The sequence below is a fragment of the Topomyia yanbarensis genome, chromosome 2 (assembly GCF_030247195.1).
Source record: "Topomyia yanbarensis strain Yona2022 chromosome 2, ASM3024719v1, whole genome shotgun sequence".
Lineage (NCBI taxonomy): Eukaryota > Metazoa > Arthropoda > Insecta > Diptera > Culicidae > Topomyia > Topomyia yanbarensis.
In genome coordinates, this window is record NC_080671.1 from 416160084 (window position 1) to 416304262 (window position 144179).

Here is a 144179-nt window from a genome sequence, read left to right on the forward strand (position 1 = left end):
CCATTAGAAACCAACCCTTGAAACACTTCGATATTTTCCCCTGTTGAGCTATTAGCGGTTGAAAATTAAGTTGACTTAAAGTGTGGTTGAATGTGTCGACTCTACCGCTGCCCCAAACCTGACGAAACGGTTCAAGGATAAGTTGCGAACGTTTGTGTAGGGATACAGCCGGCCTAATGTTCTTAACCTATTTGGAGTATCCACTTTTTTTTGAATACAGTTTCTATCACATAACTAAATGAACGAATGAGTGTCGATATCAGAACCATGCTGACTGACACTGTGATGTTTTATGTGCTGATTACATACCATCGAAAGGACATTAAGAAACCGATGAGAAGACTTGCCATATCTCAGTAAAGCACGAGAAGCAAACCTAAGAATTGTCTTCATATCTGTGTAACTTCTCATCTACTACTTGAAAAGTTATAAAAAACCCAACCAACCAATCTTACCAACATGGAAGCCACCATCACATCACTCGTTCATTACATCATTCACGGATCAAGCCGCGTAATTTCGTATCGAAGCTTCTGGTTTTCCCTTCACGTTTATTTTGGAATGCATTAGGTAGCATATTGCTGAGGTTAGAGATGATCAGCCTTCAGGCACCACATTCAACATGTCTAGTCTACTCAAACAAAGCCACCCCTACAGCACAGGTTTTGAAATTTTCTCGCCGCCATCAACTGCGACAAATAAACCGTTCAATTTTCGCCACCAAGGCACCACTGACTGGCATGTAACAATGCCCCACCGCGATCGTTTCAATGATGTGAGAAGCACGAGGAAATTGTCCAACCGCGCAAGGGGGTCCAAACGATGACATAGGCAGGCTGTGGTCTCTGTTCTTGCATTGAACTGCAAATGCGCAAGTGTGCTGTAGGAGCTCGTGAGGAAAAGTAACTTTGGAGCCACTAGGGTTCGTATTAGGTGGGTATTTTCACTCAATCGAAGAAACATGACCTTTGCGAGGTTCCATTTGAGCGCACGAAAAATTACTGCCGTATTTATTCTCGCGAGCTTCTACTGTATCTAGTTGAATGATCATTCCACGAGGTTCGTGTTTGATGAAGAAGTTGTATTATTCAACAGATTGCAGACAGGAAAAAGAAAACATCAAATGATGCTGTCTTGATAATGACTGTGATGCAGCGGAAAGAGCACGATGAGACTGAAATAAAAGTGTCTTCGTGACTTTGGAAGACGATGATATAAACTAAACGGTAATTTTTTCTCTAATCCAAAAATTTGCTAGACAACAAATGCAATAAAGAGCAGAGTAAAGCCATGTCAAGTGATCCTCGAATTTTTCGCAAAATCATCGATTTTCATGAGGTATATTTTATTGTATAGGGATTATGGTGAATAGCTTTTGGTATAAATATTTCGTTAAAACTCCCTTTTTTCTTTGAGATATTAACCCTTAAACTTTATTGTATAATAAAATTGTAAATTTTATATCTCAAAAACTACTGAAGATAATTGAATGAATTTTTGTACACTTGTAGAATGATATTAACACTATCTCACAAAAATATATCTATTGTATAATTGAGTAAATAACGGTACCTTGCATCTATTTAAAAATTTCTATTGCATTTTTTCTTGTGTTCTTCACGCTAAAAATTTTCAGGAAGCATGTCAAATTACGCAGCAATCCTTCACCTTCAATAATCTGTATTGATAATTTTTCATTTTTGTTCCTATCCAAAGTTATGGATGATTTTGTAACGGTGTGTTCCTTCAACGCATGGCCCACTTTGATGCAGCCCGCGAACACTTACATATTGGCAACGCCGTACGTCGCGACGTTCTAATTCGCATCGCGTTGGAAGTGTGCATCGCATGGCTAACAGAAACTACATCTCTCGATTGCTGCAAAAGAATAAACTTTTCTATAGGGATTAACGAAGATGAATGTTTTCCGGATATTTTGAGATCATTTTATATTTTTTTGACCGAAGTGCATCATAGTAGTTTAATAAATACTTTCTTATTATAATTTATCGTTACTCACAATTAAACTGTATCGCAAATAACCGAAACTTAACTTATGTAATGAGTTTATGTTATTGCTATCTTCAAAGACACTTTTGTAAGTCAAAGTACGTCTATATTTTATTCAAATACATTATTTGTCTACAACATTACACAGGAAAGTGGAACAACTTATGACAACAGCATTTTACTACACATGTTTTTGTTTACCGAATGATCTTATTTATGTCGTTTTTGCTTGAGGCAGAAACTAGCTCAGTTTCAGACCTAACTGCTGTCAAAGCGTTTGTTTGATGCCAGTCCCGAACCGAGGTTATGCGCCACTGAGGGACCATTCATGAATTACGTAACGCTTTTAGGGGGTACAACAAGTTGTGACATGATGTGACATAGGAGAGAGTTAGCTAGATCGTTACGTAACATGTTTTCACCGAAAAGAAAAAAAATTCTAGGAATTTGTTACGTAATAGGAGAGGGGGGAGTGGAGAAATTTGTGACAATTTGTTACATGGGGGGAGGCAGAGTCAATTTTGGGCAATTTTTGAGTTACGTAATTTATGAATGGTCACTGAACTGAAAACCGAGTTGTTCCAACCTGAAAAATATTTCGGGTTCGCTCACACCACCGCTGTTTTGCGAGAACCCAACTCAGTTCCATTAAAAACGTTTGTTTGAAGCAACTAACCCGGGTTAGTGTCTAGGTTCTCAATCGAAAACGACATTATAAACAACAATGCGAGCAAACATACCGTGCTACCACTCAGACAAAACCAACTAACAAAAAGGTGGTGAAATATGTCACTTAGCAAAAAATCGTTTCCATGCAGGTTCAAACATGTCCACTGCTCAATAACTCGCGAAAAATATAATAACGCTAAAAAGTATGCAAATCACTCGAAAGACATTTACCCTCAATAATCCGTAAAGAAAAGCTTGTCTTTTTACTCTAATATCAGAGATGGCAATTTTGGACATGAGATACGCTTTTCCAAAGCGATGCGCATTAGAACGTCGCGACGTCCGGCGTTGCCAATATGTAAGTGTTCGCGGGCTGCATCAAAGTGGGCCATGCGTTGAAGGAACACACCGTTACAAAATCATCCATAACTTTGGTTAGGAACAAAAATGAAAAATTATCAATACAGATTTTTAAAGGTGAAGGATTGCTGCGTAATTTGACATGCTTCCTGAAAACTTTTAGCGTGAAGAACACAAGAAAAAATGCAATTGAAATTTTTAAATAGATGCAAAGTACCGTTATTTACTCAATTATACAATAGATATATTTTTGTGAGATAGTGTTAATATCGTTCTATAAGTGTACAAAAATTCATTCAATTATCTTTAGTAGTTTTTGAGATATAAAATTTACAATTTTATTATACAATAAAGTTTAAGGGTTAATATTTCAAAGAGAAAAGGGTGTTTTAACGAAATATTTATACCAAAAGCTATTCACAATAATCCCTATACAATAAAATATACCTCATGAAAATCGGTGATTTTGCGAAAAATTCGAGGATCACTTGACATGGCTTTACTCAGCAGTGAAGTAACTCCCACAATAGGACGGGCAATCACTCCAAGAAGGCAAACAATGTAATGTCTGGTAATGAGTTGGTTTGAGAGTTATGTTATCGTGAACTCCAGACATTTGGAGCTGATTCGGTAATTTTTGATGAGTTCATTTTTTCTGAACTGGACCTACACAGAAATTATATGCAGATAAGTTAGATGCAATGCAGAATACTCATGTTAAAATTAATTCGGCGATTATTGTTTGAATTGAAGCCAAATTGATTAACCTTCTTTATGTGTTGGGGTCAATGTGACCCAAAATGAACATTCAATATTAGCCATGGAACGTGTTATCTAGTGGATACGCTTAATAGTGATTTTAATAAATTCTGCAATGAATGTATAAAGGCGAAAATTTTTCCAAAATATGACCACAACTCCTTCGATTTGTAGTATTAGGTCACTAACATCCATTCAAAGTCTGTTTGGCCACACTGGCCACCATCATCGGTTCTGGAAGCCCCGGCGGAAGTATCCAAATTCAGAATAACAGTCACATCGGTTTCTCGGAGATGGCTAGACCGATTCAACCAAACTTAGTCTCAAATAAAAGGTGTTGCGCCCCCGTAAATGACTATTAAATTTCATCCCGATCCCACTTCCGGTTCTGGATTTACGGGTTGTGTCGTGCGATCACATAGTAAATTGTGATTCAAACCGATACTCCGATGAAAGCAAAAAAGGTAAAAATTTCGCTAAAATGTCTCAAACTTGCACCGAATTTGCAGTTCTAGATCACCGACGGCCAACCAAACTTTCGTTGGCTACATTGACCACCATAGACGGTTCCGGAAGTGCCCGGGAAAAACGGCCATCTTTCAAAATTAACGAACTCATATCAATTTCCCGGAAATGGTTGGGCCGATTTTCGCAAACTTAGTTCCAAATGATAGCTATATTACCCCCACAGATGTCTATAAAATTTCGCACGGATCGCATATATGGTTTCGGAAATATACACTGAACCGTCCGGTTACATATAAAATTCCCATATAATCCGGAACTCAAAATTTTTTTCAAATTTTATTTTTGATGCCAAACATCTTTAAAATGCATGAAACGTCGAGATTTTATGTTATCTCGAAAATTTGTTTTTATGAAAATCGACTTTTTGGGACTTAACCGATTTCGCTCCTTTTTGCCTTTCTCAATAGAAAGGTATTGCAATTGCTCTGAAAACCGACTTTTTAACGGAGGCCCGGAGGGCCGAGTGACATATACCATTCGATTTAGTTCGTCGAGTTCGGCAAATGTCTGTGTGTATGTATGTGTGTATGTATGTATGTGTGTGTGCATGTGCGTATGTGTGTGTAAGTGACCAAAAATGTCACTCATTTTTCTCAGAGATGGCTGAACCGATTTTGACAAACTTAGTCTCAAATGAAAGGTGCAACGTTCCCATAGGCTGCTATTGAATTTCTAATGGATCCGACTTCCGGTTCCGGAATTACAGGGTGATGAGTACGAACACGCAGAAAATGTCGGTTTTAATAAATTCTGCAATGAATGTATAGAGGTGAAAATTTTTCCAAAATATGACCACAACTGCTTCGATTTGTAGTATTAGGTCACTAACATCCATTCAAAGTCTATTTGGCCACATTGGCCACCATCATCGGTTCCGGAAGCCCCGGCGGAGGTATCCAAATTCAGAATAACATTCACATCGGTTTCTCGGAGATGGCTAGACCGATTCGACTAAACTTGGCCTCAAATGAAAGATATTGCGTCCCCGTAAATGGCTATTTAATTTCATCTCGATCCGACTTCCGGTTCCGGAGTTACAGGTTGTGGCGTGCGATCACATAGCAAATTGTGATTCAAACCGATACTCCGATGAAAGCAAAAAAGGTAAAAATTTCGCTAAAATGTCTCTCAAACAACTTAAATTTGCTGTTCTAGGTCACCGACGGCCAACCAAACTTTCGTTGACTACATTGACCACCATAGACGGTTTCGGAAGTGCCCGGGAAAAGCGGCCATCTTTCAAAATTTACGAACTCACATCAGTTTCCCGGAAATGGTTGGGCCGATTTTCACAAACTTAGTCCCAAATGATAGCTATATTACCCCCACAGATGTCTAAAAAATTTCGTACGGATCGCTTATATGGATCCGGAAATATAGACTAAATCGTCCGGTCACATATGAAATTCCCATATAACCCGGAACTCAATTTTTTTTTCAAAGGGGGGACCCCATGAAATTTCAGAAATCGAATTCGTATTTTTGATGCCAAACATCTTTAAAATGCATGAAACGTCGAGATTTTATGTTATCTCGAAATTTTTTTTTATGTATATCGACTTTTTGGGACGTTGCCGATTTCGCACCATTTTTCAGTTCAATATTACGTGGCTGTTTTTTTCTTTTTCAAAATTTTAGAACTCGAATAATGATTTATTTTCCTGTATATAGTTGTCATGTGATGTATAATAAAATGTAATATATGCATTTAAAAGTTTTTAATGAATATAAACAACGCACACATTCTCGTGATTCATGATTGAGCAAGGCACAATTGCACCGCTAGGTGGATTAAAACAGGTTTTTCCTTTTTATTTCGACTAATATGTAGTCACAGTTTCTTTTTAACAACATTCAATTAGCTAGAGATTACAAGGATGTACAGATTAGAACACTAGAAGTGGAAGGGTCATTAAAAACAGGCCTTGAATCCTACAGGCTAGTCTTTTGTCTTCTGTTGGCAGGGACCTTAGGCAACATAACTACGAATCACTCAAGTCTAACAACATGCCTCGTGGTAAAGAGAGACTTGGTCCTCTTTACCGTGAGAACCAACAAAAGAAAAGCCACGCAAGATCACCACTGAAAACCTGTCGACGATTAGCCAATTAAATTGCTGATGTTCATCTCTGTTTGCCTTTCGAATGGCATAGATTTTTATTAGACTATTACCATTGCGCTTACAGTCGTAACGGGTTTGCTACGTTGTGTAAGGGTGTTGACTGTACCTACAGCGACTATCCACCGCTGCCGATGGATTCCCATCGGTTCCTTTTTATTTTTTCCTTTTTAGTTCGATTAATATTTAGTCACATTTTATTTATTACTTTTTAACGACATTCAATTAGCTAGAGATTACTGGATAGGGAAAGTTATGAAAATTCCATGCATATTGTAGGAATACTAGTGGGCGGATCCGTTTTCAGAGCTCTAGCATGACATAAAGAATATTAAATTATTTATGCAATTTGCGTTTCGACTTCGTCGCATCAGACTCCGTCACTAACTTAGTGAAAGGATTTAACTAGCACTCACTTGACGCTAGCTCCAAAATAACGGAGACAATTTGTTTTCCTGAGCAAATCCTTTGTGAAGCGTGATGTCCCGCAAACAAAGAAGCTCATTTCAAACTGATGAGAACTAATGAAATCGAAACATTTTGTTTGGCTTAGCAAGCCAATGCGAGAAGCACTATGCTATATCGTCGCTGTTGTGCTAACTTACGCCATTTTGGGGTAAACTGAGTTAGATATGCCACATCACTTGTCTAAAAAGTCTCTACAAAGTGGCGTTTTCTGAATTTTGACATTCTGCCTGGTTACTGAGATATAGCAAGAAACGTACTGAGAAATTTTTAATTTTTTGCTTCAACTGACTGTGTCTGGGGATTGGCTCCATTTATCTTGATGCATAAGGTGTTTTTATGGCTAAAACTATCTGAGAAACACAATGTCTTTTCCAAAACAAAAATACACGAATCCTGAGAAAAATGCAGTTGATGTTTTAAACTGGAAATATAGCATATTTGGCAACACTATAACTAAAAATAACATTTTTTTCTAGATTTCCACGGAAAACCGATTCATCACAATTTGAACCAAAAAAATAGTTGATTTTTTGGTTTCGTCTAGTTGACATTTGGGTGTTTTTGTTGAAAACAATAATCCAGCGTTGTTGATTTTATACTGACAGCATGACACGAACGTTTCAGCCTAGCACAAAACTTGAAAAACCTACCTGAGCAAAAGCTTGAAACGCTTGTCTCAACTTGTAACGCTTGTTTTAGTCCAGACACAATTGCATATGTCGTTACACTACCAATTCAGCCAACACACAAACGACTGGAATTCAACTAATCTCATTGTTGAATTAAACTACTTCATCGTAAAATACAGCATAGGATATTTCAAACGTTTTGTTTCACCGACCGTAGGGATGACGGTATGGAATTAAATTGTTCAAATACTCCGTATACCAGTAATTCACACGTAAATATAATATTGTGTTATGTTTCTCATAATGTTAGAGACGAAATGGCATAAGGTATTTCAGGATTGTTGGTAATTGATTGATGATTTCAATTTTGGATGAAAAAGGTATAACTTTTATTTCTGTTCTATTTAGTCAGCCATCACTACAAAAAAACTTCATACTTATTCCACATCTAGTTTGACATCTTAAAAGATGAAAAATAATTATCATATTGCATATTACATAATTTGTTAATAATTGAAATTTTACTTTCAACCTTCAGTAGTATACATGTATTGAAATAAATGTCAATCAAAATCATTCCTTTATTAAAATGTTTTTTAAAGAAAAACTAGTTCAAACCAACAATGAGGTCAGTTGAATTTATGTTGTTTATGTACTGGTTCAGGTAATTGCGTCCAGGCTAAAACAAGCTTTCCAAGCTGAGAAAACTACCTACCTACAACCGTTATGCCCGGCGTGTATGCACATAGTTCCTGTCGCTACCTTGATTTATTTCAGTAAGGTGTGCATCTTTGCTAGTTTGCTGTCATTTCGTATGATGTGCGCCTTGAATCAAAATCAATAATACTGTTCAATAATTATTATTTGAGAGTCTGGTAAAATTAAAGGAAAATTTAGTTACGATTTTAATTTTTCTGTTGAAATCGACTAATTAGGAAAACAAGAATATTGTTTTGTTATTTTTTTCATCGAATGGCTTTCAGTACATGTACTTCTTTTTTAACCGAATTCACCTAAACCCCCTTAATCTCGATTATATTATTCAAAGTTTAACGAAAGCCACTGAAACACGACAAGTAGCTATTGAAATTATGCTTCCCCCCAAAATCCAATTCCCATCAGCCAACCCGCGTAGTGGCAAAAATTTGTCTTCGCCGATAGCGTTTCTTTGTCGTTCACTGAGCGTTAACAGTTTTACAAGTTGTCTTTTGGCACCGACATGCATGCATCATTTGTATGCGAAACAAGAGACTGAAGTGTTTACAATTGCTTCACAATCAAGCAATTTGCTACTAGGTACATATGTTGTGCAACTTCGAAACCGATTGATGCCGAAATGCCGAGCGAATCAGAGATCTATCCGGCATACATGTAACGGATAATTTAAGATTTACGGCATACAGCTATCATGATACCATTATATTCGGAAATTTTGAAGGGTGTGTACAAGTGATTGCAACTACATTAACGCATTTTACACTGAGGATATGCGAAACGAAAAAATGACTTGAGTGTTCGCAGAAATAGGCCTCCGATTAACCATACCTAATGACAAGTTGCTCCTCGAACAAGCCTATAGTACATAAAACAGGGTGTGTCGAAATCACAAATTTCTCCGACACATTTCCCAAAAGTTCTCATACAAAGAAGATTCGATGCGTTAGCTGCCAAAGAATTGTACTAAAGTTGTGTATGGTTCCCAAGCCCTTCGAAATGTATTTTTGTAGGCATGCCGCAAAAATTTCACACTACCCTGTCAATGCATGCAAAGGCTTCTTCAATGAAAAAAGATATTTTGCAAACATTATCCCTCCCTTTACGTCTGATAAAGCCTTTCGCAAAGTATGCATATTCTTCGATATCGTAATAAAACCACCGACGCCGACAGTTACGTTGATTATTAGGCCTCCAGCAAACAAAATTTACGCAAATTACTCTTACGAGGATAAAATATTGATGCCGTCGTTCCTAGCATCCAAGCTGCATTGTGAACAAGCTAACAATACTCCGTGTGCCTATCGTCAACCGATGCAGGCACAGGTATTTGCGTAAATTTTTGATAAAATTAAATTGATAACCTCATAACACGTGTAGCAAACGGCAGCTTAAAGACACGATGTTTAAATGATTAACCGCGTGAACAAAAGTCTCTCCCTCATCAGCTACGCAATCCGGCCAAACGGCGCTAGGCTGATCAAACTCATCAGCTGCAAATCTCCGGCTGGCGATGGATGTCTTGTGGAACGATAAAACGAACGCGCGCGTCTGCAATTTGAATAATAAGTACGTGTGCAACTGTTTTTATTTATGTTTATTTTTCTGTCGGTATTTGTCCACAAATATCTTGGGCCCCGATGGTGGAGTTCGCTGACCCCATCTGAGAGGCGACTCCACTTCCTTGACCCTAGATGTCGAATCATCAACACATTAACAGAGACCAACGGCGATTAATCAGCGATTTGTCACCTCGGAAAATCCCAACGACCTTGGATGAGATTGGACTGAAATTCTCGAAGCACAATAATTTTATTTTTTATTAAGATACAAATTTCGTTTGGCTTCCAATTTAAATTTCTTGAAAATATGGTATAAAAATTAGAATTTGTTTAAAATCTAAATTTGTTTTTTTAGTAATACTAAGGGGAATATATTTTGACACATCTACATCTAAAAACAAGGAATTTCAAATCGATTAACAATTGAAATAAGGAGAAACACTGTTAGGCTTATTATAAGGAAGGCAAAAGATATGCTCCAGAGGAATTTATTTCAACATCAGAGTAGCAGAGACCGTATCAGGGAAATTGAAGAGAGGAGGACATTAACAGGGAAAAGGAGAAATTAAACTTGCAGCTTTTTGGAAAACGGAAGAATACTGCAGGACATCATGAACCGGATCGCCGACTGTCCTCCTTGGATCCGCTGGGAACTGTTTTGGGACCAGATTTCCAGGTAGCTGTTTAAAAATCTGGGGCCCTATCCTCACAGTCACGTCACTTAGTGACTAGAAGGAACTTTTTTGTCCTAGTCACTACGTGACGTGACTGTGAGAATAGGGCCCCTGTACCTGAGAGACATATAGGGAGATCGAGAATAGCTAACACATCTCGGACTGGAACGAGGCCGAAGGGATTCATTTAATGGAGATCTGGCGCTAGGCGCACGACCAGACAACGTGTTTAATGTTGCGATAATCGTCACCATAAGCCCAGAGACCGCTCTCCACTACACCAGAAATGCTCATCTCACGTATAATAATTAGACATGACCCGAGATATCATCCGAATGAAGTCACGAGTCTTATCCATACCCTTTAAGCAAGGCTTGTTTGTGCCTTTGGGATCCCTGAACTTCCATTGTTCCACGAAATTTGCTAATTTTCGACCGTCCTCTGACAAAAATACTGAAAAACCCGTTGAAGCTGCGCGATCTTTCATGAATATCACCTTCTAATTCCAAACTAAGGTAATCTGACATAATTTTTCAGATAAAGAACTAAGGAACTCCTTTGTTTACCCCAGAAAATGCAATGAGTGCTTTCCATGCTCAATCGAATGGAGAGCATCCATGGAACTATAACGATGTGGACATGGTCGTTGATAAATATAAAACCATCAGTGTTGTGCGGAGAATGTATGCAGCACAACCTCTTTTATAATTACCCACACCACTACAGTCATAATAATAGAAGCGATGCATAACTGTCATCATCTAACAAACGCTACAGTGATATGCGCACTACAATGCTTAGCGCGAGCATCTTTGCTGTCAGATAAATTTGTGTGTTCAATGAGCAATCATTACATTTAAATAAAGTATCATCATTTCATCGACAAACGTCAATTGTTTGAGTGTAGATCTATATGGAATGCTGTTGTCGCTGAAAAAGGATTCTTTGTTCCGTGTATTCCGATCAACGGTTGAATAAAATACACAACGTAGGACCTAGCCACTAGATGAAACATTATTTCTCTCGTTAATCCGTTGACAAACTGGTGCCAATAACTACGTTTTTAGCATTCAATAAGTTTTTCATTTGCGCTCCTAACGTTGCGTTTATTCGATTTTGAATATAAATGAATATAAATAAGTCGTTATAATATAAATATAAATAAGTCGTTAGATGCGGAATTAAATGTTCTCTCCAAACTTTTATTGAACGAAAACACTTTCTTTAGAATAATCTTGAGTAATTTATGATTTCGATGAAAAAATTGCAAAATAATGGTTGCATATTGTTATCCAACAACCTCATAGCATTTTGACAAGAGTATAACATTGCATACTGCTGAAAAGGTATCTTTATTCCTTCCAGAACACTCAACGAATTGAAAATCGGTTGAAAAATGACGGTGTAGGATGTTTTTAGTGCAGAAACTCCTGAAAAACCTTTTATATATATTTACCTAAAAATAGTATAAACATTAAAAAGTCTATATTTGCCTAAGTAGTTGTTTACTTTGAAGTTGTGCTAATGGGATCTACCTGACAGGGCATACCATCCAGAACTTAGTGGGACATTTCGTCCAGTGATGAGCTGTTGTGGAATCATAAAGGACGATTCAGACGATACATCAGCTTCCGTCAACGTCAACGGAACGTCACCGTTCCGTCAGGATAAGTTTAATACTTTTCTCTTGTGCCTGTTCAAACGTGCCATAGACTTTTCTACGGCCCATGTACGTACACGTCACATGTCACAAACACTACATCAGTAGCTGGTGGAAAATAATAAACAAAAACGGCAAAAGCAAATGGGATTGTTTTCAACCAGGAAGCTGCAGAAGTGTTCGTGAGACTGGGCGACAAGAACTCAATACGTCAAGACGTTCCGTTCCGTTGATGTTGTGTGTGAATGCTTCCATTTAACAGCATATAACTACTCTTGACTTTCCGTACCGGTGACGAAAGCCTGATGTATCGTGTGAATCGTACTTAAATAATTCTAAACGCAAAGTTATGTAGTTTTTGCTTGATACTCGCCAATCAGCTGTCACAATGTATGAAACATGGATTATAATTGAGGCCTTTTCCCAGTGAGGCGTATTATACCTACATACCACATGTACCATATATATTTCCTGATTATACATCATACGGCCTTATTCTGCGCGGCGTGTGACGTGAGGTGACTAAACTCACTTCACTTTACGTGACTTTTTTCACCCTATTCTGAAAGTCGACTCGAGTGAGGTGAGATTTACCATTGCGCGTAAATGGGCGTCTCACGTCACCCGAAGTGACTCTTCAGAATTGGGTGAGAAAAGTCACTTAGAGTGAGGTGAGATTAGTCGTCTCACGTCACACGCCGCGCAGAATAGGGCCGATATTAACATGATTTAATCTGTTCCACAATATTCCACCACGACACTCGGTCAGGTGCTGCTTGTCTCCAACCTCTCAGGTGCCCGATACTCGCCAGGTTCTGCTCCACTTGGTCCAGCCACCGGGAACGATGCGCTCCTCTCCGTCTTATACCTGCCGGGTTGGAGGTGAAAACCAACTTGGTGGGGTTGTTGTCCGGTATCCTTACAACATGCCCCGCCCACCGTACCCTTCCAGCTTGAGCTACTTTCCGGATATTTGGCTCACCATAGAGTCGCACACCACCGAAGATTGTTCTCAGCACCCTTCTTTCGAAGACTTCGAGTGCTTGCAGATCCTCCTCGAGCATTGTCCACGTTTCGTGCCCGTAGAGATCCACCGGTCTAATCAGTGTGTTGTACATGGCGCATTTCGTGCGGTGGTGAAGCTTACTGGATCTCAAAGTTTTGCGGAGCCCGTTGTAAGCACGACTTTCTGAGATAATACGCCTTCTGATCTCCCGGCTGGTGTTATTGTCCGCAGTCACCAATGAGCCTAGATAGATGAACTCGTCAACCACCTCAAACTCGTCGCCGTCGATCGTCATACTACTGCCCAAGCGTTCCCTATAGCGATCGGCTCCGCCAGCCAGCATGTACTTCGTGTTAGACACATTTATCTTCACTCCTACTCGTGCTGCCTCGCGCTTCAGTCGGGTATACAGATCTGCTACCGTCTCCTTGTTTCTACCGATTATGTCCACGTCGTCAGCGAAGCACACGAACTGTCCGGACCTCGTGAAAATTGTGCCCCGCATGTTGAACCCCGCTCTTCGCATTACACCTTCCAGCGCTATATTGAACAGCAGGCAGGACAACCCATCGCCTTGTCTTAGTCTCCTGCGTATTTCAAACGGATCCGAGAGGCCGCCCGAAATTTTGACACAACACCTTACACCATCCATCGTACCCTTAATCAGTCTTGTCAGCTTCCCAGGGAAGTCGTTCTCGTCCTTTTTTCCATAGCTCTACACGGTCCACCGTGTCATATGCGGCTTTGAAGTCGACGAACAGGTGATGTATCGGGACCTGGTATTCAAGGCATTTTTGGAGGATTTGCCGTATAGTAATGATTTGGTCGTTTGTTGATCTGCCGTTAATGAAACCGGCCTGATAACTCCCGACAAATCCATTTACCAGCGGTAATAGGCGCCGGAACAGAATCTGAGATAGCACTTTGTATGTGGCATTTGTCAGTGTGATCGCTCTTTAGTTTTCACAGTCCAATTTGTCGCTTTTCTTGTATATCGGGGTGATGACCCCTTCCTTCCACTCCTGCTGTTCTCTGTCCCAGATTCTTTCGATTGTTCGGTGCATGCTTTCCCTCAGTTTCTCCGGACCCACCTTGAAGAGTTCCGCTCCTAGACCATCCTTACCAGCTGCCTTGTTGCTCTTGAGCTGTTGAATAGCCTCGTTAACCTCATTCATAGTGGGCGCCGGCACATCCCCGACGGCTGCGACACTGACATAATCGAACGCCCGATTGTCCGCCTGCGCACCATTCAGATGTTCATTGTAGTACTGCCTCCACCTTTTGACCACCTCACGTTCGTCCGACAAGATGCCACCTTCCTTGTCTATACACATTTCGGCCCGCGGCACAAAACCGTTGCGAGAGTCATTCATCTTCTAGAAGAACGCCCGCGTTTCCTGAGAGCGATACAGCAGTTCCATCTCCTCTCTCTGACTCTTCCAGGCGGCGCTTTTTTCCTGGAAAAGACGAGTCTGGTGTTTTCGCTTCCGTCAATATGCGCTAATTGCCCTACAATTTGCCAGCAATTAGGGTGCTATTTTAAATGCAACATTTGGGCGATTTGCCGTCGTCATTTTTTGCCGCTCTACCCGCCCTTAAATCGCCCAGGGAACGCCCCATTTAATCGCCCTTAATTGCCTGATATTAAAATTAAAAATAATAATTATTTTCGAATTCATTATCTACTAACATGAATTTATCAGTACACTAAGGTAATCACCACCAAACTATAGGAAGAATCGATGATGAAATTCGTATTGCACACCAAAACTTACCACAATCTGACTTTCATTTAGACTTTAGGTCAGAGATCTTGTTCCACTATACTTACACGCGATTCGACAATTTCCCACATTCGTTGTGCACTAGACAAACAAAATACAAGCGAGAACACGCCAATTGTTTAAAAAAACAATTTTAAACTTAAGCCAAACATGAACCGCCATGTTTGAAAAACGCAAAAAAACAACCAAGTCCATTTCAGCCGCCAGAAAATTTATCTAAGTGTTGAAATTGCCGTTAAATCGCATTCGCAAATTGCATTTGTTCCTAGGGGCAATTAGCACAGGCGAGTTGAGTTAAACGTCAAACTGTTTAAATCGCCTGACCATGTTCGTCCGCATTTTTTTGACCGGGCACGTTCTCACGAGTGGCTTGAAGCAACATCGCTGCGCGTGCTGCATTCTTCTCGTCCAATATCCCTTGGCACTCGCCATCGAACCAATCGTTCCGTCGACTCCTCTGTACGTATCCCAGGCAGGGCCGGCGGAAAGCGTGGGTAGTATGGGTAGTACTACCCACTCGAAAATAACCGAGTGGGTAATTACCCACTCGAAATTTTGAACCATTTAAAAAAAATAGAATGTGCAACGCATGTATCTCGCACTACACAAATTTGAAAACATCGATGTACCATAATTCCATTTGCATAAACGAACGTGATTTAATGTAAATGTAATGTGAGCGTGTGCATTGCGAAAAGGGAAAAAATCCTTACTAATGGATCCCTCACCCTATGCTTTCTACCCACTCGGGCGTAAAGTGTTTCGCCGCCCCTGATCCCAGGACGCTCTCCGCAGTGCTACTTATGGCTGCTTTAGTCCTGGTCCAGCAGTCCTCAAGGGGAGCATCGAAAAGCGCCTCCTCCGGTGGCAGCACTGCTTCAAGATGCTGCGCGTACGTTGTCGCGACATTAGTTTCCCTCAGTCGGTCCACGTTATACCATCGGCCGGTATCTTACACTGTTCACTACGGATAATTTTGGACGCAGTTTAACCATCACCAGGTAGTGGTCCGAGTCGATGTTAGCGCCCCGATAGGTCCTTACGTCGATAATGTCCGAGAAGTGTACCATATACTGATTTTAAAACCACTTGTGTCATTAAATAAAAGAAAATCAATTTTCTTTCATATACTTTTGTGAGTTTTGTGAACACACAGCTGTATCATGAAATTTGTTTCGGTGTAAGTTGACATCCGTTGAACTTGATTTAAAGTTGAATATGTAAGCAAGGTTGCATACAAACGAGTAACAACAACTTGCATAAAAGTTGTAAAGCTTCCCTCTAAAAAATCGTTCAACGAACGACCATCGTGAAATATCACTCCTACCCAGTTAAGGGGGTCCTCTACACGCGAGGCCTAAAATTGAGCACTTTTTTGGGACTAAATTGTAAAGCATCTACTCAATGGATTTTGAAACTTTTTTTATTTTGAAGATACATGCTTTGACTTTTCAATTTTACATTTGAAGACGAATAGAAAAATCTCTCGCGACCTTCAAAATGCATTGATGACATCGATGTTGAAACTGCATGAGTCCCGCTTAAGTAAAGTTTTGGCAAATTGGGTAATCTGTAATCAGAAAACTCATATTTTTTATAGTCATAGTCACGTTGGCAATGTTTAGACGAAAGGGATTTCTTTTATTTTATAATTTGTAAAAGTTATGTAACGATTAGTGAAAATTTCCAATATTTACGTTATTTTTTTGGCCTATTAATGGCCATGAAATGGAACAAATTGACATTTTGCAAATCCCTCTCGACCAAACATAGTGGTATATTATCTGAAGTTGGAGAAAAAATTATTGAAATCGGACCAGTACTTTTATGAAAAGTCTTACTTGACCGCTTAAAAACACTACTTTCGGGAAAACGCGTTTAAAGATAAAGTACGGTGTATAACTCGATTGTAGTACCTTACTAGATAATCTATTATACCGGGTCCGCAGAGCTCATCTTCCTCATCATGAAAATGTTCTTTGTTTTGCACATTTTGCTCTCTCTGTTGAATTCGGGCCTTATGTTTGCGTAAAAAAAGGCAAACGAGTTAATCCCAGATTCGCCTACAAGCGACCGTCGAATCTGTATAAAGAATACACCAAACGATAGACAGCATGCCAAATGACTTTATATCAAACGATCTACCGTTACCATTAGATTCATTCTAAAATATTGCCGCATGCCACTACACACTGCTGATTCAGTAATCAAATATAAAGGACAGTCACTGTTGCAGCCACCTAAAAAGATGTATGATCGGGAATGGTCATCGGCTCAATTGTCCACCAGCTTAGTAGCATTGTTTTTGTCCATATTTCTATATTTATCATCTCTTTCTGTCTCATTCACGACACAATAATAAAATAACCTATACATTAGTTAAAAAGATTTGTTTTTTTGTATTTTTTTCATTTTTCCTCTATGTGTTGTATTCCATCGCGCACAACACGTACGCGCGCATATGTGTTATGTACGTGTATGTTCTCAGGTTCCTGTCACAGACTGAAGGAGTGGAAAATAAATGTAAAATCGGTGATCGTTTTTGTATAGTTTTTCATATATTTTTTCAGTTTTACCAATATTAAATTGTATAAATTGTATCTCTAAGATGGCAAAAATTAAGCTGAAATTCTATTAGATCAGTTGTTTCTGCCCGAAGAAATCAATTTCCGACAAGTACTCGCTCGGTGATCTTAGTGAGCCAACTTTACAAGAGCCAAAACTAGTCGTTCTATGCTGCCTAGGTAAGCCTAACTGCAGCGAATACTTGTATTATATCGCCCGTATTCTTGTATTGCGCCATTCAGACAAGTTCAGGTATCAGTTGAAAAAATAACGACTCGAACAGTATATTACCGGTGCAGCTTTACTAAACTATTGTGGATTTTGTGAATGGAAGGGACGGGGGATTCAAAAAGTCAGCAAATGATAAATTCTACATTCAAAAGATGCTTCGCTAGCCTTGGAGTGTTCTCAAGGGTTGCGCTTATTTGCTATCATACACGATTTTGTTGCTTTGTAATCGTCTCAATTGCTACAACAGGTTCCGTACATAATTCTATAGCAGTGTGCTAAATTCTGGTTTGACTTTTGAACAAACAAAAAAAAAGAGAAGAAAACATCCATATTGCCTAATTCTATCGATCTGTTTGCTTATTAATGAATAAATCTGTGTTTAGTGTATATTTTACATCTTCCTTCTGTTATTTTAGGTTTGTTTTGCATCTACAAAGGTCGTTACTAATTAGTCCAAATTTCTAAAATAGATGCGAATGAAACGTAAAACCTTACGAGGGTACTCGTTACGTAAAAGTTGCGAGAGAGTAGCTGCTTATCGTTAAGCAAAAAAAAATAAGAACAATTTTAAATCAAATTACTTGGCTTGCAAGTACTTCAGGGACATTGCAGGAAGGAGTTCGCCAGAAAGAGAAGATTTTTTAAAGAAATTGAAGGAAATAGTGAGAAATGCACATTTGCAGTCGTTGACGTCTTGCCGCATAGTAGAGTTCTCTCTCTCTGTTGATCCCCTTCTGTCTCTCCATTCTGTTGTGGGGCCATTTGACTGAATGCAGTATTTTTGTTTTTTTTTCTGTTGTGTGGTGGTGGTTAGCTTTCCAAAACAGAAGAAATTGTGAAGGAAATGATGATCAACGTTAGTATCTTTTTAGATGCAAAAAGGTACCCTCCGTCCGTATTAGTCTACTGTGCTGCCGTTGGTTCGACAACAGCTGCCGCCTCCGCCGGTACGATTTTGGGTTCTGCTGGAAAGAAAGCAAAAAGAAGGAATTGTTTGTCATTTGATACGTAATGTCTAGTGGAGAATTTCTAAGAGTTTTGAAGAACCCTTTCGTCTATGATTCCCTCGAAAATTAATAGAAATAGAATTTTTAGAAACTCTTATATTCTCTTGTCTACTATCAGATATAAGGTGTGATTAGTTTTATGTAGTTTTTTTTTTTTTCAATTCATTTATTTGATAAGGCAGGTTTGCGTTAGCTTAAAGGTGCCAATTTTGTTTTGTTTTACATTTTAAATTACTTAAAACTAGGGGCTTACATATTGATTTTTGAAATTAAACTAAGGCTAATTTATAGCTATACATATACACAAGGGGGTAGTATAATTTTCGTAAGATTAGAGGGGTCATTTAGTTTTTATGGCAATATGGTTTGACATTTTTAGCAATGAGATTATTGGAGCAAATAATGTTTAACTAAGGGGGAAAATTTTTACGACTATCTTAAAAGTAGAAATAATTAGAGGGCGTGATTAAATTTTGTAAAGATTCGGAGACATTAATTAGAGTTATTTTATGTGGTAGTAGAGTTGGGCATTTTCAACGAGATCATATAATATAATAGTTAAAACTAGAAAAGGCAAGAAGAGCTAAATGCTTCATGAAGATATTTGGGGGGGGGGGGGGAAGGGGTGTTACTTCTGTGTATAAGAGTCAGGGGAAGTAGGGTGGACAAACATGGCAGGGGGAGAACATTATTTCAGTTTCAGACTTCGGGAGATCAACGGATGGATTACAGAATCAGGGTGGTCTTCATCAGGAAGAATCATGTACTGGGACGCCGGGTGGTCGTTCTCGAGATGGCAGGGGTTTCTCCAGACGATTTCGTAGTGCGGCTCAGATGTTGATCGGCTACATTTCTAGTTGTGCGTGTGATGTTCGTGCTTTAGGTCCCGTGTTTCTTGGCTCATTCGACAGGGATGTTTTGTGTCGCCTTGGAGTCGCATCAAACCATCGTGGGTGTATGGTACAGGTGGAAGAGAGCGCTTCTGAGAATGATAAGGAAAAAGGGGCAGTTAAAGTTGGATATTGATGGTTTTTATGAAGGTGTATATAAGGGACATATAGAGGACATCGCGGCTTGCCAACACATCTCGAACCGGGACGTTGGGTGGTCTTCCTCGGGCCCGGAGGGTGTCCATAAGCCGAGACCTGGCGGAACTGTACTCGGTGCACGCCCAGACTATGTGCTCTATATCGTGATAACCGTCGCCACAAGCGCAGATACCACTCTCCACGAGCCCAATACGTCGGAGATGTGCATCCAGCGTGTAATGGTTCGCCATGAGTCGGGACATCACACGAATGAAGTCACGACCCACATCCATCCCCTTGAACCAAGGTTTCGTCGATACCTTAGGGACTATCGAATGTAGCCACCTTCCTAGCTCCCCATTGCTCCACGAGGTTTGCCAACTTTCGAGGGTTCTCTGATGAGTAATACTGAAAAATTCGTGGAAGCAAATTGGTCTTTCAAAAACGTCACCTTCAATGGCACCCACCTTAGCTAAGGAGTCCGCTTTCTCATTGCCCGGAATGGAGCAATGAGAAGGGACCCACACCAAGGTAATCTGGAAAGATTTGTCAGATAAAGCACTCAGTAGCTCCCGTATTTTCCCCAAAAAATACGAGGAATGCTTTCCATGTTTCATCGAGCGAATAGCGTCAATAGAACTCAGACTATCCGAGACGATGAAGTAATGGTCTGCGGGTAATGTGTCAATGACTCCAAGGGTATACTGAATAGCAGCTAGTTCTGCGGCGTAAACTGAAGCAGGGTCACTGAGTTTGTAGGAGGCGGTGAACTTTTGATTGAAAATACCGAAGCCAGTGGATCCTTCGAGGTTTGATCCGTCAGTATAAAACATCTTAGAACAGTCGACTTCTCGGAATTTATTATAAAAAATATTTGGAACCACTTGTGGGCGTATATGGTCCGGAATTCCAATAATCTCATCTTTCATGGATGTGTCGAAGAAAACAGTAGACTCAGAAGTATTTATGAAATGCACACGGTTGGGATTGTAAGAAGAAGGATTAATATTTTGCGCCATGTAGTCAAAGTACAGGGACATAAAACGGGTCTGAGAATTGAGCTCAACAAGCCTTTCGAAATTTTCAATCACCAACGGGTTCAAGATATCGCATCGAATGAGCAATCGATATGAGAGTTCCCAAAATCGATTTTTCAGCGGGAGAACGCCCGACAGGACTTCGAGACTCATCGTATGGGTCGACTGCATGCACCCTAAGGCGATACGCAAACAACGATACTGAATTCTTTCGAGTTTGATGAAATGTATGTTCGCGGCGGATCGAAAGCAGAAGCATCCGTATTCCAGTACCGACAGTATCGTTGTTTGATACAACCTAATTAGGTCTCCTGGGTGGGCACCCCACCACGTTCCGGTTATTGTACGAAGAAAGTTGATCCTTTGTTGGCATTTCTGTTTCAGATACCGAATATGGCATCCCCAAGTACCTTTCGAGTCGAACCAGACCCCTAGATATTTTACTGTGAAGACCTGAGCTATAGTTTGACCCATTAATAGAAGCTGTAGTTGTGCTGGTTCACGCTTCCTAGAAAATACAACTAGCTCAGTTTTCTCCGTGGAGAATTCGATACCCAGCTTAATAGCCCATGCAGACAAATTGTCCAAGGTATTCTGTAATGGTCCTTGTAGATCGACAGCTTTGGGTCCCGTAACAGACACCACGCCATCGTCTGCAAGTTGTCTTAACGTGCAGGAATTGTCAAGACATTCATCAATGTCGTTGACGTAGAAATTGTATAACAGGGGGCTTAGACATGAGCCCTGGGGAAGGCCCATGTAGCTAAATCGTGATGTCGATAAGTCACCATGCGAAAAATGCATGTGCTTTTCCGACAACAAGTTTAGTAAAAAGTTGTTTAAAGTCGCTGAAAGACCATGCTGGTGCAGCTTCTCTGAAAGAATGTTGATAGAAACTGAATCAAAAGCCCCCTTTATATCTAGGAACACTGATGCCATCTGCTCTTTACTAGCATAGGCCATTTGAATTTCGGTTGAGAGCAACGCAAGACAATCATTCGTCCCTTTACCTTTGCGAAAGCCAAATTGTGTATCTGACAGTAAGCCATTTGCTTCGACCCAATTGTCGAGGCGGGATAGGATCATTTTCTCGAACAACTTCCGGATACAAGATAGCATTGCGATCGGTCGATACGAATTGTGGTCGGAGGCTGGTTTTCCTGGTTTTTGGATGGCGATGACCTTCACTTGCCTCCAATCGTGTGGGACAATGTTAGCCTCAAGAAACTTATTAAATAAGTTCAACAAGCGTCTCTTGGCAGAGTCTGGCAGATTCTTCAACAAGTTGAATTTGATTCTGTCTGGCCCTGGAGCTTTATTGTTACACGACAAGAGAGCAAGTGAGAACTCCACCATCGAAAAAGGTGTTTCGTTCGCGTTATCGTGACGGGACGCGGCGCGGTAGATCTTCTGTGCCGGGGCGGAATCCGGACAAACCTTCTTGGCGAAATCGAATATCCAACGGTTTGAATATTCCACGCTCTCATTAGTACTGTATCGATTTCGCATACGTCGGGCTGTTCCCCAAAGAGTGCTCATCGATGTTTCTCTCGTTAATCCGTCGACGAACCGGCGCCAATAACCGCGTTTTTTGGCTTTCATCAAACTCTTCATTCGCTTGTCTAACGTCGCGTACTGTCGAAAACTAGCGGGTAACCCGTCGTTCCGGAAGGTCTTAAACGCGGCGGCCTTCTCTGCGTACACGTCTGAGCACTCTTTATCCCACCAGGGATTGGGAGAACGTTTTTGTATGTTCGCGCCGGGTACTGGCTTAGTCTGAGCTTGATTCGCGCTGTCGAGAATCAAGCCAGCCAAAAAGCTGTACTCTTCCTCCGGAGGAAGTTCTTGAGTAGATTCGATGTTGTCGGATATCGCGGCAGCATAGCTCTTCCAATCGATATTTCGTGTGAGGTCATACGAAATATTGATTGTTTCCAATGGCCTTGAGCCGTTATTGATTGAGACTACGATCGGCAGATGGTCGCTACCGTGGGGATCAGGGATTACCTTCCACGCGCATTCTAACTTTAGCGAGGTCGAGCAAAGGGATAAATCTAATGCGCTTGGGCGCGCTGGTGGGGGAGGAATCCGTGTCATTTCACCCGTGTTTAGAATTGTCATGTTGAAGTTGTCGCAAATATTGTGAATTAAAGAGGAACGGTTATCATCATAAAGGCAACCCCATTCCGTACCGTGAGAGTTAAAGTCGCCTAAAACTAGTCGCGGTGCAGGCAGGGATTCTATGATGTCATGTAGCCGGCGATGCCCAATCGCGGTGTTGGGGGGAATATATATGGAAGCTATGCAAAGATCTTTGCCTTTGGTTGTTACTTGACAAGCGACAACTTCAATACCTGTTATCGAGGGAAGGTTAATTCTGTAGAAGGAATAGCGCTTTTTGATCCCCAAAAGCACTCCTCCATAGGGGGTGTCTCGATCCTGGCGAATAATATTAAAGTCGTGGAAGTTGAGATCTATGTCGGAAGTTAACCAAGTTTCACATAATGCAAATGCATCGCAGCTCAAATTATTTATTAAAATTTTGAAGGAATCGATTTTCGGGATGATACTTCTGCAATTCCACTGTAGAACAGTGATCAAATCCGTGACCTCGTTCGATGAGTTAGCCATCGAAGGATACAATCGCTGAAAGGAGGGGCCATTTAGCAGTCAACTGCTTCAAAAATGTTCTTACTGTAGGGAGAAAAGCTAACAACAGACTTTTAATAGGATCAGTTATATTGAAAGTTTTTATTATCCAGTCCACAATGTCCGAGAGTTTGATAATTCCAGTGCCGCGATTATTCTCGAACTGAAACAGAGGAACACTTGGGATTTTTGATGTTCCGGGAAGTGCTGGGAACTCCTTCTCTGAGTTTAATCCTCCGAGACCAGGAGCTAATTGCTTCGGTTTGGTTGCAACACTTCCAATAGATGTGACTTTCTGAGTCCCGTCAAGGGATACCTTCTGGCCTTTACAACGAACTTTAGGAGAGGAAATGTTCCTCCTCTTCCTATAACTTCTAGGCGCCCTAGTAGATGTTCCCTCTTGTGGGTCATCAGCCTCGCCCTCGTTAGGAGGCAAGTGAGCATAGATGTTTGTTGAGGTTGGTGGTGTAGCTTTCTTTAGCATTTCTGCAAAAGAACGTGCGGATCGTCCAGCAAGGGAACGTTTTAGTTTATCCCCGCGTAGTTTGTACGCGGGACATGCCGAGATATCATGCAGATTCTCTGCACAGTAAGGACACTTCTCAGCATTCTTACTGCACGAATCATCTAGATGATTCTCCCCGCATTTTCCACAGCGGGCCTTATTGCTACAATGGGTGGCTGTGTGACCCAATTGTTTACACTTTGTGCAATTCATGACCCGCGGCACAAACAGACGCACAGGCAGACGAACCTTGTGCAAGAGGACGTAATTTGGCAAAGCGGTACCAGCGAAGGTCAACCGATAAGAGTTTGATTGGGGGTACGTTTTTGAACCATCCCCCGCAACTACTACTGAGTGCAAACGCTTGCACTCGAGTATTTTCACTGGCTGAAGTAAGCGGTCTCTGAAACGGCCAACCCCGTACTGCAGCAGATCCTCGCATGTCAAACTGTCATCGGTGACAACGCCTTCAGACTGTACTTTCACAGCTGGAATATACACGTGATAGTCCTTCGTAAAGTGCTCGCAGCAAGCAATATCGTTTGCCTGCTTTGAGTTAGTCAGCACGACCCTCAGCCTGTCTGAGCGGACCTTTTTTATTTCGATCACAGCCGAGAACCGTTCCGTTAGGTCTTTTGAAATCTGTAATAAATTCAGCGATTTTGTTTTGGGCCGAAAGAAGACCACAAAGGGACCGGTCGAGAGCTCTGGATATTGTTTGGGTCGGGGGAGAGCCTTAGGAGTCGACTCGATCTCCATTTGGCCATCCGGGGAGGAAGCCATCGACACCGTCAACGCACGGGGTCAGCACCCGCGCAGACGGGAAAAAGCCGTAAATGTATCAAAAAGGTAGATTTCACTTATCTGTATACTCGTTTCCCACGACGCACCAGTCCAGCTTAAATAGCTGGTTATTGTTCAATCCTCGCTTTACGAACAAAAGGTTGAGGAATGTGGCCTAACGGTTAACACACGCACAAAAGAAAATAAAAGTCCAAACCTCGAAGAGGCAGAAAATGGCAAAATAACCTTGAACGCGAATTACTGCACTGTTCTTTTTCCAACAGACCGAAAACAAAACACTTCTATCTCGATCGAGCGATGCGTAGTGACTGAGTTTTATGTAGTTGTAAGCAACTGCTATAAATTGAATATATTCTATCCATCCCCTCATTGAATGCATACTCGAAGTATATGCCAGAAAATTCACAAAACTCGTAACAGAAACGTAACGAGCCATCAATAGTAAAATACAAACATTGCATTTTTGAATTTTCCTGTGTACTGCTTATAATCGTAATTTGTGTGGCTGTAGTCCACTGGAAGGTTGATAACCGTCTATTATTTTTCTCCGGAGAAAACTAACCTCCTAGAGGCCTTAGACTTAGACCTCGGGTCTAAGTGCCTCAGTCTGGAATCGATCAGCAGCTCAGGTATCAATTTGCGAAGCACTGAACTGACGAAATACTAAAGTAGCACAAATCTACATATACATTTGCCAGGGAGGAGGATTAGAGATAACGCTCTGCTCTGACATTAGGCACGAATTGACCACTCCCCCTCCCCACACTCCACTGAGATGGTTGTATGTAGTGTCCTTTTGAATGTGTCGACACTTCTTTACAAGCTCATTTGGCTGTACGTGCTTCTTCAAGTGCAGAATTGCGATGCTGCCATAGTACTGCTCGAACTGACTGTGAGACTAAAATATATTTACGTACGGAGTGTCACCCTTGCTAGGTCAATCGACTCTCCGACATAGTGGGCGTTTATTTCTTCGCAAATCATAGACGGGATTCGCTAGAAACGAGTAAAAACCAACGTATTTGGTATCTTCCAGTTCAGTGGTTTTCAACCGGGGGTGAATTCACCCTCAGGGGTAAATTAGACTAATGAACTTGTTATCCTAACATTCTCGTCGCTTATTTGTCTTTACATATTTTTTCAGTGTACCAAGAATTGAGATGCTTACTGAGAATGCTTCATGTGAAAATTTTGATTTTCTGGACGGCAAATTTTGGTTTTCATACAATTGAAAATCATATTTTTCTGACAGAAATTTTCAGAAATGGGATCAATATTTAAAAAGGGATATATGGAACGAAAAAGGTTGAAAACCACTGTTCTAGTTGCTGTACAATTACTGCTGGTGGTGAAATGTGCAGTGTTCTGATGGTTGGAGTAGCACAAATTAATCTTTAGCATAAACGTACAGTAACTATGAATCTCTCAACCGGGCCCCGTGGTGGTGGAGGAACGCTATGTGGGAAGGTGGTGGATAATGCTTAGTCGCGATAGCAACAGGGGCTGACTGCGGGTGTGGTAGGACGAGGTAGCGGGCTGTACACGTTCTAGGCCTAAATACCACATGCCCTAAAGCATCCCTGATCTCTCCTCCCGTGATCCTTCAGCATTACTGAAAGGTTGATGCAGGCCTAGCTAGCCGCCCATAAAATAGCATGCTCAGGAAGTTCAACAAGAGATTTCGGATGGACAAAATTGGCACAGACGTACGCAACGGAAACGGACAAGAGACTGGAAATTTGGGACATGGAACTGCAGGTCGCTTAACTTTATCGGGAGCACTCGCATACTTGCCGATATAGTGAAAGACCGCAAGTCCGACATTGTGGCGCTGCAGGAGGTGTGTTGGAAGAGGTCTACGGTGCGGTTCTTTCGCGGGAACCACACCATCTACCAGAGCTGCGGTAATACACACGAGATGTGATTGGATGTTGGCCGGTCAGCGACAGAATGTGCAGGTTGAGGATCAAGGGCCGGTTCTTCAACAACAGCATAATTAACGTGCATAGTCCCCACCTCGTAAGTAGCAATGACGACAAGGACGAATTCTACGCGCAGCTGGAGCGTGAATACGATCGCTGCCCAAGACATGATGTCAAGATCGTCGGAGCACCTTCTTCCAGCACCGCCTCCTGCACCGATACACCTGGAGATCACTGCAACAAACAGAGACGCAAATTGATCATGTTCTGATTGATGGACGGCACTTCTCGGACGTTATCGACGTAAGGACCTATCGGGGTGTTAACATCGACTCGGACCACTATCTGGTGATGGTTAAACTGCATCCAAAACTATCCGTAGTGAACAGTGTCAGATACTGCGCCCACCGCGGTATAACCTAGACCGACTGAGGGAAACTAACGTCGCGACAACGTACGCGCAGCATCTTGAAGCAGCGCTGCCACCGCAGGAGGAGTTCATCGATGCTCCCTTTGAGGACTGCTGGACCAGGACTAAAGCAGCCATAAGCAGCACTGCGGAGAGCGTCCTGGGATACGTACAGACGAGTCGACGGAACGACTGGTTCGATGGCGAGTGCCAAGAGATATTGGACGAGAAGAATGCAGCACGCGCAGCGATGTTGCTTCAATCCACTCGTCAGAACATGGAGTCATATCGACGGAAGCGAAAACAGCAGACTCGTCTTTTCAGGACAAAAACCACCGCCTGGAAGAGTCTGAGAGAGAGGAGATGGAGCTGCTGTATCGCCCTCAGGCGTTCTTCAAGAAACTGAATGACTCTCGCAACGGTTTTGTGCCGCGGGCCGAAATGTGTAGAGACTAGAAAGGTGGCATCTTGACGGACGAACGTGAGGTGGTCGGAAGGTGGAGGCAGCACTACAATGAACATCTGAATGGTGCGCAGGCGTACAATCGGGCGTACAATTATGTCAGTGTCGCAGCCGACGGGAATGTACCGGCGCCCACTATGAATGAGGTTAACGAGGCTATTCAACAGCTCAAGAACAACAAGGCAGCTGGTAAGGATGGTCTAGGAGCGGAACTCTTCAAGGTGGGTCCGGAGAAACTGACGGAAAGCATGCACCGAATATTCGAAAGAATCTGGGACAGAGAACAGCTACCGGAGGAGTGGAAGGAAGGGGTCATCACCCCGATATACAAGAAAAGCGACAAATTGGACTGTGAAAACTAAAGAGCGATCACGGTGACAAATGCCGCTTACAAAGTGCTATCCAAGATTCTGTTCCGGTGCCTATCACCGCTGGTAAATGGATTTGTCGGGAGTTATCAGGCCGGTTTCATCAACGGCAGATCAACAAACGACCAAATCTTTACTATACGGCATATCCACCAAAAATGCCGTGAATACTAGGTCCCGACACATCACCTGTTCATCGACTTCAAAGCAGCATATGACATGGTGGACCGTGTGGAGCTATGGAAAATGATGGACAAGAACGGCTTCCCTGGGAAGCTGCCAAGACTGATTAGGGCTACGATGGATGGTGTAAGATGTTGCGTCAAAATTTCGGGCGGCCTCTCGGGTCCGTTTGAAACACGCAGGGGACTCAGACAAGGCGATGGGCTGTTCAATATAGCGCTGGAAGGTGTAATGCGAAGAGCGGGGTTCAACATGCGGGGCACGATTTTCACGAGGTCCGGAGACGGTAGCAGATACCTGACTGAAGCGCGAAGCAGCACGAGTAGTACTGAAGATAAATGTGTCAAAGACGAAGTACATGCTGGTTGGCGGAACCGATCGCGATAGGGAACGGTTGGGCAGTAGTATTACGATCGACGACGACGAGTTCGAGGTGGTTGACGAGTTCATCTATCTAGGCTTATTGGTGACTGCGGACAATAACAGCAACCGGGAGATCAGAAGGTGTAGTATCTCTGGAAGTCGTGCTTACTATGGGCTCCAAAAAATTTGAGATCCAGGAAGCTTCACCACCGCACGAGGATCTGCAAGTACTCGAAGTCTTCGAAAGAAGGATGCTGAGAACGATCTTCGGTGGTGTGCAGGAGGATGGCGTGTGGAGGAGAAGGATGAACCACGAACTTGCGCGACTCTATGGTGAGCCAAGTATCCGGAAAGTAGCTCAAGCTGGAAGGGTACGATGGGCGGGGCACGTTGTGAGAATGCCGGACAACAACCCCACCAAGTTGGTTTTCACCTCCAACCCGGCAGGTACAAGACGGAGAGGAGCGCAGCGTTCCCGGTGGCTGGACCAAGTGGAGCAGAACCTGGCGAGTATCGGGCACCTGAGAGGTTGGAGACAAGCAGCAACTGACCGAGTGACGTGGCGGAAAATTGTGGAACAGATTAAATCATGATAATATGATGTACAATCAGGAAATATAGTATATATACAATATATAATATATATAATATAATATAACATAATGTAACTATGAATCTCCCTACGTTCTGTAGCTTCCAAAGATGTGTACTTGCGAATAGTGCTATTGACGCATGTTTTATACTCGACCTCACAACTCGTGAAATTTGTGCTATCACAGTCAATATCATCACAGATAGCGCAACAGCCAAGCTGGACAGATTCATAATTCAAGTACAACTTAGGTATTCATTGCATTCGATCCTATTTCAATGGAAAGCAACTCCAAATTGTCGGCCCATTCATTACCAGTAATACCGGAGTGTCTTGGAACCCAAAAGAGTTTGATAGTATTGTCAATGCTAAGTTCTTCTATTTGAATTTGGCATGCATTCATTAGCTTGGACCGTAATTGAAGCCAGAAATTTATAACTTTGTCGGACAAGCTCTGTTGAAGACCCGCACATAATCGCGAAGATTTCTGCTCCTCTCCACTCCTCTCTAGAGGAAATCTTCACATGAAATGTTCTGTAAGGGACTACATGTGGGTGTAATATCGCTGAGAACATGAATTTTCTCACCCTATGAGACCATTTGTGTCCACAGTCGTTTATAACTGGTATCAAATGTGTTTACAGTATTTTTCTTAATTATTCTTTCGAATAGATTATTTGGTTTAGTTTACAAACGTACACCGAGTTGAATCTGGACGAATGGCCAATCGAATAAACTAAGATGAGAAGCTCGCATTCTCAGGCTTACGTCCAAGGAGTAAAGTTGTGCTTTTAAAGAAGTAAAAGTGTATACAGTGAAGACCCGTTTTTATCAGCCACTTGGTGAATTTTTGGCTGATAATACCTGGCCATTAATAAAATCGGGACATATCTCGAGTACTTTTTCAAATGGACGTAAGTAACAATGAGAGATTCTCTTTGAGGTCTTTCTCTTCTGTTCATTACTCGGCCATTTCAACATTTACTACTCTACTCTTTGCATAATATTGTAGTAAAAACCGTCGGCTTTCGATATGTACTGGAAAATTAGTACAAAGTGTTGCAATGACGTCGTAATAAACGAAAGAGAAAGTAAACAAAGAGAGGCTCTCAATGTTACTTACGTCCATTTGAAAAAGTACTCGAGATATATTTTTCTTTCTTCTTAAGAAACTGAAGCTCCAAAAATATACTTTAGTCCCTAGATATAGCATTATAACCTTTCCTGATTATTTAGCTTAAACTTCCATTAAGAGGATCTGACAGTGCAAAATAAAAAAAATGTATGTTTCTGATCTCTAAGATAAAAAAATATGCTTAAGAAAGGATTCACTCAAATTCAATTTGGTTCGTCTGCTTGAGCCCATGAAACTACCAATTATCAATTTTCATATGAAGCTGATAAAATCGGGTCAAAAGGCTGTCAAAATCGGGGGTAGATAAAATAGGAGGCTGATAAAATCGGGTGCTGATGAAATCGGGTGCTGATATAATCGGGTCTTTACCGTATCACAGTTTTCCTTCGCAATCTGCTCCACTTAATACTGCGCTTCATAAATTATAGTCCGCTTTGCTGGCCATTCCAGTTTTAAGTGTGAAAGAGTATGATTTCCTACTATGCTGAGAATAAAATAACAAGATCGACATGCTTACTGTTCCAAAAATCAGTAACCTGCAGTCTGGTTCAGGTTCAGTTCAGCACTGCTCGAAGCTCATACATGCTGTCTTGACTCTGAACTCAATGTGAGCAGAAAGGCTCAATTTGGTATTCAATGACTCCAGCGTACTTAACTTTATCCGCACACAGTAGTTCACAGTCAACTGCAAGGGACGAATTCCAGTTTTTATTCGCTTCTTCGTGAAAAGAATCTTGTTTGGATTAACTGAGGGTCTTGTTTGAATTAACTGAAAATTTAACTTGTCGAAACCACTGTTCGAAACCTCTTAATGCTAGTTGCTTTAAATAAAAGATTGTTTGTATGCAAAGTCCAGTAATAAGTCATTGGCAATCGTAGACAAACCCGTAGATTGGAATTCCAAGCTCATTGAGTTTCTCGAACAATCCGTCAGCAACTAGATTCCATAGCAAATGTGACAGAACGCCACCCTGAGGACAGCCGCGAATACTCAACTTACTTATCTCTGTCTGTCTCGGTGACGGGCGTAAAATGCGTTTACCAAGGGATAGTTCATAAATTACGTAACGCCAAAATTGCTCAAAATTGACTCCCACTTCCCCCCATGTAGGAAATTGTCCCAAAGTTATCTATACCCCCTCCCCTATTACGTAACTAATTCTTTAAAAAATGTTTTTCTTCAGTGAAAACATGTTACGTAACGTTCTAGCTTACTGCCCCTCTCCAATATGTCACAATTTCTCGTAGCCCAACCCCCCCCCCCCCCCTAAAAGCGTTACGTAATTTATGAATGGTCCTTAATCATTGCGGTAATCCAACACGAGATACGCGGGTCGCTTCCAGAATAGACTAGGACACATTGATAATAGCACCAAAAAGTCAAATATCTACACACATCCAAACGGTAATTCTATTTGCTTCAAACCGCTTAAAATTCGTATGAAGAAGAAATGCTATTGTTATCACTCGCACACATACCTTCTATGTGTCAACTGTATAAACTATGTATGCACACACATAAGTTATATGTGCATATTGTTATAGAATGGGGTTTTATGCGCCTAATAGTTATGAAATATTAATATAGGAAAAATATGTCTTGTAATTACACACATTAGGTTTATGTGCCAGCAAATAGTGTCTATATGCCTCCGTTAATTGCAAAAATCTATGTGTAAAATCAATAGACATAACGTTTACTTTTTTTTGAATGTAGGAATACACACTAACACCTCACGTTTCGTTTATTTGGCATAATGGTCATTTGGCATAATCGACGTTTGACATAATTATGAATACGTGTGTATGTTATCGTTCGGCATCGAATTGGGGTGCAATAATTATAGGGTTCTATTAATAACATTCACCCGAATGTCATTCGCTCGAAAATCATTTACCCGAATATCATTAACTAGAATGGACCATATACCCGAATGCCATAAACCCGAATAGACCACTTGCTCGAATGTCATTAAACCCGAATATCGCATTCACTTAAACATAATATAAAAAAAATGCAACAGAAGGGAACCCTATGCTTATAAGACCATTTACTATTGACAAAATTCCGATAAAAGCATTGGGCAAGTTTTTGACGGCGCCGTTGGTTGAGTGATAAGCGTGACCGCCACTCATCCCAGTTGTTCTGGGTTCAATCCCAGCCGAGAGATTGAGATTTTTCTGAGGTAGAAAATATCTGTGGTCACATCCTTCGTCGGAAAGGAAGTAAAGCCGTTGGTCCGTGGTCCATGAGTTAATGGGTCGATACCTAGTCCAGATAGTGGAGTCATCTCTCCAGCGTCGGTCTTTGGTTTCGTAGTGGAAATAGGCCGACGGAAAATAGCTAGAATATGAAGAAGAATCGAACTACTATACTGCCCATAACCGCAAGTCCCATGCTCTATGGGATTCCCAATCTACATGGGACTGACTTACGAGTATCCCCACTTCCGGTAAATATCTTGTCAAATACAGACGCGTTTTCGAAGATAGATTGTCGGTACAGTTAGTGGTGGATATTTCTCGAAGAAAAAAGCGATCAATAGCTAAATAACGGATATTGGATTTCAGTACTAAATTAAAAGTGGAATAAAGCGATATTTGAGTCATTTAGTGAAATAATAGCTAAAAGGAAATCGCACTTGCAAAAGCACGCCATTTTGTGCGAAATCATGGCAGAAAGGGAAGACCCACCGGACAGTGGAAGAAAGCCTTACGAAGAAGAGAGAAGCAGAATAAGGAAAAATGAAGAATTCAAATACACTACAATGGACACCGCACCATACCGTTTATTTGTTGAGTTACGGAAAGAAGAAACAGGAGTGAAGATAAATAGATACACGCTAGGGGCCAAACTAAGAGGAATGGAGATGTTCAAAAAACACATAATCGATATGAAACAAATCGGTCGCAATAAAATTATGGTGATTCTCAACAGTTTCATCAGGGCTAATCAACTATTAGATGTTATCAACAACGAAGAAGGCATATACAAAACAAACATTCCGAAGCACTTGGTCTGCATCTCGGGAGTAATTACTGGGATCCCTGCGGATATTTCCTGAATGAGTAAGATTAGGCGTGAGTAAGATTAGACCATTTATTCAGAAAGTAGTATTTTGTACGCGCTGTCTAAGGTACAATCACAAAGAGGCAAACTGCCAAGGTGCGAGAAGATACACTGTACGGAAAAACATGATGAGAACATCAAAGAAGAATGTCAAAAAAAGTTGAGGTGTTTGCATTTTAAATCTGGCAACCATGTCACTGGTAGCAAAGAATGCAACGAGCACGAGATGCAGCAAAAAGCAAAGAATATGATGGCAACGAAAAACTTTACGTACATCGAAGCAAAAGAATTGCTACCGATAAACACTTCCAACACCTTCGAGCCTGTGATGAAACTTGACGAGTTTCCAACGTTAGCGAAACGGCAACGCAGCAGTGGCAACGAACAAACTTGCCGAGAAACAGAATTACCCCAGCGGTGAAAGTATATCAGGAAAAGGAAAAAAGCAAACAGAACAAAAGGAAACGCTCGGGCACAGAAATAGAAATGGAGCATACAACAGGGCCATCAGGAAACTATCGAAAACAAACGGACAACACACTAAATGGAGTCGGATTGAACAACCCGCATAAAGTGGACACCACAGAGAAATGGAATCAAATTGTAGAAGAAGCATCACGGAAGGCAACCACAACCGCGGTAAATCAATTCAAAGCAGCAATGATGAGCTTCTATGCGGAATTCATCGAAGAACAAAACATAGAGGAAAACGCGAAAGAAATATTTCGAAAGTGTGCAGAGAAACATTTTAACTTAGCTGAATCAATAATATAAGGAAAAAAAAGAGAAAAAAATAGAAAAGTGTAGCAACAAAAGAAAAAAGAAATTTTAAAATAGATATGGGTGAAGACTTAAAAATATTGCAGTGTAATGTACAAAGCTTGAATAAGCATAAAGAAGAACTACAAAGAGTACTAATGGAATAAGACTACACGTTGGCACTAATATCGGAGACATGGACTCAGGATAGTCAGGAAACCACTACACGGTATCGAATTTCCAAGTACTACGGAATTTACAATTCTAGGGATGACGGTTATGGAGGTACCGCTATATACTTGAAGAACTCGATCAATTTTACTCGGATACCCCTACCCAACCTATCAAACAGTACGCAAGCGGTCGCAGCAAGTTTACCGAAATGGGATATTGTTATAGTTTCAATTTATATCAGCCCATCTATACAAATAAAGGAACTCGAAGAAGATATTATCCTCATATTTGAAAAGCTAAAGCAGTATAAGAAAATCATCATCGGAGGAGACTGGAATGCACACCACGTGTCAGGGGAAGACGACCTATGTGACAGAAAAGGATGTGTAGTAATGGATCTAATAAATTGTTACAGTTTTATGATACTAAATGACGGTAACAGTACGTTCATACCAATCCAATTAAACAAGCGGTCTACAGCGATAGACATAACTATTTGTACACCCGAGATATATGGACTATTGCATTGGAGAGTACTGGACTATGGAGTAGAAAGTCACCACCTAGCAATAGAAACGACATTTGAAAATACCACAGCATCACCGACAGGGCGATGGATACACATCAGCCGGCAGATAAATCAGAATCTGGCTGAGATGGATGCAGAAAACATTGGAAGGACACAGTTGGAAGGACGGTACAGGTACAAAAAGTCACTAGGAAAAGTCGCAAACGAGATAACTTCATACCCAAATATTGGTGGTCGAAAAAAGTCGAAGAAGCATGGAAAGAAAAACGAGAGGTCAGACGAGTATTTAACCGTGTCGCAAGCGTGGAGAATTTGATTAGACTTAAAAAGGCAGCGGCGATCTTCCAACGACTGAAAAAACAGGGCAAACAAAAAAAATGGACAAATTTGTAGAACAGATAAGTCCACTAACAAGCTCAAGGGAGCTCTGGAAAATGGTAGGAAGAATAACAGGAAAAAAAGTATACAAAAAGGAAAACAATCCGATGCGAGACGACGAAACAATGGCAGAAAGATTCTTAGATTGCCATTTTGGACCTAATAAGACTATGGAAGATAACTATACTTGTGGTTTCGAAGTAGAATATGATATATTAAACAAGGAAAAATGGTATCAAATACTAAAATCAAAAAAAGGAAATTCTGCACCAGAAGAGGACAAAATCACATATGAAATGCTTCGAATTCTAGACCCTAGAGTAACAGAAGTTATAAAGGATTTAAATAGGCAATGGAGACGAAGCCAACCAGATGAACAACTAAAACATATAAAGGTAGTAGCAATCCCCAAAGCAGGAAAAGACCAGAGCCAATTGGAAGGGAAACGGCCAGTCTCACTGCTACCTAACTGTACTAAAATAATATACACAGCAGTTCTACAATTGCTCAAAATAACGTTGGATGAAAAAAATGTCTTACCAGAGAAGACATTCGCATTCAGAGCTGGATTATCGACAAACACATGCGTTTCTTATGTAGTCAACAAAGTCAAACACAACAAGCGAGAAGGGCTACGAACAGCGATCATATTCGTGGATCTAAGTAACGCATTCAATACAGTAAATACAACAACACTGAAAGAAATTATGCGAAAGGAAGATATAAAGTCGGAAATCATATCCTGGATAATAGTTTTTCTAAAAAACCGAACGATAACTTTCAATACCAGTGGAAAAAAAGATTTCTAAGATTATTTGTGATGGACTTCCAAAGGGCGATGTATTATCCCCTACACTATTTAATTTGTATACAAAGATGCTCCACGAAATAGTAGTAGAAGGAGTAGAGCTTGTACAGTTTGCCGACGACTTCGGTATCATTGTGGCCGCTAAGTCCATTGAAAAACTCAACGAAATAGGACAACGGTACTTAAATTTATTCATCGAAAAATGCCAACAGCTATATCTAAGACCAAACCCTACGAAGACGAAGACATTACTCTTTCAATTAGGAGGACAAAAGATAGAATATAACATAAACAGCACGCTCATCGAAACGGTAGATATCCACAAATATTTGGGGGTCACTATGGACCGAACACTTTCGTTTAATGGACACATAAAGGAGATAAGAAACAAAACCAACGATCGCTTAAACATGATCAAAGTAATAAGTGGAGCTAAACAGGGTGGACACCCTCAAACAATGATAAACTTTCACAAGGCTTTGATTAGAAGTTCATTGGAATACGGATCAACGGTTTATTACAATGCAGCAACTTCGAATAAAAACAAACTGGAATACTCAACAATCACAGCATACGGAAAGCTACAGAGTGTACCAAAACCACACCAATAAATACACTGTTAGCTATCGCTGGGTTGGAACCACACGCGATAAGACAGGAATATATAACGGGTACAGAAATCGCAAGAAATATAGCACAACAGACAGTGGTTGGAAAACAAATGATGGAGTCCAACATCAGTAACGACACGGAGAGATCACAGCTAACGTATATGGAACTCGTGTACTACAAACACTTTCGACTGTTTGATTGCGTAATGCCCATAGCCAAGAACTGCAATATCAAGCTAAACGTTAGTATAAAAGCCTCTCTCGACGGACTAACAATGGCAAAAAATACCACTAGCTTAGTGCACCTAAAACAATTGGCATTATTTGCTATGCATGGAACATACAAAAGTAGAGGTAGAATATTCACTGACGCATCCAAAGAAGGAAATAAATGCGGTATAGGAATATTCGTCGAAAGCATCCAGAAAAGAATATCCATCGGATTGATAAACGAAGTCAGTATCACCGGAGCAGAAATATTAGCAGTACAAGCAGCAATGGAATTAATCCAAACGAAGAAATTAAAGAATCAGGTCATTTTCACAGATTCTCGTTCAGCATGTGAAATATTAGAAACAACAAGAAACTCACCAAACAGAGAAACAGTCCTAGACAACATATTGACAATAGCAGCACGATGGAACATATCAATCCAGTGGATACCTAGTCATGTGGATATTAAAGGGAACGATATAGCGGATAAATTAGCTAAATTGGGAACCAGAGATGAGGTAAGACTCAAAATGGACAACCCCATCTCATATAAGGATGTATACTGGATACTAAAACAGGAGAAGCACTACAAAACTAACGAGTGGTATACCAACTATGCAAAGGAAAAAGGGAAACAATTTTATAGGCTACAAGATATCTTTTCACAACAACCTTGGTTCACTGGTTTAGATTTAAAAAAACAAAGAAATTCGACTGTTAAACAGATTAATGGCGGGACACGACTGGTCCAAATACTGGTTGGCAAAGATGAAGATAGTAAGCGACCCCAACTGTGACACATGTCATGAACTAGAAACAGCAGAACATTTGATTATGGGTTGTACCAAAGTCAATGCAATCAGACAGAAGTACAATTTTGCACAAACACACAACAACCTAGAGGATCTATTGTCTAGAAGAAACATCAACACTCTGAAGGGGATTTGCAATTTTGCACGAGAAGCAAAACTCGATATATAATATCGATGAACGGTCCGATCCAGCAATCACAGGGCATATAGTCACAGCAACTAGCCCTCAACACCAGTGGACTGTCAACAGTCACAGCCCACAACAGAAAGAAGAAAGAAAGACTTACGAGTATAGGCAGTATACTAACAAATATCCTCTTCCCGTGATACTTGTGGAGTGCGCAGTAATATATACGGCCTCTAGCAAAAGCAAGCATCGAATTAACATTGCTTCCCTTTCCTTGCGCGATCTACATTCGGGCCTGGCCGGCAAGTGTGTTGATCAATAAACACTTTAGGATTACCAGGAGTTGCACATTAAAAAATGTTTCGCTACTCCCACAAACATAATTATCTACGGATTCCCTGTGTAACTTCAGCTAGTCCAGATGGATAACGGAGTAGCAATCTCAAGCTCAAGCTCAATTCCAATAAAAGGATTGGGCAATGTCTCGAAACTGTGTGGGTAAAGAGTACATCATCATCGTGGTCTGAAGACCACTCCACCGGCTCCGTCGTCTTTGGAACAACATTCGTTCACGACATCTACACCAACAACAGTTTGCCAGCAACATGAGGAACGATTCCTTCTTTCAAACATGAGCAATTTGTATACCAAATAACCCTCGCAGTGAACGGGTGATCCACTCGTTTATTCGGTTTACTCAAATTTAGGGATTGATTCCCTCTTTCAAACATGAGCAGTTTTTTGGATTTACATGCCAAATAAGTTCGCAAGCGAACTGTTGATCTGCTCGTTTGCCAAGTTTACTTAAATATAAGGGTTGATTCTTCTTTCAAACGATGTTATTATAGCGTCAACGCCTAATATAATAGAGAATTTAACTGCCAATAATCGTAAGTCAGTCCCATGTAGATAGGGAATCCCATAGAGCATGGGACTGACTTGCGGTTATGGCCAGTTAATGTATGGTTCAAATTATGCTAAACGACGCTTTATTATTTTTGTTGCTGATGAAATGGAATAAATAGTATTGACGCCATTTAACTTCATTTTGCTTGCTGTACAATATCACTGCCGCCCCGGTGAACTCAAACCAATTCATAGCCCATATGTTTGAGAAATTCGAGCAAACATGTGGATCACAGCGCTTACATCGCTCGACGGATCTTCTGCGACTTTGCGCCGTTCAGATCCTTGGTCTCGGTTATACGGCAAAGCCGCATTCAGGGGTGAAACATATCCCTATACCACATCAATACTGTGCGATAGATATGGCTTCCCGTGCGTAACTGGCGAGCCTGAAATAACACACTACAAAGAATCATGTATGAAGAGTCTCAACCGCTTGGATAACTCTCCGAACAGTTCTCTCATCTAAAATTCTCCCTTGCCTAGGGTGCTGCACCAAACAAGCACCAGAAGCTGCGATTGTCATTTTTTTCTAATGTGTCCTCCTGTCACAATACTCCCCAAACAAACTGCATGTCACTCCTGAGTGTCCTGTCTACATATACTTATGAGTGTGTTGGAGAGTGGGAGACAAATAACCACAACTCTACTGTCGTATTCATGTTTACTTATACTACGTGGTTCTACTGATAAGTCTTTCATTTGCGTTATTAAAGGAAAGATTTCTGAAGACATTTTGATTTTTGTCGACGTCTCGTGATGTGATCGACAATCCTCAGCTTTGGCTGCATCACACTAGCTCCGCCTCAAACACTAGAGCAGTATAGACTGCGGTTGTTTAGTCGGTGAAAAACATTAATAAGCTGTTATTAAAAAAATTGTGAAACCCAGTAATGATAAAGGTGTTAATTGTAGTCTGGATTATAAGATACCATAATTGGACAGGAATTTTGTAATTTAAAAACACTGCTCATGATATAAATAAGGATAGTAAGCGAATAATTTTAGTTATTGAAACGCTGTTTTGAAAAGCGACAACTCGCTAGCGAAAAGGCTCAGGCGCATGGAGAAATTTTATAAGGCAGGAGTTTTAATAATCTTGAGACGTGATATGTTCTCTGAAGATACAAATAATTAAGCCAAATGACGTTCAGTTCAATAACTTTGCAAAATTATGCCAAATTACCGTTTTCTATAAGGTACAAATAATTATACCAAATGTCCGTTAAACCAAATGACCCACAATGCAGTCACATTTCAAAATTAAACCAAACGTCCATCAAATGCTCGCTATGCTAAACATCCATTATGCCAAACGATCTTATGCCAAATGGCTGTTTTATCCACTCTGGCAGATAGTAAATCCGAGACGAATAGGACTCGAGTGCAGTTACTCGGATTTTCAGTGTCGAGCTATATCAACTGAAAACGGTTTTCGTAACTCGGCAGCTGAAATCTGCCTTGGGAGTAGAGGTGTGCGCCGATGCATTTTTAATCGGCGGCTAATTCTCGCAACCATATCAATTTTTTTTTCAACTGATGCTCCAATAGTGACCACCCTGCTTGCCAAATGCAAGATAATAAATGAAAGGTGGAACTATTTTTACAGTTGTAAAATTTAAAGAACGAAATAGAAAAATTGGCGATGTCGCATACTACGACTTCGCATGAAATAATGATTGCAATGGACAAATTTGAAGAATGCAGAGTAACGACTGTATTTCAATGACCCATAATAATTATTTATTGTTCTATATTTGGGATATTAAGCAACGGTAAAACAGTTTTTGTTTTGTTTGAGGAAATTAATTGTTGTTGTCGTTTCATTGTTTTTTGTTTCTATTTAGTCATCTTTACCGTAAGCCCGGGGACAGCTCCCATATATCGAATTCATAAGAAAATTTTGGGGTGATTTGGTGATGTCATGGCGGCTCGAATGGAGCAAAATTTGAAAAAGGCGCATCCCATTTATTATTTCCCATATCTGTGGAAAATAATCAATTTAAGCATTTCTACCATTTCTACCATTTCTTTTTGCTGCTAGAATTCTAATAAAAACACAAATTCTATTCAAAACGAATGGGTAAGCTTGGTGGTGATGTACTTTCATTGGCAAAAATGTTTTTCATTTACTTTTCTCGAGATAAAAAGCACCAATGATTTAACGGTTTCAAACTTCACACAACAAGAAAACCAAAACATGTTTAGGAAGGAAGAGAGCCGGTTGTTAAAAACAACGACTTCCAGCTTAATATATAATAAGATTTATGTAACTTTGCTGACGGTTTTCAGTTAGGGATAAATTTATTCTCTAATAATAGTTTTCTTTATTCACATTTTGGAATAAGCTTTTTCTAAATGTTGTTCTAGTCGCATTGACGGCGTTCATAACACACAAACATTCATTCATAACATAACGAAACACGCTTTTCTCTTGAAACTTTTTCGTTTCGTTGTTCGTGGTACTCATACAGAGAAGGCATACTAGCGCCTCCATCAAATCGGTGGTGCATATATGAAACAAGCACTATCTGTCAAGTTGTCCCTGGATTGTTTACCATCGCTCTTTTAGAATCCCGCAGATATCAGGTAGACGGCGCCGATGGTTGGGTGGTAACCGTGACCGCCACCCACCCCAGTTGGTCTGGGTTCAATCCCAGTCGAGGTCGTTGAGATTTTTCAGAGGTGAGAAAAATCTGAGTTGATGGGTCGATATCCAATCCAGATAGTGGGAGTGTCACCTCTCTGGCGTCGGTGTTTGGCCTCGTAGCGGAAATAGGCCGACGGAAAATAAACAGAATTGGAAGAAGAAGAAGATATCAGGTACCCTAACACGAGGCGTTATTATTGGTATTACTGCGCAGAAATGTCACTTTTAATGATCGTGTAAGGACACCTTTCAAGGTAGACACATTACTTCATTTTCCAGGCTGGTGTTTACTTTTACTTCTTGTAAGTACAAAATCGCCAATGATAAGGAATACGATTCCCTGGCACTACATTTTCTTACAACGTACGATCTGCTTCTATCTTGAGTGCAAAGTATGCTCGATTTGCTGGAATAATACAGATCTACACCCTGACGAAACCTAAATACACAGTTACTATCAATCATAATCATTCCACGACTTGACGTGTTAGCTCCTGTTAGGTTGAAACTGATCACCAAACAAGTCTGATTGAAAATGGTCTGAGCGTTCTCTAGCTTTTGTAGCACCTGCACTCCGCCAATTTCTCCAGCAGTTCCGGGGACCAACGAATTCTAATCCATTGCATACATTCGATACACCGAATCAATTAAATTACTAACGTCCTGTTATCTGCCGTTCTACGCATAATTGTCCCATGTTGCTTTTTGGTCATTTTCAAACAGTCCTTTTTGATGTATATTTTCAGAAAAAACATCCAAATCATACAGTTTGTTCGAAAACTTCGTGAAAAAATACCAAGTCTGTTTGTCCCATTGTTGATATTCTACGCATAATTGTCCCACTAACAAAAATCCCAAAAATGCGCCCAATAAAAAATAATTACGTAGCGTTTAGTTAAGAAGTACATTACGCTAGATGTCGAACACTGAAAAAAATGATGGAAAAATACAAGTTCATTAAAAAAGAGATGGTAGTGGCAATATTAATCACAACAGTGAGAACAATCCTGTAAAGCTCTTCATCACTATCGTCGCTTGCATAACATGGCGAACGCATCTAGGATAATGAGCCTATTTTCGAAATGTTTCTATTATCATGCAACCCATTTGAAGCCGTTGGTTAGTGCAGCGTTTGCTATCTTTGTTCAACACATTGGGTCAAATGGTAGGGCGACAATTGGGACACTCGATTGGAGCTTTTGTTTCGATCAAAAACTAGCGTTTCAACGTTTTTAGGCCATTTATGTTATTAGATTGGTTTTTAAGAACGAAGCAAGGTTGTGGATGCCAAATTATATGCACTCTATCGAGTGTAGTCAGAGTAATTAATGATTTCGTGAGGTATACTTCTAAATAGAGCAAAAATAGGTACTTTACCCTATTTCCAATTTTGATGAAGCAAAAAACCAGAACCGAGTAACAGAAAAACTCACGACATACACTTTTGTAAAAAAAAAAATGATTCATGAGCATCGTTTTCATAGATCGTTATGGGACTGATATGCGTAGAATTTTCCGGTTTCCGTTCGATTTCTCGGCATAACAGTCCCACTTAACATTTTTCGTAAAAACTAACGTTAATTGGATCTCTATAATGAAAAACTGGACTGATTATATTGAAAACGATAGCTATGAACGTAATTCTAGACAATAAAACTTTATTTGTTACGCCGTTTCCCTCCAGATTGCTAATACAATTTTCATCTTCAATCGCGTTTTTCTCAGTTGCCAGTTTTGCAACATGGGACAATTGGGCGTAGAACGGCAGTTATGTGCTTACTCACCGATCGTCATCGTGTTGTAACTTAAGAAATGGTTGTGAACAACTCCCACCTTGGGCACTTCGACAAGAATGAATTTTACATTTCCGGCCCATATTGTAAAATTGTTAATTGTTTTGGTTTGCATGAGATTAAAAAGACCGTAACGTTTTCGAGTGGGTGCGGAAACTAAGTAACGCAATTAGCTCTGTGTCAAAATCTCACTAACGCCACCGATTTGTAATTGAAATCGACCGTTTTTTCTACGAGTGATGAAAATTCATCTCGTGTTACGTCTTATTTGTCTGTGATACCGGGCTGGTGCAACTGACACTGAAAATCTTTCTTGAGTGGGGCTAGATCACACGATGAATAATTTATGAGACTAGAAATTTTACCCTCTGCATCGCCAAATCTGTGCACCAGCGTCGCGAAAAGTCAAGATCACTTTGCTCAACTATTCTTCGGGAAAAAAAATATAAATAAACCTCGTATTAAAAATAAATTTTGTGTTTTCACAAAACTAGTTCACGTAAAAAAAGACATTATACTGAAATGTTTAGTAGGTCGTTGTGTCTGAATATGTTTAATATTTTTATGATTCTAATTCATAACTCGATGAAACATTGATTTGTATTAACTTTATTGACTAAAACAGTCAAGAATTGAACGACGTGCAACGATTTTCGTAAATTCTCGTCGTGTTATCGTGATATTTTAATCTTGAGCTTACCGTTGGATTTTTTACACAGAGTCACGTGTCTTATAGTTTTCTAAATTATTTCACGGACATGAATTTTGGCTAGGTAATGTATTTTGCTCAGCGCAGTTTCATTTAATTCCGAACATTTCTCTGAATTTTAACAAAGAAATAACAGGGTTACAGGTCCTAGTAATGTCTTTGTATCTAATGCTCGTGCCTATGAGACTGGTTGCTAGCAGTTGTACACAATAGCTCACATAGAAATTTCAAAACCAAAAAGCAGAGCGAATAATCCATGAATTATAGTCTGAGTTCCTTGTAATTGTTTACGTAAGTATAATAAGATTATGTGGAAAATTAATTACTTCATGAATTACATCATGACTGTTCATGACTGTTCACGAACTCGACTGGTGAATCGTGTGTAGCATATTAGGAATTAAGAATCGGTTAAAAAATCAATGAATAATACACTGCGTTCCAGTGAAATTGATTACGGGCAAAGATTAGGATCAGGCACATAATTGTAAATTTCAGGCACATATATCTTGAAAGTGGAAGTTTTTTTTTTAATTTGTGGACCATTTCACGCACACGAATGGTGAATTGAAACTTATATGCTCACAATCATAACTAGTTGACGAAGCAAGAATGGATCTTTGAATTATATAACGAGTGTCGTGTAATGGTTTTCGAGAAAATATCAAGATTATTTTAATTTTGTAATCCAATTGACGACCACTAATACCAAATAATGATCAAGATGTGATAAATCATCAATCAGTTAACGTCGTATATCCGGCCCATGGAAAATGTTCCTAGATTTGTGGATAAAATTATGAGTCAACAATTTTAGAGTTCGCGAATCGTCGGCGCGGGAAAAATGCATCGGCGGCGCGCCGCCGATCTGCCGTTCGGCGTCGGCGTACGTTAAAAATTACCGGCGGCGGCGGCGTGGCGCGGCGGCGCACAGGTCTACTTGGGAGATATCAAAGTGCAAGGCGTATGAACCGGCGTTGGTCAACCTCGATTCTGTCAATCCCGTTTTACCTATTAATATGAGGTGCACTCAGGAATTTCCCCTTAAAGTGTATTTTGACAGCTGGCACGCGGGAAGTATTCAGCAGTAGTACTTTCTGGCACACATACACATACACAGGTTACTGCTCTGCAAACTGGCCTATTATACCATTACAATTGGGTACGATCGTCGTCTTTATTGAAGTGGTAAATAAAACCATAAGAATGATCGCTTCCCGCTCATTCATATGGTGCTCGAAAGCGTAGCCAGTCAGTCAATCGTTCTTCATTCATGTTCAAATTGTACTTTAAGCTGGGCAAGTCTTGCATACTTTTTCAAATAGACCTTAGTGACAATGAGAGCCCTTTGTTGACAACTAGGTCGGTTTACCAGTTGTTTCTTTGCATAATATGCTATCAATAATCGTCTGTACCAGGAAAATTGTAGGGAGTTTTATTATGACACTACAATAAGCGAGTTGACAGTTACGACAGAAAGCACGCTAAACATACTAGTTTTCTGCAAGGCATTTATGTTTATTATGTCGTTTTCGCTTGAAGCAGAAACTAACTCAGTTTCGGACCTAACTGCTGTCAAACCGTTTGTTTGAAGCCAGTTTCCAACCTAGGTTATGCGCCACTGAACTGAAAACCGGGTTGGGTTCCAACCTGAAATATATTTCGGGTTCGCTCACACCACCGCTGTTTGGCGAGAACCCAACTCAGTTTCATTAAAAACGTTCGTTTGAAGCAACTAACCTGGGTTAGTTTCTAGGTTCTCAATCGAAAACGACATTAGTCATCATCCGTGTTGTAAAAATTGAAACAATGTGCAACATGCAAGTGAAAACTAAAATGCATTGGTTTTATTGCTCTAAGGTATTCCAAATTTTACTCTTGATGCCTCTGTTGTGTATCAGAATTGTCAAAGACTAAACTAAATCATTCCGATATTCGAGTTCTTAGATGAATATCTCGCTGTTGCGGCGGATATATTTTGAATTTTTGGGCTTTGGGTTTGCCTTTTTTTGTTAACTGCTTTCGAACTCTGTACATCATGATATTCTTCTGAACAAGAAGAAAAATACACACTAAACGTGAAATGCGAAGTCCATACTCGAAAATGTATCAGATCACGACGACAACTAAATCCTACCTACCCATATATAACCGTTGAACAATTGGTTGACTACTTTGACCATCGAACTAAAATGCATTGTGCCAAAAGGAGGGTATCTATTGAACATCATAACAAGTGACATAATTTGAAAGCGAATGATTGAGATGGTTTTGGAGTTAAAAGTAGGTTACGGCAGCAAATCACGTGAAAATTGGCTGCTCGATCGTTTGGTGTCATAAATGTTTCTCTTATTTGCTCATTTTGAAGCATTGATTCTCTACAACTACACCACATCGCATCCGTAGCTTGCTCGATTTAAATTATTCCACAGGCCAAATCAATTCCTAACCATAGCAGAGCAAACTGAGTAGAAAGTCACAGTGACGCAGGACTTTGTGCTAATCCCTCTGCAATTTTCTGGTTCCCCACCCTCATCAATTAAATATATTGAGCCATAATAAACAACTCACCAATAGTATCCAGCTTCGTCTCTTCCACATTATTCTCCACCGGCACAACGTCATTCGTCTTCTGGGCCGGTTCTGTGCTACTGACATCGTTAACGGGGGTTACTGCTTCCTTCGCTACCACCGCCGGTTCTTCTACGACAGGGTCCTCCTCTTCGGGCGTAGAGTTACCGTTACCTTCCGCCTCAACTGGAACTGATTCTGCAGCAGGTGGTGTTGGAGACGAGTTTTGCTGGGGTTCTTCAGCGGGTGTTTCAGCAGCAGGTTCCTCTGCGACCACGCTGGGTTGCTCGGGCTCTGGCTCTGTGACTGGTTCCGACTCTTCAACTTCGGCGACAGCAGCGGCAGGAATAGATTCTTCCGTGGCTGGTTCTTCAGCTGTTAAGTCTGTGGTTTCGCCTGTGTGCTTTTCATCCTGAGTTTCATTCTGTTCTGTTTCTTCAGCATCGACTTCCATTTTTTCCGGAGCTGGTTCCTCCGATTTTTTGTCTGTGCTATTTACAACAGCATCAACCTTATCAGCTTCCTTTTCCTCTGCCTCATCATGCACTGCAGCAGCCTCTGCTTTGGCTTCTTCCTTTTCTGTCGTAGCATCAGCTTCATCCTTTGATTCTTCCTCCTTCTTTGGCTCCTGTTCGTCATCTTTCTTTTCATCTTCCTCTTCCGTGTCTTTAGCGGCTGGCCGTCCCCTCTTTTTGGGAGTCTTGGTATCGCCTTCGGGTGACTTTTCCTCATCATCATCCTTTTTCCCTCGTCCCCGTCGGGAGGGAGTAGCCGCCATACGGGACTTCTTTGCCGGCGGAGTCGCCGGAGTGGCTGGTGTCGAATTGATACCACGTGTGCTTGCGCGAGTACGGCGACGACCACCTTCTTCCGACGGATCCATGCCCATGTTTTTCAGCAGCTCTTCGCTTTCCTTCTGGAATGCGTCTTTACGCTTGGATGGCGTGCGTTTGGTCTAAAAATAAATGATTAAAAAGCGGATTAACAAAAAAATGCTTTCGAATGCACAACTTCCAAGAATCGAAACAATTAAACCTACTGGCTAAAGAAAGTAAACGCGAAAGGATAATAACCGAAAGGAGCGTTGTATGGTGTACGGTTACGAATATTGGTGTGAATTTGCTAGACTAGCCGTAATAATACGAGCGTTGTTTGCACAATATCGATGCTGGTGGTGGTGTGGAACGTAAAAAACGTGCTGAATGGATGGGTCAGTTACGGGAGGCGTCGCGGCGTAGCATCGCTCGCGATGGATGCATCCGTAACATCAGTCTGTCAAACATTATAGGTATCACGACAACAACGGATGAATAGAAGAAATAAAGCCTCAAAAATACTACATAGATTGAATCATAACTGACGCAGTGTCGAAAGTTGAAAAAAAAATTCAAGCTGGCGCAACTACATCGCCTCGCTAGTTACTGAAAGGAACACAGATTTTTCAACTGCGCCAGTGACTTTGCAATTTGTGGGGGTTGTAACTGAAACATAAATGGGAAGTTTTTTTGTACGAGATATAAACCGATACGTGACAGCGGGAAACGAGAAAACCTTATTGTGACTGGCTCACCTCTCTACCTTCTGCAATAATTATAGTATTGGTAACTGGGCGTACTTGCTAATTGTAGCAACTTAGTAACATTATTAGCACATAATGATTCACGTACAATTTAAATAAACAGCGAATGGTCAACAATGCGTAATCCCATCACTTCTTTGAGAATCCTCTTGCCAACCAACCAAGAAAAAAATAGATTGTACACGAATTGCAAACATTTGTCAAATGCACCCCCCTACGTAACGATGTGCGCCATGTAAGTGAAAGTGCGCCAACTTTGGAAGCCGCTCATATAATACAAACTAATCTTGTCGGATTGCTCTTCCCACAGTAGAAACATACAACATTACAGCAAAAAAAACTATGCTGCGGTCATTGCCGAATCGGTTGATATAGTAAAAGAAAAGGAAAAAAGACGGTTAAACGTGAATGTTTCAACCCGTCTCCTGTGTGTGCGTGATGTTTGATAATGCGGAAAGAGTGGAAGGCATACGACCGGGAAAAATAAGGTCGTCTAGTGCGGCGTTCTTCTTGCCCTTGGGCAATATTTTTAAAGCAACTTTTTTTAAATAAAGTTAATACTCGCAATGACAGCGTGCAATGATATAAGGTATACGTTCCCATATTCAACTTATTATTTAACCGTTATGCGTACGAAAGGGAACCTAGGTACGGGAGTGGGTCATTTGGCATAAGGTCATTTGATATAATGTCCTTTCGCAGAGCGAAAGTTTGGCATAACGGACATTTGGCATAATTTTAAGAAGTGATCATCCTGCAGGTTATTTGGCATAACGAACATTTGGCGTAATTTTGAGAAGTGACCATTTTGCAGGTTATTTGGCATAACGAACATTTGGCATATGTTTAGCTGCTGGAAAACGATCATTTGGCATAATTCTACTGAGTGATCTCACTGAAGGTAATTTGGCATAACAGATGATTGTATAGTTTTTCAACTAATGAACCGTAAGGTTAAATCTGCCCTAAGCAATAATAATAATGTGTTGTTTTCCATTATCTGATACTGTGAAGACCCCATGAGGCTGACAAAATCGGGTAGAAAGATGATAAAATCGGAGAAAGTCAAAATCGGGGGCTGATAAAATCGGGTCTTCACTGATTTTGACTTCTTTTAAATATGAGCAGTTCTTTTGAGCTTCATTTTTCAAATTCTTGTGTTTGCCCATTTTTGCAATTATGGATTGTTCGTCTATGACTTACGTTGAAGTATATTGTAGATTTTACAGAGGCTTGTTGATGTAGCGCACTAGAACTGCAATCCTCCAGGCGTATGATTTGTTTTGGTTATCATTATTTTGATCGCCAGTTTTAGTTGTCCATACAACGTTTCAATAATAAAAATTATCCTTGTTACCGTTCTTTATATCATGAGCTGTTCTTTCGAATTACATACCGATCGATCTGGGCGATAGTTGACTATTATTTCTAGATACCGCAAATTTTCCAATTTGTTGAATGAATTTAAATATATCGAATCATCGGACACAGCTCTAGTACTGGCGAATCCAGTGTAATGCGGCTTTGCCGCAAAATCGAGCCCAAGGTGACGTGGTCGCCAACCCGCCGCCGAAAGCGACGGCCCCCTGCAAGCAAACCTGTGATCCACTCTTTTGCCCGGATTACACAAACATAGTGACAAAGAATTAGTTTAAGTCCGACGGAGCGACAGCGTAGTCGAACAGCACACGATTTGAAGCAATGTTGTGTAGCCATATTAGGCGTAAATGTTATTTAATATGGTGTAGCCACATTAGGCGTAAATATTTATAATAAGAATAAGCTAATTAATATTGGACATTCAGCAGTAGGACGACCCAAAATTATGCCGAAGGACATTGAAGGCATTCAATGTGATCACTTCTCAAAATTTCATTTTCATTTTGCAGCGTTTGGAGGGGCAATGAGAGCGCAAGTCAGTCCAAGGCCGATGATAGGAGTGTTAATGGCAGAATAGTTTATGCGGACCACCAAAACGCCATGGGAGAGGAACAGGGTGTGGGTTGGGGTAGGGTTAAGGACTTGGTGTATGCTCGACGAAAGATTGCGCTGCAGAATGGGATGAAAAAGTAGATCGAACAGTACTACTGTTGGCTGTTCATAAATAAAAGTTGTTTTTTCACTAGTTCTTTTTTTAATCTTGTTATGAAATTAACTGTTAACGAAGGATTTCAAGTGTATTAATAATATTCATTCGGTTTCAGTTGGCTAGTGGTCAAACTAGTGGAGATTTAACCCGAGAGCGCTCCATCTACAAAGTGACCAACCTGCGAATCATGATCATACCAATTGTGAAAATCACTTTTATTGATAGAACAATATGTCTATGTAACCACAGTTTGTGGAAAAAGATAATATGGTGATGTGTATATACATGTATACATAGATACACGCCGCGAATCTGGTCCGTTAGTGATGTGTTACCACTTTCAGGAGTCAGGGCGACAATTCGAGTGATTTAAGAGATAACACCTGGTGATCTCTTATAGATGATAGTCCAATGATCTTCTCCCCTCATGAATCGATCGCCGTGCCCAAGGTCATATGGATCATCGCCCGGCAGACTTAACATGTCATTCTTCCGTTCGGAAGTGGAAACCATCAATCCCTTGCCGATCACTAATAATCATGAAGTTTGAAAATCAAAAAAACTCATCACTCACTCGACTCTACACCTCTCATTCACCAATCGAGAGTGTGTAATTGCTTATTTTTGGGCACTTCGCCACTTTATTTGACGGTTTGGTCCGCGTGGATGATGGTTCTTCAAAACTAGGAAAATTTTGAATATTTGCATTGCTGCGGCTCAATAACTTGAAAAATCTACTTGAATATATGTTGTGCAAAATACATGACCGTTTTAGATTAAATATAATGAACCAAAATCCCTAGGATACTGCATCGGTCTGGATCTAGTTGAATGTCAAAAACAAAATAATTCAATCTGCCAGACGTCAGGGTATCTCTTAGCTTCTATCCGCTAACTGAAGTACGCGCCGTTGGGCTACTCGATTCTAGGGACTGCCAGAATCATGAAGATCAATATACAAATCTTTAAGCATAAAGATTTCTAGACTGAGTCTCACCGTCAAGCCCACGGAGTGTGATCACTTCTCAAAATTATACCAAATGTCCATTAAGCCAAATGTCTGCTATGCTAAATGTCCTTTCTTTACGTAAAATTAGAAATTGCGCCAAATGACCGTTCTGCCAAATGACCGTTCTGCCAAATGACCGCTATCTTGGAGATAAAATAAATCATGCCAAATGACCTTCAATGTTATTAATTCACAAAATTATGACAATGACCATTATGACAAATGATCGTTATGCCAAATAACCGTCATGTCAAATGTCCGTTACGCTAAATGATCCAGACTTGTTCAAATTCAATCGACAGGAAGGACATAAAAGTAAAGCTCTGCCAATTTAGAATCGGTACGCTTCTTTTTGTGCGGTCCGCCGGTACGGTTCTGAAATCTTTTGACATCAATCTTTTTCTCGAAATCCTGCGCAAAAAAAATTAATGCATTCTCGAATTGCCTCGCCACGATGCTTGCAGCGGCTACATGTCAGAGCAGGGAACGATATGGTGAGCTAAGGGAAGTTGAGAAACAAAGCTTCTTCGGTATACGGCACGCTAAAAAGGCAGAGAGAAGTTTTGCCAGGAACAACGAACGAAAGTGATACAGGAATCTGTAAACAGATCGAACACACTGATAAAAATCCAAACGTCAATTCTATTTGCTTCAAGCCACTTAAAATCCATATGAAGAAGAAATGCTAATGTTATCTCGCGCACACATACCTTCTATGTGTGAACTGTTTAAACTATGTATGCACACACATAAGTTATATGTGCGTACGTTATAGAATCGGGTTTTATGCGCCTCAAAGTTATGAAATATGAATGTAAGATTAATATTTCTTGTAAATACACACATTAGGTTTAACGTTTACATTTTTTTGAGTGCAAGAATGGCTGCCATTTGCAAGTAGTACCTCAAGTTACGAGTAGAAAACGCACAGGCAAGATATGGAAGAAAGTTGATTAACTTTGAGAGAAAAAATACGTGTACAACAGGGATCTTTAGGGGTTCATTTGTTGTATCATCACGCATTGGCCTCAATGCTGGTTGCTTAAACTAATTAATTCTCGACAAACATATGATTAGTGACGCAGCTGAAAACTGTCAAAATTCTCTTTGAAAGGAAATTTCGGACAAACCGTTACTCACCAATCACAGATGTTGGTAGTAAACAAAAGAGAAAAGTTTGCTCTTTCATTAACTATATCTATATACTATAATCATATATTTGTCGAGAATTTAAGGATGAATAATATTTTGGCTTTTATCGAATTTCTCGTCAAATGGAAGTCAAAAACTGGCACCACGTTGTTAAAAATACGCTGAAGTCCGGGGACAGCGTTCTGATGATCATAGTTGGTTCTCCTGAACAATAATCGCAGGCAGAGCAGGACTGGAAGAAGTCATTTCAAATGACAATTTTATGCGAAAGTTCGGGTGAAAACTAACGCGACAGCCCCGTTGCAAGTTTGACTACAGTTGTTGTGTGGTAGGCAGTGGTTGTCGAATCACATACATTTTTCGCGTACCCAAACATCTCACCTCAGTCCAGCTATTTGGACTCCGTTTTTTTGGTTACTTCACCCCAAAAAGACAATGTAGCCCCGTGTACTAGTCGTTGACATATTTGTAAAAGTATTTTTGGAGCGCTGAACTCGATTTTGATTAAATAAGGTCGCTAAAATGAAAATTAGACAGCCTAGGGTGGTCCTAAAAGTTTTTTTAGAATTTCGCAAAAATGAATTTTATTAACTTTTAAAAACAGATTCCTCGTACGCAGGCATTGCATTTATCGCTCATATGAGTAAATGCGCCCGGATAGTTTGCTACTGCGACAATAAAAACTCACATTTTACACGAAGAGTTATTGGCACTCACACAACTTCTCCGGATAAATACAACGTGTTATTTCTCCGGATAAATAAAACAGCCGGAGAATTAGTGAATGGGTTTATCACGGTATCCTTTTTTCGCTCGCTGCTTTCCTGACGTTATTCCAAAACACGAAAAAACAAGTCTATCATGCTTCTTTGCCGCTTTTCTTTGTAATTAAGTGCATTTTTTGAAGTTTTTATTGATTTCCACGAAATTTAAATTTTATCACCTTCTCCGGTAAGAAGGAAAAAGTCACATAAATTTTATCCGCAAAATCATTCTCACGCTATTTGTGGAGACGTACAATTTTGCGACTCATCTTATCTCGGAAAAGATGGACATCGGATAAGCTTCTTCTCGCGTGAGTGAGAGAAAATTACAATGCCTGCTCGCAAGTGAACAGAAACATTTTGATTTCCTAGGGTAGTCCTTAATAACGATTTAGCTGGAGTGGTTCCAATTTATCGAAATCCGGTGAACAAAAAATGATGCAATTTTTTACAATTGTTTATAGAATTTTAGTCCAATCTGAATACCATCGTAAAAAAATGATCCCTTCAGAGCTCGTTAGTAGATAATCCTCATGAACTATTTTATGAACGTATGCGATTAGAATATTTATAAAAGATAGGCATATCTTAAGGTATTTGATAGAATGCCTTAAATTCTTGTATATTGGTTTATTTATTTAAAGTTATCGCCAAAGCTATTACAAGATGACAGGTTTATTTGATTTTGATGAAGATCTCAAATCATGCCCCACTATGCTTTAGTCACAGTTGCTAATACGATGCATACTGTAGCTAAGCCGCTCAAGACTTTTCCATTGATTCCAATGATGATATGAATATCTCTCCTTATGGGTACTGACTTGGTTTTTCGTGCAAAAATATCCTGAGCATACTTTGAATTGTTTGTGTATGCTTTGAAATAGAGGCGTGGGCGTTTTTGCATGAAACTCTCGCCAATTTAGAAGTGAATTATTGATGCAGGATTTGAATTTGATTTGTTGATTGTGATAGATTCAATAGGGAGTTTGCACTTGAAAATAGATGTTACATCAACTAAATGTTACCATAAACTAAAAATTGGGTAGAAAACAATTCACACATTTCCGCGTTTACCTTACACTTGTCATCAGTAAAGCTAACGACCTATACCTACCAAGGCTGCGAACCATTTGGCAATTTTTTTTAACGTTTAGCTAAAATTTCACAGTTCGAAAGTTTTCTCTTGAATGAAAAAAATTAACGAACCGAGGGGAGTGGGCGTAGCGTATTGGTAAATCGATTGCCTTGTACGCAGCGCACCTGGGTTCGAGTCCCGACCCCGCACATAAGGTTAGAAATTTTTCCTAAGAGATTTTTCTAACCCGAAGAGGCGAATGACCTTAAGGTTAAAACCTCTATAATTAAAATAAAAAAAAAAATTAACCGAGAGAGCGAACCATTTCAAAAGTTGACATACGGATAGTTATTTAGAATTGACAGCTGCTATGACCACAAGTTAGTAGAGGTGTGAACATTTGTCGATATTTTAAAATTAGTTTTTTTCTTGTTACATTAAGTATGCTGCCGCTATAAGCATAACTGTCCCATGTGCTATGGGATTCCGTATACACATGGGACAATTACGCGTAGAACGGCAGTATACTCATCAATCAAATTGTTTTAAAAATTGTCCTGCGTTTAAACCAAAATGAGAGGTTTATTACTACTGCAAATAGCAAATACAAGTACTGCCCATAATCGTAAGTCAGTCCCATGTTGTATGGGATTCCCCATCCACATGGGACTGACTTGCGATTATAAGCAGAGTACTTGTTACAAAAATAAACTTGCTGGCAATTTTAGAGCGGCGCTTAGTAAGTTGTTGGTGCGGCGTGTACGTTTCGGTGAATGTCTCAATAACGTTGAAGGGAAAGTTGTTGGCGATTGAAAAATAATAGTTTTGAACATTTACAATGCGCAGGGGGTCCGCCGATGCGTCAAAATGATTTTTTTTTTAATTTTTTGTTAATAAGTTTTGTAGTTTTGTTCGTTTTCAGCGCGGGGGGGGGAGGTGAGTGAGTCCGCGGAAGCGTGAAAATAAAAATGTATTCCACTTTTTAGTAATGAATTTTATTTTGCAGGGGAAATTGTTGGCCGCTGAAAATCAATAGTTATTGATATTTGCAATGCGCAGGGGGGGGGGGGGGTCCGCCGATGCGTCAAGATGGATTTTTTTTCAACTTTTTGTAATGAGTTTTATATTGCAAAAGGATAGGGAACAAGGTAGATCAATGGAAGGTGTGGTCGTGATAATTTAATTTCTTTAAAAAAAATTGTTATTTAGCGTACAAAAAAGTGAAAAAAGTTCGATTACGTATCTTTAACATCAGCTGCATCAGAAAAAATCAAAAGCAGAATATGGCCTAATGACCCAATAGAGTACTTTTGCAAATCTCGTGCTCGATTGGAATGATACTGACAGATGAATAGTAAACAACAGATTAAGATGGCGCGTCTTTATTCCAGAAAATCAGCGCCTTTAGTTTTCGATATTTTGAATACACAGTAGTATCCACAAATGAGTAGAAATTGAGAATTTTGAAACCTTTGTGGAATTTTTAATTAAAGTTATCGACGGTTGAAAATCAACAATCTTGAACATTTTAGTTGTTCACACATGACAGGCCACAAGGCTCAAAAAATATTCACATTGTATTTTGTTCTGCCTATTCCAACGCTTTCTGTACTAATCAACAAAAAGTGGATGCCAATGTTGGAGAAATCTTCAATCTTCAATCGAGCGAATCAAACGAAATACCAATGCAAAGTACAGTCATGCATTCTTTAGCACTACATGTACATCATTGAAGTACAGCAGAACCATCAACGGTACCAGGCGCCATTTGTTTACTTTGAAGTAAATGTGGGTACATGACAATTTCTATCTCTCGAGCATTGAGGAAGGGTCTAAACAACTACAACAATTATTATTGGTTCCAAATATCTGCATTTTAGGGAATGATATATTGTTGTTCAATTTATCAAAAGCAGCAGATTAGTTGGTGTAAATAACAGCAAATTGATCGCGACATTCAATGCTCTCAATTATGTAGGATGCAGTGAAAACCCAATTTTATCAGCCCCCGATTTTATCAGCTTTTTGACCCGATTTTATCAGCTTCATATGAAAATTGATAGTTGGTAGTTTGATGGGCTATAGCAGACGAACCAAATTGAATTCGATTAAATATTTTCTTAAGCATATTTTTCTTATCTTAGAGATCGAAATATGCAAAAAAAAAATTGGACTGTCAGACCCCATTAAATTCAAGCAAAATAATCAGGAAAGGTTATGATGCTATATCTAGGGACTAAAAAATATTTTAAGAGCTTCGGTTTCTTAAAAAGAAAGAAAAATATATGTCCCGATTTGATCAATGTCCCGATTTTATCAGCATAAAATACACCAAGGGGCTGATAAAACGGGTCTTTACTGTATTATCATTTACATATTTTTTTAACGGATGAGATATTTACATATGTAACGCGAGTTTTGATTTTACAATCGCAGGCATGGCGTAAATACTACATCGCTTTCAAAAAAAAAAACAAATCATTTATTGTAACAAATTGATCTGAATGTAAACGATTTAGCCTTTTGAAGTTTTCTGAATTTTTCAGTTCTCGACAAACATATGATTACGGTCTAAAAGCCAACGGTAATTGTTCCGAATCGCGGCTTTTTCAAAAAGAGGGTTAATTTCTATTGGAAATGGTTCCAAATGGCCTATATTATAACAAGCAATGAAAAAAATTCGGGGGGAAAGCTTTGAAGTAGTTTAAACTGGAAAAATAAGTTATTCCCACTCACCTTTCTAACAGTGGCATTGCTCATGAGAAAGTGACGTTAAGGGTGAAGGTAGTGCGATGCGGCTTTGCCGCATAGTCGAGTCCAAGGATTCGAAGCGGCGCAAAGCCGCTGAGAAACCGACGGACGAGGTGGTTTTGATCTTGCTAACGAAGGGTGCAATCAAACCTGTAATCCACTCGTTTGCCCGGTATACTCAAACATAGGGGCTATCCCTAGTTTAAGTCCGACTGAGCGGCAGCGAAGTCGGACAGCATGGCAAAAAGCGATGTGGCGTAGCCACATTAGGCATTAACAATGTTTTATTTAGTAACAATAGTATTTATTTACAAAAATAAAATGTCAGTGCCGAATGTAGCCACATCGCTTCATTCAAGTGCTGTCCGACTTCGCTGCCGCTCAGTCGGACTTAAGGTGAAGCGATGCCAAAATCACAACAAAGGTTCGGTTATGTTCGGCTATGTTCGGGTTACGTTCAGCATCTGTATGCGGCTAGAACGTTCTATACCGATAGGAGATGTCACGCACACAAGCGTATCGCTCAGCAATCAGCTGACTGATTTTGGCACCACGTGTTTCATTTGTTTTGAAAAATTAAAAGGTACAAATTTCTCAAACGAATCAAAATTCCGTGAAGAGAATCTATTCATCTGCATATGCTAACATGCCTACATACAGTGATACAATCTCTAAGCAATCTGAGATAAGACATTTAAGCTACAAACGATTTTGTCTTGCGCGCCAATGCAATGTTTTAATTTTGACGATGAAATAAAAAGAAGAAGCAGAAACGACGGCAGCCATTTTAGCTGCCATCTTGTGACTCTGTTCAGCATGTCCTTAAACTAGGGATAGCCCCTATGTTTGAGTATACCGGGCAAACGAGTGGATTACAGGTTTGATTGCACCCTTCGATAGCAAGATCAAAATCACCTCGTCCGTCGGTTTCTCAGCGGCTTTGCGCCGCTTCGAATCCTTGAACTCAACTATGCGGCAAAGCCGAATCACACTACCTTCACCCTTAACGTCATTTTCTCATGAACAATGCCATTGTTGGTAAAGTAAGTGGGAACAACTTATTTTTCCAGTTTAAACTACTTTAAAGCTTTCCCCCCGAATTTTTTTCATTGCTTGTAATAAAATAGACCATTTAGAACCATTTCCAAAAGAAATTAACCCTCTTTTCGAAAAAGCCGCGATTCGGAATAATTACCTTTCCATTCAAAGTGGATTTTGACAATTGGCTTTTAGGCCGTAATCATGTTTGTCGAGAGTTTGCCATTAATGACTACACGCTACATCTTAAGATGATTATCTTGAATCAGTTTTGTGTTTGTCAAATTGACCACTCTTCGCATTTTTCTTTGGATACGTAAATCTCACACAGATCTTTCATTAGGGCCTAAATCGCAAATGTAAACCGAGTTTTCGCTTTTATATTAGGCGACTGAAATACTGCAAGATAGTGGAAAAAATTGATTGAAACTCGTTTCTGTGCGATTAATAATTAAAGAAAACAAAGCGGGAAACTTAAATTTTCTTCAAGAATCTCTATATAAATTATCGAACACATTTCTTTTTGAGATTTCCACTGTTTTTGGGTAGTATTCCAAAATGTAATGGTGGATTATGAAAAAATAATATTTTTGTTCGATTAATTAAAGATTAAGCGGATTTGTTGCTGTTTTGCTTATGTGCCCATTTGAAGTGATCTCGTTGATTTTCGTTTTTGATATTGCATTACACCAGTGTAGTCCGAGGGTCTACCCCAAAAAGGGAGAGCTGATTCGAATAAGAATGCAGAGTGGCAAATTCAAGATAAACCTCGTATGGTATATGCATATGCCTATGGGTGGTACTCTCTGAAAAGTTCAAAAAGCTTGTATGCTTTCTATTTTCAGATCGATTTGATTTAATTTCGTAAACCAAGTCAGATTTTCACGCCATTTGTAGTTTGACAAGACCAAATTTTAATGTTGGAAACGGTGTATACCTCAGAATGATCATTGAAAGGGTCCCTCGAGGTAATCGATATCAAGGTGCTTAAAGTTAGAGAATAAAAACTCCTTGATCGATATTACTCATTCAAACATGGATATAATAAATCCGCACCCACTGGTGTATAGCAACACGAAAACTTTCGTAAATTCAGCATATTATTTTTGTAACCATGAATTATTAGTTATTTTTAACCAATCTAACAAACCTATACGTTATTTAATCCATACTACAGGCTATGTGATTTCCTAAATTTGTAGCCATGACCTCACGTATATGGCACCCCTATCCCATTTGTATTGAACTGACATAAGTCAACATCTCAGCGGGCACATAAATTATGGGCCCCACTGACAGTTCAAATTGTTCTGCTCGTTTTGCTCGAAGCTCGACCTTCACTATTCAGACACGGCACGGCATGCTTCAATCATTAGATGTTTGTTAAAAAGTTTAAATATCGCACCGCTAATTGATGAAGTGTTGTTTTGAACATGTCGGTGAATAACAAAAACTTTTCATCATAATTCACCAACAAATTAAACGAACTCGAGTATCACAAAATTGTGTCGAATGAAATTGATTCTATTTATTGTGGATCGACCCTAACGCGACGTTTTAGATGTTGGCATAGAAATCATGGCGGCGTAGCAGATACCTGCATGACCTTATATACTGTTGTATACTGAGATTTTCGTAACCAATGCAACAATAAATAACAAACTATTTGTAATTTTATTGTCAACGATAGTCCGCTAGTGTAGACTGTTAATCAGACAAAAAAAAAATAAACGCCTTCCCTTTCTAAATTTATTTTGCACAAATCACCGCGTTAAAGTTGAAAAGGTAACTGACCGTATTATTTATCATATCAATTGCACACAGGTACAGTAGTTGCCGTTATGTGATTTCAAACTAAACACCGCAACGCACACAAACACCTAAGCGCACACATTTTCTGTGGCATTTCGTGCTAATCACGCAATAGCGTCAAACAATAGATCGTCGGATATCCGCAAACATCACCACAAAATTAGTAGATATGTGTCGAAACGAGGATCTTCTCCCTCAAAATAGCTCGATTTCGAACATCTTCTGGATCGATTAGAGCTTCGCGTCACTTGAAAAATTTTCCCATTTCATCACGCACGCACACTGCAGAGTTTTTCATTCGATGACACCAACACCACCACCCAACGAATGGGTCGAAAACCCATTTCGTGACGAGGGAAAAGATGGAAGCAAAGCTAGCGCTACTGCTTGACCGTACCGAGACGGAACCCGGAAAGGCTTTCTTCCTTTTTGAAATGCATCGAATCGGTCTTCGGGAGGAAGCATTTTTCCTGTTACAACGTGAAAAATCTAGTTCCGACAAACCCACGCCGATGTGGTAATTTTCCCTCGTTCACAAGACGAAGCACAAATAAAGATGGACATTTTTTCGCTCCCGCTCGAAATCCCAAGCGCGATGACGATACAAATCTGCTTCACACTTGCAAGAAAAATCGCTGCGTACTTACCGGCGTTTTCGCCTCAACTTCCGTCGGAGCGGCTGCTGTTTCTGTAGTATTCGAATCTGACATGATTCCAGGTGCTTCGACGGGATATTTTTACGGAAGTCCGTACAGCTTATAATATTCCAAATACGCGCTTTGCACAGGGTCAAAATAACATGAAACGTTTTTCCTCGCGAACGCACTCTCTCTCTTTGCAACAGCAGCAGCAAAGCCACAACACCACAGTTCAGCAAGCAGTCGAAAAGCAAACTCAACTCTGAACGTCGCTCTCGCAGTTTCGCGAACGAAAGCGACAGCGAAAGGGTACAAAAGGGATGACTGGAACAAGCTATATCGCTAGCTCGTTCTTTCACACGTATCGAACGAAGCGTGTGTGTGAGGTGCGGGGCAGCAACAAACAAAACGCGCATCGAAAAAACGAGAAAAACTCGCAAACCGGGAGAAATTGAACGAACGTTTGACGAACAAGATGGCCGACAAGACGCGCCGCTGCGTGTGCGCACATACGCGGCGATGTCAAAGACAGCGTTGTCAGATGGTTTTATAAGATAGTGGTATAATTTTAAATAAAAGAGCGATACGAAATTTATGTCGTATTTTCCAAGAACACTAAAAAGACAGACAAAAAAGAGTACAAACTACAGTTCGCATTGTGCTTCGGTACGTATCACATCGTTATCGTGTGCTGTGCTAAACGTTTCAATAACAAGCTATTATCCCATCTCTTTTCTTCTGCATATTGTGGAGCTGAACAATGCCAGACGACCAGCCGGTGCGTCGTGTGAGGAAATATAGTGCCTCACATGCGGGGCCTTACCTGGTTATTGCAGAGGCAAAACACGGCAATCTACACTGCTCTAAGATTGCTAAATCAATCATTAAGTCATTTGAATTGGACTATGTACGAGCTATTCCCATATCAAAAACCAAAATGAAAATTCTAATGAGGACTGGCGATGCTGCCAATAAATTGGTGGCCGAAATCAACGATAATGTGCAGTTTACAATTCCTCAACGTTTGGTTGAATGCCTTGGAGTAGCATACATCGAACCTGAGGTGGACAGTGCGGAATTGAAAACCGCGAAGGCTTTCGATAAATCCAAAATGGCGCAGGATTGTAATCCGCCGATAATTGACGCTCGACGTATTGTCAAGAAATCGGATGATGGCAAGGACATACCTTTGTATACGGTAATAATTACGTTTCAAGGATTAAATCTTCCGTCACACCTTGAAATTAATCAAGTACTGTACCCAATTAAACAATATGTGTACCCGATTCGTCAATGTGCCAAGTGCTGGCGTTTAGGACACGACAAAAAGAGCTGTAAAAGCTCAACCCGTTGTAACAACTGTGTCGATGAAGTTGGCTCTGTACATGAATGTAACCCATCTATACCCCGCTGTGTGAATTGCAATGGTTCACACCGTGCAAACGATCATAAACTATGCCCTAGAATTTCTCAACAAAAAAAGAAAGATGCTGAACGCCGTCAAACCTATTCTCAAGGTCACACCGATTGGTTCATTGCTGGAAACACCACACCAACAACTTTAGCTGCAATCCCACCCAACGTCAAGGAAGGAAGGCCCGCTTCCCCGCCGCAAATACATTATCCGGATGCCCCTCCACCCAAACGCAGATATGGTCCAAATGTTGACTTGCATGATGAGCTGCCCCGTCTCGAGGTACATATTTCGGATGGGGTATGCAATTCTATCAAGTCGAGCATTGGGTCAGACGAAGTAATGAAAGTCATCGCTGATGTGCTAGAAGTGTCGCTTGAAGAAGAAGATATGCGAGAGAAAATTAATGAGTGGGTTCTCTCGAAAATCACGGCAGTTGTAAATAACAAAGTGCAAGAGTATTTGTCAACACTAAGGTTATGATAATCTGTCACATCGACCTACCCACAGTATGTAATTCCACTGCAATGTCTACAGTGGAACTGTAGAGGTTTATTAAGCAAACGTGCATCTCTTATAAATATGATAAACGACCTAAATATTAATGTGTCCTTTCTCAGTGAAACACATTTTGATCGGTATACAAATTTCAATCTCCCCCATCATGTGATTTTCCGCAAAGATCATACCAGAAACTCAATGGGTGTCGCACTCGCAGTACGTAGAGAATTCAAGCCAACTGCTTATAATATAACCTCAATAGCAGGAATTCAACAAACAGCTTGTCAGTTCAGCTGTAGCGCTGGAAAAATTACGGTAGTTTCAGTATATGTACATCCGCAAGCATCAGTTTCTCAAGCCGAGTTTGAGAGCTTCATGTTATCAGTACCTTCACCGTGCATAATAGGAGGAGATTTCAACGCAAAACACCCCTTATGGGGCGACCAATCGGAAAATCGTCGGGGGCACCTTCTGTCTCAGGCCCTGGATGCATGTAACCTGGTAATCCTGAATAACAGTGAACCGACTCGTTTCGATGCGAACCGGTCATGGAGCTCAATTGACATCACGTTTGTTTCATCGGAGTTGAGTTTAGACTTTATCTGGGAAGTTCAAGAATCACCATGTGGAAGTGATCACTTCCCAATTATATTTGGATCTGCTGCAACATCAATCACAAAGCATTATGGACCAATAAATTTTAAAAAAATGGACTGGAACAAATTCACCGATAAACTTGACGAACGAATAGACAACTTTTCAGACGAACCAACATTTGAGCGCTTCTTTGAGTGTGTCTGGGAGGCTATTGAATTTTCGGCGGTTATACCGAAACGAGTTTCTAACATTTCTAAAATATCGCAACCATACTGGGACGAGGAACTTACAGCAGCCAAAGCACTCACACGAGCTACATATAAGCTGTGGAAACGCTTACTGACTGCTGAAGCACATTATGAGCATACTGAAGCCGAACGTGCTTTCCGATCTATGGTGAAACAGAAAAAAACGGAATATTGGCACTGGTTCTGTAACTCCTTAGATAGCAACACTTCCGTCGATAAACTGTGGAAAATGGCACGGAGATTCAAAGGGCGTGTGGCTTCTAGTAATCGGCAAGCTACATCAGAGTCGCTGATTGAGGAACTGCTAGACCGACTGGCTCCTAGTACTGCAAAAAATTATCCGATACAATTCTCCAGTTGTAGCTGCAGCGACCAAGTAAGAGCCAACTTCTTCACAATGCATGACTTAAAGACCGTGCTGAAATCTGGTAAGGATTCTTCGCCGGGAATAGACGGAGTTCCCTACTCTGTCTTCAATCATCTACCGTTTAGTGCTTTGAAAGTATTGCTGGGAATATACAACAATGTACATGCCGGTGCTGACATACCTCAGAGCTGGAAGAACTTCCAGATAGTGGCAATTCCGAAACCAGGTCAAGACCTAACTAGTGCTTCATCGATCCGCCCAATCGCTTTGGCATCTTGTTTCCGTAAAATTTACGAACTAATGGTTAAAGACAAATTAGAGCAGCATATAGAGAGCAGAAATTTTCTGCCCTTCGAAATGTGTGGATTTCGCAAGGGTAAAGGGACGATGGATGCACTTCATCTCCTCATCGATCAAGCATCAGCAGCATTACGGCAACGAGAACACATGATCATTTGCAGTATTGACCTGAAGAGTGCCTATGACAACGTCGATGTTAACCTGTTGGTTCGAGAATTGCGAACGACACATGTTTGCAACTGTATCATCAGTGCCATCTACAGGCTATTCGAAGAACGTATCGTTTCCATTCCCTTGGCTTCTCAAAATATACAGAGGACTACGTGGAAAGGTCTTCCCCAAGGATCTCCGCTCAGTCCTATCTGCTTCAACATCTATATAGCAGGGTTAATGAAAAACATTCCAAATGCGGCTATTAAAGTTGGTTACGCTGATGATATTTCTGTAGCGGTTCGTGGATCTGTGTTAAGGGATAGCTGCAACGTATTACAAAGGGCTATCGACAGTATGATTCAAAGCGTGTCTGATCTGGGGTTGGAGGTCTCTCCAACTAAGAGTCGTGTTATGGTTATTTCAAGAAAACAAATGGAAGAGCAACCGTCAATTCGTATCAATGAATCAATTGTTACTTGTGTGGGCTCGATGAAACTGTTGGGAATGCATATAACTGAAAAACTGTCCTGGGGTCTTCATATTTCCGAACTGAAGCGGCGTACGATGCCATATGTGAACTTTCTGCGCAGTGTGGCCAGTCAGTATTGGGGTGCGCATCCCTCAGCATTACTAAATATCTACAAATCATGTGTGCGATCAATATTAGAGTACGGTGCCATCTTCCTGGTCAACATTACAAAGCGAGATGCATTAGTATTGGATAGGGTTCAATGGGCGTGTATCCGAGTATGCCTAGGAGCCACTAGAACAACTCATACTGGTTCCTTAGATATACTAGCGGGCCTGACCCCACTAAGCTTGCGACGAGAATCAGCGGTAATACGGTTCGTTAATAAACGCCTTTCGTTAGAGTCGTGGTATGAGCGCTTTGCAGCGCAAACGATCCGCGACAGCTGTAATGCCACAGCTATAAGCCAGGCGGTTCTACAGTTTCACGAGTATCATCCGGTACAGCAAACCGTGCCAAATTTGCCATGCTTCATGTTCCCTTTGGAAATACGAATGAAGAGACTGAAAGTTGATCTGTCCATCAAGAATCAACTTTCTCAAGAGCATCATGTATCTGCATCTGAAATTGTCAACAAAAGAGTTAGAGAACACTATGGAAACGTCAAAATATTTGCTACTGATGGATCTAAAGATAACAACAATGTTGGCTATGCCGTAGTGAATGACTCCGGTATTCCATCTATTAAAACAAAGCTTCCTTCAACAGTGTCGGTGTACATGGCTGAATTGTTGGCTATTCGCAAAGCTGCTCAACAAATCGCATCGATGCCCATGGGGAAGTACGTGGTAATGACGGACAGTTTAAGCAGTGTAACAAGTCTTTGTAATTGTAAGATAAGTTCAACGATTCCAGTAGCATGGTTCGACATAAAACGCGAAGTTATTTCAGCTGAAAACAAAGGTTCAGAATTAATCTTCATGTGGGTTCCGTCCCATAGGGGAATAACAATAAACGAGTTAGCTGATCAAGAAGCAAAATTGGCTTCTTGCAATGGTTCAACTTTAGAAGACTATGTCATCACTAGTCTCGACGTAACATTCCCCCACAGGCTTCGTGTTAAAGAACGATGGCAGGCAGCGTGGACGACCGGGGAAAAAGGTCGTTTCTGTTATAGCATACTACCGATGATTTCGTTTAAACCGTGGTTCCAGGATTTGCAACTCTCGAGAAGGCAAGTAGTAATCCTTTGCAAACTAATAAGTAACCATTCACGACTCCCTGCACATTTGTGTCGCAATGGGATAATCGATGATGACATGTGTTCCTGTGGGTCAGCAACAGCAGATTCGAATCATATAATTTTCAGCTGCACAAGGTTCGATGGACAACGAGAGAAGTTATGGCGGATTCTCCTTAGAAAGCACATAGTGCCAGATATACAACCAGTACTAAAAGCGAACGATAGAGAATTATTTGTGGCAGTTGCCGATTTTATAATCGAATGTGATATCGATCTGTAAACAAGATTAGGTTTATGCATATGTTTCCACTTGGCAGGGCTATGTTTTAGAAGTTAAGCCAATTAATTTTAGATAAATAAAAAAAAAAAAAAAAAAAAAAAAGAGTACAAACTAATTTTGGAGAGGTAGCTCCAAAGCATTTTATTTTCCCCATTGTGGTATGGAAAATTTTGTAGATAGGAACCCTTCCCAGTACACACGGAGAACTTTTGAGGTATCGATAGCATTTTTCTCTGACACGAGACATGCAAAAATCGAACGTCATTTGCAGCCAGTCTATTTAACCCTTGTGAAGGCAAGCTAAAATCCTAACATTAAAGGGCAAGCCGGGCCTCTCAGGCCCGTCTAAATTCAAGCTCCTTTTTGCCGTTCTCATATAGAAAGGTTATGCAATCGGTTGAAATTTCGACTTTTTAACCGAGACCCGCAGGGCCAAATCTCTTGTACCATTCGACTCAGTTCGTCGAGATTGTAAAATATCTGTATGTGTGTATGTATGTATGGATGTATGTATGTGGCAAACAATCTCACCGATTTTTCTCTGAGCTGGCTGGACCGATTTGTACAAATTTAGTCTCAAATGAAAGGTGCAGCCTTCCCATCGGTCGCTATTGATTTTTTTTATTGATCCGACTTTCGGTTCTGGAGTTACGTGTTGAAGAGTACAATCACACAGCAAATTTCCATAGAAACTGATACCACCATGATGTCCAAATGATGCAATATATATTAAAATATGTTCAACATTACTTGGCTTTGCATGTCTTGATCATTAATGATCCACCGAAGGCACTTCGACCACATTGGCCAGCTATGGCGGTTCTTAATGCCCCGGGGGAACTTACCAAGTTCCTAAGATAATGTCATACCTATTTCTCAGCGAATTCTTTACCGATTTTTACAAACTTGGTTTCAAATGAAAGGTACAGCGTTCCTATTGTCTTCTGTTGAATTTCTAATTAATCCGATTTCCGGTTCCGGAATTACAGGATGATGAGTACGAACACGCAACAAATCCCGATTTCAGCGTATAAGGCGATGGATGTAAAAAGGTCAATTTTTTTTCCAAAAGGTACTCGGAAGATCACGTCGACTGTCGATTGGTTCTGAGCTCCATTTCGTTTGAAAACGACCAATAAATGTTTCTGGGTTGCTATTAATTTCTTCTGATGCATAACCGGAGTACATATTCATATTTTTCTGCATCAGATTCATCGTCGGAAGCAATATCATTCACATCTTCTTCCTCGCTTTGCAAATCAGTTTCGGAATCGTCTGCTGTTGAATTTGGTCGAATTTCTTCCATTATTTCAGATTCTTTGAGACGATTGCAAACATGGGCATATCGTCTTATAGCCATTTCAATTTTTTGTTGCTTTTAGATCTTACAATTTGAATAATTACGACAACTATATCACAAAGAATAGACAACAAAAATAGACAATAACGACAGAGTTAGGTTATGTTGTATCCAAATAATTGTCAAGTAGACCACAGTGGATGAAATAAAAGTATTTACCTAAAAAAATATGACACACGCCATTATCGTATGCTATTTTTACATTTCTTATAAAAGAAATGTATAGAATTCGCTCAAACTTTCAAGATTTTTTTCTTATATGAAAAGGTAAAAAGATAAAATCAATCAAAACATAAAAAAAATGCCTGCTACTATGAAGATGAACTCATCAAAATGTTTTTTTTTTCAGATAAATATTATTGTATAAAACCCGTGGTATTCCTAGTAAATATTGCATGTACACCGGGCCTGCCAGGCCCGGCTTGCCTTTTTGTGCATGTAAAAAATTCAAACATAGCTGCGCATCACTCCATAGATGAAAATTTAACAATTCATTATTTTTGTTATAGATTTCAAAGCTACTTATCAAAATTTCCATGCCCAAGCTTATACTGCATACACATTTTTTTGTAACTAAAAAATTGTAACGTGCCGGGCCTCTGAGACCCGGTTGCCTTTTTGAGGGTTAAAATATGTGTGTGAGGCAGAAAGAGTGGATATTTGAGACGAAAGATATGATTAACAGAAAAAATAAGAAAAAAACATCTATCCACAGGTCCCGACCCAGTTTTTTTCTATCCGTCTCTCCTTTCTTTTCATGTAAATTTTATGCATACGGTACTGGGACGGGACGTGTGGATACGAAAAAACCCAACATCCCGGTCAAACCATTCGGAATTTGATTCGGAATCCTGAATGGAGTCAGTATGGATTCCGAATCAAATGCAACAACAGGACTCCGAAACCGATTGAGTCGGTTGTTGCATTTGATTCGGAATCCATACTGATTCCATTCAGAATTCCGAACCGGTTCCGGAATGGGTTTAACTGGCATCGAGAGCAGCCAGTCCATTCAAAATATGTAAGGCAGAGAAAGAGGCTATACGATAAAATGAACAGAAAAAAACAGACATGAAAACATCTATCCGCAGGTCCCGTCCCAGATACGGTATATCCACTCATTTAATGCTTGTATAAGCGCTCCATAAGATATGACAATAATCCGGGTGACAAGGATATGGCGATGTACAGGCTTTAACACTATTCAACAGAGGGCTTATGGAAGTCGGCCTTTACCAGGTTCTCTGCTAATCATTACTTTAGCTGGTCTCTCTTCCGGCATTCACGCTATATATGTCCAGTGTATGTAGTCCACTGTTTTATCGACCTTCCAATCTTAGCCTGTTTCTATGCTTGGTACAGCTCGTGGTACATGTGTCTGTGCCACTCTGTATTTTATACTGCACCGCCGAATATCTAACGCAGAAATATTTTCTCAAGCATACCTAGCACCAGATAGACAGCTTCCTTCACCACCCGTGTCTCGTGGACGTACAGAGCAACAAGGAGTATCAGCGATTTCTCTAAAGCAAGTTTTGTGCGCATCTGTAGGCTACGAGACATTAGCTGACTACGTAAACCATAGAAAATTCATAGCAATACCCCTTTTTACCTCACGGTTAATATCGTCATCACATGTAACAAGTGTTCCAATTTATCTTGGAATTCGTCGACCATCTCATAGCCCATCGATTTCCATCTCGGAACCTACACTGTTCCGTTTCATGTCATGCTTCATCCGCGAAGCTATGAGAATTGGTCCGTTCCTTTACACAATAGATTATAGAACCCATATCCCTGCTTTAATTTATCTAATATCACAAACAAGTCGGATCGGATGTCTTTCCGAATATTTTGACGCTTGGTTTTGACCCATCCAGAGTCACACGAATCAGTTTTATCTTAAAGCCATGTTCAATCATTATCTGAAACCGCTCGTTTCGAGATAATCTGGAAACAGGAACTTCGCGACAATCTGGATCGCGTACCGCATTCATCGGACAACCAGGAAATGTGTTGGGCTCAGAGCAAGCTCATCGGAAAGATTGTTCGACAACGGCGCGACTGGGCAAAAATTTAGCAGTTGGCTCGACCTGAACCAATGCGGTGTGGAACGCATTTCCGAAGAATTTTTTTTCACGGACTTTCCGCAGGCTTCCCAGATTTTACCGAATGTGAGAGAACAAGGTGGGATGAAGTGAAACTGTATTTCGTCATCTGCGCATTCGTTTGCTACTGCATCTTGGAGACCCGGGGTTCGAAACAGCTTCTGGAGTTCATCCAGTTCTGCACTGTGCTCCAACGAAGTTCGTGGCGTTGTCGCAGTAGATATGAATAGGCTCTCCTGTACGGGCTGTCAAATCTTCGCAGGCTCGCAACGAATGTGCCGTTTGTCAGATCTGACACGAGGTTCAAATGCACGGCTTTGGTAGCCATACATACCTATACGGTGAACTACGCGTTGAAGAATCTCTTATTTCGAAGTGTGGTTCTCACGTATATTGGCCCGATCAATTACTGTAACGATTTGGGGTTGGCACGTGCGCAGGCCACGCAGCCGTGTACAATGGTGCGCTAAGATCCGTCCGCCGAGAGGCCAGAATGTTTGGCACAACGAGAGTAGCAAGCTGGGACCGACATGGAACATCTTATTGTGTTCTCTTGTGGCGATCGTCTCGGTGAGATGATGTTTGGAGAGGACGATTGGGTGCCTTTCGTCGACGACAGGTATTCCAGTATTGTGAAGTCGGCTGCTGACACGAATAATGCCGTCCATGAATTGTGCGTGCAGATATCGTGATTTAGATTTACGATGGCCTTTCCGACGATTTCAAGTTGACGTATTGATTGAACATTGTTCGATAAATATCAAGAGCCGTCAACGGGCCGACAAGAATTGGTTGGTTAGTATTGCGTGCCGATACGCAGTAGCTGACGGAGATTGGAATACCGATCGACGATATCTGGCGGTTCTTCATTCACGACCGGAAGGGCAATAGTCTGTCAGACCTCCGGTTGGTCTGAGATTGGCTTTGCTAAGAAGACATACTTCGCTACCCAAGGAGCGAACATTGATTACAGCCACTGCGATCCGTTCCACCACAGTGCAGTGGAGAGGAGTTCATCGAGATCCATTCCGAGAGAAACAAGATCGGCGGGATTGTCTTCGGATGGGATACGATTCCAAACCGAGTGAGACGTCAGCTCTTGAATTTTAGCTACGCGATTAGGCAACAAACGTCTTCCATGTCGATGGAGTTGCGGATCTCCAGTTTAAGACAATGGAAGATATGTGGTGGTGGCGATGTCAATTCTGTTCTGAACTTGTCTCAAAAGTCAGGACAGGAGATGATCTCCATTCGTCACGAAATGGTCCTCGCTGTATCGTTTCGACGGAGACCATCCCTGTGCATAGTGGACTCTTTAAGCTGTCAGAATTTCTTGACGAATTTGTTGAGTCTACAGTCATTGACCACTGTGCGCCGGTCGTGTTTTTCGTTCCTCGTATACGTTGAATTTAATACTAAATATTTATCTTTCCTGTTGAGAAAAAGTGTCGAACTGCAGCAATTACTTTATGCGTTATATATCCTGTGATTGTCAAAGTGCAAAACGAACGCAATTCTACGATATTTTGCATAACTGTCTGATTTATCTCAATTATCGAGGTGCCATTGTTCGTCTGATCGAAGCGTCGCTATTGATATTTTTCTGTACAGAATGGTGTGCGAAGTGTGTGATACGGCGATCGATTGCAAAGTCGATATTATTACTGTGTGTCAAGGAAGCTGCTGTAAACGATTTCATGCTCAATGTGTGGGATTGAATGAGGCTAACATCAATGCACTCACCAAAAATATTATCTGGTTATGCGATAGATGTTTGGAAGCATTCATTGAAACTGTCGCTACCTCACTGACTGAGTCGTCAGAGCCAAACCCATCTTCAAACAATATCGAATATGAGGTGGCTTATATGAAATTAAAAATCGATGAAATTCAAAGCACATTATCTCAACTATTGCCACAGAAGCGTTCATGCCCATTCAATTCTACCCCGGTTTCGTCTGTGGATCCACCGAACGAATCGAGGAATACAAGTCGGATTGATTCACCAACCGGTAATGCACATAGAAGTGATATGGAGTTCTCTTTGTTCCTGTCGAATATAGAACCTCATGTTTCCGAAAGCGAGTGAGTGCCTTAGTTACCCAGTGTCTCGGGCTCAATTCAACTGATACAACTGACATCAAAAAACTTGTTCCCGGGTGGAAGTCAGTCGATGATATTGATTATGCGTCGTTCAGGATCGGGCTTGATGGAAAGTGGAAGCCACTAGCCCTGCAGGCGACTACTTGGCCTCGAAACGTTCGCTACCGTGAATTTGTCAACCGAAACAACACGACGTGGAAACCTGGATGTTGAACATCACATTACGACTATTGAAGATTTTGATTATTTTATTTATTTACAATTATAAGTGTTTATTTCCAAATGACGAACTGTGAGAAGTGTTATATTTTTTTTTGTATGAAATGTATTGTTAAAATTGTGTCCTGTATGAATTGTATATTTTGTAATTGTAACTAGTATAAGGAACCACCATTGGGGCCAAGGGGCCTGTTGGTGCAAATAAATAAATAAAAAATCAATCCATTGCGCAGGGCTTACTTAACTATCATTTATGTGGATCGTTGTGATCATGATTCTTCAGCAAACACTCTCCAGAGCCGACTCCACCGAATTCTGTATTCTACAGTAACGGTGACCCAGGAAACCACTAAGCACGAAAGTAAGCATTATATTTATCTTATAACAGACAAATGTTTATAAGCACCAAGAATATCAAGCATTAAAACATGCCGTATATGGGTATATGAAGCTTTATTGTAGTGCTTATAAACCCTGTAGCTATAAGCCAGATACGGTAGTCGCAGATGCCATTTTGATGCCTGTTATGGTTGATATTTCCGCGGTATGTAATCAAAATAGAATTATCTTTATTATTCCGTACATGATATCTCAAATATCGGCTGTTAGAAAGGCTTTAACTTGTTCCCACTTAGTAAATATCCAAAGAAGCAAATTTCGACCAAATGACTGCTCCGCGCTGCGCTCCAAAAACTCCACCCGATACGTTAGTAATATCAACGGTAGGCACAGCATAAAAATCGTGATTATAAACATCAACAATATGCCTGCGACCCAACACCATGGTATTCCAGCTCGCTTGCCTTCCTGCTTCTTTTTATCCGATTCACAAATGTTCATAAAACTGCTACTGGCAGTTAACTTTCTAAGCCGCTGTCCATCACCTTTGGAAGAATCCGGCAGCATTTCTTCATCGTGAACGACACTGAACACAGCCTGGCTGGGAAGCGTCTCCAAACCGGCATCGATGGCAGTGTTGTCACCCACCAAAAATCGAGACTGATCCTCCTGACTGGCGTTGGAAATTTCGAACAACGTTGCCTGAGTTGTTGTGTTTGCCTGGCTCAATTCTGATTGCACACCACTCGTGATGGTAACGTCAGCGTCTGTGTTAAGCAGTTCTTTGAAAACTTTTCTGAGGACAATGAAGTGGGCATTTTGTTATTTGAGAAAACTTCCAACTTAACTATTTTTACCTCTGGTCTATGGAAAACGCAATCATAGGCGGAAGCCTTTGAACGATCTGATGCAGTGGTAAGACGTCAGGAACCACAGCAACATTATCGGTGCTATGTTCTTCTATGATGACATTCCGCTGTTTCTGGACGGTTGCTTCCTGCTTGGCAGGAGTGGCCTTCGAGGGGCGACCATCTGCACCCAATATCACTCGTGGGGTGGATTGTTTGGGACTAGAAATTTTAACTGTCTCAAGCTTCGACGTAGGTCTTGGAATATTCGAATAGGAAGAAATCCGTGTGGGAGGTGAACGTCGAGGATTTTGCTTCACCGGATTGTGACTCATGATGTGTGATTCTTCCAGGGTAAAAATGAATGAAAAACTGACAATTGTTTCAAAAGAATACTAGATTTCCGATTTATCAACTGCCGCTGCTGCCGGAAGGCATGTGAAACGCGACGCGTGTCAATGCGAAGCGCGATACGCAGCATGTTGGCGGAAACGTGATGAGATGGATGAGATGCGTGCGAGTCAGTCAGCCAGCAGACAGTAAACTGATAGCATGTTCGTTTTTTTCTCTTTGTGCCACACCGGTTCAGCGAGAAACTACACTCAAGTTTGAATAACTGTCAATAACGAAATTGCACATTTTATTTTTTTTAGAGGACTGGTTCTGGAGTTGTGAGCTTTCATGATGATGTGTGTGTGTGTGTGTTACTACCACCTATTGTAGCAGGACCACCGCCCATAGCACTGGGCAGTCCTTACACTACAACTTGATCAAGCATTGCCCACTGACCATATTCAGCAAGCCACTACTGTATGATGGGCCAAAAAGGAATTGGGCAGCGGGCAAGCAACTTCGCTTGCACGTACCACGGAAATGATTAAGATTCTCTTTCCAATGGCAAGATCATATCAATCAGTCGCAATACAAGCCGTTGTGGTGAAAGGTAGCCCCAATAGGTGGGGAGAAGAGCCCGCCCAATGTTCACAAAATGTTAGCAACAGGAAGCTACTCCACTCTTCCTGTCCAAATCGCTTCAATCGGGTGCCCTGATGGCCCTGATTTAATTTGATTTTATTTTATAGTTAAGTATGTATTATAGATTCATAAGGTCATATAATGCCTGAAAAATTATGTTTATGTAGGGGAATTGTGGGAAAAACCGACACTGTGGGTAAAACCGACACCCCACAACATTTCCTAGAAATCAAATTTTTATTCATTTCATAATGATACATTATTATTAGAACGTTTATTTAGAGCATTTGAAGAAAAATTGGATTTACGTTAGTACGCCGAATGTAATAAAAATAAACAAAACATACGACAGCAGCGTTCATACTCGTCTGGATGTTAAATTTCGTTGGTAGATTTTAAGGTTTTAACCGAACAAAAGCTTTTCAAATCGCCACATTTTTCAGTACCTATTATTATCGGCCTGTCCTATGATCAACTAGGTGCATTGAAGACGAGTTTGAAAAATTCAATATTTTTAATCGCTTTTATAAAAAAATGTGCGCTGGTGGGGTAAAACCGACACCCTATGGTTAGGGTAAAACCGACACGCTGTTAAGATGGTTGTGTATATTTGCGATTCATTTCAAAATACTGGGGATCTTTGTGACACTTCAATTAGCCTATTAGAACACTATAGTATCAACAGAAATGCACAGAAATACTTTTATTGTGTTTATTTCTTGTAAGTCTCATTAAAAATCAAAAATTGGAATTTTTGCTTATCTGATTCTATCGAAGCTGTAGCTATTTCTGCAAAAAGCTCATCAAACCAAATTTCTAGTGTTCTCTTCGTTAGTCATAGACGAACTTTATCATAATGAGACAGTGATCTTATGTATATCCCAATAGATCGTTGATGATCAGAGTCCGAAAAATCAAATATGAAAAAGATAGTTTTACTAAAAAGTGTGTGTGTGTCATCCAATTAGCAGAACGTAGAACGCTTGCAAATCTTCTCTTACGAAATAATATGAAACTGGAGGTTGCAACGATGTGCGCAAGGATTATTTGAAAATACTCATCAATAAATAATCCTATAGCATAAAATACTCTTATTTATAGTACTACGCTTTCGAACTTTCTTCCCCTCACTACATGATGAAGCAATAAAAAGCACATATTTGCATCATACATACTCACACTTTATTATTCACGCATATATCTCATGTTTAATAAAGATAAAGATTTTAATAAAGTGGAGAGAAAATAAATTAAAGGGGGTGTCGATCTTACCCCTATAGGGTGTCGGTTTTACCCGCAGTGCCTACAAAAAGTCACTTTGTTTTCCAAGTTTTACAACCAATAATTTTTAATGAAATTAATTTTTTGAAGTGCTGAAAAAATTAAGTCTTGTTAAGAATTTTCTGAAGAAGAATTCTGCATAAAAACTATAATTTTATTGGTTTGGTGGCAACTTAGAAAAATTGTTAAGCTTAAGGTGTCGGTTTTAACCATAATTCCCCTAGCTATAAGTACCGCTCCTGAAGTTGTAAATAAATTTTGTGTTTTAGTTGATTGCCATTCTTCGTCATCATTAGTCATTCTCTGTGAAATTATACAAAATGTAATTTGTTATAATCCTTGATTTAATTTAAACCATAGTTTGCCAGTGACGATATAACTGAATTTAGTAAAATATTTTCTTAACTAAAATATTCATGATCAAATCTAAGGAGAATGTAATGTTTTGTGTGACGGGAAAGATGAATTGTAAGTAAAATAACTGTAAAAAATGTGGAATAACTAAGAGAATCGTAATTCTCTCGGCATGATACTGTACCTTGACGTGGTCCGGGGGCTTTTCCACCAAAGCATTATTACAGTGATTATATCACATAAACTTGGGATACGATTATTTTATTTTTAGTTTAGTTACATTGTGATCAATTTTAGTACTGAACTTGGCGACCTTTATTATCCACTGCCATGGTCAAATAATATACAATGTGGGTTTAGGGCAGAGGTGGGAAAATACCCGTTGAGTACTGGTAGGGGAATTATGGTTAAAACCGACACCTTAAGCTTAACACTTTTTCTAAGTTGCCACAAAACCAATAAAATTATAATTTTTATGCAGAATTCTTCTTCAGAAAATTCTTAACAAGACTTAATTTTTTCAGCGCTTCAAAAAATTTATTTCATTAAAAAATATTGGTTGTAAAACTTGGTAAACAAAGTGACTTTTTGTAAGCACTGCGGGTAAAACCGACACCCCATAGGGGTAAGATCGACACCCCCTTTAATTTATTTTCTCTCCACTTTATTAAAATCTTTATCTTTATTAAACATGAGATATATGCTTGATTAATAAAGTGTGAGTATGTATGATGCAAATATGTGCTTTTTATTGCTTCATCATGTAGTGAGGGGAAGAAAGTTCGAAAGCGTAGTACTATAAATAAGAGTATTTTATGCTATAGGATTATTTATTGATATGAGTATTTCCAAATAATCCTTGCGCACATCATTGCAACCTCCAGTGTCATTTTATTTCATAAGAGAAGATTTTCAAGCGTTCTACGTTCTGCTAATTGGATTCATTCACTTATAAGTGACACACACACTTCTTAGTAAAACTATCTTTTTCAGATTTGATTTTTCGGACTCTGATCATCAACGATCTATTGGAGTATACATAATATCATTGTCTCATTGTGATAAAATTCGTCTATGACAAACCAAGAGAACACTATAAATTCGGTTTGATGACCTTTTTGCAGAAATAGCAAAAGTTTCGTTAGAATCGGATAAGCAAAAATTCCAATTTTTGATTTTTAAAGAGACTTACAAGAAATAAACACAATAAAAGTATTTCTGTGTGTTTCTGCTAATACTATAGTGTTCTAATAGACTAATTGAAGTGTCACAAAGATCCCCAGTATTTTGAAATGAATCGCAACTATACACAACCATCTTAACAGGGTGTCGGTTTTACCCTAACCATAGGGTGTCGGTTTTACCCCAACAGCGCACATTTTTTTATAAAAGCAATTAAAAATATTGAATTTTTCAAACTCGTCTTCAATGCACCTAGTTGATCATAGGACAGGCCGATAATAATAGGTACTGAAAAATGGGGTGATGTGAAAAGTTTTCGTTCGGTTAAAACCTTAAAATCTACCAACGAAATTTTACATCCAGACGAGTATGAACGCTGCTGTCGAATGTTTTGTTAATTTTTATGACATTCGGCGCACTAACGTAAATCCAATTTTTCTTCAAATGCTCTAAATAAACGTACTAATAATATTGTATCATTATGAAATGAATAAAAATTTGATTTCTAGGAAAAGTTGTGGGGTGTCGGTTTTACCCACAGTGTCGGTTTTTCCCACAATTCCCCTACGGTAAACCAAATTTCCACATGTGTTTGTGTTTCCTTTACATTGTGTGCGGTCTTACCGCTGGTTATGTTTCTACGAGACACGAAAATAAAACCGAGTTTCGTTTACACAGCACCACGGTTTGGTTTCGATTTTCGTTTACCGGTGCACGAGTATGGGAAGGAAACACGAGAATAACGAAACCAAACTTCGGATGTGTTGCGGTTGTGAGTTCGGGTTGATGTTTATCGGCTAAGCTAATGCTGCTAGTATTTTTATTACGAATTCTAAACAAATTTCTTTTGGATATAATATAAGGTATCCTTTTGGTAATGAAAAAATGTCTTCAGACATCTTTCTGTTCAAATAAATTATGTTCGTTGTCATAAACGGCGTTTGTTAACTCAATATTGCGACATTTTCATAATAACTTTTCATCAGGAAGTTTGCAATATGGGTATGTTTGGTATGGAAAACTGCCCAAAAATCGAAAGTATAAGGAAATTTAATAGCCTGCGCTATTTTTAAATCTATGATAGCAGATCAAAATTTAAAATGACGGTATTGCGAATCTTTTCTAAAATTCACATCGTGACATATCAGCCATGCGCCGCCAAGCCGTGCGCCGAATTACGCGCATGTTCACTTTGCATTAGTGCAAGCGAAAAATCGATTTGACGTTTATTTTTGTTTCGTGCGCACTCATGTGTGAAACATATTGCAACAAATCGACGAAATGCTAGTTTATCTCGGTATAGACAATATATTCAAGATATTCTGTCATCTAGAATCACGCGACATGGACATTTTAAATATAAGAAATATGTCAAAAGATCGCAAATTGATGCCTGCCGTCATTTAAAATCTGAAATGGCGAGCTATATTCAATACTACTGATATTCAATAAGGTTTTAATGGTAAAAAATATCATGAAACAAGGGTATTTTTGATACCAAAAAGTTGTCCAGAAATTTAAAATTGTTATTCATCGGCAATTTCCATCCCAATACGGTGTTATATTCTCGACGATTTAGCATTTAAAAGCATGCATATTTAAATAGGAATATAATTCCAAGGAAACGAAACTTTAATTGCGTCGTAAATTAGAAATTCAAAATGGCGGAATTATATTAAAAATTATGGCCTATTCATGATGATTTAACAACTAACATGGTTACAGTATGGACATTAATGACTGAAGGTCGTTTTATATGTTTTGTTGTAATGAGAGAGACAATTTCGTGATTGGTTACAATGTGAATTTTTTTTCATTTTTTTTTTAAATTAGTAGCAGTAGATTTGAATACACACATCGACTGGTATCGCAGGAAATATTTATTCCTTAAAGAAACTTAGTTTCCAACGGCGGCCTATTCAATGATAGTATTCTTGCTATTCGTTAGTTGGTTACCGTTCTCAATAAATTAAGTTTTTTTAGTAATTGAATAATTGAGTGGTAGCTTTCTCTTAACTCGAATGTTCGCGACCAAATCTTCTAGAGGACCTCCATAATGTGTCAAAACGATGTACAGTAGCAGCAACAATAACCGAAATATGTTTTACCAGTACTCGTAAATCGTCGCTGTTTTGCTATCTTATGACAAGCGCCATTTAGCACATTTCGAGAAAAACGATGTTTAAAGTTTGAGAAAACTTGAAACTTATAAATGGTAAAAACAATTCAAAGAAGACAATTAATGCTTCAATCTATTCTGTATTAAACTCTCAAATATCACGAAGTTCAGTTGACTATGTTGCGAGTTTTCACTATAAATATAAACAAAAGTCGCACTTACACGTGTCGTAGGAGTGTATTGATGGCAAAATTTGTATGGCGTGTCATAATTGTGCATGGAAAATTTTCCATAGAAAAGAAGCATCAATTATTAACTTTTATTAATATCTTCGGCTTTATTCGGTCTAGAAACAATCGATGAGATGCATTTTGAAGGAAATTGAGCAAGCAATCTAGAAAAAATAGTAATTTTTAATTACAGTGTTGCCAAATATGGAATACTGCCAATTTAAAAGTAAAACTGCATATTTCTCGCAATACATGTATTTTTATTTTAAAAATTATTATGCCATTGTGTTCCTCAGACATTTTTACATATAAAAACATCTAAAACTTGTACATTACTTAAGCGAATCCCAAGATACAGTGATTTAAAGCAAAAAACTGACAATTTCTCATCACTTTTTTCGCTATACCTCAGTAACCAAGCAAAATTTCAAAATTCTGAAAACGCCAAACGAATTTTCAGATTAGTAATGTTGCATATCTAACTCAGTTTACCCCAAAATGGCGTTTGTCATAAGATAGCACAACAGCGACGAAATAAGGACCTAATCGTTTAACAGTGAGTTTCCCCCACTTGCGTCTGAGTTGCTTACCATATGTGAATAACACACACATACACGCAATTGCCTCTGTGCAAGGATATATGTATCAATACGATGCGCCATACAATAATGATAAGGATATATGTATACGTAATGTGACTATGTGCTCGAGATTATTTGAGAATCGCCTAACCAGCACAACCAGACATGGATTAGATTACATTGATACGATTATTGGCGATATAAATACAACAGGCCTCTTTGAATGAATCTGAAGTTATTGATTTTATTAATTTAAAGAATTTTATTGTTTTTGTTATTTCATTGACTTTGCTGATTTCATTGTTTTCATTAATTTCAATCAACATTAATATCAATTTCTATGCTCTAGACAACTTTGCCGAATCAAACATATCTACATTTCTCGATTTCATGCAATTATTCGCTAAGACAAGGTAGCGGTTTTTAGTTTGGTGTACGCCATCTTGGTTTTTAGCATTGAAACCAGAGTTAAAAATAATCGAAGCTCTTTTTTGACGGCTGACAATGAACCTCGCGGTAAATAGAAAAAATATTCATTCAACTATCCATCTTATTCATTCAGTTGAATATCGAAAAATATATTCATTTCACTAATTATCTAGGAAAATGTTTTCAAATGCCGGTAAAGCATATGAAACAACAATCATCATCGCTTACATTGTACCAGGGCTTACTTTGATGCGTTTGATTCGATGCTGCACGGTGAACGAAATCAAAACCGAATACGATGTGCATCACTCGTTTCACGTGTTGAGATTTTGGCAACCGTACCGGTGAATGTACATACCGGTTGGTTTTCTTACCCACCTGGCGCTAGGTAGACACTAAATCCAAAAAAAATGACACGCAACTTACGTGTGCGTTCGACCAATTCGTCGGGACAGATGTTCCGGTGGTACAGAAGTTCTGTTTTTTACTGATGAGGATAAAATTGAACCGAAACTTTTGTGGCTATCACCCCAATGTGGCAATATGCTTATACTCCATAAAGGAGCTAAATTGACCCCCTAATTTATGAGATTGGTGCACAAACCAACTTAAAGTTAAGTCTGATGTTTTGTGTTTCGGATTCTCCTCGTCAGTACCTAACAGTTGACTAGGCCGCTAGGTACCCTGTCAAAAAAAAATGCGGACGAACATGGTCAGGCGATTTAAAAAGTGTGACGTTTAACTCAACTCGCCTGTGCTAATTGCCCCTAGGAACAAATGCAATTTGCGAATGCGATTTAAAGGCAATTTCAATACTTAGACAAATTTTCTGGCGGCTGAAATGGACTTGGTTGTTTTTTGCGTTTTTCAAACATGGCGGTTCATGTTTGGCTTAAGATTAAAATTGTTTTTTGAACAATTGGTGTGTTCTCACTTGTATTTTGTTTGTCTAGTGCACTTCATTTAGCCAACGAATGTATAAAATTGTGGAGTCGTGTGTAAGTATAGTAGAACAAGATCTCTGACATAAAGTCTTAATGAACGTCAGATTGTGATAAGTTTTAGTGTGCAATACCAACTTCACCTTTGATTCTTCCTATAAGTTGGTGGTGATTACGTAGTATACTGGTAAGTATATGTGAGTAGATAATGAATCCGAAAATAAGTATTATTTTTAATTTTCATATTAGGCAATTAAGAGCGATTAAGTAGCACGTTCCGTGGGCGATTTAGGGGCGATTTAAGGGCAGGCTGGGCTGCAAAAAAATGACGGCGGCAAATCGCCCAAATGTTGCATTTGAAATAGCCCCCTAATTGCCAGCAATTTGCTGGCAAATTGAAGAGCAATTAGCGCATCCGAGTTGGCAAACAGCCCCCCGTTAGCCAGCAACTTGCCCTTTTTGACTTGGTAGACACTAAGTTGGTTTGTGCACCAATTGCATAGATTCAAATAGATTCAAAGAAGTGCTTATGTTTGAAAGAAGGAATCAATGCAAATGTTCGAGTAAATCGGGTATGCGAATGAACAACTGGCTTGCTTGCGAAGAGCTGCCGCTTACGGCAGCTCATCCTCGGCAGTTTCTTGACCTAGGTAATGCACAAAGTTTTGGTTTCACCACATAACCTTATTTACATAATACTGAACACTGTTTCATTTCGGAACATCTGTCCTGACCAATCGCTCGAACGCACACGTAAGTGGGGGACCATCCATAAATGACGTAGCATTATATGGGGGGGGGGGAGCTATGCATTTTGTGATGATGTGTGACGACAGGGGGTAGGGGGTCATGTCATGCTACGAAGCTTTTTTTAAAGGGGAATAGGGGTTGACCTGATGTCACGACAACCTTACCCGTTTCATCTAACTAACATCGTTTTTTATATTTTTTTTAAATTGTTCACGGTGACAAGGGGGAGGGTTACCGTCAACCTACGTAATTACCGGGGGATATTTAGAGGTTTGTGATGCTACGATGGAGGAGGGGGGATGTAAAAATCACTCTAAAAATACTACGTCATTTATGGATGATCCCTAGTGATATTGTATCCAATGTGAACTTCCACGTAATCAACCATCACACGAGACAAGCTCATCATATACCTGTTCTAAAACCAAGGATTTACTACGGGAAGAGGAATCTAGGATACCTTGGACCTTTCCTTTACAACCGGATACCAGAAGATATAAAACATATTTCGAACACGCCACTATTTAAATCTAATCTTATTTTACATCTGAAATCAAATGTTTATAGATATTTATTGTAATTTTTTACGTGTGGTAGCTACCCATCGCAAGCAAAAATGTGCATCGCTCATCCCCTTCAGAGGCTCACTAGGGATGCTGAACATGTTTTGGTGTCGTTTATTGTGGTTGTGGCAAGAGTGCTTGCTCTGGTACACAATGTATCCAACCTCCAGGGGTATATCTGGAATGTATGTGACACCAATGTATGGAATCTTTTTCAATAAATATGTAAAATCTAAATTGCGTGTCATTTTTTTTGATTTAGTGTCTACCTAGCGGCCCAGTCAGCTGTTAGGTACTGACGAAGAGAATCCGAAACACAAAACGTCAGACTTAACTCTTTCACGCAAACCTGTGATCTTTTTGTCTGCCAGGTTTATTTAAGCATAAGTGTTGATTCCTTCTTTCGAGCTTTCCTTCAATCTATATCAAAATCAAAAGGAAGGCACTTGCATTGGAAATGCTTCGTACGTAAAAGTACGATCCACCCGATTGCTCGGTTTACACAAACATGTGGCACTAAATGCACTCGAAAGTAAATGGTAAATTATACTTATACTACCCGACTCTTATGTCAAATAGCCAACTACCATGTGATGTCTTATGTAAAACGATATTATGCCAAATGGATTTATGTCAAGCAGGGTAATCTTGTTTAGAAGCTAGGACAAATTTTAAAGTTTTATGTTGCACCAAATACTTGTTTTGAATACACTTTTGACATTACGCAATATTTATGTAGTCTTTCGAGATAGTGACTACGATCGAAGTTCTTATTTTGATCGTATTCATATGACGCCAATATCAGACCACCTGGTTGACGGTACCGGTTACAAAGAAAATGCCGCCAGATAATTCATAGAGAACTCCACGACGTTCCCAGTGGGTGCTGTTGGTGTTCCGCTTGGAACCGTTGGCCACCCTTTTTGTCATCGTTGCGGCTTCCGGTTTTTGGCTTGTTCGAAATCCAGATCTTTTGCCTAAAACAAACATTTCTGAAACGGTTTTATTACGTTGGCGAAAGTTGAAATGGACACTTTCAACGATCTAGATAACTTGGGGTGTGAGTAGTTCGGGTTTTTGAAAAGCGCGAATATTTTTATGAACTGTTACCAATATAAAACAAGGTTTTGTTAATTGTCAAAAGATCTAGGTTGGAGAGAATTAAAAGCCGGAAGCCGCAGCGACAACAAAAGGGGTTGCTAGCGGTTTCTAGCGGAATTCAAAACGCTCCACAGCGATGTAATACACTTCAGAGCGAATAAAGAGAAGAATAAAAACGCTCTTTGCACTTCGCATGCGAACCACTGTTCTTCTCTTTTCCAATATACCTCTTCAATTCAATACTTCATGGCTGCGCACCTCAAAGATTAGAAATAATGAGGCACCTTAGTGTGCACTTTGGTCCACGCGCACGGAAGCAGTGAAGGTACCCAAAAACATGTTAAAAACGTCCTTCCGGTCAAACTTCTGAATTGTAGATTGATTCGCCTACCTCCCAGTTTGCCAGTAAGGGGAGGCACAAAAAAGTGGCTCTTCATGGTGACATGGTGTGCGGATTTGTGAATCTTCTCGTTTCCAGTTTTAAGTTTCTTTTTGTGCGGGTGATCTGCAGGTCGCAGTGTTTTTGTGCTGCTCTTTTTTCATCAGTGTATTTAGTTTTTGGGGCACAATTTTGACATTAAAAATGTCTTACTCCACTATCTGGAGCTAGGTGTCATTCTAAAATCTAAACTATCTCCCATGTAACGAAACTATGTAAGGTTTGCACGCTTATAACTCCGATATTACTAGATGGATTTTAATCATTCATACACCAACCGATTCAGAAACACCTAACTTAAATATTGGTAATAATTTAATATCTCCCCAATAAAAGTAGACTTTTGGAAATTGGTAAAATTAAAAAGTTCACGAAAAACGGGAAAATTACCATTCGTGAGGCAGATTTCTCAGACACAGCCATCAATAGAGGGCAGCTTAGTTGCTCAATGAAACACGAAAAGTCATAAATAGAAGCAACACATGTCCGTTTAAATCAGTTGTTGCTCTTATCCCATACGAACAACATCGTCTCCGGGCGATGCAATAAGCGCTATCGATTTTCGGTAACGTTGGCATTCGCATACACTCGCACATAAGTGACCAAACCATATACGGTTAGTTTATAAATAGAGGTGACGCGTACCCGTTTGAATCAGTTTTCGTTCTTATGTCGAACGGGGAAGACCATGGCTGCAGTGTCTGGGCACTACACTAAGCGGTAGACGCTATGCATTTTCGGCAGCGGTGGCCGTGTGCGGATTTTTCGGGTACCAGCACGGTGTCACAGAATGATTTGCAAAGTGGGTGGGTGGGGTGGTTTGGATTTAATTCAATGCGGTGTGTGCTGCTTAAGAGTGTTGCGTTTGAAAAAAAAAATATTTATTTTTATGCATGCGTGTGCGTTGTAACTTGTTAATCCATGTTTACGGCGCTTTGTAGCTGCGTAGGGTAAAGAGCCTATTGGTTTTCATGTTTCATATTTCGGTTTTATATTTTTTAAGAGTAAGGCATCTGACAACGTGCTTCTGTAGTTATTGCACTGTTTAGCAGCGTAGTATTTTATATAGGAGAGTACACTCATGTTTTTTACGCGGATTTTGAAATTTGCGCGGTTTTCATTAATGCGTTTTTTTAAATTTACCCGGTTTTCATTTACACGGCCTGTATCCCCTGCGTGAAAAATCTGAGTGTAATTGCATCGGAAACAATCACATTCCCAGCAGAACTTTTTGTTTTTTTAATTTCAAACACTTTTGTTTCGTACTGCACACAACGGAAAATTTTAAAACAGAACTTACCGTCCCAGCAGCAGTTTAAGCGGGTGTTCTTTTTCGATTCAAATTCAAGCCATGTCTTAAGCGTTACTGGACTTAAAATTGTTTTCCCTGTTTATCCAGTCAGAATATCTGTCTGTTTTAAAGTATACAACAAATAGAACGGTTGGGTATACTAATTTAAATTTTAAAATAAATCTGTTTTAAATTATGAAACAAACCGCTGTACTGAAGATATAATTATGTCAGTCCTATTACCACATAAAACACCTATATAACATAAAACGCTGCAGAATTGGTTTAATAATACAATGTTTACACTACAGAGTTATAACACGTTTTAATAATTAGCAACAAGAAAAATGTCACCAAGATAGCATAAAAACCCGTTTTAACTGGTAGTGCGAACGTTGTATAACAATGTAATTTATCAAATAATTTCATTTGTTCAACCACTAATCGATCAAGAAATACTTAACCTTAAGATTGTTTACTTAAGTTCATTAGTACATTATTGAAAATTTAAATGGAAAATGAAATTTCATATTTCATGGAGAATCTGTATATTTCCGTTGGCGGGCGTGGGCTTCCTCATCACAGCTCTCAATATGGAACTTTTCTTTTGAATATATTTTCTGGACAGACCAGCCTATTTTTACTAGATGGATCAGCCAAATAATGCCAATCACCTAGTGAGATACTTGATTAATTAATAGATTACCGTTAAAAGACCTTCAATAAATTATGTTTTGATGGGGAGGGTATATAGCAAATTGTAACATATGAAAACAGGCGAGTGAACAAGAACGTGAGTCGATATGTGTGATAGATAAAATTAATTTTCACGCTCTTGAAAAAAGCTACATTTTTTATTGTCACCGTGGTCGTGTCCTGTACACAACCCTTTAATTTTTTTTTTCTTTTCTCGCTTTGGCGCAGATCTGTTGATCCATGACAGCCAAGTTTTGTTTTTGTCAAATGACGGGTCTTTAACCCTTAAATGTACTAATTTAATAACGGGATCTTTGAAAAAGCTTTTGAATCCACAGTCGGGATATGTATGAAGAAAAACTGTACCGAATATCGCAAAATATTGCCGGATACAATTTTATGAATAATTGAGTCTCAAACACTGACTTTCGTTTCTCTTGTGAACTTTGCTATTTGTTTTATATATTGTTCATCATTCTCAGCTAGAATTGTAGTTATTTCCCGTTTATTATGTAATATAGGATATTGGGTTCTTTGAGTGGAGTATTTAGTACAGTCATGTAAAATATGAAATAAAGCCGTGTGGTGTCCGGCGGGCTGAAATCTTTTTGCACTATTTCAACCAAGAATAGAACCTCTGGGAACTGCTCCCATGTCGTAAGAGGCGACTAACAACATGCTAGGAGTTCCTAGGCCGACGTTTTGCTCCGTACCGAAGACTTAATCTGGACGGACCTTAAGGTTTTCCATATTACCCTCTTTCCAGTCTGTATTTAGTGAATCACTGACATATACTCACCTTTTCTGATTCGCCTTTCTTGATTGTGTACCAACGTTTTAAGTTTCTTCTGGCGGTTGTATATTAGCCGTAAATGACGAAATCTAATTCTACACTAAGTAACAGAATATATTAATATACCGGCACTTCCACGCCAAGGTTTAACTTCCAAAGCTTTGGTTTAAAAACCGTTTTTAAAAAATGGAAACTTTCATGTAGGAAATTTATTGAATTGGCCTAAGATGGAGCTGTCGAATTTCACAAAAAGCTTTTTATGTTGCAAGTGATCTGTAGTTGTGTTAAATTAGGTATTTTTCTATTATATTTGGAACCGTCTACCGACAAATCTACATTTACGAATACCTCCAAAAGTGACTCCTTGAGGTCTCATGAAGGCCTGACACTAGCTTTATGATACTTTTGCTTTTCTAAACAGTAATAAAAATCTCAACATTCAAGAACTTCACTTTGTCAGAAAATGTAGGGCCATCGGAATCTAAAACTTCGTAAAATCGCACTCCTGGTCCTTTTTTCAGTGCAGTACTCTACGTCACTCGTTCAAATTTGCACCGCTCTTATGGTAGTCGGTATTTGCTAGTATTACTGTTCTCCCATCCATTCTGGTAGTCAAACGGTGGGATAGCAAAATTCTTACAAGTTTCCTATCTCATGCCTCCACGCGAGTCTAAGTCTATTGATGACATTTGGTCCTTAGACCGCAGAATGAGAGGGTGCGAACAGAATGAGAGGGTGCGAACAGATCTAGTCGAGAAAACATTGCCGTAAAATGAATAGTTGATCGGAAATTAGCCCCAATACGACTAATCTGACTAGTATCTATGAACACGGGTCAATACGTATTGAAAATTCGCCGCGTCTGTTTTTATGAACCTAATTTAAAGCTCCGTTATTGCTAACAAGCCCGTGCATCAGGTTAACAATCCTTTATATTTCCCTTCAGTGTTCGGTATTATCGCTCGTATACTTGTATTCCACAAACAATCCGATATGGAAAATAAGAAATACTTTCCTTGATTTATAACATCTCTCGCTATTTTTGCCTGTATAATGTGTTATCACTCGGTAGTTTTCAAGCCAATAAATATAGCGTAGAGAAGAAGTAGCGAATTCTGTCCAAATACTGTTGCAATAAATAGTGATCCGGCCCATTACGCGGATAAGATTAGCTTTTCTAGGCAATACTCCCACGGTCGGCCGTGTGGCGTTCAAATTGCTTTTGTTTAGGGAACATAGTATACTCTCGGTAGCCGGCTGCCCAGAGTTTAAAAATAACCAAAAACTAAACAAGATCATCTCTTTTTCGAGTGATCGTGCACTCGAAGACTAACTAAACAACTACCTAATAAAACATGCTTTACAGGTCGCATCGTTTGCTTGGAGCGAATCCTAGACCTGATACCCTTCCAAACCACCAACTCCGCGACACCTATGGAAGAGTCTGATGAATCGTCGTCCTTCCGTTAAGTAGGTGGAGCATCAACACTTCCCGTCTACCTTATCCTTTATCCTTCCCCGTGAACGATGGAGATGGGGGCGGCCGGCAATGATGGCTATCATGCTGTTGAGGTTTTAATATGGGTCGGATTGGTATGAATTCCTACTGACCACTTCCTAAGCAACTCTTATTAGATAATCAGCAGTCAAACATGATGAAGTCAGTGTGCAATCCGCCAAAATCATCGTCACAACGCAACGCAACGCAACAACGCAGTCATGTAAAATATGAAATATATCCTCTATAACATTGCATTGGTCGCATCTATCGCTGTTTATCAATCCCCATCTAAAAAGTCTCTCTTTAGTCGCTAAATGACCTGATCGTAGTCTGGATATCGATACGGTTTGGTCGAGTGGTAGTTTTATGTTATGAAACCATGGTTTCAATTGAAGTGTTGGTAAAATTTTGTAATGAAATGTTCCTTTTTCTTCAGAGATAATTCTGTATCGTTCGTTCCATAAGCAGAGTGTTTCATTCTTAAGACTGAGTATTGAGTCATCTTTGGTCAGAGAAAAGTCGTCGATTTGAGTTCTTATCGTTCCTAATTTTGCTGCATGATCCGCTCTGTCATTGCCATTGAGATTGATATGTCCTGGGATCCATTGGATGGTTAGAGATTTTATTTGTGAATCATTGACTTTTTTGTGTATACTACAAATTAGATAATTTTCATTAGTTATAGTGTTAGCTATTAATTTAGTTGCGCTTTGGCTGTCGGTGAAAATTACGGCTATTTCAATGCTTTTTGATATTATATAGTCAATTGCTTTGAGAATTGCTACTATCTCCGCATTCATTATCGTAAATTGGGTTTTTAACCTACCACTGTATGAAAATGGTTCTAATTGGTCGTACATCCCATAGCCTGTTCTGCCATTTATTTTTGAGCCATCTGTATATATCTTATAATGATTCGGGTAATCTGTTCTTATCTTGTTTAAAACTATTTGTCTTTGGGTTCCTTTTGAGCAATTTGTTTTAGATAGTTGTTCTATTTCAGAGTGAATGTGAAGTTTATTAGAATGTTCAAATTTTATTGCCTGAGCTATTTGTAATATATGAAAGTTGTTAAGATTAGCTGTTTTTTCTAGATATGACGAGTTTTTGGGTAAGTTATCTGTTTGAATTAATTTGTTTAAAATTGGTATTATTGGACTGTTTTGGTAATATATTGCTTTAACTATTTCCTTGTAAGTTAAATATTCGGCTCTATCCCTTAGGGGGAATTCTCCTGATTCTGCTAGAATAACATAGTTTGGAGTGGATTTAAGGTATCTCATAGATATTCTTATAGCTAGATGTTGTATTGTTTCTAGTTTCGCAAAAGCTGTTTTTGACGCTGACGCTACAATTGTCAATCCATAGTCTATGTGTGGCTGGACAATTGCTTTAGCGATTCGTAACATTGTGGACGGGTGAGCACCATTTTTTCGTCTGGCTATCATTTTGAGTAAGTTGATTTTCCGTTTTGCTTTTATAACTGTAGACTCTATATGTTTGTTAAAATTTAGTTTGTGGTCGATATATATTCCTAGAATTTTATGAAATGCTTTAGATTCTATGGGTTGGTTATTAATTACTATGTTTGATATAGGGTGAAATTTATGGGTTAATATTATTGTTGCACATTTATCAGGATTTATTATCATGCCTATGTTATTGAGAAAGAGTGTTATATCTACTAAGAATTCATTCATTTTTTCCGTTGCTATGTTAAGATTTTTTGCCTTCACCAGTACAGTGAAATCATCAGCGAATTGAAAGAGTACTTTATCTTTTCCTGCCAGATTGTGTATTTTCATTGTATAAATGTTAAATAATATTGGTGATAGTGGACATCCTTGTGGTATTCCGTTGTTCGTCGTACGTTTTATTTCGGTCGCGTCGTTCATCTTTAAAACCACATTTCGTTTTTTTAAATATTGATATATCCAGTTCATTATTACGGCAAGTATGTTTGCTTCATCTAAAGTTTTCATCAATGTGTTTAAATTAACATTGTCGAATGCTTTGGTTAGGTCCAGAAATGTCGCTACTACTACTTCATTTTCTCGTTTTGCTTCGTGCACATGTGATAATAATGCATTAACGCAGTTTATTGCTGAAGTTTTTTTCTTGAATCCAAATGAATATGTTGGTATTAATTTATTCGTATCAATGTATTCTGTTAGGTGTCGTTTTACAATGAAGTTAATAAGTTTTAATATAACACATATCATGGCAAGGGGTCTATATGAGCCTACATTGTTGGGATCCTTCGTTGGTTTTAAGATTGGAACTATTCGTTGGTCTCTCCACTCGTTTGGAATTTTACCAGAGTTTACTACTTCATTAAGAATCTCAACTATTTTAATTATTATTGGTGGTCTGCAATTTTTAAGAAAGTAAAAAGAAATTCCATCTATTCCAGGGGAGGATGTGTCTTTCTTTGAGTGTATTATTTTGTATATTTCGGCAAAATCTATGTGTAGCTGTTCATTTGTGTCTATAAGTGTGTAGTTTCTTACAGTCTGAATTTGTGGGAAGTTATTTTCAATGAATTGATTGGCGAGATTTTTGTCATTTAATATATGTATGTTGTTCTTAGATGGAAATCCGTCACTTATTCTTTTGATTGTATCCCATATTTGTTTTGTTGTAGTATCTGGATTGATGGTATCTATTAAGTTATTCCAATCTTTTCTAGAGGCTTTGCGTATCATCTGTTTTAATTTAGCTTTTGATTTTTTGAATTTGATTAAATTTTCGTATGTTTGATTTCTGAAGTATTCTATGAGCTGCTTATTTTTTAGTTTTAGTTGTTGATCAATTTCATTGTTCCACCAGTATTTCGGTGTGTGTTTGTGATTTGTTAATGTATATTTTGAGTTGTCTATGTGCTCTTTTATTATTGGTATTAATTCGTGTGGGTCTTGTATTGATGTGGGTTCTATGTCATTTATTTTTTTTATTGCTTTCCTTTTGCTTATATATTCTCTTTTTGTAAATATTTCTTTTGCTGTATTTTGGATTTCAATCATGATTATTTTATGATTACTAGTTATTTCATCTTGTAGTACAGTCCAGTCTATTTTATGTGCTATATTAGAAGTGGCTAAGGTTAGGTCTATTGAAGATGGGGTAGTACCAGGGGGTTTAATTAAGGTTGAGGATCCATCATTCAAGATGATAAAATCAGTATTTTGTATAATATTTTCTAGTAATTCTCCTCTTGCGCAAGTATTTTGTAATGGGTTCCATATGCGGTGATGTGCGTTAAAATCTCCTCCTAAAATTGTTTGTAGGTTACTTCTTTCTATTATATTAATAAGTTTTGTTAGCGGGTCTTTAATATCACTGTTTCTGATTGGTAATGGTGGTATATATATAGATACTATTAACATCTGCGGGAAAGTATTAATTGTTTTGATGGCTATTGTTTCTAATGGATTTAAGTTTGGTAGTGGGAAATCGTCATATTGTATATCATTTTTTATTAGTAAGCCTACTCCTCCGTATCCATTAGGTCGAAGTGATTTAAGAAATTTATATCCTGGGAATTTGTAATCTTCTTGTGGTTTCATCCATATTTCTTGTAGTAGTGCAATGTCTATATTGTTGGTTGATAGGAAGTGTTTTAGTATTTTTCTGGTATCAATTGGTCTTATGCTGGTTATATTGTGTTGTACGATTTTCATATTTCTGTACTTATCCATTTTCAGGTAGATTCGTGGGCTTTTTCTTATCTATTTTTACCTCCGTTTCCAATATTGTTTTGATTTGGTCACTGATGTTGATCAATAAAATGCCCGAGTCTATGGAATCTTTACGGTTCTTGTGTTGTTGGCTGTGTTTAATGATAGAGTCTTGAATTGTTTTGATTTTTTTGAATATTGTTTCGAGGTTTAGCTGTTTCAGTAATTCTGTTTTGACCTGCTCTACTATTTTCTCTATGTCAGCTAAATGTAAGTTAGTTTTTTTGGGTTCATTTGGCAAAGTTTGATTTGTATTATTTAGTTTTTCGTTAGATGTGGATGAATTACTTGTAAGTGGAGGAAAGTCTTGGAGTGAGTGGATTCTGTGTTGGACAGATTGTGGTTTTGGTAGTCTTCTAACTGCTTCTGGGAATGTGAGTTTTTCAGAAGCCATCAAATAACGGATTTTGTCTTGTCGATTCCTTTCTGGACAGTTTTTGTCAGTCGCTTTGTGTTGCTCATTACAGTGTATGCATTGTGATTGTAAGTTGCAATCTTTACCATCATGTTCTAAACTACAATTGATACATCGTGGCTTTGCGCTTTTGCAAGCGGTCGCCCTATGTCCATATCTACAGCATTTGAAACATATTCTTAGGGGAAACATGTAGAAGTCTACTTTAGCATTTACTCCAAATATTGACACTTGTTTGGGAAGTTCTGGACCCTTGACAAATATTTTTATGGTAAATGTAGGAATAAGTTTGTGGTCTACCATTCTATTTATTCGTTCAATTTTTATTATTTCTTTGTTTCCTGCGTGCATGTTTTCTAAAATCTCTGTGTCTGTTAGTGTCGGTGGAACATTTCTCACTACCCCTATTGTCTGTTTCATCATGTTTGGAACGTAAATGTGGAGATTAAATTCTTCCTTTAAAATCTTTGAGTTGATTAGTATTTCAGCTTGTCTTGGTCTATTAAATGTGATCCGGAATCTTCCCTGCCCTGCGAATTTCAGTTCTTTATAGTCTTTAATACCAACGTTGTGGAGTATCTTGGCAATTTCCATTGGGTGTATCGGTTTTGTAATGTTGTTAGAATCTTGTCCTTTTTGTCTTTCAATAAAAAATATGGTGTCAGTAGTGTTTTTGATCCATTCACTTTTCGTACTATTTTGATTACCTTTTTCTGTTTGTGACGTTGATGGTATTGGAATTGTATTTTGTTTGTCCGGTTTATTATATTGGTTATTTATTTGCATGGAATGTCTCAATTTGGGTGTTATTGATGTCATTGTCTGTCGGTAAGTCGACCGCCATTTCCCCTTCAGCGTCCAAATTTCTTGTTTCGTCAAAAGTCTTTCCCTTTCTTCGTGTCATCTCCTTACTTCGTTTAGCTGATCTTGAATCTGTCTCAGTATCCTCTATTCTTCGCCTGGTTCCATATCGATCTTCTTCCTCAATCTTACCTGTTGGATGTGAGAACACTACTTCTTTCAGCAGGTTCCCAAATCCTTTGAATCCGTCTTCATCACTACTCATACACTATTTCACTTTTTACTAGACTGTACTATCTTCTTATCTTAGATTAAATAAGTATATTTCATAAAAGTTCAAAGAGAAACGCAATTCAATGGAGAAAAATATTTAAAAAAAAACGCTTCAATTCGATTCAGTCCGTCCCAAACCACTCCCAGGAACTGTTAAATTAAAGAGTTTTCAAAGCTCTACTTAAAACGCGGAATAAAAATCAAATTTTCAAAACTTAACTTTCACTTCACTTCTTTCTGCTTGAAAAGTTGGCGCGAGAATGTTTGGGGCACAATGTGTGATAACAAATAACAAGCATGACGCTCCGATGTCACAAACAGGCGGGAAGTGTCATTGGAGTTCTTTATGAAATATACAATTCGGAAGGCTTTCTGTATCTGTGGCTTGGAAGGCGGAATTTGCGTTGTAACCGGGACCGTCAACCAGAACCGTCTTCAATCATTTCGCCATTATATGGATACAATAAATGGAACGCATCAAATAAGAAGCTTTGATCCGAATCACAATTTCTAAAACCTGAAAAATAAACATTGCTAACTTCAAAAAGGTATCAAAACAAAGTTTCAAAAGTTAAACTCAAAATGATAACTCATGTTTAAAAGAAGTTGATTTGTTTTATAAAATGTATTCATATTACAAACCATCAATACCAACAGTGCAACATAATACTTGGAGAATTAGACCAACTTTTGAGCAAGACTACCCAGGTAACCAACAAGCATTAGTGTATGCAGTAAAATAGCGTAAAATTTGCATTTCGCATGCTTCTTGCAGTACGATAGCAATCGTTATGCATAACTGTTGTTAATCAGCATTAAAAAAAACTGGTTAAAAACTTCTTGCCAGCGAGCAGCATTCTGAATGCACAACAGCAGTAAAAAAGCATTTTCATGGCACAGCAGTAATGTATCCGTATATGTTCCCAAAAGCGATTTTTAAATAGCATTTAAAAAGACTTAACTGCTTATCAAGTAGCCGTTAAGACGCATTCAGCGTGCTTATTGGTTACCTGGGTATTTTGGCACATCACCTGACATACTACATTATTTAGTAGTAGGCCATTTGACATAGCAGTCGTGTAGTATAAGCACAAACTAACATACATAACACTATGATGAATTCCTTAAAAAATATCGTTCCACCAATTTAGCCAAAACACTAGCTACATCTTTTATACACGGTTCCAACTACTCATTTACAATTTAGTTAAACCTCAGGCCCAGGAACAATTAGTATATCCCCCGTATACTTCCGCATATATCAGTGACGCCATAATCGCAAATGCGATAACAGTCCCTACTAAAAATATATTCAATTCAAAATGACCGGTAACATTGGCGAATAATTGTTGTCGAGTATTATGTCTGTAACTCTGTGTGGTATAAGTACCATTTGGTGTAAGGTATAAAAATACTTTCGAATATATTTAGTGCAACATGTTTGAATAAACCAAGTCAACGGATGAATCGTACATTTGCGTACGAATCATTCCCAATACAAAAGAAAGATAAATGGTCTAAAAACCCACCACACCATTTGTCAAAATATGCATTCATTTCGATTTTAAAAATAGATTCAACGGAAGCTCGAAAGAAGGAATCAACACCTATGTTTGCATAAACCGGGCAGACGAAAAGATCACAAGTTTGCGTGCACGAGTTACTCGGCATATAAACTAAAAGAACTGCTCATATTTGAAGAAGGAACCAAGTCCTATATGTTCGAGTAAACCGGTTAAACAAGAGGATTACAGGGTTGCTTGCGAGAGGCCGCCGCATTGAATGGCACGTCCTCAGCAGCTTAACGCCGTATTAGTTCCTTGAATTAGGTATGCCCAAACCTTTGGTTTTACCACAAAAAATAAATAAAAATATTAACTTTTCTGGGGAATGGGACATTCAGGGAAATGGCTTTCTGGGAAATAGGGCATTCTGGAGAATGGTTTCTAGGGAATAGTACATTCTAGGAAATGTCTTTTTGAGGAATGGAATTCTGGGGTGTGGCTTGCTTGGAAATGGTTTTTGGGGAGAATGGTATACAACCGATAAATGCTTCACACAAAGAAACAATTTATGCAGCTTTTCCAGATGAAAAATCTGAATTATTAAAATGGTGATGTTTACTATTTTGATTTACTAGATATGAACAAAACACGCACCATTTCATAGGAAATTTTCTCACATTTTCAATGGATTAAAAATCTTTTAAAATCCAACTTTACAAATACTGTTTGAGTTAGAGGTTTTTATAGACAAACAGGTTATTTACGGGAAACGTTTAATAACTCTGTAACGGCGGAGATTTGAGGGTATGTGTAGAACGATTTTTTTTCCAAATATGATCCTCTATCACCCCTAGAGAGGAGCTTTACTATTAAAGAAACACCCTGTATAATACCTTACCTTATTTTGAAAACTTGTGTGAGTGAACTAGAATTATCGGAAAAAGCTCACATTTGGCATATTGTTTGAGGAGTTTATTATCATTTGAATTAGCAGTGTTCACAAAAAAAGTTCAAAAAATTTACCGGTCAGATGGACCTGCCAGTCGAAGACCACAGGCACAACACCTAGCCACACCAAAAAGAATAAGCAATATTTTAATTTCATAAAACACGTGTTCCTATCCCTAAATCTGTCAAGATCTCATTTGATCATTAGACCACAAACATAAAACATCAATCATTGGCCCACCAAAACTATGCGTATTTTTCCTGCATGTCTAATACACCAGATTTCCGTCCTAGCTGTTTATATTAACACTGCACAAACACAACAGAATACAGAAGGCAACTTTTCATTTTAATACCGCCAGATGGACTTGGTTATTTACCTACTGTTCTACCATCGATGTGATGTGATAGTCGTTACGAAATATTGTTGATGCACTGTATAGAGTAGACAATCTTATAAAAGAGTATTGTCAGGTTATCGGTGCGCTTTCTGCATTAGGTATAATCATTTCGCAGATTTACAGCTTTAGTATATTTATCATATCATATGAAGACCGGAAAGTAGACAAGTAAATCCCTCATAAGGTTTAAAATACTTTCCTTACTTATATTTTCATCGAAATCTGAGAGGTTTGCCAATAAAGTAATCGATAATGCTGATTCAAATTATTTATTAACAAAAGATATTCACTTTTATAAAGTCAAACGTCATAGTAATTCAGTTGTACATTTGTTATCTAATTATAACAATGTTAAATTTCTTTCTCACATATTGTTTAAAATTCAAGTAAATGGAGTTTCTTCATGGCAATTAATTCTGTCAAAATATTGAAAAATTATACTACTAACAACTTACCTGCTGAAAACCAGCAAAAATCACTCGGTAACTTCGTAACAACATGATGTCACAGTCACTTACGAAAAACAACTGCCGGCCCTCAGAAAATGTGCAACCTTAAACCGATTTCTCTATGGCTGTATGGCGCAGGCATCTTCAAAACAATCAGGCCGCACTACGGAAGAGGAGGCCACGCATGTTTAACGACCGTAAACACCCTCGACGCAGATCGTGTTAGGTTACCATATTATTCAGTGTCTTTATTCAGTATGCTTCATGATGGACCTAATATAAAAGAGTGAAATGCGATACCAGTTAATACTAGAGATGTATAAAATTGGATTGGGCATGCAACTAGTCTCATAATTGTCTTTAGTGCGAATTGGACCGTCTCACCCAGAATCTCGCTCGGTAGTCATCCGAACAGGTCAGGAACGCCGGATGGTTCGGCGAGTGCACAATGAAACGCACTGCTCCGTTGTGTCCAAGCGACATCAGATGGCAACGGGAAGCGTTGCGTGAATTCCAGGAGCACAAGGATGTGGTCACTTCATCTGGGAAGAGAACGTAATCTTCAGTGTGATTGAATACGGCTTGCGTTTGATGCTCTTGTTTGCCAGTCGTGCCAGCACCGGTGTATGCAATCAAACAGCGACTAGTGCTCAGTTCCCACAGTTTAACCAAAGAATCCTGACCCGATGAAAGCAGGTATTTCCCATTGCGTGTGAATACAACTGAACAGATCTCCGATCCATCGTGAGCTTGAGCGAAAGTGTTGATACAGCGACCGCTAACTCCATCCCAAAGTTTAATGGAGCCATCCATACTTCCCGTAGCGTAAACTTTGGCATTCACCGAATATCTAACGCAGGAAATAGAATCAGTGTGCTGTTGAGATGGGATAGCACTGACAAAGCACTGCCCAGTTTGTACGTCGTAAACTCTGAGAACGTGATGATCGGTTCCAACGGCCATGTAGTCACCAGTCGGGTGAAACGCAAGACAACAAACTGGAGCACAATCACTCAGAACTCGGTGTGCCTTCTTGACGGAAGCTTTTGAAATATCAAACAGCTTTACCGTGTGGTCTCGAGCAGCCGAAGCTAGAATCTGATCTTTCGGGTGAAACTCCAGATACGAAACCTCATCCGTATGATCGTACAGTGTCCTGATAACCGGATGACCCTGCTGTTCGCGACCCGGTTCCTGCTCGTCCGGAGCCGATTTGGCTAACATTCTGTCCACGTCCAAAATTTTAATACTGGCATCAACACTACCAGTAGCCACCAACTGTCCATCATAACTGAAGCAACCGGCCCGGCAAGCAGCCTTGTGGGAGGTAACGTAAGCAGTTTCGTACGAAGCTGGTTCCGGTGCCATGGCACTACTTTCAATCTCAAATTCAAGATCCAACCCGGATGATACCTCATCGAAAACGTTCGGTTGCTTGTTCGAGTCGATCTGACTTGCCTGCCGGAAAATGTTGAGCAGTCGATCGGACGGTGGACAGGGCGGGTCAGCACGTACCAGTCCGGTTAATTCCACGGCCAGCTGGTGATGGCCATCGTAAAACAATTGGCTGTTGAGTAGAAACAATGATAGCGTAAAAATTTTTCGGAAGCAGAAGAGACCATTTTTCTTCACTTATTACCTTATCATCAAACGATACAGAAGCTCCCGACATTTGACAACATTTTTGGGGTCCACAAAATCCGAGTCCTTCATCATGTTGAGAGCTATGCTTTGCTTTTCGTCACGAAATTACTAAAATTATAATTTTTCAAAAACAGAACAGTAGCCGGCAGCGGTAGCAACAAATGAAAACGATCTGGAAATGCCAAAGATGAGTATCGAAGAGAAGAGGAGGATGAGGGATTCATTGGATTGACGTTTCTTTGCGATGTTTTTTGTGTTTTTATCTGTTTGTCGGCATAATCGGTCTGGGATGCCAGATATATTTATTTGCGAAACAGAAAACAGACGTCCATCTCAAACGTTTCAAAAGAAATTTCAAAATATCTGATATTCTAAATTTGCAACGCAAATTTTTTTTAACGAATATTCGTTCAAATTTTGATACAAGTGTTTGTAAGAACATGTTTGTATTGGGGAGACGAATAGTGCGAAATTAAACATGCATGATTTTTCCACCGACTAAATCGGCTTGAATCGGTGCAATCGACCGGCTATAGAGTTCTATGCAAATGATTTCACTCACACTACCTGGGGGTTTGTTTTCCTCTAGCTGTCATATGTAAAACTGTCAATCAATTTAAACGTTCAAAATCGCTTGCCTAAAGTATTTATAATTGTGTTTAAATGCTCTGTGTCACTGTGAAACTTATTCCGGAGACTACAATACCGGTTGGGTTCGCTCCACCATCCAAATAATCCGATCGAAAAGCTTTTTTTTTCGATATGTTTTCCTCCAGCTATCAGAAATTATGACAGGTGGAGGAAAACAAATCGTTGAACACACTAATACAGTTACAGATTGTCAAGTGCTCTATGCAATGAATTAATCGCTCGATTAGGCTGTGCACGCATACGAAGTCGACATAAATAATGACTTTTACTTTGAGCCGTGTTTACCAACATTGCCATTCAACTGCGAAGCAATGTTTGTAAGCACGACTCACTTCGTCAGCGTGCACAGGCTAACTATTGCACCGACTCTTATGGGACTTTAAGGCTGTTCGCAACGCAGATGTAATCTATATGGGCTGTTCTCTTATTTTATATCACCGACTAAAACAGATCGATCGCAATGCTGAGATGCAGTTCCAATTAATCGTTGCACCGACTCATATGGAAGTTTAACATGGGAGTCTGCCGACGCGACAACCGATTAAATATGACCGACGAAATCTGTTGAAATCGGTCTATTTCAACCTACTAAATCGATTACTTAGTAGTTTAAAACTGGAACCAAATTTACACAGATTAAATCTGGTGATTAATATGCCGACGTATGTTGTTTACCGACGAAACCCAACTTAGTCGGTTAACTAATCGGTCGACCTCGAAGCACCCGATTCAGTCGGTCGGCAGAGAAATTTCACAACTGTCCAATTTTCTATAGGGAAATTTACATCATAGCATTGCGAACAGCCTAACATGGGTATCTGCGAACAGCCTAACATGGGTGTCTGTAAGGAACAAGATTTAAACCGATTAAGGGCCGATTTCTTCACCCTCACTTAGCGCTTAAGCCAGGTTTAAACGTACTGGTGAACCTGGTTTAAAAGTTAAGCGAGGGTGAGAACATATTTTATCCTAAACCGTGCAGCGAATATTATGTCGTTGTTGATTGAGAATCTAGAAACTAACCCAGGTTATAGTTGCTTCAAACGAACGTTTTTAATGGAACTGAGTTGGGTACTCGCAAAACAGCGGTGATATGAGCGACCCCGAAATATATTTCAGGTTAGAACCAAACTCGGTTTTCAGTTCAGCGGCACATAACCTAGGTTCGAAACTAGTTTCAAACAAACGGTTTGACACCAGTTAGGTCCGAAACTGAGTTAGTTTCTACCTCAAGCAAAAACGACATTAACTGTTTTCATTAGCATTTTGTCCTAATCGGATTCTACAAGGCTGCTTCGGTTTGCTGTCGAAATTTAGGTTCATGCATCAAATTAATTTGACGAATACGATTCCATTCAAATTTAGTATATAATTGCGGCCAATTTGAATGAAATCTGGTTTTCGTTGAAAGTCGGTTTCGGCTAACCGCAACCTGATTTTCAGCAAAACCCGTAAACAAACCACCGAGAATTATCAAACATGAACTTTTTATCATCATGAGTTCATTCGTGTCGTTGTCTTGTAGAACTCAATTATAGTGTTAAAATCATAATAAAGGAAGTGTTACCTTTTTGGTTGGTTTTCACCTAAGACGAGATACTCGAATAGCAAAAAATCGAACGTCAAATGCAGCCAGTGTGTATTTTCAAATGCAGCCAGTCCATTTAAAATATGTGAGACAGAAAGAGTTGCTATACGAGACGAAATATAAAATTAAAAAGGAAGAAAAAAACATCTATCCGCAGGTGCCGTCCCAGGTTTTCGCGCTCTCTTTCTCTCTCTCTCTCTCTTCCTATTCTCTCGGGTACATCTGTTCTGTAATGTGTGGAGGTCCATTCCTTGAATAGTGTATGAAACGGGCTGTAAACCCATCTCTAAATTCCCTTTGAAGGAAAATTCCGCACATATTGTTACTAAAGATGGGCAAAACGATTCAGGTTCGAGAGTGAATCGTGTCCGATTCACTCACTAGACGGAATCGACTCTTTTGAGCGATTCAGTGATGCGTTTCAGTCCTTTGAAAAATGTTTGAGATGAATGGGAAAAATGTATTTATTAGGCGTTTAGGGGGCGGGTAAGGGTTTCAGCGTGAAAAAAACACTTTATTTGCGATTTTTGATAGCAATTTGGGTTAAGAGAATTGATCAAAACTTTTGTACATTATAATTCAATAACAATATGCAATTTGTATATGCATAAATATTGTCAAGCGACTCTGCGACGAAGCTTTTTGTAGAATGTCTCTGGAAAAACACAATTTGCGGTGTTAACTGTCATTCAAAAACTACTTAACCGATTTATTTCAAACTTTGCATACACATTCTATATATGAGATATCCCCTTTAACTCATTTGAAATAAAAATTACTATTTTCCACGAAAAATTCCGCCATTTTCAAGATTAGTTTCTCCATCAAAATTACAACTATTATTAAATTTAAATTAGTTATGAGCTGGTATTTTTTTCCGTGTAGACAAACAGAGCTCATGTGTACATCGTGTTTGTTTATCATGGTAAACTCATTCGGTTCTTTTTGGTTCTCGTTGAGTTTATATTCTGGTTTCAGTTGAAAATCGAAGAATTGACTTGCGCCTTTCGTTTTTCCCCTATTTGCAGAGTGGGCAACTAAAGCGCATCTTGTGTACATGTTAGAGTATCAACTTGCGCATCATCTACACCAGTTGCGTTTTAGTTCCGCGCGCTGAAAATAGGAGAAAAATCGAAAGGCGCAAGTTCACTGTTTCAATTTTCAACTGCAACCCGAATAATAAATTGTCACTCCTTCAGTGAATCGCAGCTATTCTAAAAAAGAATCGCGATTCATTAACTCATTTCGAAGAGTCGATTCTTTAGATCGATTCGCGATTCATTCGCCCAAGGTACTTATAGTAAACAAAAAAGCTCCTTGCATTAGCCCATCTCCAATTGTTACTCTTGTTGAGCAACTTTGTTTGACGACCACTGAAAAAAATCTAAACGTTAATTCTATTTGCTTCAAACCACTTAAAATTCATTTGAAGAAGAAATGCTAATGTTATCACGCGCACACATACCTTCTTTGTGTCAACTGTATAAACTATGTATGCACACACATAAGTTATATGTGCGTATTGTTATAGAATCGGGTTTTATGTGCCTTATAGTTATGAAATGTGAATGTAAGATTAATATTTCTTGTAAATACACACATTAGGTTTATGTGCCAGCAAATAGTGTCTATCTGCCTCCGCTAATTGCAAAAATCTATGTGTAAAATTAATAGGCATAACCACAGATAACAGACGTTTAGGCTAGAACAAAATTTCTTCAAAAACCTGTGTAAACTTTCAAATTGATATACGTTGAAAATCCGTGTTTCATTGTTGCCATCTGCGCAACTGTTTGCTGCACGTGTGTGACAGCTGCACTCTAACTGCATTGTAGTGATCACTGCGCCATCTGCAAACGTTTGCCAAACGTGTTTCAGACGTCTGATTTATTCGGAATTTCAGTAGCGGGTATTTACACACGATTCAAATCGAGCCTAAACGTCTGTTATCTGTGGCATAACGTTTACATTTTTTTGAGTGACGGTCTATTTGGTCTATTGAAAACTCATTGAAGAGAACCGCTTAGGCTCCATTTTGGATCGACTGGATTCGCATTTAGCTGTCAATACCGGTGTATACGCTGCCAAAAACGCTGTCTTTCCCACCGAAGCTCTCTTTCTATGGTGTAACCGAAATTTCCCCTCAAATTTTTTTTGGCCGTCAGTAACTTTGGCTTTTTCGCCCTAATCAAAAGTTACTCAGGTTTCATCTGCGTGGGGTTTTTTTTTGTTTATAGATAGATCTGGCATCCCTGGGTAAGATGTCATATGTTTCATCTCTTACACAATTTTCAAAACAATCGTAATCCGGGTCAAAACCGCAGTAAAATCGTAAAATGTCCAAGTACAAGGAGCTGGTGCAGCTATCGACAACCTACGCCCGCCGAATGAATCACCTGTCGAATCGAATTTTCGGTGAAGTGACGCGACCGACCAACCCACAATCGATGAAGGTGGTAAAAATGTTTAGCGAGGAACCTATCCAGTGCCGGGATTATGTGAAAAATTGGTACCCGAGGCACGTGGAAACTTCCAAGTTGGCGATGAAACTGCGGGAGTACGGCCTCTTCCGGGACGAGCATCAGGACTTCAAGGAGGAAATGAAACGGTTACGGGCCCTGCGCGGAAAGGCGCCTCCCAAAAGGGGCGAAGGAAAACGATCTAAAAAATAGTGCGCTGCGGCATTGGTTGATCATAGAAAATAAAAAATCGTAAGTTAAACTATCATTGTAAAGATAAAACTTTTATTTCTTCCAGTGAATATTACAAATGCTACCCTGTGTTTGCTTCGTTCTTTACAAGTCATTATTTAATACTTGTTTTATTGTCAGAAGGAAAGCAATATTTGCTGAATGTCCTGGGTAGTCAATCAACTTATAATTAAACTTAAAATATGTTATGTTATATGTTCAATAATTTAACGTAAATATGCCTTGGGCTTCCACGAAACGTAAATAATTACTGCCAAATCTTCAATTATCAAAAGAAGATTTGGTTTTGATTGCTTCCGGAGCTGGAACTAGTTGTGGCCACAGTAGTGGCGGATCGGCTATCCTTGCGTCTGGGTGGAAGCTCAAAATGCCACTCGCTGTGGTCCGATGTATCCGCTGATGACTGCCCGTTTCCGACAGCCTGATCTTCCGTCGAAGACTGGGCGTGCAGTTGGGGTGTTGAGTGGCTCGCTAGAATTCGTTTCAGCGGAGGGCGAGCCTTGATGCCGAAAGTGGTTGGCCGTTCACTGGGTTTATCGGAGAGCATCAGTTTCAGCAGTTGGTACTGGAAAATGGAAGATTGAAAGTGAAGTCGGTATCGAATTAAAAACAAATGATGAAGCATACCTCATTCGAATAGTTTTCCTCGAACCCACCGGGGAACTTATCCTTGCGCACATCCTTCAGTGTGCAGATCCGCTCCATCTCGGTGCCGAAGCTCAACAGCAGCTCAAAGAGTATCAGCCCCAGTGAGTAAATGTCCACCTTGTAGTCATACGGTAACCCTTTCAACTGCTCCGGTGACATGTAGAGTTGCGTTCCCACCTGGCGAGTATGGCGCTGCTTCGCCCCCGTCACCATCATCCCGGGCAAATTATTTTCATTGTCATACTGCACGTCCGCGGAATCGGTGACCAGTCCGAAGTCACCGATTTTTATCCGCCCGTCGAGCGAAAAGAAAATATTACTTGGTTTCAGGTCCCGATGTATAAGTCCTTTGAGATGTACGTATTCAACGGCGTCCACGATCTGTTCGAAAATCGGTATAATCTTATCCTGCCGAGCAGCCAGGTCGTTCAAACTAAGCCACTCTTTGAGTGATTGTTTTCGGCAGAGTTGCATCTGAATGTATAAGTAGATTTTGTTGCTTATAACGCTGGACGTGGCAACGGAGGTACTAGCCATCACGTTGATACTTTCTGTGATACGGTTTTCACTGTCTGGAGATCTGACGACACTTCCGGTACTGGTTAGGTCCAGAGAAAGTGGTCTTCGGTGGCGGTTTTTTCGTATTGAAGGACCGGCCGGTAATTTTACCGGAAGCTGACCAGAAGATGCAGTTGTCGTTTCGTGAAACGAAACTACATGATGACTTCGTGAAGTGCTTTGCGAGGGTTCCTTAAAAACGATGTTTATTGAGTCCTCGCCGGCTTTGCTATCACTTGCAAAAACAATCGGGAACGAGTCATCATCGGTTTCGGATTTCTTAGGATCCGCCCGGAATTCGATGTAGCTATCCGACAGATCAGTCTCAGCGTGAGACAATGAAAAGCTCGGCTCGGAAACTTTCGTTAGCCAAGGTAGCTTTTGGCCGCTGGAATGTTTTGGTTTGAGATACTCTAGCTGGTTGCTCTGATAAATGCCATTAATGCTGGCAGGAATTTTTGGCAAAGAGGTTTCCGTTGGCGTCTCGATGTCGATCGAAGTCGATAGACAGTTTCGCTCGAACCAAACTTTGTCCTCATTTTCTTGCCACCCCGGTGGTGGCGTCTCAGTCCAAGCATGAAAATACCGTACAATATTGGTATGCTCACAATGGGCTAGTGTTTTCACTTCCCTCATCACACGGTCCTTCGATTCTTGTTTGTTGGGAAGCACGACACGCTTGATGGCATAGTGACAGTCGTCTAGTTTATTTTTAACTTCGAAAACAACCCCGAAACCACCCTTTCCAAGGCACTGGACAAGCTCGAAATCTTCTTGAAATCTCGAGACAAAATTTTCCCCGTTCGATTCGGAAAGACTTCTAGAATTCCTGATCGCTGTTAAGGGAGCAAATTCTTCCTCAGTCGCTTCCACCGCTATCGGAACGGGAACCTGACGTTCCACAAACACCACGATTTCCTTCTCGTTTTTGAAACGTAACATTACGTTCAGAATGAATGCCGTTGTAGCCGATATGACGAGAATTTCCTTCCACCAGAACCAAATTGAGATGATGATAACTTTAACCGGCGCGTCTGGATCCAACGTGAAATCGAAAATGGAACTCTCATTCCGGGATCCGCCATCAGTTATGGCTGGCGTGTCATTGGAGCTGTTCGGGCACAATTCATTCTCTTTCCGGTTCAAATCATCCGGAGTATAGAGGAAAAAGCCCTCTCCGTTCACATAATTGGATTGATACAGGACCGACCGGGCAATTGCCGTTGATTCAGCGTACTTCAAATCTTCCTTCTCCTCGCGCTCATCGTTACCATCGGTTATATATCCCACCACTTGAGGAGGTCTGGCGGGATATGGTTTCCAAGGTATCATTGGATGTTTTGTTTCTTCAGTGAGCAGTACCGATTGCGCATCAACAATCTGACGAGCTAGCAGGGCTGTCGATTCCTGAATGTACAATTGTTTCTGATGCATCCCTAAATAAAGCGAAGGATTTATCATATTATTTTCTTTTGGCTCTGATCCAGCCGCATCTACATTCGCTGTATTCACATTCGAGAGCCAATCGGTTCCACCAAACAAGTTAACACTCATTATGTCATTCTTATCTTTAGCTCGCCAGGCACTTACAATCGGTTGATTGAATGTGTGTTTCCATAATATTTTAGTGGGCGCTGATTTGCTTACAGCACACACGGTCCCGTCAGGAATCACAACTTTCAATTCTAGATCTAAAATAGCTGGATCCAACGAATCTGGCGATCCCCCTCGACAGTCTTCGTTCTTCAGCATCTCCAACTCGTGATGTCCAATACTAAAGTTCCATCGTTCACTGCCAGTACGGGACTCGACGGCTCGGACTGTCTGAGTTTGCCTTCGAATTACTATCACATCATCCTGCATCGGATCATGCTCCAGGATAGGCTCCATTCCCTCTCTCGGTGGACCATTCTTTATATCATCATGCATAATTTCCGTCGCATTCCGACATCCATTCATCGTACACTCGTAAATCACCTGCCCGGTTCGGGAGGATATCCCGTAGGATCGTGTCTCCTTGCCGCCGGAAATTACCAAATCCTCGGAAAACTTAAACGAAGACTTGAGCAAATCTTCCGCACTGAACGGAATCGCTTCGATCGTATCGCCATCGAATTTGTATAGTCCACCACTCAGCGATGGAATCATGCGAACCCATTTGCCGTTGTTAGTCAACTCTAGCCGGTGAATGCTGGAGGACAGCAGTGGTCCTGGACCGGTTTCCACACTCCACCGGAGTGTTCCTCCTTTGGTGAGATCCAGAGCCGACAAGCGACCATCCAGCGTGGTGATGTATAGCAATCTGTGAAGAGATAAACAAAAATAAACTAAGTATGGTAGACGATTCGTAGCTCAGGGCAATCCCTCCACTCTACACCCTGACCCATTGTTCATTTTCAAAAGTTAATTCTTAGTTAAAAATATTCTATAATCCTTTTTGCCTTTCTCATATAAAGAAAGGTTTTGCAATCTCCCAGAAAATCGAGAACCGAGAACCGCCCATATCATTCGACTCAACTCGTGGATATCGGAAAATGTGTGTGCGTTTTTAGAGAGCAGGAAAAAAACAACTCAGGGAACGGGTTTGGGCACGGAACCTGATTCTTTCCTGGCACGCGAACTGCTCGGTATAGTCCCCGACGACGGACCTAGCCTACTTCGACGGAGCGTTCCACGGCGAAAGAAGTTCTCCCGAAACCGAGCTAATCATCCAGGTGCCGAAGTCAGTTCGGTGATTCGGGATTGCTGGTGCCCGATGACCCATGACTGGTGGTGTTTCGTCGCGGTCTACTCAGTCTAGTCACCGGTGGTGAATCTAGCCAACGGAGAGTTCCCTGGTGAAAGAATTTCTCCCGATACCAATTCTTCACTACATTTCTATCACGCCGACCGGTAGGATGCCGGTCGGCGTGATAGAAATTGGGCGATTCCGGGTGGAGCGTGGCGTCCAGTTCAGCGGCGCCCCGACGACCCATGCTCGGTGCTCTATTGCAGTCTACTCGACTAGTCCCCGGTGATGGATCTTGCCTACTCCGACGGGGAGTTTCCCGGCAGTGATTGCTCCCCTGAAACCATTACTTTCGGTTCATCATACCATTTCCGCTGTAAATCAGTCATGATCTGCGTCATCACTCTGTCGATCGTTTTCCATGTGTTCACGTCGCTTATCATTTGGTGGACAACATTATCCGGGTTGATGCCCGGCCCTCCCGTATACACATCTCCCTGCGTATCGTTTCCTACCTCGGACATTCGAAGACCACATGTTCCGGTGTCTCGTCGATGTTCTCACACTCCGGGTATAAGGGTGACATTGCGTCCCCGACCCGATGAAGGAACTTCCTGAAGCAGTCGTGGCCCGACAGAAGTTGTCAAGTTCACCTCTCTGTGCTTTCTATTGTCAAAGTCGACAGGTTTTGGAATGAGCCGGTAGGTTCACTTTTCCTTCTCCGTATTATTCCATTCCTGCTGCCATCTCGCCGTCGATGCTCACCAACTTCCTCGTCTTTCTGGTGTTTCTACGACTATAGTACTCGATGTTCTCCGACGATAAAGTTCTGCACGCGCTCGCGACTTGTACGGCCATCAGACGGAACGTCCTTTTTCAGCTTATCGCGTTTCCGCTTGGTTTTCAGCGCCTCACCATAGGCGGGAACCCCATATCGCAGAATCGATAACGAAACACTACATATCAGACGTCTCGTGCTGCTTCTCGGACCGCCGATGTTTGGTATGATCCTCGCTATTGCGTTCGTTGTCTTCGACGGATTTTCGCAGGCGTAGTCGACGTAGTTGTTGAAGTTCAAGTGGTCGTCGATTATCACTACCAATGCTTCAGTGCACGCTTCGATGCAATCATGTGCCCTCCGACGCTGGACCGCTTTGTTGATGACCTACAAAACCACCGACTTATGGTGAGCTATCTGCAGCTTGACCAGTTTATTTAGTTCTTGATCGTGTCTATTGTCCCCGTCACAGACACCACCACTTCTTCGAGTGTCTCACCCATCACCGTTAGCAGCACGTCGTCCACGAAACCCACAATTTCCACTTTCCTGGGCAGCCGCGGTGTCAAGACCCCATCGTACATCCCGTTCCAAGGAGGTGAACCGAGAATGGAACTCTTGAGAACGGCCGCTGTAACTCGCATTGACTACTGCCCTTTGTCCGTTTCATCCAGCAGCACTCTGCTCTGGAAGTACCTCTTCAGGATATGGCATAGATAGACTCCCATTCTGGGTCCCCAGCTGGCGCTGTTAAATGCATTCTACACATCTATCGTGACCACAGCGCAGTATCGAACTTCTCTTCGCTTCCGTTTAGTTGCCTTCTTCACGTCCGAAATGCATCCACTGTCGATACTCCTTTGCAGAATCTGAACTGCATCGTGGACATTCCGCGCTCGCCCTCCGTGCATTTCGTCAGCCTGTGAAGAATGATTCTTTCCACGAGCTTTCCGAGTGCATCTAGCAAACACATAGGCTTATACGAAGCCAAATCACCCGGTGGCTTTCCTTGCTTTACCAGCAACGCCAGCTCCTGTACTCTCCACATTTCAGGGATGTTTCCTTCATGTAGACACTTCTGAAGTACCGTCCTGAACATGTCCGGATATGCCAGGATTGCAACCATGAGAAATTTTTCCGCTGCAATTGGTTTTGCCGGAAACCACCACGAAGATGGACACTTTCGGGATTGAGTGGTTCAGTAAAGAAAATTACGAAACCTGAAGTACAACCAGTTGTGGTCTAGCATGCGACGACTATATACCGGCTTCGGGCGTAACAGATTTGCCCTGGGTACGAGTCCAGTGTTCGTTGAGAATATGCAATACCTTGAGCTGATTTGCATAGGACGGTCAAGTAGGAGGGAATAGGTTTTTTCGGGTGCATTCTCACCACACGAACACCGGCGCGAAGTGCTGGGAAGAAGTTCCTCCAAGTATCTTCCTTAACATTATCGACCTCTCCGTATTATGACATGAGTTGTTTGATAGCGACGGAACTATTACGTGGTGCTACGTCATGTAGCTTTGTTTCAATACTGTCATTATCTATATGTGTTAGTTTCTGCAGAGTTAATATGCAGTTTACAATTTTCGCATTCGTGAACAGAATAATGGGATATTTCACCTACTTCGACTAGCAATAAAAAGCAAACACCGATGCAATATTGTTTGCTCTCCAATTTTTCTCGAAAAGACAGCATTTGATCTTATCTTTCCGCGGTATAATATGAGATGATATTTTCGCGCCTAATGTAAATCAGCCGAAGAACTAATGGTTTCGCAAAAATTCACAAAAATGAGTAGATACAGATCCTTAGAATGAAAATACTGCAATAATGTGCAGAAATAAATTTTATAATGTAATATATTTTAACGACATTCAATAGACCTTTCTCGTCAAATTTTTTTATATGATAGAATGCTTCCTTTCTTATCCCCAATTCGTTACTGCCTATTGCCGCGATGATTTGGTACCTCTAACTATTGAAAAAATAAAAAATAGTGCAAGCTGCTCATTTAACCCCATATTCTGAATACCTATCTTGCCTTGTTTCCCCGTATTTTTACACCATTTGGATGAATTTCCTGTGGGGAATACTAAAAGGATGCCAGATCTGCATATAGATTAGTAAATCTGCAGATTTTGCATTTTCACTGCAGATCTTTTGCAGATTACAAATATTTAGCAGAACAAAGCCTATGCCAGCCAATTTATACACCAGCCTTTAACATTTTTGATCATTTAAAATATATACATACTACATTTCTATGTCAAATTTATTGAAGATTTTTGTAGCAATCTGCAGACTTTTATATTTTCACTGCAGGCTATTGTTTAAATAGACCTGGCACCACTGATGCTGAAATGATTCATTCATATACCTGTCAAAAACATAGAGCATTGTATGAAAATGTATAACCTCACTTTTCTGACAGTTCAGTGTGCTTGTTTACCTAAGACTTGTTTACATGGACATTTAAAATTTACATTACTTGAATACTTTCGATGCTCTTTGAAAGAATATCAACTCAAGAGGGATGAGGATTGGAACAATGGGAACCTGGTTCATACATTGACCAATCGGCGCTGGATGTAAAACCGGGGGGCATATTCAAGATCAACCGTTGGGCTATAAAACGATTGCTTTCTGGATGATGGATAAGGATTTGTACACATTTGTTTGTTTGCTCGTGGGTTAAGTTCTAACAAGATGATCCGATTGATTACTCATTTTTAGGTCGTGAAGTTTACCTGATATTTATAGGTAACGAATTCGGTCGATGATAAGCTGCTCTATCAGTCTCTCTCTCGACTGAGGACTACAATTTCGGTCGACTAAATTATGCTATGAAAATTGTACTTCCTGGAATTTCATCTAACGAGATCAATTCATTGTGAGGAACTTCGCTGCGTGCCAATATTGCTTGCCTCTGTAGGTGATGATGTGTGTGGATTCACTTCGGCAGCCAGCTCTTATGTTTTGGGTAATTTTGCTATCTTATTATGCTGAATAAATCATCTGCCTATGGTTAAACTAATTCCGGAACCGGTTCGGATTTCTGAATGGAGTCAGTATGGATTCCAAATCAAATGCAACATCCGATTCCGACTCAGAATCGGTTGTTGCATTTGATTTGGAATCCATACTGACTCCATTCGGGATTCCGAATGGTTTGACGGGGATACCGCTGACATCGCACTTATTAGGGCATGTTCAGGAGCGTTTTATTTTATATAGGAGTTTCAAAGTAGAACTGGAACTGAAACATTCACATCCCCAGCAGAGCGTTTTGTTTTATTATTTCGAACAGTTTTGTTTCAAAATTTAAAACTATTATACGACGCCGTTATATTTGACGCTGATTTTAAAACACGTTTAGAACCGTGTTTTAAATACATGCTTTCAGCACAGACACTTAGACCCGATAGATTGGGGAAAAATAAATTTGAGTGCAGTAACGCTGAAGGTATGGCGAGACATGAATTTTAAATTGAATAGAACAGCCGCTAAAACTGCTGCTGGGGACAGCAAGTTCTAGTTTTATAATTCTCAGTTTTATATTATAGAACTGTCAAAATTATGAATCTAGAAAAGAAACACTCCTGAACATGCTTTTACGGTGATCAAACTTGGCGAGAGCGGCAGTGGTTTCGTCGGAATTGTTCACTCGACAAGCAGTAAGTGCAAGGACTCTGCTACTTATGCCTGAGCCCCTCGTTGAAACCTTTGTCCTGCCGGAGTGTTAGCTTCGTCCGATACCGGAGCGTATTGCTGAACCGAAGCAGTCTGCTACTGGCGCTGCTTCCTTCGAATCGGAATCGCTGAATATTCCCGTTAGCCGAATGTCCAACGTGGCCGAAGGCAAACCGATTGCAGCAACACCACCAGCCATAGCTGACATTTTAGCCTTTAATCCAAGTGCCTGCCATTGACATAGCGACAGACGAGTGCGGCGCAGGCTGGACCATCGGTTGACTGGATGCCGGACGGGGCGAAACAGCTGCAACAGGAGCGGACCTAGTATGGGGTGTAAAGGTCATCAATTGCCATAGATCACCAAATAATGCTCTGCGACTAACATTGTGAACAAAACAAACCAAATGAAATTGATCGCAACAACGATAAAATAATCTAAATTCTACCTAAACATTTGAAACATTTGAAAAGGGTCTAACTGTCAAACGTAAACCTTGAGAAAAAGGCAAAAGTAGTTTTGGTCGAATTCATTATAATTCTATTTAAAGATTTAATACTGTTTTATTTAGTTTGATTGCGCATATTGTTTACATCAGACACTCCCCTTAATTCATTGAGTACGTATTTCACTGCCTTTATAATCCTTTTGGAATCAGTTACGATAATCTTTTATAATCATTTTATAATAAGTGTATTGCTAGTTAGGACTTTTATATCAGCCGGGCCCTTTTATAATTTGTTATAAAATCGTTATCAAAATTCTTCATAATCCATTGTTGCGTTATGTTTATGTACATGGCCAGATAGATAGTTTTTAACTGGGACGGGACGTGTGGATACGAAAAAACCTAATGTCAATTGCAGCCAGGGGGAGCTGTCAAATGCAGCCAAAGGGAACCGTCAAATGCAGTCAGGGGTAACTGTGGATAGATGTTTTCTTTTTCTTTTTTCTGTTCATTTTGTATCTTGTCTTGCATAGTCACTCTTTCTTCCTCACATTTTAAATGGACTGGCTACATGAAAATTTGATTTGTTTGCATTTGGCTGTAGGCCTTTTTCAAATGTTCGGCTAGAAATTCCTTACTTCTTCAATGAATCATGTACACTCAAGTTTTTTTACGCGGTTTTTTGCACGGTATTTTCTACGTGGATTTTGAAATTTACACGGTTTTCATTTACGCGGATTTTTGAATTTACTCGGTATCCATCAACGAGGTTCCCTTTAACGCGGATTCTTAAATTTAAGTGGTCTTCATTTACGCGGATTTTGAAATTTACGCGATTTTCATTTACGCGGATTTTGAAATTTACGCGGTTTTCATTTACACGGATTTTGAAATTTACGCGGGTTTCATTTACGCGGCATGTATCCCCCGCGTAAAAAAAACCTGAGTGTACAAGAAAAGTAAAAATGTTAAATTTAACGGAACAATGTATGATGCCGACATCAAACAAAAAATTACAGCTGAGCGACCTTGTTTGGAAAGCGTCAACATTTGGCAGCGAACCAAACCAAGTTTCTCATACTTTGATCGAAAAAGTGAGGTTAAACATTATGATGCAATGTTCTCCACCGAGAGGTTCACTTTAGTTTGTTTACATAACCAATGAACTTTGTACCGCGACTCACCACTTCATTTGCCGCGTTGCCAGGAACTCAGGCAAAAATATACAAAACATTGTTGCCCAAACACACATTTTGAGTCCCACCATTCTTGCAAAAGTGAAAAAAATACTCAACATTCTTGCATTTTTCAAATTAAAAAAAATCATTGAAAAATCTCATTTCAACGGAAATATTCTTAAAAATGTGTAGCCTTTTGATAAAAAATAAGAAAAAAGGGGGTTAGGTCGGACGAGAAAGGTCTATTAGCTAGAGATTACTGGGTAGGGAAAGTTATGAAAATTAGAGCCACGGTACTCAAGTGAGAGCAAGGATGTGAAGTAAACAGATCGGAAAACTAGAAGTGGCAGGGTCATTAGAACAGGCTTAGTAATATCGTACGGGCTTAATTTTTGTCTTCTGCTAATGAGGGTCGAGCTTAGGCAGCATAACTACGTATCACCCGTGTTCACTAGCATGTGTCCTGGTATAGATAGACATGTCCATCTTTACCGTGACAACCGACACAGGAAAATGTGACTAACATAGTCGAAACAAAAAAAGGAAATAATGTAATATATTAATGGTTTTTCTTGAACTTAATTTATCCCGAGGTTCGAAGTCTTTCGATTCTGGATTGAGGATAACTTCCGGTTCTCAGGTGCACCGACGGCACATCCCCGATGATTCTTGACTTCTTCGAGTAGAATGTCTATAGGAATCATTCCAACTATCATGTGATTGCCTCTGATGAACCCTTCCGAAAACGTGCGGTTCAGTCGAAATCACGCAGGTCTCGTGTATCAGTGCACCGATGTGGAGACACTCGCCGAATTGTTAGGTATGATTCGAGATAGTGCCGAGATCACTTTTACGGCACTCCCGCATGCGTAGTCGATGTGGCTATTAAAGTTAAGCCGGTCGTTTACCACCGCTCCCACTTGTCTGACTTCCCGCATTGAGTCGATTATGCACTCTCCGACCGAAATTCTTACCCGCTGATTTGCTTATTAAAGCCACCTCAGTTTTATGCTGAGCTAACGCCAGCTTTTTCTCGTGCATCCAGTCTTTCACAGTATCTATCGCATTCGTAACGGATAATTCTTTTTCTTCTAGCGATTCGCCGACCACTAGAAGCACCAAGTCGTCCGGAAAACCAATATTCTTCACGTTACTGGGAAGCTGCAACTCTCCTTTATATATAACATTTCTATGGGTCGGGCCAAGTATGGAACCCTGTGGTATACCCGCTGTTGCAGTTATACTTCTTTTTTCCGGTGTCAGTTTCGTAGATCAGTGTCCGATTCTGGGAGTAGCTCTTCAGAATCCTACAGAGGTATACGGAAACTCTCAATCTGTGCAGCGAATCGGTGATTTCAGCCCAACTAATACTGTTGAACGTATATTTACGTCCAGCCCAACCAGTCCACAGTAACGCTTTCCTCTTCTATTTTGCTTCTGTGCAGCCTCCATAGCTGCCACGACTTATCGTATGGTATCCACAGCATATATCTACCTTTCCGGAAATCGAATTTCTTATTGAATAGTTAAGTCTGTTAAGGATTACTCGCGCAAGCGCTTTGCTGATTAAATTCAACAGGCATAAAGGGCGAACACGAAATTATTGCGACACCTAAAATGTCATGCCAATTTTCTTATAATGTTTAAAATCAAACTAAAATTTTAGGGTAGTTTTATACAAATATTTACTTAAAAAATCAAAAGAAAAGTCAATCGATGGAGCCTTGAGTGTAAAATTGAACGCATTTTCGCTTGATGCCCTCCATCAAAGTCTTTACAGTGTCATCCGGTACCAGTTTCTCAGTTTTTTCCCATTTTCTTAACATGTCCTTCTCGTCTTTGACTGTCTTCTTGCTCTTCCGAAGTTCCCGCTTCATCATTGCACAGTACTGCTCCACCGGGCGCAGCTCCGGACAGTTTGGCGGATTCATGTCCTTTGGAACAAAATGGACAGAATTGGCCTCATACCACTCCAGGACACTTTTAGAATTGTGGCATGATGCCAAATCTGGCCAAAATGGCGGAGCTTCGTCGTGCTGCTGCAAGAACGGCAAAAGGCGCTTCTCGAGGCACTCAGATTTGTAGATCTCGCCATTTACTGTGCCCTTTGTCACGAAAGGCTCGCTCCTCAGTCCGCAAGAGCAGATGGCCTGCCAAATGAGATATTTGAAGGCGAACTTCGACATTTTCTTCTTAAATTTGTCGTCCACATAGAACTTGCTCTTGCCGGCGAAAAACTCCAACCCCGGAATTTGCTTAAAATCGGCTTTTATATACGTTTCGTCGTCCATCACACAGCAGCCATATTTTGTCAGCATTTGCCCGAGTTTTAGCCGTCGATTGTTGCCGCTCATCGCGGTTTGTGAAGTTCTGTACCTTGTATGTATGTAGTCCAGCTCTCTTCTTTGCATTCTGGACGTAGCTCTGCAACATGCCGATCTATTTATCCAAATCACGGCTTGAGACGTTGGGAATTGCTTTAATCATCCGCTTCACCTTTCCCTCCGTCTTTTTGTTCTCCGGTCCCGGTTTTCTTCCAGCTCCTTTGCCGTGGTTTAACATCAACCGCTCCTGGAATCGCTTCAACACTCTGGAGACGGTTGAATGGTGAATGTTCAACATTTTTCCCAACTGCCGGTGCGACAGGTCAGGAAATTTCAGGTGTTTGGAAAGAATTTGTTCTCTCGATTCACGTTGATTCACCTCCATTTCCGTTGAATCGAAAAACACGACTTCGAGTTTGACAGCATGTAAACAATACACATCAATGAGAAAGTGTGCAAAATTTGGTTGATTTTTACCCAATGGTAAAAAAGTTATGCCCTGTTGAATGTGTCGCAGTAATTTCGTGTTCACCCTTTATCGGCCTGCATGCGGGCCTTACCTGGCTTCACCAGCTTTTGTCGCTTCCAGATTCGGGAATGTTACCTTCGTTAATACGCAGTTGCAACGCGCTCCATGTCCATGTCATGCCTCGGTTCGTTAGAATTGCTGTTTTCAGAGCCACGTTGGGGATACCGGGGTCTTTTTGATTCTCAAGGCTTTTGCCACCGCTATCAGCTCCTCGTTGGTTACTCGAGCTTTTTCGTAGTCATCCTGAGCCCCGTAGGGCATGGGCGGCCAATTCGTCGGTTCATGCATTGAAAATAATGCGACTCATCCTCTCCGGGTCCCTTTTCGGTGTTACCGCCGGTCCTCTTACCTTCGTCATAGCAGCTTTATAAGCGTCGCCCCATGGATTTGAATTAGTGTTGCGACAAAGCTCTCCTAGACCGTGCCGCCTTATACGCTAGTATTAGAGCTGCTCTTTCAGCGCCGTTGTGGGCTCTCTGCGTTCTCCTCCGGGCTCGATGACAACTCGAACATAGGTCAACAATTGTCGAGTTCCACTAAAAGGCTGGGCGGCGACTGTACTGTTGGTTTACCTTCTATTGGCACGCTAATGCCATTATTACTTTATCTGCACTGAATTACAGATGATTGCACTCATGTCTCAACGCAACAACGAATTTGGTTGTTTTCCACCTCCGCTCGTTTGATTTGGTAACACGCGCTTCCGACTGTCTATTGCTTCCGATAGCGTACCGGATCGCTATGGGTATTTTCGACCTTCCTGGCGGTAGGTGCTAGTGGTACCATCGTTTGCAACATTAACATTCAGCTTTGCAAAGGCCTCAAGTTGACTACTCTCTCTTGGTTTGGTGAAGCGGCTGCCCCATTTTACTGCCTAAGCGTTAAAATTGCCGACTATGACGACTGGTCTCAGATCAGCAAGCTCTTCTGTCAGCTTGTCGAGCATTTCTGTGAATTGATCGAATGTCCATCGCGGAAGTGCACATCAGCTGCAGAAGAAGACTCCAATAATTTTGGCAATAACAAAGCCTTCATTTGCACGATAAACCATTTCTTGAAATCTTCCCGTCGTCCAAATCGTGCTGTTTTTTGCATTATCTGATATCCAGTTTCCATCGTTGGTCGGGATACGGTATGTCTCCGAGATGATAGCTATATCACACTTAGACTCCATTACAAATTGTCTTAGCAAGAGTTGTACTGTGTCGCAGTGATTGAGGTTGACTTGTGGTACCTCTAGTGTGCCTTCTTTGTAGTCACCTGTTTGAAGACCGGACATCGTGGTCCTCCTGTAATATGATTGTTACCTTCTTCATTTGCGCAGATCAGCCGATCTTTTGCCATGTAGCCTTCCTCTCCGTAGTTTCTACATAATTTTCTCCTGTTAGCTCCATTGCGGTTTCTAGCAAGATGGCCTAACTCATGACACTTGAAGCACACTTCCAGTTGCTGAGAGACACTCAGTGGACATACCGACTAGCTTATTTTGATATTTCTGATTTTAGCGCTTTGTACCACTAAAAACTTCGACTGGAAACCTAACCGAATTCCCTTGCATGCCGAAAGGTCGCTTCCTCGTACATCAGCTGCGCTTCTTCAAATTCGCGTTGCTCTTACAGAGCTTTGCTTAGCTCTTCTTTCTAGGATACTTCATCCAGATCCTTGCATTGGATGGTTGCCTTCCCCCTCGTCATCCTTGGCTTTCTTGGTGAGCTCTTTGTAAGCAGATTGCAGATTTGAGCTTCGGATCTCCCCGGTGCGGATATGACTGATATCCATGACGTTTCCGCCCAGCTCCTAGAGTGCTGGGTTTACCCATATTGCGCGGAGCATCTTCTCGTACGAGTCATCGTTAGCTTAGACTATGAGTGTTTCACCATTGTTTCGTCCGTTTAAGAGCTTCCGCTTCTCGGACGTATACTTTTTGTTCGCTTTCCGTTTTGTCCTGCCGACAGCTTCCCATTGGGTGTTGAGCTTCTTCGAACCTCCTGATGTCACATCATATGGTGAAGGTCTTGGTCTCTTCGGCGTAAAGAACTGTTTGCATACCCTAAGGTTTATTTTTCACCTCGTAAATTTCCCTCACCTTTGGCGATGTCAGTATTTGCGTTGTTTTACTCCCTGGAGGTTTACCGCTCTTCTACAGGAGCCGTGGGAAAATGAACACAATATCTTTGACTTAAATTCCTCAGCTTACAAGTTAGTATATTTTAAAGACCAGTCCACTCCAAGAGCTGCAGTTTTGATAAACGGAGAAATGAAATTCTCTCCAATTCTAGGACTCATTCAACGAGATGTTGCATTGAAAATGGAGGCACTGACGGCTAGGGGCAACCAAGAGGTTGTGATCGCATCTGTCTGCTTCCCTTGCGATGCGGATACTGCACCCAATCGATACCCTCATAAGGTAATGCATAAACAAGCGCTTTATTCTAGGATGTTATGCCAATGCACATCGTACAACATGGGGTAGCACGGATATATATACCAGAGGTATATGTCAATGTATGTAACTCTGATATCACCAACATTTGTACCTACCGCAGTGCGAATATAGATTCGGACCATTACCTAGTTGCAGTATGCATGCGCTCAAAACTCTCGACGGTGTACAACACTCGTCGTAGTCGGACGCCAAGGCCCAACATCGCGCATGGGTGACTCCGGGGTTGCCCAATCTTGACCCCAGGAGGGAACTTCAGTCTCAGAACCCCGTCATACATGAGGTTCCATAGCACCGGGCCTAGGATCGAGCCCTGCGGGACTCCGGTGGTAATCGGAACCCTTTTCTGACCGGCGTCGGTCTCGTATAGCAGTACGCGGTTCTGGAAGTAGCTTTCCAGGATCCGGTACAGACCCACCGGTAAGCTAAGTCGGTGTAACGAGAGCGCGATGGTATCCCAGCTTGCGCTGTTGAATACGTTCTTCACGTCAAGTGTCACTAACGCACAGTATCGAATGCCTCGCCTTTTTCGTTCGATCGCTATCTCGGCAGTCTTTATCACTGAGTTGATAGCGTCCACCGTGGACTTACCCTTCCGAAAGCCAAACTGGTTGCTTGACAGGCCGTCCGTACCTTCCTCTCAAGCAATTTGCCAGTCGTGTCGATCAGACAGGTTGGTCTGTACGCCGATAGGTCGCCTGGCGGCTTCTCGGGCTTCGGCAACAACACCAATTTCTGCCTTTTCCATCTATCGGGGAAACGGCACTCGTCAAGGCATCTCTGAATAGCTAGCCTGAACATGTTCGGGTTCGCTATGATCGCTGCCTTGAGAGCGCTGTTTGGAACTCCATCCGGCCATGGAGCTTTGTTCGTTGCTAGGGAATTAGCCACTGCGAGTAGTTCTTCATTCGTCACCGGAGCCACCATTTCGGCCGCGCCCACATTGTCTCGTGGTGCAGGTGGCCAGGGGTTTGTGGCTCGAGACGGGAAGAGTACTTCGATAATCGTCGCCAACCGGTCCGGAGACCGTTCTGGGGGGTGAAGAGCCCCCTTTGGACTTGGCCATCTCAATTCTGTAGGCGTCACCCCACGGATTCGCGTTGGCACTCTCACACAGGTTGTCGAAACACGCTCTCTTGCTGCTTTTAATGGCCTTGTTAAGGGCCAATTTCGCAGCTCGAAACACTTCACGGCGGTTCTCTCTTGCATCCTCGGTGCGGGCTCTTTGCATCCTACGCCTAGCTCTGAGGCAGGCTGATCGTAGAGCTGCAATCTCGGCACTCCACCAGTATACGGCATTGCTTCTTGCACGGTGCAACTGTCTTTCTTGGCAGTGTTTTTCTCGTCATAGTGGCGTCGCACGCGCGTGATAGAACGGCTACCAGCGCATCCATGCTTAGACTGTCGGTGTTGGCCTCCAGTCCCAGGGCTGCGGTGAAAGCTTCGCTGTCGAAGTGATTGGACTTCCACCCGCGTACCTGCCAGGGATCTCCCGCCCTCGGATGCTGCACACCATAGTTGATCCTAAAGTGGATTGCTAAATGATCGCTATGGGTGTAGCCTTCGTCTACCTTCCATTCCATGCCTGGAACCAGACTCAGGCTGGCAAATGTTACGTCAATCCATACCTCCACCCCGTTTCTACGGAATGTGCTAGCGGAGCCATTGTTAGCTAGTACAGTATCGAGATTCGCAAGCGCCTCCATTAGCGCTTGGCCCCTGTTATTTGTACAGCGGCTACCCCACTTTACTGCCCAAGCGTTAGTCTCCCGCTATAACTACCGGTTTCCGGCCCACTAGGTCTGACGAGAGCCTGTCGATCATCTGGTTGAACTGTTCTATGGGCCACCTTGGTGGAGCGTAGCAGCTAAAATAGAACACTCCATTGATCTTGGCAATCGCAACACCCTCGGCGGAGGAGTGTATTACCTCTTGAACCGGGAACCGTCCCGTTGTACAGATTGCCACCATTCCAGACCCGTCCGACACCCAATTGCCGTTGCCGGCAGGGATGGGGCACGGGTCTGATAGGAGGGCGACATCTGTCCTCGACTCCGAGACCGACTGCCACAACAGCTGTTGGGCTGCTGCACAATGGTTAAGATTTAGCTGTGTGACGTTCACAGCTTCTTCTTATTTGCCTCACCGAAGGGACACGCTCATAACATGATTACGGGCTTGCTTCTTAGCGGTGCAGATAAGGCATTTATGCGCCTTAGTGCAGCCCCGCTACTTATGCTCTTCCTCGCCGCAGTGACAACATAGTTTGCTCCTGTCTGTACCCTTACAATCGTACGATTTATGGCCGGACTCAAGGCACCGATAGCACCTATCCACTGAAGGCGGCTGGGGTATGCTAATTGGGCATACTGACCAGCCGATCTTCAGTCTACCTATCACGGTAACCTTTTTGGCATCTGCTTTCAGTAGCCTGAGGTAGGCTACTTGGGTGCCGAAGGGTCCCCCTCTCAAGCGCACAGAGGCCCGCTCGATTGTTACGTAGCATTGCTCCTTAACGGCTGCGACGACATCGCCTGCGGTCGTGAACTCGTCCAGATGCTTACACTGGAGAGTCATTTCCGCCCCTAACGACCTCACCTGGGCGCCTTCACCCAGGACCTCTTGGGTCAAGGCCTTATAGACAACACTGGATTGTGCGCCTCGCTTCAGCACCAGAAGCATTTCGCCTGTATTGGTGCGTCTCACGCTGCGCACGTCTTGCCCGAGGGCCGAAAGGCTTTTGGCCGCCCTCATCGACTTTAGGACGTCGGCATATTGGTCCTTGTCGGTCGTTAACCACAAGGCCCCGCCTCTGTCCTTGGCTTTCTTCGCGGGCCGCGGTGCATTCGGTGTCGGTGTCGGATTCTTCTTGGTGACCAGCGTCCAAGGGTTTGCGCCCCCCTGTCCCGGTTGCGCCGAGTTGCTGGTACCTTCTCTCTGCCCGGCGGGGTCATTTTCGTCCGGGTTTACCACGACCAAACGGCGTTTGGCCATGACGGTTACACGCCGTATGGTGTTGGTTTTTGCACCCTCGCCTGATGACTTCCTAGGGCGCTTCAAGTTCGACTCTGATCTCCAAGAAGTCAAAGAAAAGATCGGTCGGCTGAAAACCAACAAAGCTGCCGGTGTAGATCAACTACCCAGCGAGGTATTAAAATACGGCGGTGAAACAATGGCTTGAGCGCTGCACTAGGTAATCGCCAAAATGTGGGAAGAGGAGATTTTTCCGGAGGAGTGGATGGAGACTGTCGTTTGCCCAATCTACAAAAAGGGTGACAAGTGTGGTCACCGATTTCAAATCGGCGTATGATACAACTGATTGAGATCAGCTATGGCAGATAATGCGCGAGTACGGTTTTCCGGAAAGTCTAACACGATTAGTCAAAGCGACGATGGATCGGGTGATGTGCGTTGTGCAAGTATCAGGGACATTGTCGAGTCCCTTTGAATCTCGAAGAGGGTTACGAACAGGTGATGGTCTATCGTGCCTGCTGTTCAACGTTGCGTTAGAAGGTGTAGTAAGGAGAGTGAGGATAGACACGAGTGGCACGATCTTCATGAAGTGCGTCCAGTTTTTTGGCTTCGCCGAAGACATTGACATAATGGCACGGAACTTTGAGGCGATGTCGGAAACGTACATCAGACTGAAGGCTGAAGCCAGCAGGATTCGACTTGCCATCAACGTTTCGTAGACAAAATACATGAGAGGAAGAGGTTCTAGAGACGACAATGTGAACTTCCCATCCCGAGTTCGGATTGATGGTGACGAAATCGAGATGGTCGACGAATTCGTGTATTTGAGCTCACTGGTAACCGCCGACAATGATACAAGCATAGAAATTCAGAGACGGATCTTGGCGGGAAATCGTGCCTACTATGGACTCCGGAGGACGCTCCGATCGAACAAAATACGCCGCCGTACGAAGTTGATTATCTACAATACGCCGATTAGATCGGTGGTCCTCTACGGCCACGAGACCTGGACTATGCTCGCGGAGGACCAACGCACCCTTGGAGTTTTCGAACGAAAGGTGTTGCGTACCATCTATGGTGGCTTGTAGAACCATCCATCGCGCATACCGCAAAAATAGGGCGTTTGGCCTGGATACGTCGTAAGAATGTTGGACGACAACCCGGTGAAGATGGTTCTTAAGGGCGACCCTACAGGAACAAGAAGAGGGGGAGGGGGGGGGGGGCACAACGAGCACGGTGGATCGACCAGATAGAGGATGAGCTACGGACCCTTCGAAGACTGCGAGACTGACAACAAGCAGCAATGGACCGAGTGGAGTGGAGACGGCTTTTGCATACAGCAAGAGACAACAAGGCTCTAGCCTGAACGGTAAGGTAAGTAAGTATGTAGCAAGGGAGTTGTATATACATTTATGAACGCAGTTAGAAGAGCACTACAGGGCCTCACGTAATGGAGCGCTCAGATAACGGAAAAGAGAAACTGTTGGCACGTTTCTGACGAACCTAGTCTCTCGGATCACAGACACATAATGTTCGCCATAGAAGCCAATAAAATCACAGTACAAAAACACAGAGAGATAAGGAAAACAAATTGGTGTGTATTCCGCTCACGCATATCAAAACGGCAAATTTAAGGAAACGGCCCTACATACCATAAGACACTCCCCGGTTTCAAGGAAATAGCAATTTGCCAATTTTCTTGACGTCGAGGGTGCTTTTGATAATACGTCCTACATATCAATTCCCAAGGCCAAAGAGGAGTGGACAAATCGATAGGGGACTGAATTCTTGCACTGCTCACGAGTCGAGAGATCATAGCCACGTTGGGACACACGAAAGCAACTATAACAGCCAAAAGCGACTGTCCCCAGGGCGGTGTACCCAAACCCCTGCTCTGGTCACTAGTGGTGGACAATCTTCTCAATGATCTGACTGAAATGGGTTTCGAGATTTTTGGATATGCAGATGGTATTGTCCAAATTTAGAGGGGAAAGCATGAATCTGTACTAAGCAATCGGATTCAATTAGTTTTGAACTTCATCATGACCTGGTGTGTCAAAGAGGGACTCAACGCTACAAAAAAGGCAATTGTATCGTTTTTCAATAGGAAAAAAACTGAAATTGATTCCCCCAACGCTCAGTAAAACTACAATCAACTACGCAAAAGAAGCGAAACGTTTTCCTAGAAAAAAATTAAAAACTAGATAGACGTGTCCATCTTTACCGTGACAACCGACGATGGACACGTCTATCTATACCAGGACACATGCTAATGATCTCGGATGATTCGTAGTTATGCTGCCTAAGTTCGACCCTCATTAGCAAAAGACAAAGATTAAGCCCGTACGACATTAAGCCTGTTCCAATGACCATGGCACTTCTAGTTTTCCGATCTGTTTACTTCACATCCTTGCTCTCACTTGAGTACTATGGCCCTAAGTTTCATAACTTTCCCTACCCAGTAATCTCTAGCTAATTGAATGTCGTTAAAACTTAAGTTTCAATTTCAACTCTATTTGTAATTATTGGTTATTACCAGCTATTAAAATTGTGAATCAACTTTATTATTAAAACTCAAAAGATTCTATAGTCAAGTGTGTGCTAAATGTAACACACGGTCAAAATATTCAACTGTTTGTGTCTGCAAGTTTTGCTTGAAAAGAAAAAAACGAAAAAATACGTTTCTGGAGTAGTCATTCAATTTGAAATATACCAATATTTTCAATATCGATGATTCATTGCTCTCAATTAATCTAAACAGAAAAAATGCACTTTTTATTATCTTCTACCTTCACCTTTTCATTGCAGATAGTAGAAGAAACACAGTAGATTCGAGCGCTTTATGTTCAATTTCTCTGGAAAGTTCGAGATCGAACAAACACTCTACGGGATCTCTCTCTCTCCTACACATCCGACTCCCTGCAAATATTGATAACGAATGGATTATCTATGCAATTGCACTGTGCATTTGGTCAACACCGGCTACACGGAAGTTTGACATGTGCCAAAAACATATTTTGATTTTTTTTGAAAAGGGCTATATTTAATGACTTTTTGCTTATTTGAAAATTCTGGCAAGGTTTTTTTTTATTTTGTTTGAATAATACATATTTGATAACTTAGTACGTCTGTTCAAACATTACGCAGAGGTAAACTATATCAAGTCAATACCGTTGCACTGAGTCATCGAACGAGCGAAACAATCTCTTCACTTAGATAATACGAATACAAACAATTTTTTTTTTTCGAATTGTAAAACCACTTGAAGCGTCAATGTAATTTGCAAAGATGCCGTTAGTACATGATGCCATCATGTTCCAACATGATTATATCATATCAATAAGATCGAAGTCTCATACACAAAATTAACTAATATTCTAACGAGGTTACCTTGGTAAATCCCAATAATAATATAAAGTGCTAAACATTTTGGTTCGTTTTTACTGGTTATCTTTACTATCTTTTAATATTACATTATAGATTGTTAAGGTAATCATTCAAAACAAAGCCAAAATATATCTTCTATCGCACTTACGAAAAAACACAAACTCCCCGTAACACTCACCTATCGCTCACATCACGACCTTCCCCGACATCATCGTTACAGAACGGTAACTTTTCCACCGAAACTGGCGGCTGGCTATCGGTACCGGTTGCTTCACTGGTGACCGGAGTAGAACCGCCCAGAAGGATGGTTCCCGCCAGCAGCAGGGGTCCAATGAGCGTCGAGAACGTAGGCATTTCCTACGTTTCTACTACACCTTGTTCCACCACCTGCGGATGTCGCTGGCTACTGCTAGATCAAACGAGGAACGTCTGATGCGTTCGCTTCACGTCGATACATTTGTTGGCACCAAAATCACACGTACTTTGTGCAATTGTTACAAGATGAAGCTAAACTTCTTCAGAAATACACTTCACTTTTCCGCTTGAGTAGAAAAAATTTGCACAAATTTGGAAAAAATAACTTTCGACTGCTTGCAAACAGCAAAAATACGTCCACACAAAACATCCAACCTGGAGCTGTCAGAACGGGGGTTCAGCTAGTAGAGCCGAATGACAATCATAACATCGCACGAAGTTATATGCACGCTCATTAAAAATATCTTAAAATCGAGTGATCAATTTCAAAAATTTCATGTTGTCAAGATATGAGTTTTCCTCCACTGTTTCGCGATTTTACTTCGGTATCACATATGTTAAAATTTTCACGCAGACGCAAAATTTCGCTGTATGTTACTCAAATGTCCAGCTAGTTTGTTTTTAAATATTAGACTCACAGCTAGTTTTTTTTTTAATAATTGACGTTTGACTTCGCATACACGTTAGATCGCCAATAGTAATCTAACCCTAAATTCTATTTGCATTACGCACTCAAGCGCACACATAGACTTTATGTGGCAAACGGAACAATTTATTCGTGCACATCACACATAAGTTATACGTGCGAATTATTATTCGCTCAATTTCTTTCTTTTTAAAAATGCATTACAAGTGATTCGCCCCAGGGATGCGAACGGTACCGGTAAACTACATATTTTCCGGTACATTTACATTTGGACAAACCGTACAGACCGCTACAGCGATGCATCACTGCTGCTCCTGCCAGAAAGGTAGCCAAACCGAATACACTTCCATACAGCAGTAAAATACATTTTAGTTGTACTTCGACTGCTCGGTGAGAGTGTGGCGCACAATGTTCTCTACTTTGTACAATGTTCTCTGCACATTCAAAGGGAGAGGGCCGCACACGCACACGATCTTAAGCCTAATTTGGGGAGAAGAGTAGAATCACTTGTCTGGATTTCGTCAACCTAGTTAGGTAAAATATTTCTATCTGGTCAAATTAAGTAAATCTTAGAACTAAAGAGTACACGTGTAAAAGTAAAAGTACCTGCATGTCATTTCTTGCCTATAAATTAAAACTTAAATTAATAATAAACCGTTCGGTAATCAATTCAATAAAACAAATCGGTTACATTTTGCCGAACAATCAGTCAGTATTTTACTGGATAATGTTTATACCGAAAAAACAGAAAGCTGATAAATTCAGCGAAAAATATTGCGGGTTTCAGCAAATTATTCGAAAAATTACTGAAAATCGCTAAAAATGAAAACTATATCGCAAATTTTTAAACAATTTGCTGACAGCTCCATTAAAATATCACTTTACTGAGAAACCGTCAAAAGAAATTACTGCACAACTTTTGGCTGTCTTAGTGTATAGATCATTCGTGTCTCATTAAATCAGCACGATTCCCCTTACTGTGAACTACCACCCATCGAGTTTCCCTGGCTGTTGCGTTGTGAGCGGATGCGTAACCATTATCGAATTCTAGATCGCTTTTAGTGAAGACACCAGCATTTCCTGTAACGACGGACACGAACTCGTTTAGTTCGACGCCCGGGCGATGGCAGACCTGGACACCATCTAGTTTTCCATCAGACTTCAACAACAAGCGAGACACCTGCTGGGCACAGAAAGAAGTCCGGCAAATCATCGCGCATAGCCGTCACGAGATTAGCACATACTGTGCTGATCGATTTGCATTGACCATCCAGTCACATCTTGGTAGATGCAGTGCGAAATGAAACCCAGCGAATCATCTCGTCACCTAACATTTTGTGACAAATATATTACTAAAATTGTCCAAATAGCAGTAAATGTTAATTCTCAAAGACAAATTTTCAGCGTGTTTATTGTGCACACATTATAAAATTGACTTGTAAGTTTGTTATCTGTGTTAACATTTCCCAATTCGATGTTTTATTTTGGGTGTCGGTATAACAGCCGAACACCACTGCCAGCTGTTGAGTTGAAGTTGACGTTTCGTCTGTTTGCGAGGCATTGCTAGAAAAGCGAGAGTTCTTTCTATTTTGTTGAAGATTTTTTTTGTTTGAAAATTACTGTTATATTATTCTAAATAATAGTTTTACTCAATCAGAGGAATTTCGCGATGAGTGGTCCATCCGTAAGTTATTTTGCGTTAAAAAATTCGAACTAATTAACGAACTATTTTGACTTTATTTATGCACGTCCATAGAGTCATCCATCTGCGAGTAGTTCAGCTGCCGGTGGAGGTGGCAGTTCATCCGGTCCGCCCGTGTCGGTGCAGGAATTTTCGATCCGGGTACCAAAGAATCTGAAGAAAAAACATCATGTAATGCGTTTCAACGCTACATTGAATGTAGATTTCACCCAATGGCGTTCAGTCAAGATGGAACGGGAGAACAATTTGAAAGAGTTCAAGGGATTCGACGAGGATATGCCTAAGTTTGGTGCTGGATCGGAATTTAACCGGGATCTAAGAGAGGAAGCTCGTCGTAAGCGATACGGTATTATAGCAAAAAAGTACCGACCAGAGGCCCAGCCTTGGATTTTGAAGGCTGGTGGTAAGAAGGATGGTAAAAAGTTCCGCGGGATTCGAGAAGGTGGAGTGGGAGAAAATGCTGCGTTCTACGTTTTTACACATGCACCCGACGGTGCAATCGAGGCTTATCCTTTGCACGAGTGGTATAATTTCCAATCGATACAACGGTACAAAGCTCTTTCGGCAGAGGAAGCGGAGCAGGAGTTCAGTAAGAGAAAGAAGGTTATGAACTATTTCTCGTTGATGTTACGGAAGCGAATGAAGGGTGACGACGATACGGTGGAAGATCCTGAGGAAACGAAAGCCAAAAAAGGTGGAGCTGGAAAAGCTAAGGATTTGAAGATCAGTGATATGGACGAGTGGATCGACTCGGATGATATGAGTTCTTCGGATGACGATGACGATGAAGGTAAACCGAAGGAAAAGGATAGCGATGACGAAGCGGACAAGAAGGCAAAAAATAAAAAGAAAGCTCTAGCAGAGAGTAAGAAGAAGAAACGAGACGTCGATGAAGAAGCACTGGAAGAATCGGACGATGGTGACGAAGAGGGCCGGGAGTTGGACTATATTTCTGACTCTTCGGAAAGTGAATCAGAACCGGAAGGCAAAGCCAACAAGGAACTGAAATCAGTCGCCGAGGAGGATGCTCTCCGTAAATTGCTTACTTCCGATGAGGACTCTGAAGATGATGATAAGAAATCAGACGAAGAGGAAAATAAAAAGGAAGAGGAAAAGAATGCTAAATCTAAGGAGAAAGAGAAAGATGCCAAGGAGAAGGAATCGAAAGATTCTAAGAAAAAGAAGAAAAATAAGAAGAAGAAAGCAGAAAACGACAAGAAGGACTCCTCGAGTGGTTCTAGCACGGATAGTTCTGATTCGGATGGGGACAACAGCAATTCTAAGCACAAAAAGAAACACAAGAAAGACAAGGAAGGGTTCGCGTCGAACCTGTCCAGCGCCAACAATTCTCGATCGGCTTCCCCGAGTATGTCCCAGTTGGAGGCGAGCAAACGCAAGATGGCTGGTTCTAATATGCCCACGGCTGATCTGACCGGTTCGGACAACAGCAACAGTCCTATATCGACACCGGCAAAGAAGGCTAAAATGGACTCGGCCCTGGCGCTTCCACCGACCTTCACTGGACTTGTTAGCTCCAACAGCAAAGAGTAAGTAAATTATTTTTAGCATTTACAAGTTTCATTCTTACCGAATACGTTGCAGCGATTATGGCATAACCGAAGAAGCTGTTCGGCGTTACTTGATGCGTAAACCGATGACCACCACCGAGCTGTTGACCAAGTTCAAAAACAAGAAAACGGGAGTATCGAGTGAGAAACTTGTTGAGACAATGACGGCCATTCTGAAGAAGATTAATCCGGTCAAGCAGACAATCCAGGGGAAGATGTATCTCAGCATCAAGGTGCCCAAGTGAGTGTGAGTGGGGGGTGGGCATTCCGACGGTTCAGTGAAACACAGGAGCAAGGTTAGTCCCTTCCAATATAATATGACACCGACAGCAGCTTCTAGAGCGTAATTTTCCTAACCGTAGTTTTATGTTAATTATTTAAAACTAGTTAAGAAATACAGAGGATCAAAACTGCTAAAGGGTAATTTGAAGAACATCAAGACGTATTCGAAAGTTCGATTGTTTGTAAGTTTAAAGCAATATAGTTCATTGTTGCTATCAACTATGCAAATTGTGAATTAACTACTTAATGATGTTCGAGAAAAATTGCATATTTCAGTGGTTTTGCAGAGTTATACACATGGGTGCGGTAAATACCTGACCTGGCATTTGGCAGGCTTCACCACAAGGCAGCAACCGCACCGAAGGTGCTGTGCGGGTGCGAGAAATAGCAATTCATGCCTTCGGTAGTAGCGAATTCAAAAACCTAGCAAAGCATCGCGAAGTTGTTTTTTGAATCCAATGTTCATTATTCATCTCGAGTAATTCAATTAAATTTTGCCTCCAAGTGATAACTTCGACCAGACCACGCAAGATGACGAAGCATTATGCACTGCTTGGTTGAATACCTAGCGTCGGCATTAATCAGCGCTCGAAAACGTACGAGCAGCTGTGTACCCAATAGATTTGCAAGAAAAATCATGTAATCCTAAACTACGCGCTCCTAGCGGAATAAAAGCAAGATGGTAAACAAGTTTACTGATTGTGTTGTACAAATCGAGATCCGTTGTCAGAGTGGTGCGTCTCCGGAAGATTTAAATAAACAAGCGATTGCACTATTTGCAACCACGGAAAAAATCCTTTCACTTTGATGCACTACTATAGCATATTGAAAAGTGCACCGAAATGGCTGCAGTATCGCACAGTAAAGGTATGGCTTGTTGGTAGTTCAACTAGTACTATTGCTTACATTATTTTTGTTTTAGATATCACCCAATCCGAAAAGATCAACTGCAGAAATCGATTTAGCCAGAGGTGAAAAATGTATACCAGATACGATGCCTTAATCTGTCGACCATTCGATCGGTCAAAAGACCGGTAAAGCGCAAAAGTTGAGCCAATGAGAGGCGCTACTACTCAAGTAGGAAATGAAATAGCAAAAGCTGGTAATCTGTAGGCTATTGCTGCGAAGGAAAGGCTCATGAACTGCAAGCAAAAGGCACTTGCCTTTACCAAAATGGCAAACCACGCCATTATGTCTACGGACATTGCTGATTTAAACGAGACTGCAAGAGAATTTTACTTACTGGAACAGAAAAGGATTCTGAACGAAACCAAAGAGCTTTCCACAAACGAACTGGAGCAGGCACAGGAGCTTCTAGACAATGATAGTTGAGATGATGCAGAGGATACTATAGAAGGATATTAATATAGTAAATGAGTGCGATTCTGAGGGGCACTTTTTATATTGTTTCGCCACATTAGTTGTCTTTTTTTTGTCCTTTACATCGTGATTTATTATTATGTAGTATTTTTTTAGTACACGACGCTTTCTACTCAACTTTGACCGAAATTGGGTAAAGACTAATCTTTCTCCCTAGGGCGAAAATTTTTGATGGAACCACTCTTTGTGCGTAAAGGGCACAAACCCTAACTTAAAAATGTCATGGTTGTGCTTCGACTTCGTCTCATCAGAAACCGACGCTAACTTATTAGGCAATCCATGAGACGTTTCTGATCAGCTGATTATTTCTTTTTTACTTCTTCTGACGTTACTCCGAGGGGAGCGACGTCCGACAATATCGTTGATTCGATCCAACATCAAACGAATCGGATTAACGAAAGATGTTTGTCGGACGAGTTTTTCTGTTCGCAGGAGTAGACTTGTTGACAGAACCCCCCGCTGGATTGTCAAACAAACGTCTAATGGATTGCCTAATTGCCGAAATAGATTAGCACCGGCTCCGGGCTAAATTCCAAAACGGAAACACTATTTATGTTTTCAATCAAACGACTAGTCAAACGTGATGTCCCGTTAGAGTAGAAGTTCTGTTAAGTCGATAAAACACAGCAAAACCAAAACATGTCTTGGCGTAACGGGACATCGCGGCAAGCAAGGCATGTAATCACTCCACAAACGGACTTTTCAATCAAGGACCAGTGTCAAGGACGGGCTATTTGTGTATTATGAACAAACCTCTGCAGACTATTAATTTGGCACGCATTAGCAACGAGAAATTTTACTTTTCAGAGTACTTAAATAGGCTACTACCCGGCATTAAACGCAAAATTTGAGCTTATAGGTATTTATTTACAATCTTACATATCTTTAATTTCATCTACAGGTTAGAATAATGTTGTTAACCTAAAATCACAATTTGTTTTCATTATTCAGTTTAGCGTACGCTCTCCTTCTCGATGTCCTCAAATGAAGTACGACCGTTGCAACGACATGTGTCACGTGGTGCCGTACCGTCTTCTTATTTCGCGCGTTACTCATCCGTCTCGTGTTCTGGAAAGCTACGTCGCTGTGGTTGTTTTTCCTGCTTGTCAACATCGAATCCCGAGGTATCAGCTGTTGCGTGTCGTCATGCAGATCGTAACTCTCGATCATTGTATCTATTTCATCTAAGCACCATGACGAAGTTACGGTGTTTTCGCTTTGACGCATTGTAGCAAGTAGACATCTGGACTTCGATGGCACATCCAACTCTTTTTGATTCTTCGAGCGACGCTTCGATGGCCGTATTGGTTGCCGCAACGGCGAGCATCGCTGGAAAGCCGATGGATGTTCCATGCTGACGATATGTTGTCTCTCTCGTGTACGGCACTACTGATACTGTCTCGTTCCGCTCATTCACTTATGTACTGTCGCCACCGGTACCGGCATATCCATCCCTCGAGAACCCTTGGCTGTGTTTGGTTATTACCTGGTGAAATGCGAAGAGGACAAACAAATAAACACTCGCAAAGCTAGCGAATCGTCTGCCAGGCAGCCTGCCAAAAATAGGACAAGTATAAACAGGATTCGTTTACGTATCTACCCGTTAGTAGAACAACATACCTACACCGAGATTACAGAAGTCATCCCATTCATTAAAGCAGGTTTACAGACAATGCGATTCTATGGACCCCGATCGATTTTTGGGGGCGGAGATGATCCTCAGTAATTTGGTTAAACGACTGTGGACTGCGCTGTGAAACTAGCGTCAGATGAATCCAGCAATAAAATATTGTTAATATATTCTTCAAATTCAATTCAGACTATTACCTTCCTAAATAAAAAAAATCCAGGTTGATTTGATCTCCAGAGGCTTATATTATCATTTCTATGATTCAGTAGTAGCGATCACCATTTTGGCATTCATCATGTGTCCGTTCCAGTTACGTACAAGCGTGTATGCAGGTAAAAGTTCGACATAATTAACCTTTTGTTTAAACTCATCAGTAGATCGATTTTGCAGTTATAATTTAAGAAGGAGTTTGTTTTGTCCTTTCAAACAAACCTTTTCAGATGACCTAATATCTAAGTGTTAGTTAGGGAATTCCCCACATTTATGTTCAGAGAAAAGTATGAGTGTGTGAATATGGAAGCTCGAACAGCCTGCATTGCATTTTTTTGAAAATAACTAGTTTGGGCTAGTCTAGTAAAGGTTGCCTGTTTGAGGCATTTGTATTTACTAGATTTACTGCATTATATCAGAGTTTCCGAAAACCAAAGTTATTGTTAAACTTGACTTGCCATGTCAAAAAACTGTAACAAACTCCGCACATTTTTCGAGAAGTACAAATATGCATATTTCTCACAGGAGATGGTTGTTTAGTAAGCCTGGAATGGAAGGCAATGGCTTACAGTTGCATTTCCTTAGATTTGGATCTAGAAACCAAATATATAGTTATTAGAATCCGACTGCATTTGTTCAGTTTGACTCATTCACTATGATGTCCTGGCGGAAAACAGTTAAATGATTGCCCCTTAATAACGGAAATCCGGCTCTCACGTGGCAAAAGTTGCCGGTATGTGTTACGTATGTAGCAGCCATGATCAGTAACCATGGGAGTGTTTGTTATAGTTTATGATGTTCGTCTTTTCCATCATGATACGATGAACCATTATCAAGATTTCGAAGGATGACAAAGATGTTAGCTTCATGATTTTTTATTCATGAAACCGATCAGGGATACCAACAATACAGAATAATCTGTATTTTCACAGATTTTTCAGCCATTTTCATACCAAGAATCTGTATGTACAGATATTCAGATTTTTGTGTATAAATACAGACATACAGATTTTTGAGAAATGATGTTACAAAAACTATTTTTAGAAATATTATTTTCAGTTTCAGTAATACTTCTGCTCTGTCTCTCTCAGCTTAGCCTATATTAAAATATATCTTCACTTATGAGAGTGGTCGCTCACTCAGAAAAGTGAATGTATGTAATACACTCAGGTTAGACACAGCAAACGCCTGGCTGTGGCTGCATTGTACTCCCAGAAACGTTAATTGTAATGCTCTGTTATTTTGTTAATTCTCGATTTGTTGTACGAAAACTCGACAGCTACATTGGTCGACTTAATGTATATAATTATATATCAACAAAAGTCATGAAATGAAGAAGAAAATGATTTTTCCGTTGTGCGCACATTCATAAAGTTCAAGTTTCTGGATGTAAAATATCAGAACGATTTGTAGTGGTTGTTTTACGAAAATGTAAACAGGTTCTTGCTTGACTAATTTAAACCATAGGAATTGATATCTTCGATGGATAATCCAGCAATAGGTAAAACGACTCAATTGATTCGATACAGATATAGATATAGATGTTTCGAAAGTAATTACAAATGAAAAGATTTTTTAGGACAAAAATACAGATTTAATTTTGGCAATCCTGAAACCGATAAAGCATTTGTTTCCGTGTGCCCACCTATTCTAACCATATGAATTCAATTCTTGCCACATTGGTATTCATGTTTTTACTAGAGTCTGTGGTATTTAGAGTTCCGTACAGAGGAATGCGCAACACTGCCTAAAATGATGTCCTCTTCATTGTTTCTGGCACCCACAGCTTTTGCTGTAACTTTGAGTGACTTTAACCGAGTTACACAGTGGAGTGAATTAAAAACCTACTGTTTCGTGGCTTATTGCACTTTATTCATAATACTATTCCATGTAATTTATTTTACATTGTTACAAAAAACTATAAAAAACTGAATACAGTGTCTTGTTTAGGCGATTGAAATATTTCGCCATGATATTATTTTTTTCGACACTAATACTTTATTTGCATGTTCTCTGAAAGAAGAATGTTTGTTTACCTTGCACGATAGGTAGCCATCTGACTGTTCGATAGGTACATTTGGCTTCACTCTGTGCGAGCCTTTATAACATAAACAACGCCTTTGGTTTTTACCACATAGACGTTTTTACATAACACTAAATTTTGCCTTCGCATGATTTGTAAAACGAATTACTCTACTTTTGCCACCCTTTCAAAACAAACGTAAACATCACATGAGTGTTTATGCCCATTTTTTGCGATAAAATTATTTTTCAAACCATACTCTAATGAAAGAAGTCAGAAAAATAGCTTTTTCAATTGATAATTTTTGCATGTAATTACTTGAAAATAGTGAATTTTTACCGGATTTTTTAACTTCGAATTATATTATTGCACAATTTTTCATATTAAGCTTGAGCTTGTGCGACCACCCCTGCCTGCTACTCCGTTATCAAGATTCACGACCAACATGAAGACACCATTGCTCAACAACACATAAGCCTTGATGCATCAAATCAAAAAGTATGTTAATGCAAATACCGGTGATCATTATATGATAATCTTCGGCGAAACCATACGTCGGAGACCCCAGCTCATTAAGTTTTCTCAACAAGCTATCGGCGACAAGGTTCCACCTTGAGGACATCCGCAGACACTCAGTTTCCTTATCTCTACTTGTCTTAACGATGAGCACAGATGTCGGTTGCTAAACATTACGTGTATCCAGTTCGTGATATATGAAGGTACTCCATGACCTCGTGCTGCTTACAAAATGGATTCGAAAGACACGTTGTCAAAGGCATCTTCAATATCGAGAAAAACTCCTAAACTTGATTGCTTTTGTGAAAAAGCTTTTTCAATGTTGTAGATAACATTGTGTAACAGCGTGGTAGAAGGCTTCACCCGCTGATATGCATGTTGCATTGCATGCAGCGGGTGCTCGCCCAAGCTAACATCCCGAATGTAGTGGTCGATTAAACGTTCCACTGATTTGAGAAGGAAGGAGGTCAGACTGATCAGTCTAAAGCTCTTTGCCTCCTCATAAGTGACGCGGCAGCCTTTGGGAATGAATTTGACAGTTATTTCCTGCCACGCTAATGGAATGTATTCTGTTGCAATACTACAAGTAAGAACCTTTTTCAAAATATGCTTGAAGTGTTCATATCCTTTTTGTAGTAGAACTGGAATGATTCGATCCTTTCTCGGAGACTTATACGATTTGATCGATTCGGTTGTCACAATTCTACGAACTAATGCCCAAGAATCAGAACTACCTGAAAAGAATTCAGTCATCAGTGATGGCTCCGTACAGCATAGAAAGTGTGTGTCAAAAAGACAGTTGAGTACTACATCTTTGTCAGACGAGTGTTCACCATTAGCAGTTCTAATGAAACTGACATGAAAGTCTTTCGATTTAGAAAGTAACTTATTTAATCTACTAGCCTCGTTGAGACTTGAGACATTTGTGCAGAGGCTTTTCCAACCACTTCGCTCAGAGGATCAAAGGGCATTTCTGTATGGTTTGCGAGCCAACTTAAATGCCTCTGACCCGTCCCTGCGTCTGCGATTCCAAGCTCTTCAACATAAATTTTTGAGTCGATCATGTTCGGTATTCCACCAAGGTGTTCCTCTAGAAGCACGCATAACTCGAAGCGCACAAGCATCTTGGTATGCTGCTACTATGAGTCAGCTTGTTTTATCCACGACCTCATCCAAGTCGCTTGGAGATTCAATCGTCGGAAGAAATTTGCCGGCTGTGGTCCGCTAGGAGGTTGATAACTGTCTATTATCTTTTACCGGACAAAACCAGCCTAGTGGCCGTGTGGCATCCGGCGGGTTGAAGTATCTAAACCAAGAATTGATCCACTGGGTTCCTGTTCCCATGCCGTAAGAGGCGACTAAAAACAGGAGTCCTCAAGTCAAGGTGTTGCTCCGTGTCGAGGACTGAATGGCTCGCAGGACTAAAATATGCCAGTCGTGCAGGGAGTGTCGTGGGTCTTACCCTTATTAAATTATTCTTCAGCATAAACGTACAGCAACTATGAATCGATCCCGTCTTGTGCAGCAAGGAAAAGCTTTTATAGCTTTGGTTCAAGAACCGTATTTCCATAAAGGAAACTTCTATGTTGGAAAGCTACTTAACCCCGTCTTCGTAGTTTCCAACAAAAATGGCATGACAAATCCACGTGAAATGCCTCGTGCATGTATACTTGCTATTGACGCATGTCTTATATCCGACCTCACAACTCGCGATATTTGTGCTGTCACGGTAAATATGACTGTTGACAACATAAACAAGAAATACGGTATATTTGCCGCTTTATGAACCATCACTTTCTGATGATTTCATAAGGGTCATACTGTGGTAGAAATGGGTTTCCTATCATAATCGGCAGTGATGCAAATGCCCACCACATAATTTGGGGCAGCTCAGATATCAATTTGAGAGGCACCGAATTAATGGAATACTTAAGTAGTACAAATATGCACATTCTTAATGCAGGAAACCGCCCAGTATTTGCACGAGCTGGCAGAGAAGAGATGTTAAATGTAACTCTCTGCTCTAACGGTATTACGCATGGCATTACACAAACTGGCTCGTACCAAACGAGCTCGAACCGTCGTTATCTGATCATAAGTACATCGTCTTTGATCATTTAAACGTCTCGCTAGATATCGTCACCTACCGTAATTCCAAATCTACTGGGACCTCTACGAAGAGGGCTTGGCGACTTGGTTTCATCGGTATCTTCCGACGATTGAATCTCCAAGTGACTTAGATGAGGTCGTGGATAAAACAAGCTCACTCATAGTAGCAGCATACTAAGAGGCTTGTCCGCTTCGAGTTATACGTGCTTCTAGAGGAACACCTTGGTGGAATACCGAACTTTTTCGACTCAAAAAGTTATGTAGAAGAGCTTGAAATCGCAGACGCACGGACGGGTCGGAGGCGTTTAGGTTGGCTCGCAAAGCATACATAAATGCCCTTCGATTCTCTGAGCGAAGTGGTTGGCAAAGCCTCTGCACAAATGTAAGTCTTAACGAGACTAGTAGATTAAATAAGCTACTTTCAAAATCGAAAGACTTGGTGAATACTCGTCTGACGAAGATGTAGTACTCAACTGTCTTTTTGACACACATTTTCCAGGCTGTACGGAGCCATCATTGACTACTGGCCCTGAGTTCTTTTGAGGTAGTTCTGATTCTTGGGCATTTTCTCGTAGGATTGTGACAACCGAATCGATCACATGGACGATTGAAAGTTTTGTTCCGTATAAGTCTCCGAGAAAGGATGGAATCATTCCAGTTTTACTACAAAAAGGATATGAACCCTTCAAGCATATTTTGAAAAAGGTTCTCACTTGTGGTCTTGCAACAGGATACATTCCATTAGCGTGGTGGGAAATAACTGTCAAATTAATTCCCAAAGGCGGCAGCGTCACTTATGAGGAGGCAAAGAGCTTTAGACCGATCAGTCTGACCTCCCTCCTTCTCAAATCAGTGGAACGTTTAATCGACCAGTACATTCGGGATGTTAGCTTGGGTGAGCACCCGCTGCATGCAATGCAACATGCATATCAGCGGGGGAAGTCTACTACCACCCTGTTACACAATGTTGTCTACAACATTGCAAAAGCTTTTTCACAAACGCAATCAAGTTTAGGAGTTTTTCTCGGTATTGAAGGTGCTTTTGATAACTTGTTTTTCGAATCAATTTTGGAAGCAGCACGAGACCATGGAGTACCTTCGTATATCACGAATTGGATACACGACAAGTAGAGATAAGGAAACTGAATGTCTGCGGATGTCCTCAAGGTGGTGTGCTGTCACCACTTCTATGGAACTCTGTCGCCAATGGCTTTTTGAGGAAACTTAATGAGCTTGGTTTCGCCGATGATTATCACATAATCATCACCGGTCTTTGCATTAACACACTTTTTGATTTGATGCAACAAGTCTTATGTGTTGTTGAGCAATGATGTCTTCATGTTGGACAATCAGCTAATGCAAATAAAACATCAATCGTGCTTTTCACGCAACGAAGCATTACAACTAGAGCTCGTCCATTGCAGTTATTTGACGCGGAAATTATTATCGCAGATTATTCAGGATCAAATAAGCTTGAAGGCCATCGGCAAATGTAGACGGGTTTTCGGCAAATTTTGGGGATTCAAACCCAAGTACATTCAGTGGATCTACACAACAATTGTTAGACCAATACTGGTCTGCCTTGTTTGGTGGCAGAAGGGAGAAGTCATGACAATCCAATCAAAGATAAACCATTTTCAGAGGATGGTCTTGATGGCGATGACTAACCTAATAGATCGTCCAACTAGCCATACAAGGCTGTGGCCCCAAATGGTTACTTGGGATGAGTATACACTTGCTCCCAGTGACCTTACACTCACATGTATTTTTCGCTTCAAAACTTTCAATGTGAGAATTCCTCTTCGCGAAGAATGGCTGTCTGGCTGGATGGAGCGTCAGCTTGAAGAATACGTAGTTTGTTTTACTGACGGTTCTTTGTTGGAGGGCCGAGCCGGTGCTGGTGTCTATTGTCATGAAATGAGATTAAACCAATCTCATTCGCTTGGTAGATACTGTACCGTATTCCAAGCAGAAATATTTGCGATTCTGTGTGCCGCACTTCAACAGGGAATTTGCGGTGAAAGAATCTATTTTTGCTCTGACAGTCGGTCTGCCCTGAAAGCACTTAGTTCGGCTGATTCGAGATGAAATTGGTAATCGCATGTCGAACTCAAATCGAAGAACTTAGCCTTTCAAATGCTATCTACCTTCTATGGGTACCTGGTCATTTCGGTATTACTGGAGAAGAATGGGCGGACGAATTGGCTAGAGTTGGTGCCGCGACTGACTTCGTTGATCCAGAACCAGTTCTACCACTGTCGATAAGTTGGATAAAGCACAAGATTCGTTCTTGGGCTGTATCCGAACATGCCAACCATTAGTGTAGCTTGCAAGTTTGCGTTCAAATAAAGACTTTTCTGAAGGATGTGAGTCCGAAAATGTCAAAGAATTAGTTGCATTTTTCCAAGCACAACTGACGTATTCTAATCAGGGCACTGACTGGACATAGCAACCTCAATTATAACATGGCTACTATTCAGCGCGCTGAGTATTATTCATGTGATCTTTTTGAATCTGATTACGGAACTTCATCTAATTTGATATGCAACTGCCCTGTAGTAATGCAATTACGTATCCGGATTTTTGGTTCTCCATACTCTCCATCCAGTGTGGTAAGAAGCGATAGTTTTGGCCGTACTTGAATGACAATATCTCCTCGGGGGTGTTGTCGTTCGATTATCTCAATATCCCCTCGGGGGTGTTCAACAATTTTTATTTAAGCAGTGAGCGGATCAACACTGTTGATATATGCGCTCACTGCTTAAATGAAAATTCTAAATTCCTCCGTGGGTTGGAAGATTTATTCCTGCTATTGTAGCACCTGTAGATCGTTCAGCATCCCTCCGGGGGTGTTAGAATGCTGCGTTTTAATTCTTCTGTGTCGTTATTTTCCTTCTTTCCCCAATCCTTCCCATCAGGAAAATGATGAAAAGACGATTCCTGGCAAGGCACAAATCTCCGATCAACATGGGAAACGTGCCATTTGAGCCAGACGCTACTGATTCCTGATTCCATATGAGCACGTAAGGTTTGTAACGGAACCGTGAATTGTTTAGAGGCTTATCGAATACTGGCGCCATCTTGAACAGATTCTATTGCGTTCGATGTGTCCTTTTCACTTAGTTTTGGCGTTTTTCGAATGAAATTAAGCATAATTTTTCTTTCAAAATAACCCAAATTTACAATGTAGTAGTGACCTATAGTTAGGAATGCGCGATGTCGATGCGGTTTTTTTAAAATCGATTTTTTTTCAGCTTGAATAATCGATGTTTTGCATCCGATATATTCGGTTCGATGTTTGACAACATCGATTTTATTGATTCAATAAAGTCGATTTTTCTTTCAAAATTCCCATTGAAAAAAAGCAAATTTTTCCACAATCGATCTTTTTATCTCGAAAAAACGATTTTGGCATCGATTTTTCCCGGCTCGACACTGCTTCGCTCACATCGATTTTTTCGAATTAAAAAGGTCGACGTAGCAAACTCGATTTTGTTTTTCCAAAATGCCCATCACTACCTATAGTGCCCCCAAGTGTATTTTTCATGTTGATTTCCGTATTTTTTCAAACACAAAAAATCAAAAAAAAGCCAACACAACAATCGTGTTCAGCATTAAGTTTTACGCAAGAAAAAACTCACCTGACATTTTTTACAGTGATTAAATGTACTGTACTGAAGACAAAAGACAATGCGTTTTCACAGAACAACACGCAAAAACATAAACGACGCCGTACTAATACAGCTAATCCACGATAACACCCGAGATGACAGTCGTCAACGATGTTCCTTACCTTGTATCTAATTCAGGCGACACGAGCGACCTCTGCAATAACATAGCCAAGAATACACTTATAATCATAATATAATTTAAGCTTATCCTGAGATATATCATTTTTAACGGAAAACCCCCAATTTATTATATAAAACTGCAACCGCACAACGACAAAAATCCCACTTGAGTATACTGAGTTCATACATAATTTATCGTGAAGTACATGAGAAATAACGAAAAACTACGTTTTTGTCTTGCCTCTAGCTGATCAGGGTCGGTTTTTATAACCATTTGAAGATTTTCTCAAAAATTATCGATAAAAATTTAATGTTACATTGTAAAAAGCGAGGAAAAATAGCATAGTTGTCGGCACTGCCGCTAAAAACATATATTTTTCTATACTTCTTGAATAATTTCCTTCTAAAACATCTTGCGGTTTGAATTGAGAGTAAATAGAACCAGATAATATAATCAAAAGAAAATCAAGGCTTTTAGCCATTTGTCAAAACGGGAGGTGCTCCTAAAAACCGAGGGGTGTTTCAATTGACATAAAAATTTAGATTTCTATATATTGGCCCTCGATGAATCATTTCTCCAAAATTGGCTTAAATCTGTGAAGGTCGATTTCAAGTTCCCATCTTTTTTTATCATTTTGCGATTAAAAATCGTTTTTCTTGAAATGTGCTAAATGACGCTTGTCATAAGATAGCACAGCAGGGACGATTTATTTCATGCACTTGCGTGTGAGCAAAAATTGGAGAAGGTAGTACCGTAAACCGGGGTGACTTTGATTACTCGAAACTTTTTTCGTAGATCGCTTATTAAACCAGAATAGTCTACCGAATCATTTTAATTTGAAATGATTTTTACTCCAAACTTATAAAATAATGATTTGTTATAATTTTTGAGTATATTGTTCGGTTTTTGGGTACAAAAACTACAAAAAACCGAAATGTGACTTTTCCTTATTTTTACGAAGCTTCGTAAAGTGTCTATTTTTTATAAAAGAAATAAATCTCAGATTTAGGCAAGAGTAATAAATTACGAGCGAGTTTGTATTTTCCTTTAGAGTGGGATGTGCCAAATTTACTTTTAAGAGTTTGTTTACTTTAAATACAATTTTTTGTGAAACTAGTTGGCAATTATTTCCAATTATTTAAAGTTAAAATTCGCAACATTTTTTTATTATTCAATAATCCAACGTGTTAAAATGGATGAAACTTGTTTTACATTGATAAAATACTAAAATAAAACAATTTTAGCAGTTTTAAAGGTTTTCAGAATTTTTTATTCTATTTGCACACAATTTATACGAATTTTGGTTATTCGAATTTTATAGTACATTGAAATACTTTGTATAATACCAATTAACATCTATTTAAATGAGTATCTTTCCAGTATTGGTTTTAACAAACATTTGAATGAAAAACTTTGACAACAATTACTTAATGTGGGTGAACATGCAGGTTATCAATGTCACCCCGGAATTCGAAAACGGACTTCAACTTGAAATCATTTTTGGAAAAATAGCTGTAAGCGGATAATTTCACGTAAAACCATCCAATCTTGTTCTCCATACATCAGTACATGTTTTAAAACTATTAAACTTGAAAAAAATGTGTTGTGTCTATAAATATGTGATGATGACTTCGAAAAGTGATCAATAGGTTTGTTCCAGTACTAGGAGAAACTGGAAGTACTCCGAAGCTAACAGGGAGAAAATCGTTCCTGTCTTTTTTCTTCCTCTGGTAGCAAACCGGAGTGAAAAGGAGCAAGAATTTTTTGCTCCGGAGCAACAGGGAGTAACTTCCGTGTACTGGAACAAACCTAATGTCACCCCGGTTTACGGTACAATAGGAGGCGCTTTGACACTGGTAGCTTGGTGGCAATAGTATTGACACATCGATTCATGCTAACGACAGGGGAAAATGATGGAGTTATGAGCATTTTTTTTACCCGTGTCGGTAGCATAGTGTGCTAGTTATGCTAGCTTCTCAAGCATGTTGTTATTGTCCGACTGCAGGCAAACAGAAGGCAAAGAGTTCCTCACTCTCCATTTCGATCGACCAAAGAGCAGTGATAAAAGATAACCGTTACTTCAGAATTCACAAAACCATCGTCATTTAAAAATTATTTATTGATTTCTGTTCATACTAATTTTATATATAACAATCTGTGATCCACTGGGGTTCAAACTTAACCTAAAAATTTTATAATCTAGAATCGATTCGACGAAAAGCCTCACAACTCAGTACTTTGTACACTGCGATAGAGTTTAAGTTGAATATATTCCACTTCCGGTGCGTCCGATTGTTTCCGTGACTTCCGGTGAAACATGCGCGAAACGACTTTCGACACCTGCCTCCGGACGGCTTTGAATTTTTTCAAACCCTTTTTTTCCTTGTTTTGACCGCTCAGCACACGTTCTAGCTGTACAACGGACTCATTGAACTCTGCAAATTGAGGGCTGGACTCTTCTTCGTGGCTATCCATGTGACCATGTTCGTCCCCATCAGCTTCGAAGCTCTGTTGCAGGGGTGAAAACTTTTCCCACCGGTTGATTCGCTCGGCAGCGATTGCCGCTTTCTTCTGCTCGTGCAGCGATCGGAGTAGGTTCCTCGCCAGAGGTGAGAGATTCGATGTCGATCTGTTCAGGCGTCTCGATGAACGAATCGAACGGCGTTGAGTGGCCGACCGGCGTACGAATGTTGGTTGATTATCCATGCCGTTGGTGATGAAGATTGTTGGAACTGAACTGAACACAGGAATGGCTGAGTAACTAATGATGCCTAAACTAGGATTCGGAACATATTTATATTGCTTGTGTCCATCGCCATTTCTGATGCAGGCTGTTGCAGTGAAATGCATTTCGACTACAAAATTATTACCTGATGCCGTATCTTTTGCCAGATTTTTACGTAGAATGCAAGTGTGTGTCTGGTACATGCAGGTACTTCTTCTCATAGTTGGTAAAATGAGGAGTGGCACATCAGTGTTTGTACGCTTCTAACAGACGTACAATGTATTGTTGTTAGGACAATAAATTAATTATTTTACTAACAATTTGTTCAAGTATGACTTAAACATGCTTGCATTATTGATCAATGAAATTGATATTTTGTTGTTAGGCTTCAGGAATGGTTCACTCCGAAATTTCGATTTGTGTGTAGAGCTTGTTCTCGGAATTTGATTTTTTCTGACAATAAACAATCTCAATGCTTCATTATGAAAAGTCATTCTCAAATTAACATAAACCATAGCCCGTGCTGGCTAT

At 40.4% G+C, this 144179-nt stretch overlaps 6 protein-coding genes across 9 annotated transcripts; 2 read left to right on the plus strand and 4 right to left on the minus strand.

Annotated features, from left to right (window-relative positions):
- Positions 1–17478: 17478 nt before the first annotated feature.
- LOC131685153 (enolase-phosphatase E1) lies at positions 17479–96687 on the minus strand. Of its 3 annotated transcripts, none has more exons than XM_058968643.1 (3): positions 96531–96687; positions 46314–47268; positions 17479–18703 (listed from the first exon to the last, which is right to left on the minus strand). In XM_058968643.1, the coding sequence occupies exons 1-3, from the start codon at positions 96573–96575 to the stop codon at positions 18642–18644; spliced, it is 1062 nt and encodes a 353-aa protein (XP_058824626.1). In that variant the 5' UTR covers positions 96576–96687; the 3' UTR covers positions 17479–18641. The 3 variants fall into 3 exon arrangements, with proteins under 3 accessions (XP_058824626.1, XP_058824623.1, XP_058824624.1); XM_058968640.1 differs by lacking the exon at positions 96531–96687 and adding an exon at positions 60230–60482; XM_058968641.1 differs by lacking the exon at positions 96531–96687 and adding an exon at positions 60230–60481 and having other exon boundaries at positions 17479–18700.
- On the minus strand, positions 72137–73171 carry LOC131685154 (uncharacterized). Its single transcript, XM_058968644.1, has 2 exons — positions 72779–73171; positions 72137–72717 (listed from the first exon to the last, which is right to left on the minus strand). Exons 1-2 carry the CDS (start codon positions 73102–73104, stop codon positions 72174–72176), a joined length of 870 nt encoding a protein of 289 aa, XP_058824627.1. The 5' UTR covers positions 73105–73171; the 3' UTR covers positions 72137–72173.
- A 59-nt stretch (positions 96688–96746) lies between the features above and the next one.
- On the minus strand, positions 96747–98354 carry LOC131685152 (cleavage stimulation factor subunit 1). Of its 2 annotated transcripts, XM_058968639.1 has the most exons (3): positions 98164–98354; positions 96909–98091; positions 96747–96797 (listed from the first exon to the last, which is right to left on the minus strand). In XM_058968639.1, the coding sequence occupies exons 1-3, from the start codon at positions 98238–98240 to the stop codon at positions 96777–96779; spliced, it is 1281 nt and encodes a 426-aa protein (XP_058824622.1). In that variant the 5' UTR covers positions 98241–98354; the 3' UTR covers positions 96747–96776. The 2 variants fall into 2 exon arrangements, with proteins under 2 accessions (XP_058824622.1, XP_058824621.1); XM_058968638.1 differs by having other exon boundaries at positions 96747–98091.
- A 3854-nt stretch (positions 98355–102208) lies between these two features.
- LOC131685155 (small ribosomal subunit protein mS33) lies at positions 102209–103134 on the plus strand. The gene has a single exon (XM_058968645.1). It carries the CDS (start codon positions 102744–102746, stop codon positions 103077–103079), a length of 336 nt encoding a protein of 111 aa, XP_058824628.1. The 5' UTR covers positions 102209–102743; the 3' UTR covers positions 103080–103134.
- On the minus strand, positions 103124–125457 carry LOC131685150 (eukaryotic translation initiation factor 2-alpha kinase-like). Its single transcript, XM_058968637.1, has 3 exons — positions 124989–125457; positions 103746–106626; positions 103124–103683 (listed from the first exon to the last, which is right to left on the minus strand). Exons 1-3 carry the CDS (start codon positions 125162–125164, stop codon positions 103387–103389), a joined length of 3354 nt encoding a protein of 1117 aa, XP_058824620.1. The 5' UTR covers positions 125165–125457; the 3' UTR covers positions 103124–103386.
- A 1778-nt stretch (positions 125458–127235) lies between these two features.
- LOC131685166 (general transcription factor IIF subunit 1) lies at positions 127236–129399 on the plus strand. Its single transcript, XM_058968662.1, has 3 exons — positions 127236–127395; positions 127468–128960; positions 129016–129399. Exons 1-3 carry the CDS (start codon positions 127381–127383, stop codon positions 129224–129226), a joined length of 1719 nt encoding a protein of 572 aa, XP_058824645.1. The 5' UTR covers positions 127236–127380; the 3' UTR covers positions 129227–129399.
- The last annotated feature ends 14780 nt before the right edge of the window (positions 129400–144179 follow it).

What these genes read in the sequence shown, in the direction of transcription:
- LOC131685153 (XM_058968640.1), bottom strand. Translation starts at nt 60,292, where the DNA reads ATGTCAGATTCGAATACTACAGAAACAGCAGCCGCTCCGACGGAAGTT. An exon ending in AAGTTGAGGCGAAAACGCCG is followed by an intron (nt 47,269 to 60,229) that starts GTAAGTACGCAG and finishes ATTTATTTTTAG; the next exon opens with ACCAAACGCACGCCATCCAA. An exon ending in GACGAAGCTGGATACTATTG is followed by an intron (nt 18,704 to 46,313) that starts GTGAGTTGTTTA and finishes CTTTCTTTCCAG; the next exon opens with CAGAACCCAAAATCGTACCG.
- LOC131685154 (XM_058968644.1), bottom strand. Translation starts at nt 73,104, where the DNA reads ATGAGTCACAATCCGGTGAAGCAAAATCCTCGACGTTCACCTCCCACA. An exon ending in GCGTTTTCCATAGACCAGAG is followed by an intron (nt 72,718 to 72,778) that starts GTAAAAATAGTT and finishes CATTGTCCTCAG; the next exon opens with AAAAGTTTTCAAAGAACTGC.
- LOC131685152 (XM_058968638.1), bottom strand. Translation starts at nt 98,240, where the DNA reads ATGATGAAGGACTCGGATTTTGTGGACCCCAAAAATGTTGTCAAATGT. An exon ending in CTGTATCGTTTGATGATAAG is followed by an intron (nt 98,092 to 98,163) that starts GTAATAAGTGAA and finishes TCTACTCAACAG; the next exon opens with CCAATTGTTTTACGATGGCC.
- LOC131685155 (XM_058968645.1), top strand. Translation starts at nt 102,744, where the DNA reads ATGTCCAAGTACAAGGAGCTGGTGCAGCTATCGACAACCTACGCCCGC.
- LOC131685150 (XM_058968637.1), bottom strand. Translation starts at nt 125,164, where the DNA reads ATGCCTACGTTCTCGACGCTCATTGGACCCCTGCTGCTGGCGGGAACC. An exon ending in GGTCGTGATGTGAGCGATAG is followed by an intron (nt 106,627 to 124,988) that starts GTGAGTGTTACG and finishes ATCTCTTCACAG; the next exon opens with ATTGCTATACATCACCACGC. An exon ending in AGGAAAACTATTCGAATGAG is followed by an intron (nt 103,684 to 103,745) that starts GTATGCTTCATC and finishes TCCATTTTCCAG; the next exon opens with TACCAACTGCTGAAACTGAT.
- LOC131685166 (XM_058968662.1), top strand. An exon ending in GTTAGCTCCAACAGCAAAGA is followed by an intron (nt 128,961 to 129,015) that starts GTAAGTAAATTA and finishes AATACGTTGCAG; the next exon opens with CGATTATGGCATAACCGAAG.